The following is a 144,179-nucleotide window of genomic DNA, read 5'->3' as shown; positions in this document are numbered from 1 at the left end:
AGTGCCAGAGCTATACCAATACCCCCCATCAAATAAAAGACATACTTTACCCCAACCTCAGAAAATTCTATAGTGTTATTATCAAATGATAAATCAGTTTTTTTGTCTTATTTTAGGTTGGGGACCACACCTAGTGGTGCTCAGGGGTTACTCCTACCTCTGCTCTCAGGAATTATTCCTGGCAGTATTTGGGGGACCATATGGCATGCTGGGGATCAAGCTCAGGTCAGATGAATGTAAAGCAAGCACCCTACCCACTGTACTACTGCTCCGGCCTATTTTGTTTTATTTTGTTTTCAGGGTGGACTGGAGCACTCTGGAGCACTGGATTTTGGTTCCATTCCAGCTATGTGACTCCTAGCAGGTGATTTAACTAAGTTGTCAGAGCTCAGTTCTGGGGCAATGACAGGGCTGCCACAGGGAGGGATGCATCGTCCCTAGATGGGCAGACTGGAGACTGTTGTGGGGAGCAGTTGCATGTATCTGAGAAACCAGTCACCCCACAAGGAGGTTTGCACAATATCAAGCAGAAGAACTTGATCTCACTCAGAGGGTTGGAGACTTCGGTGACCCTGCAGCAGAGACGAGGAGCATTTTGAGGCCCAACCAGCAGCGCTTAGGAGTTACTCCTGGCTTTGAGCTCAGAAATTGCTCCTGACAGGCTCTGGATATGGGATGCTAGGGATAGAACCCAGGTCCATCCCTGGTCTGCCACATACAAGGCAAAGGTCCCTTCCGCTGTGCTAACTCTTCAGCCCCAAGGATCTTCTTTGTTGTTTTTTTTTTGGTTTTTTTTTTTTTTTGGTTTTTGGGCCACATCCGTTTGATGCTCAGGGGTTACTCCTGGCTATGAGCTCAGAAATCGCCCCTGGCTTGGGGGGACCATATGGGACACCGGGGGATCGAACCGCGGTCCGTCCTACGCTAGCGCTTGCAAGGCAGACACCTTACCTCTAGCGCCACCTTCCCGGCCCCCCAAGGAGCTTCTTGAGGAAGAAGGGATAAGGGTGTGATTTCAGATGTCAGCCCCACCTTGGTCTCCAGTCACCTGCAGCCCCCACCACCCCAATCTCAGCCGTAAAGGGGGCCCTGCCTTGAGCCTGAAGCTGAGCCTGATCAGTAAAGGGGGAGGCAGCCTAAAGCCTGTGACCCCGCACCCAAAAAGGAAGAATCAAAAATTCCCTGGAATTTCCTTCCCCCTCAGATGCCCCCCACCACAGTCACAGATCCCCTCAGCGGCCCCCGTCACAAAGCGGGGACATTGCAGCCACCATTTCTAGTTCCTTTGAGATAGATGTTCCCAGACCAGCTCCCACAAAACCAATTAAAGCACCTGCCGGGGACCCGGCTTCGTCAGCAAATTATTTCCCGGCTCTACAGCCAGGAATAAATCTCAGAGGATGAAGAGGGTGGAGTGAAGAGGGGGTGGCTGAGCGGGGTGCTGGGGGGACCGCAGGTGGGGTCTGTGCTCTGGCTCCAAGGAGCCAGACTTCTTGGCTTGGGTCGTTATCTGCCCAGAAAGTGCCCAGAAAGACCCTCCAGGGTGGGAGGGTGCTAGAAGAGCTGGACTCTGGCTGTGCATGCAGGAAGTCTGGGCTTCTACAGCGCTGCATGGTTCTGAGCACTGAGCCAGGAGTAGCCCCTAAGTACAGCCAGGTGTGACCCTCTACCCCCCAAAAATAGAAAAATAAAGAGGTCCCAAGAATGTCCACCAAGACCAAAACACAGAAAATGCAGGAAAGGTCTCTGCTCTCCTGTGCTCACTGCAGCACTAATCGCAGTAACAAAGATTCAAAAACATCCGAGTGCTCAAGGACAGGTGGCTGGACAGACAGACTGCTGGACAGAAGCGATGGTCATCCACACAATGGAAGGCTGCTCGGCAATTATGTACCACGTGGATGGCTCTGGAGAGTGTTCTGCTGAGTGAAGTGAGTCAGAAGAAGAGGGACAAAAATATAAATAAAAAAAAGAAAGAAGAGGGGGGCCGGAGAGATAGCAGGGAGGTAGGGTGTTTGCCTTGTATGCAGAAGAACTGTGGTTTGAATCCTGGCATCCCATATGGTCCCCCGAGCCTGCCAGGAGCGATTTCTGAGAGTAGAGCCAGGAGTAACCTCTGTGCATTGGGATGTGTGACTCAAAAACTGAAGAAGAAGAAGAAGAAGAAGAAGAAGAAGAAGAAGAAGAAGAAGAAGAAGAAGAAGAAGAAGAAGAAGAAGAAGAAGAAGAAGAAGAAGAAGAAGAAGAAGAAGAAGAAGAAGAAGAAGAAGAAGAAGAAGAAGAAAAGAAGAAGAAGGAGGAGGAGGAGGAGGAAGAGGAGGAGGAGGAGGAGGGTCAAAGGCAGTGATGACTCTCATTGTTAGGAAATAAGGAAACATAGTAAGGGATTAACTCACTGACAGAGCAATGGAAAGGTTGCGGTGGGGCTCACACACTTGGTCTTGGGCTCACACTCAGTTGTGGGGCTCACACAGTCGGTTGTGGTGCACCAGAAATGATTCTTTTGTTGTGGCTCTGAATGCCACCACGACAGTGCCCGACTGGCACTCGCTCCCTGGGAATAAAATTCACAGCCTCACATTGGCACAGAGACACTTAGCGCCCATGTTGACCCATTTAGGGCTTGGTGTGTCCTTGTTCATTTCCCATCAACATCTCTGTCTTAGTCATGAAGGGGCAGGCTTTGAGGTTAACCTCCATGCTTGATCACAAACTCTCACACCTGAGATTACACGCACACCGAAATTGCCCAGGACCAAAACATCAGCTCACAACTTTACCCAGTGCCCAGCCTGGCACCACCTGAGAGCATGGAATCTGCCACCTGGCGCGGCCATGGCCGGAGGCCTCAGAGCACCATGTCAGGCCCCAGTTTTGCTGGTGATCAAACAGACAAGAAGAGTATCATAGCTGAGAGACTGTCCCCAAAGAAACATCACGTTTCTGGGGCCAGAGAAGTAGCACAGAAGTAGGATGTGTTTTCTTACATGTGGCTGACCCGGGAGGGTCCCGGCTCAGGTTCGATTCCTGGTATCCCAGATGGGCCCCCAGTCTGTTAGGGGTAATTTCTGAGTGCAGAGTCAGGAGTAACCCCTGAGTGCTGTAGGGTGTGGCCCAAAAACCAATAAATAAATAAATAAATAAATAAATAAATAAATAAATAAAGTTAAAAAAAAAAAGAAACATCACACTTCTAACAAGAGGAGTGACCTACACCCAGCTGAAACAGACCAGTTGGGAGAGGGGCCTTCCCACTTGCTCCAGGAGAATGGGATGGAAGTGTTCTCAATGTCTAGGGGGGTCTGTCCTGATACTTCTCTGCAAAGGTGAGCCCCTGAGGGTGAGCTACTGCCTGTCCCACACTCTACTATGCTGGGGAGCTTATGCAGGTCATGAACTGGGCTCCATGAGCCCCAACTTTTGTGTTATATCATTGGGTTCCCCAGGTGCATGTTTTAATCTCAGTAGTTACACTTTTATGTGCCAGGGGAAAATATAACCAGGCCATCTAGTCTCCCAGTTATGGATATTATAACAAACATAGTCTGAGTTGGGTTTTGTTGATTTAGTCTCTGTTTTCCTTTGTTTTGGAGCCACACCTGGCAGTGCTCAGGAATGCTGGAGATCAAACCTGCAAAGCAAATACCCTGCCTGTAGTACCATCACTCGGTCCCGTGGTTTCATTTCCTTTCATTTTTTTATTGAGGGAAGAGAGGTTTGCAACCCTGAATGTTTTAGGAGTAAGTGTTTATATCTCTTCACAGACAAGTTACACCATAGAATACCACCAAAATACCCATATCCATCTCCCCCCTCTCAGCACTCCATTTTTCCCATGGTTGCCCTCAGGTCTGTGGTGGGAAGCCCAAAGTCAGGCCAAAGAAATAATACAGAAGTTGGCATGCTTGCCCATATGTGACCAGTCTGCCAGTTCAATCCCTGCTACTTCATGAACCCCCAAACACCACCTAGAACAACCCTCAGCACTGCCAAATGTGATCCTCCAAAACAGAGTCCAATGGTTTCTTATTTGCTTTTGTCAGCCCTCTTAGACTCTTAGATGAATTCTCTTTTAGTTTGGGTTATTTTTCTCTTGGAGGTGGTTCTTGTTGTGTATAGATTTTGTTTTTGTTTTCTTTGGGCCACAACCAGCAATATTCAGGACTCTAAACTCAGGAGGGCTCAGGAAACCAGAGAGGGTGATGGGATCTTACTCAGGTCGACTTTCTGCAGGCCAGTGCCTTGTCTGCTCTGCTATAGCTCCAGCCCCCACCAATATTTGTGTTTGGGGCCACACCCTGTGTTCAGGGTTTCCACTTGTCTCGGGATCACTCCTAGTTGGGCCAGGAATTGAACCCAGGTTGGCTGTGTGCTAGGTATGTGCCTGTTGAGCCTCTCTCCAGTGTCTTTCTATCACACCCATGAGTGAGCTATCCAGTATTTCTCCTTCTCTTTCTGACTTACAGCACTTAGCACAATGCCCTCGATTTCCCCTTTCCCTGGAGCAAGTACTGTTCTACTGTGACATGAACCACATTGTCATCTGCTCATCTGTCACTGGGCATTTGGGCAGTCGCCAGCCTTGGCCATTGTACACAGCCCTGTAATGAACACCAGGACACATATATCTTTTCAAACCAGAGTCTTTGTTTTCTTGGGATAGGTGCCAAGGAGTGGAATGTCTGGGTCATATGGTAAGTCTATTAGTAATATTGTGGGGGAGCCTTGTTATGCTTTCAATGGTCTCAATGACACCAAGCCAGTGTCTAAGGTTCATTTTTCTCCACATCCTCAACAACAGTTGTTTTTTTTTTTTTGGTTTTTATAGTATTAACATTATCATGGGTAAATGGTGATTGATTTGATTTTCTAGGATCAGGAAGATAGTACAGTGGATATGGTTGTTGACCTGGGTTTGATACCCAGCATCATACATGGTTCCCTGAGCATGAAGCCAAGAGCACTCCCTGAGCACAGCTAAGGTGCCTCAAAACAACAAGAAATATCTAGTTTTCCCAATAATAAGTGATAATAAGCATTTTATGATGTGCCTACCGGTCATCTTTCTTCCCTCTCCTCATATGCCTATTCAAACCTTATGCCCCCTCTTTATTTTTTTGTTTTGGGGCCACACCTGACAGAACTTAGAGGTTATTCTTTTTTTTATTATTTTGTTTTGGTTTTTGGGTCACACCCGGCAGCACTCAGGGGTTACTCCTGGCTCTCCGCTCAGAAATCATTCCTGGAAGGCTCGGGGGACCATATGGGATGCCGAGATTCGAAACACTGTCCTTCTGCATGCAAGGCAAATGCCCAACCTCCATGCTAGCTCTCTGACCCCAGAGGTTATTCTTTTTTTTTTTGGGGGGGGGGGCACAACCAGTGACGCTCAGGGGTTACTCCTGGCTATGTGCTCAGAAGTTGCTCCTGGCTTGGGGGACCATATGGGACACCGGGGGATCAAACTGCAGTCCGTCCAAGGTTAGCACAGGCAAGGCAGGCACCTTACCTTTAGCGCCACCACCCGGCCCCCAGAGGTTATTCTTAATTCTATATTCCAAAATCACTCCTAACAGGGTTGGGGGACCATACGGGATAAAACTTGAATTGACTACATATAAGGAAAATGTCCTACTCACTGTGCTATCACTTTGGTCTCATCTTTTTATTTTATTCATATATTTTTTTATTTTGTTTTTGGGCCATACCCTGCAGTGTTTAGGGGTTACTCCTGGCTCTGAGCTCAGAAATCACTCCTGACAGGCTCGGAGGATCATATGGGATGCTGGGAACCAAATCCAGGTCTGTCCCTGGTTGGCCACATGCAAAGCAAATGCTCTGCCACTGTGCTATCACTCTGGCCCCTGTTTTTCTATTTTTAATCAAATAAATTATTTAATTGATCACCATCATATACACAGTTACAAAATTGTTCATGATTGAATTCAGTCATACAATGTCCAGCATGCATCCTGCGTCAGTACACACTTTCTGCTACCAATGTCCTCAGTTTCCCTTCAGATCCCCTGTTTCTTCCTGCCTGTCTATGACATTCCCCCCATATCTCTCTCTCTTTCACACACACACACACTTTTCCTTTTAGACACTATTTTGCAATAATGTTCCTCATGTCAGCACCCAGTGCTTGTCCAGAATGACTGTGCCCAACATTCATTGTCCTAGCGGTTCCTTCTCTCCCCTAACTGCACTCTCCTTTATTTCAAAAGGAAAAATGCCTTTTTTTCTGAAGGGTTCTTTGTTCTTCAGTTGCTGAATTGTGTGGGTTCTTTAATATCTTGGCTCTCAACCCTTTGTCAGATTTATGATCTGAGCATATTTCTCCCATTCACTAGGATTCCTTTCTTTTCCTTTCTCTTCTTGTTTTTTGGGGGCCATGCCTGGTGATGCTCAGGAGTTATTTTTGCTTCTGGGTGACTGTTGGTGATGCTCAGGATTGTATGGGACTGAACCAAAACTTTCTGCATCCAGCATTTGCTCAATGCTTCGAGCTATCCATGCAGTCTGTGTCTCTGTCGGGGAGTTTCTTTTGTTTGCAGTTTTAGAGTTAGCTGTTTGTTGTTACTCTCAGTGTTCCTGAGATGCTCTGATGCTCGTGCTGTGGGGGTGGACTGTCTACAGCACAGGAACAATATTTACAGCAAGTAAAAATGGTCAGGGGCCAGAGAGATAGCATGAAAGTAGGGCATTTGCCTTGCATGCAGAAAGACGGTGGTTCAAATCCTGGCATTCCATATGATCCCCCGAGCCTGCCAGGAGCGATTTCTGAGTGTAGAGCCAAGAGTAACCCCTGAGTGCTGCCGGGTGTGACCCAAAAAAGAAAAAATGGTCAGAAGGGGGTGAAACTAGAGAGGCAGAAGGCAGGCGTGTCTGAGAGGACACTAAGGCCTTTTTCTCCATTGGTGCAATGGGGGAAAGGGGATCCCCAAGAGGGGCTCTGACCAAAGACAGTCACTTGCTACTATAAGGTCTCAGTGGGTACGATGCCATTCCAGGGGGCAGTGAACCCTCCCTGCCTGAGACAGTGACAGTTTGAGGGGTTCAGACACCTGGAGGAGCTTCCCTTTAATGGGATTTGTGTCCTATGGGACAGGACAGAGCTAAGGTTGAGATAAGCATGGTCATGTTTACTGGGGCTCCTGGATGCCTACCTGGGCACCTTCTGGGGGTCCTCTCTGTGTCCTTAAAAGGCCACACAGGCCACAAGGAGAGCTGAAATAACCCAAGGCCAAGATGGGTTGGCTTTTAAGGGGTTGTTCTTTGTTGTTTTTTTGTTTTGTTTTGTTTTGGTTTTGGTTTTTGGGCCACACCCGGTGACGCTCAGGGATTACTCCTGGCTATGGGCTCAGAAGTCACTCCTGGCTTGGGGGACCATATGGGCATCGGGGGATCGAACTGCGGTCCATCCTAGGCTAGCACTGGTAAGGCAGATACCTTATCTCTAGCACCACCGTGCCAGCCCCAAGGGGTTGTTTTTAATACTTTCTTTTTAATTATCAAAGTTATTAAAGTCATTATAAATGCTGAAAAACATAAAAAGGGTTATAAAAAGCAACATTTTACAGATACATTGAGAAATTCTAACTTTTTAGAGCCTTGTGACAAGTTTTGTGACTGCTCAGCTTCTGTGTGTGTCTGCCTGCTCACTTGCAGAGTGGGGTGCCTCCCACAAGAGGTGAGGAGTGCTCCAGAGGAGATGAGAACATGTCTGGTGTTAGAAAGCATCTCCTGGGCCAGAGAGACAGCATGGAGGTAAGGTGTTTGCTTTGCATGCAGAAGGTTAGTGGTTCAAATCCTGGCATCCAGTATGGTCCCCTGAGCCTGCCAGGAGTGATTTCTGAGCGTAGAGCCAGGAGTAACCCCTGAGCGATGCTGGGTGTGACCCAAAAAACAAAAACAGGGGCCGGAGAGATAGCATGGAGGTAAGGTGTTTGCCTTTCATGCAGGAGGTCATCGGTTCGAATCCCGGCGCCCCATATGGTCCCCCGTGCCTGCCAGGAGCAATTTCTGAGCCTGGAGCCAGGAATAACCCCTGAGCACTGACAGGTGTGACCCAAAAATCACCACAAAAAAAAAAACAAAAACAAAAAAGCATCTCCTAGGAACAGAACCCTTTTAGCAGATGTGGTGGTAGTGGTGGAGGGGACGAACAATGAGTTGAGAATGAGCAGAGTTGTGAAGTGAATGGACCAGTGACACAGAGGGTAGTGACACAGAGAGGAGAGTCATGGAAGAGAAGCAAACAGTCTAAGGAGAAAAGCTCACATCTTTCTTCTCTTTTCCTTCCCTTCATCTCTACAACCCAATTCAAGCCCCAGTGACCTTTTAAAGGGTCTTGAAAGACAAGGCAGAACTAGAAGACCCAGGACTGGATCTGAGGAGCCTGCATTGCGCAAGGCACACGCACACGTCCAGTCTTGGTCCATTTTTGTGAGGATGGAAAGTGAGGTGGGTTTCAGAAACATGGTCCTCTGTAGTGCATGTAATACTCAAGTCTTTGCATATAAAAATGATGAGGGATAACTCAGGAGAGCCCCTTAGCAGTGGTTGGGAGACACTATGTGGTGTGGGGGAGAATTCCAAGGAGGGTAAGTAGAAAAGCAAGGCATGCACCTTAACCTCTGTACTGACCCTCCAGCCCCCAGCCTAGTTTCTTTCTTTCTTTTTTTTTTCTGGGCCTAGTTTCTTAAAGGTTGTGATTTCTCCCATTCTCTTTCCTTTTATTTATTTATTTATTTATTTATTTATTTATTAGTTTTATTGGTTATTTTTATTCATTTTGTGCTTTTATGGAACAATTTAGTATAATCCTATCTTTTTATTTATTTTTATTTTTTATTTTAAAATAATGTCTTTATTTAAGGCCCATGATTACAAACATGATTGTAGTTGGGTTTCAGTCATAAATAGGACACACCCCCTTCACCAGTGCAACCTTCCCACCACCAATGCCCCCCATCACCTTCCTCCCCCATCTCCTGCCTGTCTTTGAGACAGGAATTCTATTTCTCTTACTCACTACCATTGTTGTGATAGTTGCCAGTGTAGTTATTCCTCTAACTGCACTCACCACTCTTTGTGGTAAGCTTCATAGAGTGAGCCAGTCCTTCCAGCCCTCATTCTATTGTCTCTGGGCATTATTACAATAATGCCTTTTCTTTTACTTAAAACCCATAGATGAGTGAGACTATTATGTGTCTATCTCTCTTCCCTTCTCTTTCCTTTCATACTACAAAAGGATACAAGGGTGCGATTGATTTGTAAAAGCAATGCAGTCAAGTCTAATGGTGTATGAATCAAATGAATTAAATGAATAAAATAAAATGAAGTTATGCTGAATACAAGGGCACAATCAGAGCCTGGAACCAGTATCAGTAGGGTTTTGGGGTCTCTCTGGAGCTCCCCCATGGCCTCTGGCTTCTCTCTCCTCTGCTCCAGACTCTGGGTAGCTCCATCTCTTCAACCTCAGTCCAAACCCCAGATTCACAACGAGGCTGGGATTCCTAGTTCCAAATCAGGGTTCCAAATTCCTGGCAAGGCAATCTGATTGGCTTGTCCTGTGATGGGGTGAAGGTCTCCTCGTTGGGCCCAATCAGCTCTGCCCAGAGGGGCAGGGCCACGTGGCATCCTTCTCAGGTGGGAAATGGGATGCTGCAAACCTGGCTAGAAGCACATCAAGTCTTCAAAGCACTTTACTACTGGAATTGCAACTGAAGGCCTAACAGTTCTTTCCAGATTGTCCTTTTTATTTAATTTATGGGGGGTGAGTGTGGTGGCCTCTCCAGAGGTGCACAAGGCGTGTGTGAGGGGAGGGAGGGAACCTCAGATCCTTGGCCACTCTAGCCAGAGAGGGCACAAGGATGAGGTGCAGAACTAATTCAGGGTGCTGGAGGGAAGGATAAAGAGGATATTTCCGGGCCAGACCACGTGCTACTTGGGGCACTAATAAGACATGCGCTCTAACCACTCTGCTATCTCTACTCCTCTCTTCCAGATTTTTCTTTCACTGTTCCTTCTGTTTTTTATTTGTGTGTTTGCTTTGGTTTTTAGACCACACCCGGTGGTGCTCAGGGGTTACTCCTGGCTATGTGCTCAGAAATTGCTCCTGGCTTGGGGGACCATATGGGATGCTGGAGATTGAACCCAGGTCCGTCCTGGATCAGCTGCTTGAAAGGCAAAGGCCCCACCGCTGTGTTATCGCTCCGGCCCCAGAAGAGACATACTAATACAGGTGAGCAGTGAAGTACTTCTCCTGGGCTGTGTGGGTGTGACAGACATCATGACCTTTAACCTTAAGCTCTGTTCATCCCCTTTGTACCACAAAGCCTTCATCAGACCTAGGAGGCAGACATAGGAGATTTGCAATCTCTCCCAAATTTCAGCGGCATTTATTTGAAAGGGATGAATTCAAATGGCAGGGAGATGACTGGTCATGGATGAGTAATTCCAAAAAATGAAGCATGTGGGCCAGAGTGATAACACAGTGGGGAGAGCATTTGCCTTGCACACAGCCTACCCGCGTTTGACCCCTGACTGTTAGATTACACCTTGTTTACCCAAAACAAAGACCATCCCTGGTTCCTTTGTATCTGCATGTTTACAACTTGGTTTTACCCCAAAACAGAGACTGTCTTACATGTAAACCTGTGTGGGACTGACTCATGATAGCCTGAGCTATCAGAGCTTACTCTGTCCTTATTCCCTCACCTGGCAGGAGTCTCTGTACTCGATAAAAATGACAGTTCTGGTAGACAGCCTGCTCTCAATATGAGGTAGAAGATTTCTAGACTACACGTGTTTCACTCTCAACCTGGTTTGGATTATTTCATGTGTGATCCTGCTTCAGACCATTCACCTGGGGCTAGAGAAACAGCATGTGGGGTGATTTTATAACTGACACTAAAGTAGCGACCAGAGGACCCGAGAAGACCCCAATAATGGTGAGTGACTTGACTCTCTAGTGGATAATCACCATGACGGCCCCCTCGAGCTGAACAGAAAGAATATGCCAGGCCTTTCACTGGAACATCAGTGCATATGGCCCCTGTTCTGAACAGTTTCTTGTTGTTCTGGTCCACCTACCTGCATTTGTGGTTCTGGACTGTACGTGCCAGGCTCCCTAGAGAGTCTCCCTTGCACATGGCCCAAGAGGGAAGGGGTGTCTTCCCAATGGTGACAAGCTCTCGATCTAAAAAAAAAAAGTTCTCGCTCTGAAGGCCATCCCAGTAAACTATAATGTATCGCTTACTACTGGAACTAAACCAGAGAGACCCCCATGTCCCAAATACTGGATCATGTAGACAAGCCGGTGCTGGCGATCCAAGTCCTGGATACTGTCAAAGGGTTCAATGTCTGGTTTATTAACAGAAATAACACTTTGTCTTTGTTCGCTGGACAACTATTAAGGGAAACAATCCCAGGAAGCATTGTGTAGCATTGGAGATCAGGAGACTGAAGTTTGATGTTGTGAAAGGAGAAAGGGGTTCTGTAGGTTAAAAATAAAAAATATAAAGTCCACATGTTAGGGGAGGCCCCCCCAGGCACCGTTTCTAAGCTCTCAGGCGGATGGGTCTGATGAAGCAGGGAATAGCAGGTGGAGAAATAATACACAGCAGTCAAAAATAATAATAATAATAATACACAGCAGTCCGAAGAGATATTCATTAGAGTCCACTCACTTCATTCCTCACGGCTTTCTCTGCCATGAGTCTCTCTGCCTTGTGCTCCTTTTGCCGTATCTTTTCTTTCCCAAGCTCTCCCCGCCCTGTGCTGCCTAAACTATGTGCTTTCTCTCCTCCTGCCCAAAGCCAGCACTCCTTTCTTTCTTCCCCAGAACCAAATCGACCGAATGGGGGAAGGCCCTGTAATCCAGGTAGATTTTTACATACCAACAGAAAAAGTCAGTGAAACAGAAAGTTGGGGGAAGAGTCCAAAAGCTACTGATGCATCTGGACCTGGTGGGGTGCCAGTAAAAGGTAGTTGTTATGCTCCCAATTGACATAGGTTCTGCTGATTCGTCCCTCAGCCTCGATCAGCTGCCCCACCTCTCATAGTAGCAGGCAGAATGAAGCAGGTAGTGAAGGGGAGAGAGCTAAAGACTCTAGGCAGCATCTCAGGTGTCAACACCAATAGCTTTTCTTCTATCAATGATACTTTATATGAGGACCTCAGCCCCCCAATCAGCAGCAGTTTATCAAGGTCACTGATAAAATAGAAGCCAAAGAGACAGCCCCATTGCAAGAGGACCAACAGCAGGAAGATGAGTGGATCCTCCCACCCAGATTTTGGCCCAGATACTGAAAGCCTTTCCTTCCCAGGCAGGAAACCTCAGCAGCCTACCACAGAAGGGGAAGATAGAGAGTCCATGCTCAGCTGAATCCCAATAGAAGAGAATATGCTTTAAGAACCTCTTGCACCTGGGCTACCTTCAAAACATTAACTTTTGGGGCCAGAGAGAGCACAGCGGTAGGACATTTGCTTGCACACAGCCAAACCAGGATGGACAGTGTTTTGAATCCCATATATCTTTTTTTTTTTTTTTTTGGTTTTTGGGCCACACCCAGCGGTGCTCAGGGGTTACTCCTGGCTGTCTGCTCAGAAATAGCTCCTGGCAGGCATGGGGGACCATATGGGACACCGGGATTCGAACCAACCACCTTAGGTTCTGGATCGGCTGCTTGCAAGGCAAACACCGCTGTGCTATCTCTCCAGGCCCGAACCCCATATATCTTAATAGCGACTCTTTTGTTCTATGCCCCATTGTAAACAGATAATTTTGTGTCCAGTTCCAGTGATTTAATATTAGTTTGCACAGTTCCAGGGAAATGCATAATGTAAGAGTTGAATGTTTCTCAACTATCCTAGTGAACGTTTCTCAACTGCTTTGCTGTTTGGTTGTGTATATCATTTAGCAGCTTACTCTCAGATCATGTCTGCAAAAATGTTCTAGTTATGTCTGCAAAAATGTCTTTGTTAACAGAAGTCTATGGGAAAGGAACTTGGATATTATAGATTCTTAATATGGTGCTCATTATAAGACTGTTTCAGCAAACTTATTTTCAAATGATGTATATCTGCAGGAATTTTATAATAATCTTGTTTAAAGAAGTCTATGAAAAAGAGACTTAGATGCTCTAGACTTGTATTGCAGTGCTCGGTGTAAGAATGTTTAGGAACTGGGGCCTAGTGTAGCACAAAGGTAGGGCATTTACCTTGCACAAAGCTGACCAAGGATGGACGTGGGTTTGATCCCTGACATCCCATACGGTCCCCGAGCCAGGAGCGATTTCTAAGTGCAGAGCCAGAGTAACCCCTGAGAGCTGCTGGGTGTGGTCCAAAACAAAACAAAAAATGTTTAGGAACTTGTTTTCTAATTAAGCATATCTGCAAAAAGGTTCTAATGTTTATGTTCAAGAAATCTATGAAAAATTGTGTGATATATATAAGGATATGGGAAAGGCTGATTGTTTTGAGAATGATGTATATACAATTTAACCTATGATGCTTTTGCATAGGTTACAGCCAAGTTTATCCTCACTAGCAGTGGTTGCTAGGAATTAGCTACAACAGTAACTGGCTTAAAGTTTCCTCACCACCATATTTGTTTTTTGTTTTTTTGTGTTTTGTTTTGTTTTGTTTTGTTTTGTTGGTTTTTGGGCCACACCCGGCGGTGCTCAGGGGTTACTCCTGGCTGTCTGCTCAGAAATAGCTCCTGGCAGGCACGGGGGACCATATGAGACACCGGGATTCGAACCAACCACCTTTGGTCCTGGATCGGCTGCTTGCAAGGCAAACGCCACTGTGCTATCTCTTTGGGCCCTCACCACCATATTTGATGCTAAAAGTTTTTTTTCCCCCCAGCTTTTACTGTGCATGTGCAAAATAACAACCGCTTTTATAAGTTTTGATCTGAGGTTCCTGCCTCTTGTTGATTTTATGCTTGACATCCTATAGGGAGGGGGGGCGGGGAGCCAAGCTCGCCAGGAGTGCAGAGGCAGGAGTCAGCCCTGAGTATCACAGCGTGTGGTCCCCTGCCCAGACAAACAAACAAACAAACACACACACACACACACACACACAAACAAGAAATAAAGTACAGAAGTGAGAGCACAGTACGTGGCATAAGGGACAAATATTAAATGTCAGGTTCCCCCACCCACACTCCTACCCTCACTGCCCCCCTCAACAGCGCTCACTCTCTGATGTGCCTGGGAAGGACCCACCCCAGCAGCCTGCTCCAACCAGGGGTTCATCCAATCAGAGATGCTCCATAGTGGACTCCCCAGAGCTCCCCTGCAGCCACCAGAACAGACACAGAAGGCAAGAGGAAAATTGCTGAGAACAAAGGACAGAGGCCCAGGGCACTGAACTTGGCCTCCCAGCTTCCCCGCCATGGTGCCAGGGCAGGAAGCGGTGCCAGCCAATGCCAGATTCAAGCTCCTGGCTGGGGTCCCTCCACTTACAGGGCAAGAGTGGGTCTTATTTTTTTTTTTTTTTGGTAATTGTTTTCAAAACAGATTTCATGTGGTCCCAAAATGAGACCATGATTGTAAATTAAAGTGTAATTAGCCTTTACGCTTTTATATTCATTAAGTCTTCTCTGTTAATGATGCTAGGCTGGAGCAGAAACCCTGCATTATGAAACCACATCCAGGAAATAAAATAGTGATTTAGATAATGGCCACAATGTATTGCTACTTACACATAATTAAACAAATGCTCCATTTAAACTTGGAAACATGACTGAATGTTGATTAACCCTCGCCCGGCAATTCTGCTCGATCTGGGGAAGGGAGGTGCTGGGAGCTGGTCCGGAACAAAGTGTCTGGGTAGTTGCATCTGCCTGCCACCACAGCCACCACAGCCACCAGCCTCCCTGAGCCAGTCGGGCTTGGGGCTGGGCCAGTGATCAAGGCCCCAAAGGATAGTTAACCTGAGGCAAATCCCTGCTCTGGAGGGCCAGAGACAACTGCCCTGCCAGACCAGCGAAAGGGAAAATAGGGATGAATCCCACAGAGTTGTAGAATGGCCTGGAAGTGTGGGCAGATGCAGGAACAGAGATGAGGGATTCAGGCACAAGCGGTGCCCAGTTTGGGATGAGGCAGAATTGTGGGGATGTGCTGGCTGCCTTCCCTGTGCACTTTTAAACAATCAAAATGGCCCGTTTTATTATGTGTTTTATTACGTAGAGGAGGCCTTCCAAGCAGTATTCAGGCTTCATTCCTGGAGAGACTCAGCCAATTGGGTTGGAAGGTTCCAGGCTCAGAGTTTGGGCTGGTGGGGACCAAAGAGGGGAAATTCTGGGGCAGGAGCAATAGCACAGCAGTAGGGCGTTTGCCTTGCAAGTCGCTGAACCAGGATGGACCACAGTTTGATCCCCGGCGTCCCATATGGTGCCCCAAGCCAGAAGCGATTTCTGAGCACAGAGCCAGAAATAACCTCTGAGTGTCGCTGGGTGTGGCCCAAAAATAAAAAATAAAAAAGACTGGAAGTTCTCCAGGGCTAACCTCAGTCATGCAGGCAGTGCTGGGGACTGAACTCAAGTTCAGGTATATACATGCAGAAATATGTCACCGACCCCTAAACTATCTCCCTTGACCTTACCATGTTAAAGTTTTATCATAATTTATCAAAATTTTATCATAACAGAAAGGGATGACTGGAGCAATAGTACTGAGGGTAGGATAATTGCCTTGCACAGGAGTTTGATTCACGGCATCCCATATGGTCCCCCAAGCCCACCAGGGATAATTTTTGAGTACAGAGCCAGGAGTAAGCCCTGAGCACTGCAGGTGTGACCCAAAAATGAAAGAAAGAAAGAAAAGAAGAAAAGAAAGAAAAGAAAGAAAGAAAGAAAGAAAAGAAAGAAAGAAAGAAAGAAGAAATGAAAGAAAGAAAGAAAGAAAGAAAGAAAGAAAGAAAGAAAAGAAAGAAAGAAAGAAAGAAAGAAAGAAAGAAAGAAGAAGAAAGAAAGAGAAAGAAAAGAAAGAAGAAAGAAAGAAAGAAAGAAAGAAAGAGAAGGAAAGAGAAAGAAAAGAAAGAAAGAAAAGAAAGAAAGAAAGAAAGAGAAGAAAGAAAGAAGAAAGAAAGAAAGAAAGAAAGAGAGAGAGAAGAAGAAAGAAAGAAAGAAAGAAAGGAAAGAAAGAAGAAAAGAAAGAAAGAAAGAAAGGAAAAGAAAAAGAAAGAAGAAGAAAGAAAGAAAGAAAGAAGAAAGAAAGAAAAGAAAGAAGAAAGAAAGAAAGAAAGAAAGAAAGAAAGAAAGAAAGAAAGAAAGAAAGAAAGAAAGAAAGAAAGAAAGAAAGAAAGAAAGAAAGAAAGAAAGAAAGAAAGAAAAATAAAGGAGTGGCCATTAATCTATTGCATAGGGCTCACGGGGGGGGGGGGGGACAGGGAGCAAGAATGGCGCCAACCAACCCCTGCCTGATGCCCACCCAGTGTTCCTGCTCACAGAGATCACCAGCAAACTCGGCTTAGGATGGACCCTGGCAGCTCCCATCAGTCGCGGCTTCTTGAAGTCGCTTCTGTCTCTTGCAAAGCATAACCAGCAGCTAAAGGCCTGCGTGAGAATCTCTCTCAGCGCTGCCCTCCTGCTTGATATAGTAATAAGGCGGATCCTAAATGGATCTGATGGTTACACAAAACCAACTGGACCCCCTAGTGAGAGAGAGAGAGAGACAGAGAGAGACAGAGACAGAGAGAGACAGAGAGACAGAGACAGAGAGAGAGGCAGAGAGAGAGAGAGACAGAGAGAGACAGAGAGAGACAGAGACAGAGAGACAAAGAGCTGGAAGGGGAGTTGGGAACACCAGGTGGGAGCCAGAGAACAGCACAAGGGTCCAGAGTACCGACCTAGCAGGCAAATGCCAGGGATAGATCCCAGCACCACCTGCCCTGTGGATTATCATCAGGGAGCTCTGGTGGTCCTAGCACTGCAGGGTGTAAGCACTGAACCACACAGCTTGTTTAGTGACTATCAGTGGAAGAGCCCCCTCCCCAGAAAACAGAAAAGAGCTGCTTTGTCATCTGGACAGAGCAACTGGGGTGGCAGGGGGACTCACCATGTCCACTTCTTTTTCTTTGAGGGGGTCACACCGGCAGCGCTCAGGGGTTCCTCCTGGCTCTATGCTCAGAAATCGCTCCTGGAGGGGCCAGAGAGGTGGCGCTAGAGGTAAGGTGTCTGCCTTGCAAGCGCTAGCCAAGGAAGGACCGCGGTTCGATCCCCCGGCGTCCCATATGGTCCCCCCAAGCCAGGGTCAATTTATGAGCGCTTAGCCAGGAGTAACCCCTGAGCATCAAACAGATGTGGCCTAAAAAAACAAAAAACAATCGTTCTTGGCAGGCTCGGGGGACCATATGGGGTGCTGGGATTTGAACCACTATCTTTCTGCATGCAAGGCAAACACCTTACCTCCATACTATCTCTCTGGCCCCATGTCCACTTCTAAATTCAAGGATGAGGACTGGTCCCCACTATGACCCATGCTCCCAGGGTTTGGGGGATAAACCCTGCTAGCCACCACCATGGGGGACCGGAGGGTAGATGTGGGCCCAAATGCCACTAAGTGAGGCCAGATGATACTGAGCTGACAGTTTCACTGCCATGTACACAACTTTGTTTTGTTTATTTTCAATTTATTTATTCATCTATTTATTAATTGATTGGTTTTGGGGCCATACCCAGAGATACTCAAGGTTACTCCTGACTCTGTGCTCAGAAATTGCTCCTGTCAAGCATGGGGGACCATATGGGATGCCAGGAATCAAATTGGGTTCTTCCCAGGTCGGCCGCGTTCAAGACAAATGCCTTATCACTATGCTATCTCTCCGGCCCCATTTTATGTTTTAATTCTTTATGTATTGGCTGATTACTTGATTTTAGGGAAAGCACATCTAGAGGTGTGCTTTCCCTAAAATGGAGACATATATGCTGCATGGCGTAGCAGGGGCCCAAGTAAAATCCTGGCACCCCAAGTTTTCCTGAGCAAAACTAGGAATGAACCCTAAACCCCAAAGCAGGAGTGGCCATCAAGCCCTGCCAGGAGTGAGCCCAAACCACACCCCACACTCACACATACACACAAAAAGATTGCCAACCGTGAGCAATGTATAGTAGCAATACTGACATTGATATAAGGCATGATTTCTGAGAAGTTCAATGAATCCCAGAAAAGATGAACCCAAAGAGACAATGGCATCAAACACATTATTATCAAGCTTCCAAAAGACAGAATCTTGCAAAAAGAAAATAGGCACATACAGAGGATCCCAAATACAATTATCATCAATTTCTCATCAAACTTTATTGGAGACCAGAAGCCAATGTACCAATAGAGTCCATTTTTTAAAACAAAACAAAACAAAAAAAAAACCCTGCCAACCAAGAATTCTATACACATCTAGCCAAACTCCTTCAAAAATGAAGGAGATGGGCCGGAGCAATAGCACAGCAGTAGGGCATCTGCCTTGCATGTGTCCAACCCTGGACTGAGCCTGGTTTGATTTCCGGCATCCCAAATGGTCCCCAGGCCTACCAGGAACAATTTCTGAATGCAGAGCCAGGAGTAACTCCTGAGCGCAGCCAGGTGTGACCCAACCCCCCCCAAAAAAGTGAGTGAGAAATTAAGTGGTAGTTCTTTTTATTAGTGACAACTACATCTTATAGCTGGAATGCTGAAAGGAATCCTAAACTTAAGCCATATGAAGAAACAAAGATCTCAGTGAAGGCAATTACATGAGCAGTGATCAAAGTCAGCATTATTAGAACAATGGTTTGTAACCGCACTTTGGTTTTCTGCATGATTTAACAGATTAATGCATTAAAAAACAATTACTCGTCTAAAAGCTAGTATTGTGTTAACTTCAAATTGTAATTCTAAATTTTGTTTTCTACATCATTTAAAAGACTGATGCATTAAAAAAAATTATTAGAATTATTAGGCCAGAGAGATAATACAGAAGTTACTTGTCTTGCATATGGCCAACTCTGGTTTTATGCCTAGCACTGCACATTGTCTGTTCCTGAGTTCCACCACGAGTGATCCCTAGAGTACAGAGCCAGAAATGTCACCAGAGCACTGCTGAGGATGGTCCAATCACCTTCTTGAAAACTAATTATTTGTTGAGGGGACCCAGGGATGGTTCAGCGGAAGAAAAGCTGCCTTTCAGACGTGATGATGGTGAAGCCAGGATTTCCACCCAACCCCAACAACCCAAGCCATGAGTGATCTCTAGTACACCACAAACAGATGTGTTTGAGTACAACGTAAAGTGTGGAGTTCCTGAAAGCACCACAAATGAAAAAGGGAAAGTTCTGCAATCACATAGGCAAGCCTCTTTCCTCGCAATAACCACCACCACCACTATAGTGGGATGGAGAAGGGAAGGGGAAAGAGAGTGTCTGGAGCAATAGCGCAGCATTTGTTTTCAACATGGATGACCTGGGTTCAATCCCTGGCAAATCTATAGTCTCAAGTACCTCCAAGAGTGATATCTGTATGCAGAACCGAGAGTAATCCCTGAGCACTACTGGGGAATGGTCGCCAAAATGAGGAATATGGACTTATAAAAAGAATGGCTGCATGTGTGTGTGTTACTGGGCACATTTATAAAAAGAATGACTGTGTGTGTGTGTTACTGAGAACTTTCACAACTGAAAAGGGGATGGGGACAGGTCTGGTCAAAGAAAAGATTTTGTGTTGTTGAAGTTAAGGTGCTGTCCATGTAAATTTAAAGGTTATAAATTGAGGGCATTAAATATTGTGGGTGTACCTATCTGAGACCCTGGATTTAGGTGTAGCTACCTGAGACCCACCCATTTCTGGGAGGGGTCTTGGGAACTGAATATTAGGTGTGACCTTACCTGCTAGACCCCGCCCATTCCTGGGAGGGGTCTTGGGATAGGTAGATAAACCTTTGAGCGAGGGGATTAGCTCTCTGCCCTGCTGCGCTCTCGGGCTTTTGGGGTCTCTGCGTTCTGGTCTTTGACCAGCATGGAGCCCAAAGGGAAGATGGCTGAAAGGAATTAAGATGCAGGGTAGCCTAGAATGGCTGAATGCTTAATTGGTTATGATATTGGCCACACATGTGGTGGATAGGGATGAATAAAGCTGATGGTTCCTGATGCCTGCCTGTGAGTGAGTTCAATACCCGTCGCTTTCCTGGACCCCAGACCCGCCGGCTGGATGGGGATTGCAGAGCCACGTGGCCTGGATGGCATCCACTTCCATCCAGCCCAATCGTTAATTATTTGATTCAACAAAATATAACCTGAGATGGTCATACAGAAAATGGCTACAGAGGGGCCGGAGAGATAGCACAGCAGTAAAGCATTTGCTTTGCAAGCAGCTGACCCAGAACCAAAGGTGGTTCAAATCCTGGCATCCCATATGGTCCCCCATGCCTGCCAGGAGTCATTTCTTTTCTTTTCTTTTCTTTTTTTTTTTTTTGGGGGGGGGAGTCACACCCAGCAGCTCGCAGGGGTTCCTGGCTCTACTCTCAGAAATGGCTCCTGGCAGGCTCAGGGGACCATATGGGATGCCCGGATTCGAACCACCCTCCTTCTTCATGCAAGGCAAATGCCTTACCTCCATGCTATCTCTCCGGCCAAGAGCCATTTCTGAGCAGAGAGCCAGAAGTAACCCCTGAGTGCCGCTGGGTGCTTATCTGAGAACCCTGAACATCTGCCCACCCAAAAAAAGACAAATAGAAAATCAGTAGGAGAAAATGACACATTTCATCTCTATCAGCAGGAAATTGTGGTACAAATGAATTACACTCACAACTGTGGAATGACTTTTATTTTTTGTTTTTGTTTTTTGAGCCACACCTGGTGATGCTCAGGGTTACTCCTGGCTATGCGCTCAGAAATCACTCCTTGCTTGGAGGACCATATGGGGCGCTGAGGGATCAAACTGAGGTTCTTCCTAGGCTAGAGCACCCAAGCAGACACCTTATGGCTTGTGTCACCGCTTCAGCCCCTGACTACTTCTTCTTCTTTTCTTCTTCTTCTTCTTCTTTTCTTCTTCTTCTTCTTCTTCTTCTTCTTCTTCTTCTTCTTCTTCTTCTTCTTCTTCTTCTTCTTCTTCTTTCTTCTTTTTTTTTGGTTTTTGAGTCACACCTGGCTGTGCTCAGGGTTTACTCCTGGCTCTAAGCTCAGAAATCACTCCTGGAAGGCTCAGGGACCATATGGGATGCCGGGATTTAAACCACCATCCTTCTGCATGCATGGCAAATGCACTAATTCCATGCTATCTCTCTGGTCCTTCCTGGAATGACTTCTTTCTTGGAAATAACACCCAACCATGGGACAAAAAACAATAGTCAAATTGGGATTCAACAAAAGTCTAACAGTTGGTGCAACAAAAGGCATTATCAACAGAGTAAAAAGGTACCCATATTTTCAAGTCATATATGATATATCACACCACATATATAATAAATTAATATTCATAATATACAGAGAAGTGAACTCAACAAATAAAACAATAAAAACTAAAACCATTCGGGCCAGAGAGATAGTACAGTGGTAAGGCGTTTTCCTTGCACGCAGCCAATCCAGGACAGATGATGGTTTGAATCATGGCATCCCACATGGTCCCCCCCTTTGCCTGCCGGGAATGATTTCTGAGTGCAGAGCCAGGAGTAAACCCTGAACAAAAACAAAACAAAACAAACAAACAAAAAACCCTCCTTTTCCAAACAATGGGCAGAGGGGGCAGGTGTATAGCTCAGCAGTCGGCACTTGTTTCTCTATTTTCACCTTTTAATTTGGAGGCCAAACCTGGCAATATTTGGGGGTTACTTGTAATTCTCCACTCAGGAAGCACTCTCGGTGGTGCTCAGGGGACCATATGGGATGCTGGGGATAGAACCCAGGTTTGCAAAGCAAACACCCTGGAGAGATAGCACAGTGAGAAGAGCGAGTGAAAGCACAGTGGGTATGAAACTTCTCTTGCTTGACCTCGGTTCAATCCTTGTCATCCCATACAGTCCCCAAGAACCATGAGGAGTGATTTCTTTCTCTCTCTCTCTCTCCTTTTTTTTTTTTTTTTTTTGCTTTTTGGGTCACACTGGCAGTGCTCAAGGATTACTCCTGGGTCTATGCTCAGAAATTGCTCCTGGCAGGCACGGGGGACCATATGGGATGCTGGGATTCGAACCACCGTCCTTCTGCATGGAAGGCACCTTACCTCCATGCTATCTCTCTGGCCCTGAGGAGTGATTTTAGCCAGGTGTGACTAAAAAGGAAAAAAAAAAAAAGACAGGAAGGGGGCAAGAATGAGACACGCAACCATGCTCCTGGTCTCTGAGTGCCCAGGACAGGCCCCGGCTGTAGCCTGGTGACGCTCCTCTGCCCGATCCACTATCACTGTGCATTTGAAAGATGAGCAAACAGACCAGGAGGGAACCACCTCCCCACACAGTGGGACCACCAAGCCAGACCCTTTGCAGTTAGCTGTGTCCACACTCGAGCCATCTCTTTGGGAGTGTGGTTAGATGTACAGTGTGGAGGTAAGTGTTGGGGAGAGTAGTTGTAGTCCAAACATCCCCCCCAAAAAAAGAAGAAAAGAAACCTTTTATGGGTGTCCTCTGGACTTCTCTCCTGGCTCTAGAAAAATCTATTCTGTCTGCCAAAAAATAAGTCCATTTCCCTAAGCTGTGCCAATCCTCACCTCATGGGACCTCCTACAGGAAGTCTTCCAGGCTTCCCTGGCCCCTAGTGTAATTAGGCTCCCAATTAATGAATTAGTCTACTGGTGGACTTTTCTGAAAACCCTGAGCACCTGCCCCCAAGCTTCTTCCTGTCTACCTGGGTCCTGGCACCAGCCCCTGTCCCAAGCTCATCAGAGAACTCAGCTGTGGCAGCAACAGGCCCTAGTCTACACAGCTTACCTGCCATGCTGGATGAAGGTCCCATCTGGGGTTATTGAATATGATCCCAGTGTGAGGTTCCAGGGCTGAGACCCTTGCCCTCTTGGCTGAGCCATGGCTGAGTCCAGGTTAACTGCCCAGAATTACAGGCTTGGGACTTGACTCATGGCTGGCCTGTCTCGTTCACAAAAAGCAGTGCGAGGGAGCAGTCTGGTTGAGCACGAAAGGCTAAAATGAATTGTTGGATTACTGGTCGCATCTTAATCAATATTCATACAACACCCTAGGGTGCGATCTGGTGATGAGATTATTGGATTATTCCCTCCGTGGTATTCCTTGCCCACCCTAGGGTGTGACTTGGTTCTCATCAATAGAAGCAGGGATGTGAGGAAGTCAGGTGTTCATTCTTGGGCTTCCTCCACTGTGCTGCTTTCCTTCTTCTTCTTTTTTTTTTTTTTTTGTTTTTGGGCCACACCCGGCGGTGCTCAGGAGTTACTCCTGGCTGTCTGCTCAGAAATAGCTACTGGCAGGCACGGGGGACCATATAGGACTCCGGGATTCGAACCAACCACCTTTGGTCCTGGATCGGCTGCTTGCAAGGCAAACGCCGCTGTGCTATCCCTCCGGCCCGCTGCTTTCCTTCTTAGGAGCAGAAGGCTTGTGTGGTGGGATTTCTGGCTTGAGTGCTGGATTTCCTGAACCTGTTCTTGTACCTTTGCGCTGTGTGGATTATTTCCTGTGTCAACATTTGCTTCCAGACCCGCATCTCACCGGATCCTCATTTTGGAGCCTGGGGCTCCGGTTATAGTGGGTCCTCTGCTGCCCCCTCTGTGTCCTGGCATTGCACCTGCCCCACATATGCCCTCTTTTGATCCTCACAGTCATCTACCATAGAGGGTCACTGTCCCCACTGGACAGGTGGGGAAACTGAGGCTTAAGGAAAGCATTTACCCACCTAGGGAGTCCCAGCAGATAAATGAGAGTCGGGGTTCAAGCTCCTCAGCTGAACTTTCCATCCTTTCCAGAAAAGGATCATAAACCTCATCTCACTCTTGAGCTAGGTCAGTGGTCGCCAACCTGCGGCTCGCCAGCCACATGTGGCTCTTGATACTTTAAGTTTGGCTCTTCTGTGTGCCGGGGCAGCTGCTCCAAGAGTCAGGACTCTGCTCCTAGCCTCTGTCAGTGCGCGCCCTGTGTGGCTCTCAAAATAAATTTCAATCGTGGTTTTGGTGAGATTTGGCTCAGTTGAAAAAAAAAGGTTGCCGACCACTGGCTAGGGGATGGTGACTGGGGGTGAGAGTGATTGAGAAAAGAGAGGGCCAGAGGGCAGTGGCTTTGACTGCCCACATCCCACCCAGGCGTGGAGAGGAGCCAGGCATAGCCAGAGCACCTCCTTGCTCTCATTAGCACCCATTTGCCCCATTAGTGAAGAAGGTCATTCTCAAAGGTGCAGGCAGTCCCCATGATGCCTCTCTAGACAGCTGCCAGTCCCCTGACCTCTGTGCTCCCAGAGTCCAGAGCCCTGGAGCATTCACCAATGGGACAGGCCCACATGGGCAACCTCCCAAGGTGGGCATTGCAGATCCCAGCTCCATCACCATGTCTGACATCACCGCTCTACCCCACCCCTCCTTCCTTGGGTGTTGCCGCCAACAGCCAGGTTGTGATATTCCCACATCTTTCCTTGCAGGGGAAGGGGTGACACACATTTTAATTGTGGGGATCACATATATCTGGTTAGGGCCACATTCCCTGATGAGGGGTTGGGGGTCCCTGAAGATCAGCCCTGCCCTGCTCAGTGCCTATGGACTGCATCAAAGAGTAAACTCAAAGCTTCTCACTTACAAGGTATGTGTTTTTGCCACTGAGCAATCATCAGTCTAAAACCACCTTTATTTATTTTTTAGGAAAATCTGACATCTTTATATATATATATAAAGATGTCAGATTTTAAATATATTTATATATATTTAAACACCTTGATTACAAATATGATTGTAGTTGAGTTTCTTTTTTTTTTGGGGGGGGTCACACCAGGCAGCGCTCAGTGGTTACTCCCGACTCTACATTCAGAAATCACTCCTGGCAGGCTCGGTGGACCATATGGGATGCCGGGATTTGAACCACCATCCTTCTGCATGCAAGGCAAATGCTTTACCTCCATGCTATCTCTCTGGCCCTGTAGTTAGGTTTCAGTCATGTAAAGAACAGTCCCCTTCACCAATGCAACATTACCATCACCAATATCCCAAATCTCCCTCCTCCCCACCCTACCCTCACCTGTACTCGAGACAGGCTTTCTACTTCCCTCATTCATTCACATTGTTAGGATAGTTGTCATTGTAGTTATTTCTCTAACTGCACTCACCACTCTTTGTGGTGAGCTTCATGTCGTGAACTGGACCTTCCAGCCTTCCTCTCTTTGTCTCTGAGGATTTTTGCAAAAATGTCTTCTATTTCTCTTAAAATCCATAGATGAGTTAGACTATTCTGCATCTATCTCTCTCCCTCTGACTTATTTTACTCAGCATAATAGAGTTCATGTACATCCATGTATAGGAAAATTTCATGACTTCATCTCCTGATGGCTGCATAGTATTCCATTGCGTATATGTACCACAGTTTCTTTAGCCATTCATCTGTTGAAGGGCATCTTGGTTGTTTCCAAAGTCTGGCTATTGTAAATAGCACAGCAATGAATATAGGTGTGAGGAAGGGACTTTTGTATTGTATTTTTGTGTTCCTAGGGTATATTCCTAGGAGAAGTATAGCTGGATCATATGGGAGCTCAGTTTCCAGTTTTTGGAGGAATCTCCATATCACTTTACATAAAAGTTGGACTAAACAGCATTTCCACCAGCAGTGAAAAAGAGTTCCTTTCTCTCCATGCCATCCATGCCAGCACTACTTGTTTTCCTTCGTTGTGATGTGTGCCAATCTCTGTGGTGTGAGATGGTACCTCATAGTTGTTTTGATTTGCATCTCCCTGATGATTAGTGATGTGGAGCATTTTTTCATGTGCCTTTTGGCCATTTGTATTTCTTCTTTATCAAAGTGTCTGTCCATTTCTTCTCCCCATTTGTTTATGAGATTATATTTTTTTTGTAAAGTTCCATCAGTGCCTTGTCTATTTTAGATATTAGCCCCTTATCTGATGGATTTTGTGTGAATAGTTTCTCCCACTCAGTGGGTGGCTCTTGTATCTGGGCACTATTTTTAGGAAAATCTGACATCTTAAAGTCACTGACCTCCCAAGAGAAGGGGGCTCAATGGTAAAACCATCGGACACGCTCCTAAGAAGCATTCGGCTAAAATTACCAGCAACTTGCAAAAAGAACAACTTGAATTGCCCTTTTGGCAGAGTGGGGCTTCTTCCTGAGCTCTAATGGTTTGAGCCTGCCCACCTTGTTCCTAGCCTTGAGTTCTTTATGCCACCTATAAAAAACAAGAACATGGGACATATCTGTGGATGTTTCCAAAAAGCAAGTCACTAACCCAGGTTTGATCCTCAGCATTGCATATGAGGGAGAGAGGGAGAGGAAGGAAGGAAGGAAGGAAGGAAGGAAGGAAGGAAGGAAGGAAGGAAGGAAGGAAGGAAGGAAGGAAGGAAGGAAGGAAGGAAGGAAGGAAGGAAGGAAGGAAGGAAGGGAGGGAGGGAGGGAGGGAGGGAGGGAGGGAGGGAGGGAGAGAGGGAGGGAGGGAGGGAGGGAGAGAGGGAGGGAGGGAGGGAGAAGAAAGGGAGGGAGGGAGGAGGGAGAGAGGGAGGGAGGGAGGGAGGGAGGGAAGAAGGGAGGGAGGGAGGAAGGAAGAGAGAAAGAAAGAAAGGAAGAGAGAAAGAAAGAAAGAAAGAAAGAAAGAAAGAAAGAAAGAAAGAAAAAGAAAGAAAGAAAGAAAGAAAGAAAGAAAGAAAGAAAGAAAGAAAGAAAGAAAGAAAGAAAGAAAGAAAGAAAGAAAGAAAGAAAGAAAGAAGGAAGGAAGGAAGGAAGGAAGGAAGGAAGGAAGGAAGGAAGGAAGGAAGGAAGGAAGGAAGGAAGGAAGGAAGGAAGGAAGGAAGAGAGGGGCTGGAGAGATAGCATGGAGGTAAGGCGTTTGCCTTGCATGCAGAAGAACAGTGATTCGAATCCCAGCATCCCATATGGTCCCCTGTGCCTGCCAGGAGTGATTTCTGAGCATAGAGCCAGGAGTAACCCCTGAGCACTGTCAGGTGTGACCCAAAAACAAACAAACAAACAAACAAACAAAAAGAAAAGAAAGGAAATGAAAGTCAAAGAGAGAAATGTCCAGGAGCTGAGGTTCATCTCTGGCTCCACACAATCCCTGAGCACCACCTGGAGCTATCCCAAGTCCATGACCAGGAGGATCCCTCACACATCACCAGGAGGCCCAAAGACATAAAGGGAAAGATATGAAATCAAGCCCCAGTTCCCTGCATGGCCCAGATCCACGCAATAACCCTACACATGGAACTGATGTCAGATTAATATCTACCCCCATGGTGGGCAGAAGGGAAGGAGCCAAGGCAGCTGCTGAGGGGCCATGATCCTCTGTCGGGGAAAGGACAGGCACAGGAGTTGCTGTATGAAGGATCAGTGAGATAAACCCAGCAGGGGACAGGCCATGTGAGCCCCCTGAGTGCCCTGAGTAAGACTGTGGGGTAGAGGCACAGTGATAGGGCCTTTGTCTTGCACGCGGCCGACCCAGGATGGACCCAGGTTTGATCCCCAGCATCCAATATGGTACCGCTAGCCTGCCAGAAGTGATTTCTGACCAAAGAGCCAGGAGTAATCCCCGAGGTGTGGCCCAAAAACCAAAACCAAACAAACCAAAAAACTGTGGAGCGGGGGAAGGGGCTCAGGTAGGACAGGCTGGGGCACCAACAGCTGGCTTTTGTAAGGCACTTAGGGCCATGGAAATATTATACACTTGTATTCTATGGGTGGTGTGAAGAATTCACAGCTAGGAACATGGTGGTTGCGTTCGATTCACTGGACCCCCACTCTGCCAGCACAACTTCCACTGACTATGGATGGGGTGGCAGGCAGCCCAGTACACCCCCATGTGCCCCAAACTCTATTATCTGAGAACCCATTTCCACCTCCTGCTGGGAGTATAGTACTGTGATTATTTCAGTTACATGGATGTATTTCAGAGACCCATGTCCCCCCAAAAGGCATGTCAAATGCCCTCCCCCCACACAGGCCCTAGACTGTAGCCTTATCTGGAAACTCTCTTTGCAGATGTGATCCTGGGGTAGGAGCAGCTGGGGTGCTCTCGGGGAGACACCGGGGCCAGTGCAACAGTTGGGGCTCAGGCTTTGCACGCAGAAGGTCTGGATTTGATTCACAACACCACCTGGCTCTCCAAACACGGAGCCCAGAATCCCAACTGGGCATGACTCAAATCAGGGAGGGAGAGAGGGAGAGACACAGAGTCAGCAGGTAGCCCTGGGTCTCTGCTCACTCATTGCCACTGAGAGGGAATCTGGGTTTTGCCAAAACCTTGATTTGAGTTTCCAGCACTCAAACTGGAGAGAGAGCATGCCTCGTGGGTTTTGGATCCAAAAACGACCATAGGAGCTTCTGGAAAACAGGCACAGACTGTGGAGACTGTCTGGTTATCAGAATGTGCATGATGGCTGGGCATCCAGCGTTCTGGCACCCTGAGCCACGAAAAAGCCATGGAATGTGCCACCCTCTCCATGCAGGCTCCCAGCAGCAGCAACTGCACAAAGGCCTTGAGGGAACCTGCATGGTCCCAGCAGTCCTACTCCAGCAGGCTCTGAGCAGTGAGCAAAGCCCGGTGTCTATATCAGGGGACTGAGCTCAGGGGACCCCTAGCCAGGCAGCATGGCAGCTGCCTGCAGAGAGATAGTTGGGGACTGAGGTGAGGGGCCCAGGATAGCCTATGGGAGAGACTCCTACTTCTAGTCTGGCCATCAGTCTGGAGCAGGTTCAGGAGTGCTCCAGAGCTGGGCAGGGCGTGTGTCTGAAAGGGGCTTCAGGCTGCAGGACCACAGGGATCGAGGCTCTGATCCAGCTTCTAGGAACTGGCGGTGATCCCGAGTGGGATCTCTTGTGGGTGGTCTGGGAGCACCTGGGATGGTGTGGGAGCACCTCTAGGTAGTTTGCGGATGGTATGAGAGCACCTGTTAGTTTATGGGAGCACCTGTGGATGATATGGGAGCACTCGTGGGGGTGTGTGGGCACCTGTAGGCACACATGGGTGTGCCTGAGTGTGAACTTGTGTTGGCCAAATGGAGGAGGCCTGCAGATCCCCTGAGCCCCACCCCAGATGGCTTCCCCTGACTCCCAGCAGTGGACCCAACATTCCCTGCACCCGAGTCCATCTCCTTCCGTCACTCCTGAGAAGGAGACCCGGGCTGTGCCTGCTCCGAAGGGGAAGGTCTCATTCTTCCTGATGCTCACCAGTTCAGGACCAACTTCCAGGTAAAGGATGAAATGGAAGGCACAATAAGAAGTGAAACAATTAGAATTTCTGCCTCATTATCATGGTAATCTTATCAGTCGGATAATGAGGTATTAATGGAGATTTAATGTGCATCTCATAACAGAATCCCTTGGAGAAAACACACAGGGAAATTGCTGTAAATCCACTTAATGATGGAGAAGTCCCAAAACACCATATTCCAAAGGATGAAAAATGCAGGATGCAAATGAGAAGGAATCAAGGTCAACACCGCCGCGGGGACAGGCCTAATGGCAGATTTGGAGATACATGTAATAAAACTTGCATGTTGCTTTTAAACCTCACCCTCTGTTGTTTTCAAATGCGAATTCCCCATAATGAAACACAGACGTGCAGCCAGAATGATTTGTATGTTTTAGAAGCCATAGGGGGCCTGGAAGCATGGCTCACGAACCCATCAGGCACCCCACAGGGATCCGAGGGAAATGGGGTGTTTTACCAAGAGGCCTCCTCGGGAAGGGGCCTAGGAAGCAAAAACAACCCCACTGAGTTCAAGGTTATGAGGGGAACTCCTGGGTTGGGAGAGGCTGCCCCCCCATCCACATCCGGCCAACTTGGGGCATCTGCCCTGTGGCTGACACAGAAATGCCAGTGAGGTCAGTGAGGGAGAAGCTAAGCACTCAGAGATCTCTTAAGTCCCAGCCACAGCACTGGGATGTGGGTCACTCAGTTCCCCAAGCTTCAATGGGAAAACTGAGGCTGGAAAAAAATTAAGAAGCTGGGGCTTGAGCCATGTAGTACAACAGGTAGGGCATTTGCTTACAAGCCATATCAAGGTCAACTAAGATTCAATCCCCAGCATCGCTATAGTCCTCTAAGCCCACTGGAGCTGGGGAAGCCCTGACCCAAATACAAAAAGAAAAAAGAAAAAAATTTTTTCAAATAAAATTAAAAAAATGAACAGTTCTCCAACTGCCCCATGTCTGGGTTTGTTCACTGGCTAAGGCTGATGCAGTGTGGAAAAGCCACCGCTGTTATTTTAGTTCCTGGCTAGGCACCTCTCTTGAAATGGAGGCTTCTAGCAAAGGCAGAAGGCAGGTGGAGCTAGGGTGGGGGAAGAGGGACTGCCTCTCAGAAGATGAGACTTAGAAACCCTGAGCTCCTGTTCCTACCTTCCATTTCTGGGGCTCCCTCGTGGGTGCTGAGAAGGTGAAAGGAAGCCCCGACAATCACTCTGGACATGAAAAGCACTTTGTGAGTTAGGAAAATGCTGTCGAGGCTTATAATTTATTGATGATAATCAATAAGCATTGGGCCTCCCACACCTTGGCGAGGAGGGAAGGTAGAGTCAGCGGTTTATTATCTGGGACTTGAAATAGGGGGAGTGGGAGTAACTTCACTGTGTGTCTGGAACAGGGAACCTCCCCCCCAACCCCAGTGACCAGTGAGTTGATCTCCCTGACCTGGAAGGACCCCCAGAGTCATAGATGGAAGATGCTGGCGGCTTCATCAGTGCTGGCAAGCAGGATGCATGTTCTAGGTCCTGTGTGTATGCCAAGCCATGTGCCCCATTTGTACTAGACTCCATGTTGGGTCACCCTCATAAGATGGTGGGACCATATGGGATGACAGGATTCAAACCACTGTCCTTCTGCATGCAAGGCAAATGCCTTACCTCCATGCTAGCTCTCTGGCCCCTGCTTTTCTTTGAAGGAGCCTCTCTGGGAACCTGAATAGATAGATGATAGATAGATAGATAGATAGATAGATAGATAGATAGATAGATAGATAGATAGATAGATAGATAGAGATGATATATAGGTAGGTAGATAGATTATAGATAGATAGGTAGGTAGGTAGATGATAGATAGATAGATAGATAGATAGATAGATAGATAGATAGATAGATAGATAGATAGATAGATAGATAGATAGATATAGATAATAGATAGGTACATAGATAGATGATAGATAGGTAGGTAGGAAGATAGATAGAAGATTGATAGATAGATGATATATAGGTAGGTAGATAGATGATAGATAGGTAGGTAGGTAGGTAGATGATAGATAGATAGATAGATAGATAGATAGATAGATACATAGATACATAGATAGATACATAGATAGATACATAGATAGATAGATACATAGATAGATGATAGATAGGTAGGTAGGTAGAAAGATAGATGATTGATTGATTGATTGATAGATAGATAGATAGATAGATAGATAGATAGATAGATAGATAGATAGATAGATAGATAGATAGAGATGATATATAGGTAGGTAGATAGATGATAGATAGATAGATAGGTAGGTAGGTAGATGATAGATAGATAGATAATAGATAGGTACATAGATAGATGATAGATAGGTAGGTAGGAAGATAGATAGAAGATTGATAGATGATATATAGGTAGGTAGATAGATGATAGATAGGTAGGTAGGTAGGTAGATGATAGATAGATAGATAGATATGATAGATAGATACATACATAGATAGATACATAGATAGATGATAGATAGGTAGGTAGGTAGAAAGATAGATGATTGATAGATAGATAGATGAATGATATATAGGTAGGTAGATAGATGATAGGTAGGTAATTGATAGATAGGTAGATAGATAAATGATAGATAGATAGATAGATAGATAGATAGATAGATAGATAGATAGATAGATGGATGGATGGATGATAGATAGGTATAGATATAGATATATAGAGAGAGGCAGGGGAGGACGACTTGAGTATACAGATGTGAGTTCTAGAACACAAGGCTGAATACCCACTTCAGAAGACCGCAGCTAGGTCAGCACTCACCTCACTGAGGAAGCCCCGATGAGGACTCAGACCATTAAAGGGTATGATAAGGCCGGACCTCGAGGTGGGATGACACAAGCTAACAGGCTGACAGGCCGTGGGAACCAGGAGAAAGGCAGATCGGAGCCTTTTTCGGAGCCTGCAGCTGCGTCCTGTTTAATCACCGACTGAAATTGAATGGAGGGAGGCTGTGTTGCCTCCGAAGCTCCCCCAGGCCCTGTTTAATGAATAAATAGGCATGATTTGTAATTAGCTTATCCGTTGTGTGAAGCTTCGAGAGCACCTGAAGTGAGTTAAACATGCCCCCTACAATCTTGTCGGCAATATTAATTCGCTCTGCAAACCTTTTCCTCCCGGTCTGTGTGCAGGAGACCACTGCCGCCAGCTCAAGGAATGAGGGCTTCAGACTCTCACCTGCCTGCCCAGGGCCTCCAGGGCTGAAATACAGACACCACCAGTACTGTCTGCATCAGCAAACCCCACATGAACCATAACACCACCTATAGGCCCAGCCCCACAGAACTGGACTCCCCTCACCCCACTGTCAACTCCAGGCCTTCCATGACCAGCCTGGGGTCCTGGGTGTCTGGCAACCTGACTGCCTTGCCTCTGTGTGAGTCGCTCCCAGGGGCTGCTCAATGCTGCCCACAGCTGCTGGTGCTCCCCAGCTCCTGCCAAGCGCATGGGCCGCCCCTATCATTTATCCTGTAATTGGGGCGCTTCTGCCGAGTTTGCCTGGCTCGTGGGAAGCTCACAACAGGCATTGCACTTTGGAAGCTGCATCACCCTGTCCCTGGAGCCGGTGATGGGCTCCACGTCCATCTATCTTCATCCCGAGCGCAGTCTGGGGGAGCCGGGCCACACCCACTCACCTGTCGCCTCTCAGCTGCTGCTCCACCTCCCTGGTACCTTGAGGCTTCTTAGGGTTGGAGTGCCCAAGTCCTCCCTCTCTCCCTTGGGCCCAGTTGGGTGCCTCCCTGCTACAGCCAAGCAGGGGGGAAGGGTGGCCCCATCATGTCGTGGAGGTGGTCTGTCAGTCTCTCCTTGTCGGGGTCTTGATTGGGGGTGAATCCAGAGCATGGGAGGGGACAATGGGGGTCACTCTGTGGAGGCTCAGGGTTGGGGTATACATTGCAGAAAAAAGGGATGCTGGGTGTTTGTGTTTAAAGCTGACGGCCAAGGCTTCCAGGGCAAGACAGAAATACCCTGGTGGAAGCCCCCTTTGGGGATCTGAGGTGCTTCTGGGCCCTTCCCTCAGCCTCCCACTTCACTGATCTCCCAGCTGCGCACAGTGGTTTGTGCCTGTCCTTGGCCACCAGGTGTCACCCAAGGTACAGCAAAACAGGGACTTGGGATGGATGAAGCCCAGGGGCAGAGGATACCCCGGAGGTGTCTCTGTCCCCGTCTTCTGCACTACCAACCCCGGTCCCCCCCCCCCCCCACACACACACATACACGGGGTCCACGTAAGACTGAGGTAAAGTCCCAAAGCTGCATCTGATTTGAGGCCTGTAACATTCAGACACCCCTGGTTTGCAGACATCTAAATCAATAAACTGGATTAATGACTGGCTTTCCTTCCCAGAAAGGGGAAACTTTCCTGCAGATCAGGATGGAAGGATCTGGAACGTGAAAAGGGGAAAGCATCTTGACCAGTTCTAGCTCCTTGTCCATACCCCCAGGGCAGCCAATGACCGGGGACCTTTGATGGTGTGTCCCCCAAGGCTGGGTGGCACATCATAATCTGAGGTTGTCAGTCCTGAGTACCCACCAAAGACTTCTGGTGGACTCAGGATCAAAACAAAGTCAACCAAGAGCCAAAAAGATAGTACAGTGGGTGAGGCATTTGCCTTGCCAATCTGGGTTCAATCCCTGGTATCCCACATTGTCCTCAGAGCACTGCCTGAAGTAATCCCTGAGTGTAGAGCCAGAAGCAAGCTCTGAGCACTTGCCAGGTGTAACCCAAAGCTTCCTCCCCCAAGTAGCACGAGGCCAACCATCTGCATGCAAGGCAAATGCCCTACCTGCTGTACTATCTCTCCAGCCCTGTACTTGGAAATATTTGGGGTGGAAAGTGCCCAAGGAGTAAGAGGTTCCAGGGAATCTCCCTGCTTAGTAGAGATGTCCAGGGCCGGGGAACAATGGCAGTGGTGGGGCGGGGGGAGTAGGAAAAGTCAAGGGTCCTATTAAGTCTGGGGAGTCTAGAGGTTTGTGGGAGGGCCTGGCAGGAGGTTTGGGGTAAAGGTGAGTCCAAGGGGCTGGAGCAGAGCTGGAGGGAGAGACAGATTGTAGGATGTAGGGCTGGAGCGAGACAGGAGAGGGTGTCTCGGGCATCTGTGGAATGTTGTCAGACCATACTTTTTCTTGCAAGTATCTTGGAAGCCAGCATGAGGCCACACCTGGGGGTGCTGGGGATCCAACTTGGGGCCTTGCAGGTTTAGCTAAGCAAGTACTCTTGACTCGAGATCACACCCATGATCTTAGGGGTGGAGAAAGCAAGCTTCCTCCGAGGAAGGAGCTATATTCCAGAGACTTTCAGGAGGTGGTGGGGTAATAGAGAGACGGAGGAAGGGGGCTGTGCGGTGCAGACTTGGAGATGTGTGAGTCCTGGCGTGGTTTTTTAGCAGGAGCATCGCCACAGGGAGCCTTTGAGAGGTGAAGTCTGTGCTCAGAGCAGGCCCCATGTGCTGCCCTGGGCTGAAGTTGGCCGAGTGGTCTGTGCATCTCCTGGGATGAATAAACCCTGGTGCAGGCATCTAGAGTTGTGCAGGTGCGTGTCTCACGTCAGTGTAGAGCATTGGGATTCAGGGATCGGAAGGAGGTTTAGAGAGAGCAGAGCCCACATTGGTGGTCCTTCAAGTCACCCCTCACAGCAACAACTTGGAAAGTGATTGGAAAATGCTCTGAGACCAGAATTAAGTCAGAGAAAGACCAACACCCTCACAGAGACAACCAAGAGCCAGAGGAAGTAAAAAGGAGAGCAAACTCTTGGGCCCTGGCTGGGAGAAGTTTCCAGAGAAAGGAGGAAAGGGCAGGTAAATTCAGACAAAAAGGGGGGAAATGGAAGCTTCATGCTGGACTGCAAAACCAACAGTCTAATGTTTGTTGCCTCCATTTTTTTTTCCTGTTCTGGACAACTGGCAGTGCTCCTGGCTCTGCAGTAAGGGATGCCTCTTGGTGGTGCTGGAGGAACCCTATGAGATATTAGTGATCGACCCCAGGTTGGACGCATGCAGAGCAAGTGCTTTAACATTTGATGTTTCTAGCCCTGTTTCTTTTTTCTTTGGGGAAGCCACATCTAACTCTACTCAGGGGCTTTACCTAGTGGTACCAGAATTCAAACCAGGGTCACAGCCACATGCCTGAAAGCACCCTAATCTTTGTACTGTCTCTGTAGTCTGACTTTTATACTACTTATTTTCAACAATGCCAGCCAATAGGGCCAGGGAGACAGCTAACCAGACATGCCTGGGGAAATGAGTGCAAACTCAGCACCACATGGATACTGGTGGCCCAGACACCATATCGCACCATCCCGAGCACAGAATCATCCAGGATTGGCATAGGTGAGCTCAGAGCAAACTGAGCACTGATTGAGAACTCCTCCAAATAGACACACAATGGAAACTATACATATGATGCAGTGTTTTTATTCTTTGGGGGCACACCCAGCAATGCTCAGGGCTTATTCCTGGCTCTGCACTCAGATCTCACTCTTGGTGAGAACTCAGGGAACCATATGAGGTGCCAGGGATTGAACATAGGTCGGTTGCATGCAAGGCAAGCGTTCTTCCACTATACTCTCACTCTGGCCCCTAATGCAATGCTATTCCAAATAGATATAAACCCTGTGTCTTCTAAGCAGCAGGAGTGGACCAGCGGGACAGTCCCTATGGTGTATCTACAATGGGTGGCAGGTCCCACCTGCTCTTGCTGTCACCTCTCATTTCTTCTCCACCTGGTTGGTTCATTCCCAGCTTGCAGTCTTGCCTATCACGGTCACTGCCACCAAAAAAGGGAAACAGGATGACAGGTGATGGAGTTGGAGGGAAGGAAACTGGGAAAGGGTAGGACTTAGGAGGATTGAGAGGAACAGCAAGAAGACCGGGCTGCCCTTTGGGAGCAAATGTCTCTCAGAGGACACTGGCACCCAGTGTGTTATTTCCCACAGGACACAACAATCAGCTGCAATAAAACAAGGATAGACATTTAAAAAGCTGAAAGTTGGGACTGGAGTGATAGGGTAGGGCATTTAAATGCCTTGCAAGTGGCCAACCAAGGTTAGATCCCCAGCATCCCATGTGGTCCCCCAAGCTTGCCAAGCATGATTTCTGAGCACAGAGCCAGGTGTAATCCCTGAGCACTGCTGGATGTGGCCCAAAAGCCAAAAAAAAAAAAAAAAAGCTAAAAGTTGAGGCTGGATAATTCGGTGGATAGAACACCTGCACATAACTGATTCTGGTTTGAGTCCCAGCACCTCATAAGGTCTACAAACCTACCTGAAGCAGTATCGGGGGTGGCCCCAAATCCAAAATTATAATCAATGAAATAACAATGAATTAAAAAGCTGAAAGGGGGCCATTTGCCTTGCATGCAGCTGATCCAGGACAGATAGTGGTTTGAATCCCAGCAGCCCAAAGGTCACACAAGCCTGCCAGGAGTGATTTCTGAGCGTAGAGCCAGAAATAACTCCTGAGTGCCGCTGAGTGTGACTCCCCCACCAAAAAAAAAAGCTGAAAGAGGGGCCAAAGAGTGTGCAAGAGGTAAGACACTTCAAGATGCCTTAAATGTGGTCGATTCTGATTTAGTCCCCAGTACCAGTACCTCATCGTCTCCAAGTACTGCTGGGAGCATCCTCTGGCCCCAGCACCAAATCAGGAGTAACTCAACACACTGATACCCCCCCCCCCAAAAAAAAAATCCCAAGAATATTCTAGTTCTATTTCCTATGATTCTGACCCACCCATAGGGGGTGCTAAGAGGCTGACAGTGAAGTCTGGGAAACCACTGGGTCGATATTTTCCAGGGGTTTAGCAGGCCAATTTGGGGCTTCAACCAAGATTATAATCCACTTAGAGTGAGTTGAGTTGAAGCAGATTCCTTGCTTGAGTCACCAGGAATTTATTATAAAACCTCTGTGTGTATGACTGATAGCCCCAGATTAAAAAAAAAATTGGTTGAACTACAAATTCAGAGGCTAAGGAAGTGGTAAGTAAAAGTATTCTATTTTTAAAAAATCACATTGGGAAGCTATTCGATAGCACAGCAGGGAAGGCGTTTGCCTAGCACAGAGGCCAACCCGGCATTCCATATGGTGCCACAAGCCTGCCAGGAACGATTTCTGAGTGTAGAGCCAAGAGTAACACCTGAACACTGCCTAGTGTGTCCCAAAAGAAACAAAACCAAAAAAAATCACATTGGAGCCAGGGAGGGTGCTTGCCTTGCATGCAGCTGACCCAGGTTCGATCTCCAGCTCCCATCTGGTCCTCTGGGTACATCCAGGAGTAATTCCTGAGTGCAGAGCCAGGAGTAAGCCCTGAGTATAGCTGGGTGTGGCCTCAAAACAAATATACAAAAACAAACAGAAAAAATAAAGAATTAAAAAATAATCACATTGGGGTCGGAGAGATAGCATGGAGGCAAGGTGGTGTTTGCCTTTCATGCAGAAACACAGTGGTTAGAATCCTGGCATCCCATATGGTCCCCCGAGCCTGCCAGGAGCGATTTCTGAGCATAGAGCCAGGAGGAACCCCTGAGCGCTGCTGGGTGTGACCCAAAAACAAAAACAAAACAAAACAAAACAAAAAAACCAAACCGAAAAAAAAAGTCACATTGGATACTCTTTTCATGGGAGCATAACATTTAATGTTTTTGACCAACAATCTGATCAGTTTCTATTTAACAACAATAAAATCATCCTGGTCCTCATGTTTGTCTCCAATAGGTTAATGATTCAAATTCAGAGCTGTTTCCAGGTCAGCACAAACACGAAACATGGTTGCTGGCTGTAGATCTGACAGTCCACACATTCCTGTTGGTTCCCTATAAAGAGAGAGCAGGATTCTTCTGCCAGGCCAGGACTGACGCAGAACCACCCCTTCAGGCAGGGGACATGCTGCCAGCTAAATGGAGCTTCTAGGTTTTCTACTTTGAGAATCACAGGAAGATAAGCCAGAGGAGAACCAGCAGGATGCAGGCCCGAGGACTATCACAGCTGGCAAGAAAAGCTGAATTGCATTTCCAGTTCTAGGCAAATTGTGGAGCATTCATTTGAATACTGAGCAGCTTGAATGAAAACTAAGCCTGAGTGACACTGTCCAAGTTTCCCTCTTGCTTCTGAAAACCAAGTACCAGCCACATAGAGATGTTTTTGTTCCTCCAGCGAGAAGAGCCTGTCCTGTAATAAGGGTCCCTGAGCTGAAAGGATGATGAGGTTTATTGAAGACCCTCAGCGAATGGGACTCTGGCTCTCCGAACTGAGATGAAGAGCTACTGAACACAGAGGTTGGGGGTGGGGGGAAAAGTGGCAGTTGAGTATTCTCTTAGTAAGACTATTGGGCCACTCTGGTTTCCTCCCTCCTGAGCAAATCTCAAATATTCAGAGAAAAGGAGGACATAGTGATCTCCGAGCAGCCAAAGAAATTTCAAGTGTTTTGGAATACAAAAGAGATGATTGGCACACATGAGCCAGCGCTGAACCACTCTCCTTCTTTAATCTATTTTACAGAACGGATACCATACATAGGAGGAAGCACACTGGCATGTGGCACTTGTTTCCTGTACAAGACTGGGGCTCTCAGGAGGGCTGATTGGCTTCAAGAGGAGATGCAGTGGAACACGAGGGGAGTATGGTGGAGAGGAGCTGAGGGTCGACTAGCAGAGGGGAGTTCCCAAACCATTTATTTCACCAGGCAGAGGGAATAACCTTTCCCTGGGACTTACTGCAGTCCAGAAGTGTGTGTGGCCTGGCTGGGCCCTCTCACTCCTTTGCTCATCACAAAGTTTGTTCAGTGAAAACTCCATCTCGTGGTGTTTTCCAGAGGAATAAAGCTACTTCTTGAGTAACTGACAGTCTACAATATAGTAATTCTTTATTTTTTTTTTTTACAATATAATTCTTTTTTTTTTTTTTTTTTTTTTGGTTTTTGGTTTTTGGGCCACACCTGGCGGTGCTCAGGGGTGACTCCTGGCTGTCTGCTCAGAAATAGCTCCTGGCAGGCACGGGGGACCATATGGAACATCGGGATTCGAACCAACCACCTTTGGTCCTGGATCGCCTGCTTGCAAGGCAAACACCGCTGTGCTATCTCTTCAGGCCACAATATAATTCTTAATTATAATTCTTAATCTGGCAAAGTTCTCAGCATCTTGGCATTTGAAATATCTCAAATACCTCTTCATGATGAAACTACTTTGAGCTTCTAGAAGATGCTAAAAGATTCATTTCCCCCTCTCCCAACCCCCAGATGATGGGAACTGTTGCAGAAGAAACCCACTAGCCTTAAATGAAGTTAGAGTGCATTTCCTTAAAGAAAGTCAGAGATGTAGGAAGAGTCTGGAACAGAGGGACCTACCCTCACAGATATATCTCTAGCACATCTCTGCATCTACTGAACACTGAGCAAGGCTGCTCTACTTCCCTTCCCACTTCCAGTCACAGCCAGACAGGCCTTTGAAGAAGCCCTCTCCCCTCTCACTCCTCCAACTTGCCTCTCCTTGCCAGCTCTCACCTCCACAGGCACTAGGGATGAGATGGCGTGGGACGGAGCTTGTTTTGAGCCAAGACTGCAAGAACAGTCCCTCACTTGTGTGGGCACGGTGTTCACTACCTTCCTTGGGCCTAACTCAAAAACATGTAGATTGACGGTTTACATTCAACGAAGGCTTTCAGGTCACAGGAAAGGCATCACATCTAATTCCAAACTTTCACAAAGGCTAATTCTCACTATGGTAGAGCTATATAAAAATGCTTCCATAAGTAGGTTTGAAAAAGCAAAAGCATAAAGAATGCAGCAACCGGGACTGAGAATTGACTGAAGGAAGTATTCTGTCACACCTAGGTTCCTAGACACTTTACAAGAAGATAATCTGGAACTTGTATTGCTTTCTTTTCTCCAGAATTGAAAAAGAAAACAAAACATTCCACGAGAGAAGTTGATGCTGGTAAAAATTCAGTGACCCGAGCCACTGTTTCCCCATTTAACATTTACTGCCTTTATAAATCCCTGATCATGATCAAGGGCTACTGAGTGTCTCCTGTGGGTGATTTTACATGTTTGCTCTAATCCTTCACATAGAAGGTGAAGTACTAGGAGCAAGTGCAGGCAGAATATTTAAAGAACAGCTATTCCCATTACCTGCAAGAGAAAATCAAAACATTCCCCCCACCCCAACGTAGGCAATTGTCACTTGCCGAATTTAGAAACCAACCTTGTGAGAATCCCTGTTTTGAATCAAACCAGAGATGGCTGGTTGATGCAGAAGTCCCTGCTCCTGCCAAGATTTCCACGGGGAAATAGGTCCCCTGAGCAGGCTGGACTATAATGAGCCCTCCACTCAGCCCCTGGCCCATTGACCCACTGAGCTTTGCAATCACCTCTCAGAGAGCAGAGGTCTCTCTCCTGCACCCCCAACTCGACACCGTGTCCCCCCACAGAAGAGAGCCCTCTGCAGTATCCACATCTGCACATTTATTTCCATCATGAGAACATGGAAGACTTGGCAACTGTCGTGGAGAGAATTCTCCTTTGCTTACAAGTTAAGTTCCCAAACAATGAATTCCCATGGTCCAAGTCTTCTACCAACTTAACAGTCATTGAATCAAACGCTGCCGTGGGTGGGTTCTTTCCAGGTTCTAGAGTCATGGGGGACACTTCGCTTGTCGGGTAAAGTCCTCACAATGAATTTTAGCTCCTGAGACACTACAGCCCACGGAGCACATGACCCACACGCAGTTTCCTGGACCCAACAATATTCAAGGGGAACTTCTGTCCTAGTAGCTCAATTCTGATCTCTCCCTCCAGGCCAGAAACCACATCCTACACGCCTATGCAACTGAAAATGTCTACAGCCAATGAATGAACAGAGGGAAGCCCTTGGGTGCCGGGAGCCAGAGTCAGCAGAGAAAGGGGGCATATGGCCACATACTTGCTAGATTAAGGCTGTTGCCCCAGTGTGAGTATCCCCTTCCCCAACTTCTTGTTTATCCTACCTTAATGATCAGAACCACCCACACCTGGAATGGGAAGGTAGAGGAGTATGCCTGGGGGGAGAGAGGGGATAAGGAGAGTTAGAGAGAGAGAAGAGAGAGGCAGCAAGGAAGCCTAGAGAGCAGCTGAAAGAGAGTAGAAGCAGGAGGGATCATAGAGCAGCAGGAAAGAGGCTGCTTAGCTTAGAAGCCACGTGTCACATGATGGTTAGAGTCTTGTAATAAAGCTGGATTTCTCCTGAAACTTCGTCTGACTGCTTTGTGAGTTTCTCTGTCATCACCCAGTAATCTTCAGACCCACCAGGCCTTTGAGCCGAGCAAGACCTCACCATCCCCTTACCAACACACATCAACTCTCTATTTATATTAAAATGACATCCTAGTTCCCTGCAGGTGGCCTGAAGATGTTGCCAGCAACAAATGGGGTAAGTATGGGATCGAGTTTGTTATAAAAGAAGCTACACAGGTCTAGGAAACATACAAAGTGAACCCACTGGTGGTGATGTCTATACAAATCTTGTGCTTGAGGCTTTGGAGTGAATCCTTGGCCAAATGTGTCAGCCACCAAAGCTCATTCCTGATGAATTCATTACCAATATACAATCCAACCCAAATATTGAAATACATACTTTTTTTTTTAGTAAGAGAAATAAAGGCACAGAAACCTGCCAAAATAGATTTGCCCCTGTAAGAATAGTATAATTAATTTAAAATAGTTTATCACTGGTAAAACTTGTATCACTAGAGCAGAAAATACAAATTAGTTTTTGTTGTGTTTTTTTTAAGACATTCATTGAATTCCTGGTCTGTGCATTCAATGTGAATAATCATCAAGTATATATATATATATATGTATATATAGCAATTAATGGTCTGTCAGGAGTTCTGTGGGGGGTTCTACACTCTATTTGTACTTGGGATGAGCAGGACCGTGATCAAGTCTTAGGAACCTACTGCTCCCCTCTCTCTCTGATATCTGGAGATTCCAACTCTTCCTGAAGGCTCAAAGACATTCAGGGTTAGAGAAATCTAAGGGGCTTTTATCATTTCCATAATTCTTATACCCGGTCAAAAATAGCTCTGCGCATGGAAGTCCACACCTAGGAGACTCAATGACTGTGCCACCCTCTCATAAATACTGTGGAGTCTTCTGATGAGTTTGCTTTTTTAAGCTCAGCTTAAATTCTGTCAAGGAAACCATTTCACACACGGGTCCGTCACAACCTACCATCAGCAATATTCCTTGTTTATTAGAATCTGAAGTTGTCCATATTATATCGGATATAAATATATATTATATTTACATTTCCTTCTCAACTTTCCAATTTAGGTGCCTGTATTTATAGATAATGCCACTAATGTCATCACTCTTCTAATCCTCAGTACAATTGGCATTTTCCTCCCACTAGATGGAGATATGAGTAGCCAGCATCCGAACAGAGGTGTCCTATCCTTTTTTTAAATATATAAAAGTCAAGTTGTCCAGAAACGCAGATCTGAGAATTTTCTATGAGATATTATTTTTGTTGGTTTCATTTTGTTAGTATTTCAAAATACCTGAAAAATTGTGGTCCCTTTTTTTGCAGTCCTAGTCTCTACTTGGGGACAAGAAAATAAAAGATGCAACTTGGAAAAGAAAGAGCCCAAAGGAAAAAAGAACCTGCTTGTTAGCTCATTAATCTGTTTAGTAAAGATCTGTTTTAAAATGTCTGAACGCTGTACAGTATGGTACAAAAACAATCTTCCGCCATCCCAGGATGCTACATTCTCTCCGACATGGGCCCCGGCCTAAAAGTCTGCAGCTGCCTTAGTGGGCCTGGGTCAGGGTGACTTCCGGTCGTCGATGGTCTTGATGAATTCCACTGCTGCTGTGAACTGCATCCACCAGTAGGACTCCTCACCAGACAGGCAGCTGGCATAAAAGCTACTGATATATTGAACAGTCGACAGCAAGCAAGGCGGGTTTGCCTGGAGAGGTGAAAAATGGAAATAAAAGGCAATTACTCAGGTGTATGGATTTGGAAAAGAAAAATCTACCACTGAACCTTCTAAAGGTTTACCTACAAAAGAGATAGCAGTCCTTTGGAGAACTCCAGCCTTCCCCTCTGGAAGTAATCTGGAACCCTAGTTAACCATGAGAGGCAGCAGAACATACGATGCCACTTAGACTCGGCTCTTCCTAGGGCTTCCTGACTGCAACTCACCTCACCTCTCTTAAGCACATGAAAATCCCCGTGGGGTTGACTTTCAACACCGCAAGACTGCAGCCTGTTAGATGAGGACGTAAGTGCTGCAGACTAAGTGCATCTATCTGGTGAGGAAGTACAAATGGAACCAACAGAAAAGAGGACCAACTGCAGAAGAGGCAAAAGATGATTCACTTTCTTCCCTGCTCCTCACGACAGGTGAGTTCAGAGGACACGGGCATGTGAAGAGGATGGGAAGGCCTGCTGAGGCCTGGCCCTGCAAGAGCTGTTAGGTCAGCTCCAAAGAGGGAGCCGGTCTCGGCCCACTTGGGACTGCACAAAGCAAAGAGGAGCTATGAAGAGTGAGGGGCCACGGCTCAGAGCAGGGTGGACTGTGAGCTCAGAAGGCAGGTTAAAGGAAGATTGTGAACAACAGTGCGAATTACAAGACTTGTGCCAAATGGAGTTTTGACATCAACAGAACTCAACTGTTGGAACAGAAGTGGCACAGTGACTGGACTGTGTAATAAAAATGTGCCCCACCATGGTTTACATTATGAAACTTTCACTTTTAAAGTGAGAAAGAAACGAGAGGTCAGCATTTTAAAAATATGGTCCTGGGCTGGCTCTGCACATCCATTCTCCCTTGAACACATTTCCTTCACTTGTCTCTGTCTCTGTTTTTTCCATGCTGGAGAAGCCTTTTTTTCTCTCAAGCATGTACTTCTTTTTCTTTCCTCTTACATCTTCTTAGTTAAATTTCATTCAATAAAAACTACCTTGTTTCTGGGGTCAGAGCAATAGCACAATGGTAGGGCATTCACCTTGCATGCAGCTGACACAGGGCAGATCCCCCACCCCCACCCCCAATTCAATTCCTGGCATCCCATATGGTCCCCAGAGCCTGCCAGGAGCAATTTCTGAGCACAGAGCCAGGAGTAACCTGAGAGTCACCACCGCCGGGTGTGGCCCAAAGCAAAAAAAAAAAAAAAAAAAAAGAACCTTGTTTCACTGGAAAAAACATAATAAATATAAGGTACTGGGCTGGGGAGATGACTCAAAGGGATGGGGTCTCGTGATTTGGCATGCAGGAGCCCCAAGTTCAATCCCTGATGCTCCAGGCCCGAGCACCTCTGGGAGTTACCCTTGAGCACTGCTAAGAGTGGCCCCAACACCATCAACTCCCCACAAAGAAAAAATAAATTATCTTCTTTTATTGTCTCACTCAGTAATTGCACACTGACAAGAACTTCAGGCACTTTTTTTTGTTTTGCTGCTTATTTGGGAGGCCACACTCAGATGCTGTTCCACGCTCTGCTCATGAACGACCACACTCAGGGAAGTTCAGTTCACTATATGGAGTATCAAGGTTCAAATTGGGGTTGATCACATGACTACGTGCAAAGCAATTGACTTAACCCATGTACTACCTCACCAGCCCCTTTGGGAACTGTTTTACTAGTAGAAAGTGGTCATAGAGAAACTGAGGCCTCCCATGCCTTCTTCTGAAGCCTGAACTTCTAGACAGAAGAAAACCTGCCGGTATGGGGCTGAATAGATAGCACAGCGGGTAGGGTGGTATGTTTGCCCTGCATGTGGCCAATTCAGGTTCGATCCCCGACATCCCATATGGTCCTCTGAGTACTGCTAGGCATAATTCTGAGCACAGAGCCAGGAGTGATCCATAAGCATCATCAAGTGTGGTCCCAAAAACAACCCAAACAAAAACCCTCCCATGAGACACTTTCCTTCTGGGTGGCAAAGTTTGCCACAGTCTCGAACTTCCGGTGAGGCCACCTGCGCAGCACTCAGAAACTCTCTCGAGTAGGGGTGAGTAGGGGACCCACCTTGATTAACACAAAGACCAGCACAGGGACAAAGTCATCGGCTCCTGGGACGGAATCCTCGTTGGCCAGGCTCAGGAGGTTCATGATGGTGGAGCACATTCTCAGGATACACTGCACTTTGTCCCGGGGGGTCTTGTAAGCGCTTATGGTCCTGATTTCTGACTGTGCCGATGGCCACGGCGCCTCCCGAAGATAAACCTGAGCGAGAACATACAGACACACTGTAAAGGCAACTGCAAGCAGGGGCGGACTCAGTTCCTGAGCTAAGTAAAGACTGCTAATGCTAAGTAAAGGTATGTGTGTGGTGGTGGTGGTGGGGAGGGGTTTGCATACCCAGCAATGCTCAGGGCTTATTCCTGGTTCTATATTAGAAATTATTCCTAGTGGGCCTCAGGGGACCATATGAGATGCCAGGGATTGGACCCAGGTTGGCCACAACCAAGGCAAGCACTTTACTAGCTGTATTCTAGCCCCTCTTAAACTTTCATTTGCCTGGCATTTTAAAATAAAACAGCTCAGGTATCCATTAATAAGGGAACACAATAGCATCCACAGTGTGTGTGTGTGTGTGTGTGTGTGTGTGTGTATCCATTAATAAGGGAACACAATGGCATCCACAGTGTGTGTGTGTGTGTGTGTGTGAAGAAACCTAGAATTCATCAAATTCCAAACACTTAGTTTTCTTAAATAAGTGGATTCTGTTAGTAATTTATTCCAAAGGCAAACATAAGATGTCTTCAGGAAAAAGAATTTATAAATTAATATTTATCTTGGGGTCAGAGCTATAGTGCAGTGGTAGGGTGTTTGCCTTGCACGCGGCTGACCTAGGATGGACCTGGGTTCGATCCCCAGCATCCTATATGGTCTTCCAAGCCAGGAGTGATTTCTAAGCACAGAGCCAGGAATAACCCCTGAGCATCACCGGCTGTGGCCCAAAAATCAAAACAAAAATTTTTTTTTTAATATTTATCTTTTTTGTAGTAGTTCTCAAAATAACACATTTTTCCAAAAAAAAAAAATCAACATTAATGCATTCATTCCATTACCAGGGATTTTAATAAAATCACCAGGAAGCTCAAATATCTGAGGTTTTCCAACTTTCTTTTTCTTTTTGGGTCACAGCCAGAGGTGCTCTGGGCTTACTCTGGGTTCTAAGCTCAGGGATCATTCCTCGTGGGGACCAGAAGATTATGATATGGGAGATTGAATCTGCATGCAAGGCAAATGCTCTCTCCACTGCACTCTCTTCTCCAGCCCCTTCAACCTTGAACTCTGTGGAACAGGTATAAGTGCTACCATCATGGACCTAGACAGTCCAGAGAGCTTCGGGGCACCTTGTATGCCTGGGCCATCCCCAGCTCCGCATGGCTCCTGAGCTCAAAGGGTGCCCACATGGCCCCAGCACTCATCTGGTGCAGTTGGTGGAGTATCGCCAGGAGTGGCTCCTGGGCTGCTGGGGGCTGCCTGCGAGAACTCGCTGCATAACTGAGCTGCTATCACAGATGACAAGGCCACTCTACAGTCAGAGAAGATCCAAATCCCTTTCCCGGAACAGAAGTTCCCACACTCTCTGGGTGCTACCAGACTTCTTTATCAAATGAGATGCAGAAGGGGGAAGAGGGGATAGGGAATCGGGACTGCTGGCTCCCCTCATCTCTGCTATCGAAGTGAAGGAACTTCAGTACCCAGAGGTGTCTTTGAGGATGCTGCAGTTGCACACTCAGACATCCAGCACAAAAGGTGTTTTCTCTCTCATTCACGGCATTGCTTCCGAGGAAATGGGCCTTAGGCAGTGAGCAGCTTTGAAGCAAGAACCCCACCGTGCTAGAAGCCTTCCTTACCTCTGGTATCTGAAGCGCTCTGTGATTTGCCGTCACGACTTTAGACAGTCGCTGAATGTGCTCATGAAGAACCCTGAAAGCACCCCCAAAAAGTACATATGTAAGTACAGATTTCAGAAACTAAGGTAAGCAAGCGTGATTAATTTATTTCAGAACACTTAAGAGACATCTTATTTCTTATTTTTAGATACAGATTACAATCACTTTTACTGTTACTGCTGCCACTATCTTGTAGCTGTGTCTGGACAACTGAAGCCTCAGATTGAGGGTCTGCTCAGAGACCGAGTGGAGGCTCTACCGGAGCAACTCAGCCCAGACTGAGTAGCCTTGCAAAGAGAAAGGAGGGGAGCCTAGAGCCTAGAAGCTACCAAAACATTTTGACTAGCAAGTAAAGAAGCTGACAGAAGAGTTCATTGGGCTAAGCACAAGCAGGACATACATGCACCACAGGGGGTCTGGGCTGTGGCACACGCTTCCCCATCCTGTCAACTCAGCTGGGGCAACCCCCAAACTGCTAAGTCAGAGATAACCAGCAAGTATTGCTGGGTGTGACCAAAAAAATAAATAAATAAATAAATAAATAAACCATGAAAACATGTTTTTTGTTTAAAAATGGCAGCTGTAGGGGCTGGTGCCACCATAGCACAGTGGTAGGACATTTGCCTTGCATGTGGCTAACCCAGGATAGACCTGGGTTTGATCCCCCAGTGTCCCATATGGTCGCCCAAGCCAGGAGCAATTTCTGAGCACATAGCCAGGAGTAAACCCTGAGCACTGCTAGGTATGGCCCCAAAACAAAAACGAACAAAAAAAGGCAGCTGCAGGGAATGGAGAGATAGTACAGTGGTGGGGTGTTTGCCTTGCATGCAGCTGATCCAGGATGGACGGTGATTCGAAACTTAGCATCCCATGTGGTCCCCCATGCCTGCCAGGAGCGAATTCTGAACGCAGAGCCAAGAATAATCCCTGAGCGTCGCTGGGTGTGACCCAAAAACCAAAAAATAAAAAAGACAGCTGCAGATGAAAGGAAGCAGAGGGATCCAAACCAGAAACTAAAGGTCAACAGATATTCAGATGGAAAATAGACTCTCCCAGTTCCAGCAGGAGAAGCTTCATGCCTCTTTCCTGGCCCCAGCCTAGAGCACCTGAGGAAGGCCGAGAGGAGTAGGGAATGGCTACTCTGCAGTGAAAATGTTCTGCAAGTGCCATCTCGCCCAGAATTCAGAAACCATTGGAAAGGAGCCAGATCCCACAGGCAAATAGAGCAGGCATGGGGGGGGGGGGAATGGAAAAGATGCTGAAACCACGAAGCAGGGAGGATTTCCCCATTGGGAGGAACTTCCTGGCCAAATCTATGGGCCAGATGAGTCAAATGGGGCCTTGACCTAGTTTGCAAGGTCAGTCAGGCTTCCCCAGAAGGAAATGCTCAAGCCAACTGCTGGGGGACAAATAAGAGCAGGAAGGAAGAAAGGGAAGGCAGAGAAAACCCTCAACATCTTCCCAAAGGTTCAAACCAATGAATAGACCCCCTCCAGCCTGCCTCCCTGACTTCCCCCAAAACAAACTGTCCTGTTCTGTCCTATCGCATCCTGTGGCAGGAGGTACAGTAGCTGGTATCTCTCCGCTTCTCTCCTGCCCAGAGCTGGGGCCCAGGAGAGCTTGTCTGAGCACAAGGCTGGCTCGCTCAGCCTCCACGGCAGTACTCACTGGTCACGAAGAATGTCGCCGTCCTGGTTAGGGAAGAAGGCGAGCTTGAAAATGCGGTTCATCACGCTCCGCTCAATGGCCAACTGGGCGTCCTGCAGCTGCTCCTCGCTTGCGTTCTGCCAAATGACATCCTGGGCCATGGCGCCGTAGAGGAACTGCAGGAAGTCCTCTACCTGAGCCGTCTTATCGTCAGCTGCTGTGAGTTTCTGGAAGTCTCCAATGCAAAATAACACCATTTGGAACATGTCTAAAGCCAGTTCAAAAGGAACTTCTAGAACTTACTCTCAGCACTACCTGTGCAAAGACTGTGCTCTTAAAAGTGAAAGCATCTGGGTGGAGTTTATCTCAAAATTGTCGAACCAATTTTGGCCAAATCATCAAAATCAAGGGTTAAAGCTAAGACTTCTGTCAGAAGTCCGGGTTGATATGGCTCAGTGAGAGAACAGCCGCCTTCATGTCTGAGGCTTTGAATTCAATCCCTGGCCTCCCACAAACGAAAAAAAAAAAAAAGGAAAAGTTTAAGAGAAAAGGACTTCTTATAAAATGATACACTTGGTTTTTTTTTTCTTGTTTTTTTTTTGGGGGGGCCATCCCTGGCAGCACTCAGGGGTTACTCCTAGCTCTATGCTCAGAAATCTCTCCTAGCAGGCACGGGGTACCATATGGGATGCCGGGATTCGAACCAATGCCCGCCCTGGGTCAGCTGCTTAAAAGGCAAATGCCCTACGGCTGTGCTATCTCTGGCCCCAATACACTTTTGTTTTTGTTTTTGGGCCACACTCAGTGACGCTCAGGAATTACTCGTGGCTATGCGCTCAGAAATCGCTCCTGGCTTGGGGGACCATATGGGATGCTAGGGGATCAAACTGTAGTCGGTCCTAAGCTAGCGTGAGCAAGGCAAGACACCTTTAGCCCTTGCGCCACTGCTCCGGCCCTGGAACCAAAACTTTTACTAATTTTTTTCTTTTTTTGGGGGGGCCACACCCTGCGGCGCTCAGGGGTTACTCCTGGCTGTCTGCTCAGAAATAGCTCCTGGCAGGCACAGGGGACCATATGGGACACCGGGATTCGAACCAACCACCTTAGGTCCTGGATCAGCTGCTTGCAAGGCAAACACCGCTGTGCTATCTCTCTGGGCCCTACTAATTTTTTTCAATTCTTTATATAAACTATCAGTTTATATTACTATAATAATGTAACTTGTTAGTTTGCTATCAAAACTTTACTTATTTATTTTTGGTTTTTGATACTCAGGGACTACTCCTTGCGCTGTGCTCAGGTGACCCCCTGGCAGTGCTCATGAGATCATATATGATGCCAGGGATCGAACCAGGGCTGGCCACGTGCAAAGTAAGCACCTTATCTCTTAAGACTCTCTCCAGCCTATCAAAAGCTAAATATTAAAGAGTCCTTAAAACAAGGCCAGGGATGCAGTTCAAGTGGGAGAGCAAGTGCCTTACATGTGCAGGTCCTGAGTGTGATTCCCAGTGACCCTTCCCCTTGCGCTGCTCCAGCACTGCTGAGTGTGAACCCCTCAACAGTAAGAGGAGGCAAAAAAGGCCCATAAAATCACTGTGAGGGACGAAAGCAATAGTACAGCTGGTAGGGGGCTTGACTTGCATATAACAGGCCTGGGTTTGATACCCAGCATAGAGTTTCCCAAAACCACTGTAATTCCTGAATGCACATCCAGGAGTAACCCTTGTGCACTGACAAGTAAGGCCCCCAAACAAAACAAAGTAAAACAAAGCAAAACAAAACATCAAGGCACCATGCTAAGATATGTAGGTACTCAAAGCAGCAAATAAAGATCTCCATATCTTCTTTTCTTTTCTTTTCTTTTTTTGTTTCTGGGTCACAACTGGCAGCGTTCAGGGGTGAGAGGTCACTTCTAGCTCTATGCTCAGAAATCGCTCCTGGCAGGCTCAGGGGACCATATGGGATGCCAGGATTTAAACCACTGTCCTTCTGCATGCAAGGCAAATCTCTCTGACCCCAACTCTCCATATCTTCTTACTACTGTACAACTGAAGAGATGGGGTGGTGTGGTGTGGTATGGTGTGATGTGGTGTGGTGTGGTGTGGTGTGGTGTGGTGTGGTGTGGTGTGTGTGTCTGGTTACCTTGAATGAACTCCCCAATCTTCTTTTCTTTGCTCTCAAGCAGCAGGCGCACACAGACAGTGGTGAAGTAGCGATTGGCCACCTCTTTGTCCCGCAAAACCCTCTGCAGCAGCCTTTCCAGGTGAGCCTGCGTGGTCTGCAGCCCTTGCCGGCACCGAGTGAGATAAGCAATGTAGGGCGCCCTTTTCCTAAAAGGGAAGAATTCTGTGAAGGACATCAGCCACGTACAGTACACTCTGTCTTTACAGATGAAGCATTCTAATTTCTCCTTCAATCTGTGACTTCATAGTCCTTGGTCTTTGAACTCTGCCTGCCTGGCTATAAAAAAAAAAGTCTTATGGCTAAGCATGCTGCCAGCTCCAGACACTGCTGTCTTGCACATCTGTAAGGAACACCATTTCCTAGGCTCAACAATTAGTCCCTTAATGTGCTAACGGGTACTCTTTGTCACTATTTGAGATTGAAGTGCAGGCTCCATGCGGACAAGACCAAACCCTTAAAGCCTTGGAGCTTCCACTGGGCCCTCAGTCACTCTCTTCTCCATCACTGGGACAAGGAGCTTTGGCACGCATGTCTATTCCAGCCCTACTCCTGGTCCCTGATCTCTGGTCCCAGAAAGTGATCCTTCTGATCCCTTTGAAAAGGAGCACTGCATCCAGGCCTCCCAGCACAACTCCCAGCTTCAATGGCACTGCTTGAGGGTAGAGCTGAGGTGGACAGCGTTTCTCTGCGAGTGAAAGCAGCTCAGAACCCTGCCTTCAGATAAAAATTCGTATGTGTTCCTGGGGAAAATGTACCCATGAAAACACGGCCAACTAACTCTGGAGAAGCCTAGTTCTGAGTATGAACTGAGGACGGAGAAGCAAATGCCATGGCTGGCAAGGGGCGTGTGGGCACAGGGCCGGCGGCATTACCTGTAGTCCTCAGCGATGGACGCCAGCAGCTTCCTGCAGGTCCTGTTGTCAAAGCGGCACACGCAGCGCATGGTTTCCTGGAGTTGCGCCATTAGGTTCTTATCTTGTAAATTAATGGCCTCTGCTATTTGAACTTTTAAGAAACATACAATTTCATTGTCTAAACAAAAAAGGAAAGACAATACTTGTTACTGTCGAGGATCTTTATGGACTTACCGCAGCTTTATGCCTGGCATCCACCCGCCTTTCTGATATCGATTCCCTTTACTACAACTACCCTGTGTGATCGCTACCTCCTGGCAGAATATCGAAGCGTGATGAGAGGGCAGCACATTTACTTAAATACAATGTCGGGGCCGGAGAGCTAGCATGGAGGTAAGGCGTTTGCCTTTCATGCAGAAGGACATCGGTTCAAATCCCGGCATCCCATATGGTCCCCCGTGCCTGCCAGGAGCAATTTCTGAGCATGGAGCCAGGAGTAACCCCTGAGCACTGCCGGGTGCAACCCAAAAACCACACACACACACACACACACAAATATATAGATAGATAGATAGATAGATAGATAGATAGATATAATGTCATACAGCTCGACTTACAAACCAAGGGGAGAGAGAGTTGGCCTGCGGCAACAACTGACCTTCTGGGTCCGTGTGGTCTGGTAAGCCGTTCCTCGTTGAATGGGTGAGCACTGGGAAAGCCACTGAGTCCGCAGAGCAAAGAGCCAGCCTCAGCTTCTTTTTGGCATCTCTGGAGAACAAAACAAACCTCTTTATCTAGTGATGCAGTCTTTGCGAACATGAAAAAGAACTGTTGTTTAAAGTTACGGATGTCCCAATTAACAGAAAAGGCTCTGCTGTCATCTAAACATGCTCTGGAAAGTCACCAGAATCAGCTGGGAAAGTCCTTGTGGCCTCTGTCACAAGTTGGGGTCTATGAGGGGTCAATGAGGAGAGCACCGCCGGGTGTGCCCCAAAAACCGAAATAAAAATAAAAAAGAAGAGAAAATACTCCTGGCATGGGCCTGAGTAATAGCACAGCAGTGGGGTGTTTGCCTTGCATGCTCCTGACCCGGGATGGACTTAGGTTTGATTTCAGCATCTCATATGGACCCCTGAGCCTGTTAGGAGCCTGTCAGGAGCAATTTCTAAGCACAGAGCCAGGAGTAACTCCTAAATACTGATGGGTTAGGGCCCCTCCTCCCAAAAAAGAGAAGAAAATAGTACAGGCAGGCTCAGGGGATGGCCACAAGGAATGCTGTAGATAGAACTTGGGTCTGCATCTTGCAGGGCAATGCCTGCACTGCTGTGCTATCGCTCAGCCCCAACACCATCGACATAAGAGTTTTCTTTATACACTGCACATCACGTTCCTGTCTGGGGTCACTGGGGTACAGCACGTACCGGTAAGAGAAGGCCGAGTCCTGGGGCTGTGCCGCTTGGCTGGCAGAATCCGGCAAGTCATCAGCAGACAGGTTCTGCAGTCCCTCGTCTCGGGGAGAATCGTGTGCACTCTCGCCATCTCCCATGACCTCTGCAAAACCCACACCCCCCAAAACAGATAAGCAGGTGAGCTGGGGACCCTGCTGGCCCTGGGAGGTACTTGGAGCACACTAAATGAACAGTTTGCTTCTTGGGAAGGGAACTTTAAAAAGGGGCCCAAAATGCAGCTCAGTGTGGAGCTGTGACTCACATACATGTGAGGCCCTGAGTTTAACCTCTGGTTCTGCAAAAAACAACAAAGAACAAAATCCTCAAAATAATTTATCAACAGCAATAATAATAAATCAAGAGAACAGGTGGGTATTGAGAAAAATCACTACTTTAACTTATTTTTTTGTTGTTGTTTTGGGCCCACACCAAGCAGTGCTCAGGGTTTTGGTTTTTGTTGTTATTGTTTGTTTTGTTTTTGGGTCACATCCGGCGGTGTTCAGGGGTTATTCCTGGCTCTGCACTCAGAAATTGCACCTGGCAGTCTCAGGAAACCATATGGGATGCCGGGATTCGAACTACCGCCAATCCTGGGTTGGCTGCGTACAAAGCAAATGCCCTACCACTGTGTTAGCTCTCCAACCCAGTGTTCAGGGTTGACTCCTAGCTCTTTGCTCAGAAATATTCTTGGTGGGCCTGGGAGGACCATATGCAGTGCCAGGGATGAAACCCAAGGCAAGTGGCCTACTCACTGTACTGCCTCTCTGGCCCCATAATGGTTTAACTTCTTATGCCCATCTTAATCCAAAATAATTCAAGTCTGTGTTAAATCAACAAAGGTAATATTCCGTTACTAGAATCACTGAGCAATAGAAACTAAATAAGGCCTTAGAAACCATCTTCCAGGGGCCGGGCGGTGGCGCTGGAGGTAAGGTGCCTGCCTTGCCTGCGCTAGCCTCGGACGGACCGCGGTTCGATCCCCCGGTGTCCCATATGGTCCCCCAAGCCAGGAGCAACTTCTGAGCACATAGCCAGGAGTAACCCCTGAACATTACCGGGTGTGGCCCAAAAACCAAAAACCAAAAAAAAAAAAAAGAAAAAGAAACCATCTTCCACAAACACACCATCTATCCATGTGGACTCTAACTAGAAGCACCTTAATTTAGAGATTGGCTTTAAGGGGCTAGAGTGATAGCAGAGCAGTAGGGCATTTGCCTTGCATGTGACCAACCGGGTACTATCCCAAATTTGATCCTGGCATCCCATATGTCCCCAAGACTGCCAGGATTGGTTTCTGAGCACAGAGCCAAGAGTAACCTGAGTGTCACTGAATGTGGCCCCAAAACAAAACAGAGACTGGCTTTAAGGACAAGTGCCACCAAGAGTGATCTCTCAACACAGAGAAAAAAGTCCTGACATCAGCCTGGTGTAGCCAAAAACAAAAACAAAAAGTGAGGGGGAGGGACAAAATGTTTGGATTGGGAGCTGGAGCGATAGCACAAAGGGTAGGATATGTGGCCAACCTAAATTCTATCTGCAGCATTCCATATGCTGCCAGGTGTGACCCCCTCCCTCAAAAAAAAACAAAAAAATTTTTGGGTTTATGGAGAATGTCTTTATTCTTAAGAGAAAATTTGAAATACTTCATAAAATATATTAAAAATCACTAAGTTTGAGGCCGGAGCGGTGGCGCAAGTGGTAAGGTGTCTACCTTGTCCATGCTAGCCCTAGGACAGACCGTGGTTTGAATCCCAGATCCCCTGGCGTCCCATATGGTCCCCCAAGCCAAGGCAATTTCTGAGCGCATAGCCAGGAGTAGTCCCTGAGCATGGGATGTGGGCCCCCCCCAAAATTTAAAAAAAATATAAATCACTGTCTAAGGGCCAATAGTACAGTGGGTAGGGCATCTGTTTTGCATGTGGCCGACCCAGGCTCAATCCCCAACAGTTCATATGGTCCCCCCTGCCTGCCAGGAGTAATTTCTGAGCTCAGTCAGGAGGAATCTCTGAGCACCACTGGAAGTGGCCCTAAAAAACAAAAACAAAAACAAAAACAAAAAGATCACTAAGCCTGGGGAGAGAACATAAAGTTCTTCATTTAGTACCCTTTCTACTTTTCTTTTTTTTTTTTTCTTTTTTTGTTTTTTGTTTTTGGGCCACACCCGGCGGTGCTCAAGGGTTACTCCTGGCCGTCTGATCAGAAATAGCTCCTGGCAGGCACGGGGAACCATATGGGACACCGGGATTCCAACCAACCACCTTAGATCCTGGATCGGCTGCTTGCAAGGCAACACCGCCATGCTATCTCTCCGGGCCCCCCTTTCTACTTTTCTACTATTTTAAAACTTTTCAAAATAAGCCAGAGAGAGCAAGTGAAAGAGCACAGCCCCTGAGCACGGAGCACAGATTAGCCTCTAAGCCTGCCAGGTGAGGCCCAAAGAACAAAAAACTTGAAAAACTTTTTTCAAAAAAAATGTGTGGGAAGTCCCTTATCCCCAGCTGGCCAGCCCCAACTCCCTGAGAACTCAGGCCGAGCCAGCTCATGTTCCCAGCTGGCCAGAGGAGAATGTGTGGATTTGCACCTCCAACATTTCTGCTGCCTCTGCACTTCTCTCGGGCCATATGCCACATTTTTTCCAGGCAGCTCTTCGAACGCCACAACTGAGAGCCTGCTTTTATTCCCATCACACCCCTCTCCGGGTCTGTTGCAACTATCACCTGCGCTTTCATAGTTTGCCAACGCTCCTTCACTGGGGCTGGTGCGTTTGATGGCGTTTCTGTACTTGTCCAGAATGTCCTCCGCGACCTGAGCTTGTGCACTAAGCCTCGGGCTGGGGTCATCTGCAAGGAGGAGGAGAGGGAGGGAATTAGGGCCGTTAGCCTGGCACCCACTCTGAGGTTAGTACGACACCAGTAGCATAATCCCAAAGGCGGATTAGGAGGTGAGACTTAAAAAGAGCACATATCTCAGAGTGAAGAGGCACCATGCAGCTATGCCTACTTGTCCCCTGCCTATGGCTCAGAGCCTGGTCAAAGCAGAACACTGAGGCATTGTGCTTTCTGATCAGGGCCCGAATTCTGTGTCACAAGGCTCGGTGCGAATTGAATGCAAAAGACTTTCCCAAAGGCTTACGCTCAGAATACTGCTCTTAGCAGGTCGTGCTAACAGAACATCCAACCTTGCACACCTTATATGCAGGTTTCATTTACTCAGACATCCCCACATTGAGGGAGGGAAAAAATCAAATTTCAAATTACATCCCTCTTCATACTAACATAAAGGGAAAAAAAAAAAAAACTTCTTCCAGGCTTCTTTTGTGAACTTTGCTTTGCATATATGAAAATTTCAAGGCATGGGGCAAGAAGTGATAGCACAACCGGGCCAGGTTCTTGCTTTGGATGCAGCCAACCTGAGTTTGAACCTTGGCATCTAGATGGTCCCTGAGCCTGCCAGGAATGATGCTCGAGTGCCAGGAATAAGCCCTGAGCACTGCCAGGTGTGACTCCCTCCATCCCAGAAAAAAAATTTTTTTCTTTCAGAGTCACATTTTACCTCACTATATACACCTCAAGCACTATGATGCGGCTGCTGGAAAAAAAAAATGTCTTTGGTGAGTATCAGGTGTCAGACACTCCAACATCTGGACATCTGGGGGAAGTCTGGAGTTATACAGGAAGTAGCAAGGGCTGTAGAAAGGAAACACTTCTCACAGCCACAGCAGCACATGAACAGCTTCTCTCGAGTCTACTAAGGGCAGTTCCTAATGAAGGGTCAGACAGGCAAAGGTTCCATACAGGTCTCTGGGGGCTAAATTAAGTTCCAGAGTCTAAGAGGCAAGTAGGTAACCATACTTGTCCACATTCTGGTAAAATCTCATTAAAAAAAAAAAAAGATTTAGAAGCATTAGATGTTATATAATGTGTTGGGAGCATCTACTATTAAGAGCATCTAATGTTTATTGAGCACTTACCACATGCTAGTAACTAGGCTAAGTATCTTCCGGGGCCCTTAATTACTACCACTTCTATACAGGGAGGTACTATTAACACCCCTATTTTATAGTGGAGGAAATCAAAGTATAGGTTAAGTAACTTGCTCATAGGTTCTTCTATGGCTTTCATTAAAATGATATTTAACATTAATGACCCCGTAAAACATAGAATTTCCAAAGTACTTTAACCTTTTTTTTCCACAACAGTATTTGAATGCATTTAATGCTCTAATAAAATCTGTTCTTCAATATGTATACTGAAAAAACATTTATCATTACAAGATATTTTACAAGGAGAGATTATTTTGTTGCTGCTGGTCACGAGATACTCTGAAAAGAAAAAAATCATGGCCAGAGAAATTGCATGAGGCCAACCTAGGTTTGATCCCCAGCATTGTAGAAGGTCCCATAAGCACAGTCAGGAGTAATCACTGAGCAAAGTTGGGTGTGGTCCCAAAACAAAAATTTTAAAAATAGTAAGGTCACAAAGGAGTCCAAAAAGCTGAAGTACAGGTTTTGTAGGAGGGAGAGTCCCAGGTTCAATCCCCACATAATCCCCAATCTAGGGGGAGTGGACCTGGTACCCATCTAAAAAAAAATGGACAACTGGGCTGGAGACAGTATAGTGGATAGGACACTTTTAATGCATATAGCTGACCCTGGCATCCCATACAGTTTCTCAAGCACTGTCAAGAGTAATCTTTGAGCACAGAGCCAGGAGTAAGCCCTGAGCACTGCCAGGTGTAGTCCAAAAATAAACAAAAAATACATCTAAACAGTGAAAGTTTTGTGCTTTAAAATAGTTTAAAAGAACGTTCAATTCTGTAATATCATCTTGACATTTTTTTTTATCCCAGAAAAAGAGAAACCAAAAACATCCTGTAAGAAATGGTGATATTTCAAAGTAAAAAAGTCATTGCTGAGGGTCAGAGTGATACATTTGTCTTGTATATGACGACTCAGGTTCAATTCGGGACATCCCAAAAGATCCCTTGATTCTGCCAGGAGTGATTTTTGAGCACAGAGCCAGGAGTAACCTCTGAGCGTCACCCTGTATGTGGTCCAAAATAAACAAACCAAATTTTTTTAATTGTTGCACCAGACAGAGAGATCAAATGACTGGAGCTCAAGCTATGGCAGTAGGAGACCCAAGAATTATTCTAAGCACTGTCAGGAGTGACTTCTGTGCTAGCCTTTGAGCACCACAGGCTGTGGTTTAAAAAAAAAAAATGCAATCTAAATATCCAAAAGCAAAACGACACTCATGCAGCAGGGGAAAAAAAAACATACAATGTATTTTATTTAAAAACTATCTCGGGCCGGAGAGGTAGCACAGCGGTGTTTGCCTTACAAGCAGCCGATCCAGGACCTAAGGTGGTTGGTTCGAATCCTGGCATCCCATATGGTCCCCTGTGCCTGCCAGGAGCTATTTCTGAGCAGATAGCCAAGAGTAACCCCTGAGCAATGCCGGGTGTGGCCCAAAAACCAAAAAAAAAAAAAAAAAAACTATCTCAATTCTCAGGGCCAGAGTGAGTGTACAGCAGGTAGGGCATTTGCCTTGTTTGCAGCCAGCCTAGGTTTAATCTCCGGCATCCCATATGATCCCCCAAGCACTATCAGGAATAATTCCCAAGTGCAGAGCCAGGAGTAACCCTTGAGCATTGCCAAGTGTGACTCAAAACCAAATAAATAAATAAAACCAAAACCATCTCAATTCTCTAGTAGAAATGGAAAGCTTTTCTGTAACAACATGCTAAAGAAAACAGTTATGTACATACTCCATTTCGAGCATGAAAAGAGTCGTGTATAAATAAGGAGACTGGGAAAGAGCATGAAAAAGAATTAGTAGCAAGATGGTGCAATACGGATAAGACTTAAAGATCTTAAAACATTTTAATTAATTTAATGATCATTTTCCACGGGTCATTAATAAGGACTAGATAGAAATTTCTGCACCAGCAGAGAAGCAAAATTGCTTGAATCAAATGCAAAGAAAACAAAAACACTACTTGCTCCTCATCTCAACACCAAGAAAAATGTACTGCCCAAAGACACAAGTAAAAACTAATTGATACCTCTTCTGCAGTTTCTAATTCAAGAATCTGAAAACATGGCATGTCATTAAGAGCACTTCACTTTTCACATGAAAAGGACCAATTTTATCGCCCTAAACAAAACCCTTCTAACTCTCTCCCAAGGTCCTGCAGTACCAGGGTCTTGCAAATGATGTGAAAGACACAACACTCGGGACCAGGGCCCAGTGCCTGGCATGAGTTAGATGTTCGGCAAGTCTTGGACAAGGGAGGAAGAAAAACATAAATGCTTGAAGACACAGCTCCTGTGTTTGAGGGGCTTCACCAAGGAGACAGTGCTCTATCATGGAGGCTCCTAAACCCTTTACTTTCACCTCACTGAGAAAAGCAGGGGGAGGAATGTAGGCTGGACTGAGAAATGCACCCAACTCTACAGAACAGTACCTCAGGAAATATGTGCTCAAATGGGACTCTAGATGGAACTCTTTGAGGAGAATGTGCTTTCAGAATCCAAGCCACATGTTTAAATAAAAATCTGCATTTTAGGGCTGGAGCAGTGGCACAAACGGTAGGGCGTGTCTGCCTTGTGCACACTAGCCTAGGACAGACCGCAGTTGGATCCCCCAGCATCCCATATGGTCCCCCAAGCCAGGAGAGATTTCTGAGTGCACAGCCAGGAGTAACCCCTGAGTGTCATCGGATATGGCCGAAAAGCAAACAAACGAAAAAAAAATCTGCATTTTAGGGATGGGGAGGTAGCTCAAAAGACCAGTGTGCAAACTTTACATCATTCCAGAGGCCTAGGTTTAATTCCCAGCATGCCATGGTCCTTTGAGTACCAAGCTGGGAGTAGTCCCTCAGGACCACTGGGTACAGCCCCAAAATCACAAACAAAAGATTCTTTAACTTAGGATAACAGCTTAAATCAAGGTATAAAAAAAAAAAGACTAAGAAGATTATTTCTCTTTACAAGCTCCATAGTCACTGGAAATAGTAACTGGTTTCAACTTGAAGTTGGCTATGAACATTATTTCTCACACTTGCCTTTTAGAGCATTTCATTCATAATATGCTAAAATGCAGCAAAGAACTCAATCCTTGTGCAGGGGTCTCAAATTCAATTTACCTGGGGGCCGCAGGAGGCAAAGTCTGGGTGATCCTTGAGGGCAAAGTCAGTAGTAAGCCTTGTACATTGTGGGGTGTGACCCAAACAACTAAAACAAAACAAAACAAAAAAAAGATTCCTCTAGGGAGGCAAACGGCCCTTGGGCCTTGAGTTTGAGTCCCCTGTGTAGTGTTTTCCTTGGGTCTAAGAGCAGTGCTAAAATGACTCACAGGGCTGAAGCAATAAATAGTATGGTGTGAGAAGTGCTTGCTTGCATGTGGCCAACCCAGGTTTGATCCCTGGCACCCTAGATGGTGGCCTGAACCAGCCAGGAATGACCCCTGAGTGCAGAGCCAGGAGGAAACCCTGAACACAGCCAGGTGTAGTCCACAACCAAAATAAATGAGTAAAAATGAAATGTCTCAAGCTGTGGAAAATGGGTAAGATTTGTAAATGAATGTATGGGATTATTTGAACACGTTATTGTACAAACAAAAAAGGAAATAATTAGGCAAAACAAAATTTCACTGTGATTCTGAGTAATCAAGAACTACAGACGGAAGTGAATTTAGAACTCGATAGCTGCATTAGAGGCAGGGGCCAATCAACGATCTAAAGATAAGGCATGCAGGGCACTGAAGCCATCACCAGATGCTCCTAAAGGCACTAAGCGTCACCATCCCACTAAGATGCCAAGCACTAAGATGCCAGGGGGCCCCAAGGCTCACGCTCGGGAGCCTCGTGCCATTAACAGAAGTTACAATGAGGATGAGGATGGTGGAGGCCGCCTGCAGGAAGAGCACACTGAGATGCACGACGGCTGCTGGCTGGGAACCGCAGGTCCACGGAGAACAGACGCGCCCACTCTCCACACACAGACACACTCTTCTTAGGAGGCGACGCTTATGGCACCCAAGAGAAAGTGTCATGAAATATGTGCTCTGGGAATGAAGGAGCCAGGAAGCCCAGGATCTACAAACCTGTGAGTGTTGAGAATCTGTCAGGCCCCAGATCATCTTTGTCTTTTTCTTGTTTTTCTTTCTTTCTAAATGGTATAGGAGCTGGAAATTAAATAAAGTCAGTAGTGTGACACACAACATACTCCACTACGTGGGAGACAGCAGTCATTTCGGAATTATCTGGGGTGCCAACATTTCAAAGTGCAGAGACTCAAACATTTACAAAACTCATAAACCCCCGCGTGTCAACGGATAATTTTGCTTCAAATTTAACAAAGCTTTCAAAGAGTCTGCTTTGGGGTCCTCTGCACAGAAAGAAGGACTTCTTGGCAATCTACTAGGACAAAAATCAGAACCGTTGCATCTAATCCTCTGCTCAAAAACGACACATTCAAAACTCAGAGCCTCGTTCTCCTCTTTTTCCTCTTCCTCCTCGAGTGAGCTGGAATCTGGCGTGACAGCTTCTCCTCAGCACCTGGGAAGAGGCCTTTGAAAGAAATCCTGGACCGAGTCCTGAGGGGGCTCTCCTTCCAGGGAGAGATGCTTTTGCCAACTTAGATCTCAATAGCTACTACAATGATGCCAGACTATTCGCAAAGAAAGCAAACAATTTTATACAACTACCTTCCAAAATAAACACTCACTAACATTCCAGGTCTTAACAGTCTCAATGAGCCTAAATGTAAGATGCTTAAGTTTATTCCAGGAATGGAAAGTGTGAATTTTCAATGTATACATCTCAATAATTTTGTCAGGGTCTTTTTTCCCCCCGCAATAATTTTCAGCAGTACACATGTCAGACGCCCTGTGTTTAATGGTACACTACTTAAACAACCATGCTCTTCATGATCTGCGTTTATGAAACCATGACCACTTCCTGCAAAGAACAAAAACTGTCATTTCTTAAGCTCTGACTTGGTATACGCTGGAGTAAAATAATTCCCTAGAGAACTAGGCCCAGGTGGTTTCACAGAGGAGCTGAGATACTGGCTCTCTGAAAGAGATACAGGGGCCTTGCTTCTTACTACTAATACAGCGTTTGAAGGGTTTGTAAAATTACCTTTAGGCATTGCTGAAACAAAACGTTTTCTCCACCAAGGTCTGTTCCTGTCTGATTTCTCATCATCACTATCCTTGCGCTCTTCAGTCTGTAGAAAAAGTTTGATGCTTTATTTGATGTATTTGGAGTTGGGCAGCACAATAAATCACTATGAAAATGACTTCGGTGAAATGCAAAAACCACTTTTGTTTGCCTGACAAGCAAAATGATCCTTAGCTATTCTATTAGGCCGCCTTTGGAACAAGGAAATCTGCTCTTTTAGGGTCAGATGATCAACTCGGGATCTAATACATGTGAGGTATGTATTCTAATACAGAGTCACATAAGTGGCCCTGAAATACTTTTAAAGCACTTTTAAACACAAACTGATCTGCTTGAGAGTAGATAACAGCTCAATACTGTAGTTACACTGAAAGCATAATGTCAGTTCTGACACCAACAGGTACTCAAATAATCACAAATGGAGCAAATTCATCCAAATATAGTCTGGGGGTAGTGGCCGTGGAAATACCACTACTGAGTCTTTTCGACGGGTGAAAGTTGACTGAGAAGGTCACCTTCTGTCTTCCCTAGAGTCACATTGTCTCAATATGGTCCAAAGGAAACTCAAAGTTCAAGTTTCGATGACCAATTACATTAACTTATAATCATTAAGACCACAGATCAGTGGGCCAGAAAGAAGAGGTTAAGTAGCCTATCAGGTTCAATTCCAAGCACCACCAGGGGTCACTACTGAGCACTACAAGATATAGCCAAGGCCCACCCCAATCCCCCAAATTAAGTGTCAAAGGGAAAACTGTAATTCCATCCTTTGCTTATTAAATTCCTTTGGATTTAGTCTTTTATTTTTAAACTTGTTTGGGGGGGTTTTTTGGGGGGTACACCCGGTGATGCTCGGGGGTTGCTCAGAAATCAATCCTGGTTTGGGGGACCATATGGGATGTCGGGGGATCGAACCTTGGTCCGCCCTAGGTTAGCACACACAAGGCAGATGCCCTACCGCTCACGCCACCGCTCCAGCACCTTAATTTCCCCCTCTAATTTTTTTTGTTTGTTTTTGTTTTTGTTTTTGTTTTTGGGTCATACCTGGCAGTGCTCAGGGGTTACTCCTGGCTCTACGCTCAGAAATCACTCCTGGCAGGCTCGGGGAACCATATGGGATGCCGGGATTTGAACCACCGTCCTTCTGCATCTAAGGCAAACACCCTACCACTGTGCTATCTCTCCGGCCCCATTAATCTGCTTTTTCACCCACAAAACTGGGGTTAAAAATATTTATCTCTCGTCTAAGAATTCCAAAAGGGTACAGATCCAGAGATGAGGGGACCTGAGCCTGGAAAGCTGTAGCAATGGGATGGGATACAGACTGCCTAAATAAGGACACACATGAAAAATAATTATAGACTGACTAAATAAGGACACACATGAAAAATAATGAAAACGGTGCAGGAGAAGAAAGAAATGCAAGATGGAAGAATAATGAAGCACACTCCAAAATGTTTAGACTGGAATGGAATATATCAGTGTGAACTCAAATGAGATGCTTTACAAATAAAGAGGCTGTAAAACACATGCAAGGACTCCCTGGAGAAATGGTTAATTCCAGGAACAGGATGGACAGTACAATAAAAACCTGTAACATTTTATGTGAGGAAAGAAAGAAAGAAAGAAAGAAAGAAAGAAGGAAGGAAGGAAGGAAGGAAGGAAGGAAGGAAGGAAGGAAGGAAGGAAAGGAAGGAAGGAAGGAAGGAAGGAAGGAAGGAAGGAAGGAAGGAAGGAAGGAAGGAAGGAAGGAAGGAAGGAAGGAAGGAAGGAAGGAAGGAGGAAGGAAGGAAGGAAGGAAGGAAGGAAGGAAGGAAGGAAGGAAGGAAGGAAGGAAGGAAGGAAGGAAGGAAGGAAGGAAGGAAGGAAGGAAGGAAGAAGAAGAAGAAGAAGAAGAAGAAGAAGAAGAAGAAGAAGAAGAAGAAGAAAGAAGGAAAGAAAGAAGAAAAAAGAAAGAGAGAGAGAGAAAAAGAAAGAGAGAGAAAGAAAGAAAGAAAGAAAGAAAGAAAGAAAAAAGAAAGAAGAAAGAAAGAAAGAAAGAAAGAAAGAAAGAAAGAAAGAAAGAAGAAAGAAAGAAAGAAAGAAAAGAAAGAAAGAAAGAAGAAAGAAAGAAAGAAAGAAAGAAAGAGAAAGAAAGAAGAAAGAAAGAAAGAAAGAAAGAAAGAAAGAAAGAAAGAAAGAAAGAAAGAAAGAAAGAAAGAAAGAATGATAACAAGTCCAAAGAACGCAAGAGCCAGCATGAAGAGGTTCCCCTGGCCAAATCAATGCCTGCTGAGCTGTAAAATAAAGGACAGTAGCAAACCCATTAAAATAGAAAACTCTAAGACTATAATTAGCAAATTAGGTAAATCAAAATTTAAAGAATAAGGTATTGCACAATTTCAAAGAACCCACACAGCCCCAAATCCCATTACAATGGGGAAAAAAAATAAATGTATAGGGGCTAGAGTGATAGTACACTGAGTAGGGCGCCTTATAAGTGGTGAACCTGGGTTCAATCCCTGACATCTCATATGGTCCCCTGAGCCCACCAGGAGTGATTACTGAGTGCAGAGCCAGTAGTTGTGCCCCCACCCAAAAGTAACTTCATAATGGCAGCAAACCTACCATGTTAAAACCGTCATCAATTGACCCAAAGAACTTCCCAGTAGTGGGACAATTTCAATTGTGTGACGACAGTGATATCCTGTCAAAGATGAAAAAACTGAGTCTACAGGCCAAAGAGATGGTACATAGCACTTGCCTTGTACATGGCTGACCCGGGTTTGTTCCCCAGGACCCCGTATGGCCCCCTAAGTACTGCAGGTGTGACACAAAAACTAGAGTGGAGGGACTGAAATGACAGTCCAGTTAGTATGGCAATTGCATTGCACACACACACAAAAAAAAACTAAAAAAAAAAACCAAAAACTCGAATCTAATCATGAGACAACATAAAACAAGCCCACATTGAGAAATAGTCTTAAAAAATTAGCATGAAATTTTCAGTCATTAAAGTTGAAGAGTGCTGTAAATTAAAAGACTAAGAAGAGATGACAGTTAAAAACAAAATGTGGCTTTAAATGGAATCCTTTAAAGAACATCGCTGGGACAGTGGGAATCATGAACAGCATGTGAGGACCAGACAGTAGCAAGAGATGCAGTGAATTTTCTAATGTTGAGGGTTGTAGCAGGCAGTGTGGGAAAATGTGCTTATTTTTATTTTTAGGAAACTCTTACAAGTCACTCAAAACAGTAGCATGCATGGGTGAAAACTCCTCAATGTGGCTGTAGGAGGTTCATTTTCATAATTGTAATTGTTTCAAAAGAAAAAAATTTTCTCCTTACTAGCCAAAATTGGGGAGAAATAAACCCCTCCCACAAAAGGAATCTAATTTAAAAATTAGATTCAAAATTGTTTAAAGAATTCTAAAATCCTGGGCCGGGAAGGTGGCGCTACAGGTTAGGTGTCTGCCTTGCAAGCGGATGGACCGCGGTTCGATCCCCCGGTGTCCCATATGGTCCCCCCAAGCCAGGGGTGATTTCTGAGCGCATAGCCAGGAGTAACCCCTGAGTGTCAAACGGGTGTGGCCCAAAAACAAAAACACAAAAACAAACAAACAAAAAAAACAAAACAAAAATAAAAGAATTCTAAAATCCCGGGCCGGAGAGACAGCATGGAGGTAAGGCATGCCTTGCATGCAGGACAGTGGTTTGAATCCCGGCATTATGGTCCCCCAAATCTGCCAGGAGTGATTTCTGAGCATAGAGCCAGGAGTAATCCCTGAGCACTGCCAGGTGTGATCCATAAAACAAAAAAACAAAAATAAAGAATTCTAAAATCCCAGATACATTACAATAAGCAAAGGAGTACAGATTATTGAGGGGCCCACACCCAGCAATGCTCAGGGCTTACTCCTGGTTCTAAGCTCAAGGATCACTCCTGGGGCCAGAGTGATAGCACAGTGGTAGGGTGTTTGCCTTGCACAACTGCTGACCCGGGAGAGACCCAGGTTAGATCTCTGACATCCCATATAGTCCACCATGACTGCCAGGAGCAATTTCTGAGCACAGAGCCAGGAGTAAAACCCTGAGGGTCACCAGGTATGGCTCAAAATCCAAAAAAACAATAAAACAAAACAAAAAATGTTCACTCCTGGGGCCGGAAAGATAGCATGAAGATAGGGCATTTGCCTTGCATGCAGAAAGACAGTGGTTCAAATCCCAGCATCCCATATGGTCCCTCGAGACTGCCAGGAGCGATTTCTGAGTGTAGAGCCAAGAGTAACCCCTGAGCACTGCCGGGTGTGACCCAAAAACGAAACAAAAAAATGTTCTCTCCTGGCAGGCTCAGGGGACCAAATGGGCACCAGGGATCAAACCTGGGTCGACCATGTACAAGGCAAGTGCCCTCTCCACTGTACTATCTCTCTGGCCCCAAGAGTACAGATTTCCTAGGGGTGATGGCTGTGGACATACTAGATTGACAAATCATCCTGGATCACTATTATCCTGATTCACCCAAATCCATCCATTCCAGGGTTAAGAAATTTCAGATCTCAAGACGAGCAGGTGGACAGAACCTGATCCTGACCATACGTCCATACCTCTCCTCTCGAGGAGTCCTTGCTCGGGGACGACGACGATGAGTGAGGCGTGGCCCCCATGGACGCCCCGGCAACTGTGGCTGAGGGGAGCTCTCGCTCCTCATTCCCTGGACGCCGGTTCCAGCTGGGGTCACTCATGGGGCGGCGGGCAGAAGACACGATGTCCGAACTCCTGCTCCGAACCAATCTCTCGGGGTAAGAGTGTCTTTGCCTAAAGGCCTCCATTTCAGCCGGAGTTAAGACATGGGAACCAAAGTTGGGCAACCTGGCCTCATTGCCCCCCACAGCTCCTTCCAGAATTGGGGGGTCTGGTGGTGGATGTGATGGCCGGGCGTAGTGAACCTTCGGCCGTACCACAGCCGCAGCCCCTGGAACACAGAAAAAAGTATTGGCCCTGAGACACAACCGATCCCGAAAGGACTTTGTTTGGTTTTGCTCTTCCTCTCTCCCTATCGAGAAAGTTCATGCAACAAATGTACCTTCATGTGAAGACAGGGGGTCAAACATGGCAAGCAGGGACTCGGACTGAGAAGGAGGCGAGGTCAGTGGGTGGGCACCTAAAACAGAGAGGAGAGCATGAAAAATCAAACTGAGGAGAACTCAGTAGTTTCACTACAACAAGAATTCTCTTTTTTTTTTTTTTTTGGTTTTTGGATCACACCTGGCATTGCTCAGGGGTTACTCCTGGCTCCATGCTCAGAAATCACTCCTGGCAGGCACAGGGGACTATACAGGATGCCGGGATTCGAACCACATCCTTCTGCATGAAAGGCAAACGCCTTACCTCCATGCTATCTCCCCAGCCCCCAACAAGAATTCTAAAAACTTCCCATTCTTTCCCTTTCTGGATCAGTTACAACTGCAAGGGCATATGGGAAAGGTAGAGAGACTCAAAAATATCAAATTCTGATTACTTGAAAATCCTTTTTAGTAGGTTTTTTTGTTTTTTTTTTTTTGGTTTTTGGGTCATACCCGGAAGCACTCAGGGGTTACTCCTGGCTCCAGGCTCAGAAATCCTGGCAGGCTCGGGGGACCATATGGGATGCCGGGATTCGAACCTCCGTCCTTCTAGATGCAAGGCAAATGCCTTACCTCCATGCTATCTCTCTGGCCCCACTTTTTAATGTTTTTATTTACATAGATTTTATTACTTTTTGGCTGTGCGGTGCAGAGATCAAAAACCAGGGCTTGGGACTGGAGTGGTGGCAGGTAATGCGTCTGCCTTGCTGGGGCTAGCCTAGGATGGACCATGGTTCAATCCACTGGCATCCCTTATGGTCCCCCAAGCCAGGAGTGATTTCTGAGCGCATAGCCAGGAGTTAACCCCTGAGCATCACTGGGTGTGGCCCAAACAAAACAAAACAAAACCCCAGGGCTTCACATATGTACTTCATTACATCAAAATAACTGGCTGGGGCAGAGAGATAGCATGGAGGTAAGGCATTTTGCCTTGCATGTAGAAGGTCAGTGGTTCAAATCCCGGCATCCCATATGGTCCCCCGAGCCTGCCAGAAGCAATTTCTGAGCATCGAGCCAGGAGTAACCCCTGAGCGCTGCTGGGTGTGACCCAAAAACCACTCCTGATGGTATTTGGGGGGATGTGCTGAGATAGGGTTAAAACTCAGAGCTCAACAAGCAAAGTGAGCACTCAAGTCTACCATGCTGTCTCTTCAACCCAAGACGTTCTGAAGTCAAACAGTCAGAATGAGGTGGATGCAATGGCTGCCCAGCCCAGTTGGTACTCCAGCCTTGCTTTGTTCAATAGCCACATCCTGTAGTACTCAGCAGCCTGACTGGTGCCGTGCAGAGCCAGAGATGCATCAGACCTCAAGCACTCCAAGCCCTTCAAGTTATTTCCCTGGCCTCTCATCTCTCATTTCTTGTTCTCTTTTAGGGGAGGAGGAAGAGGATCCTCACACACATATAGTGCTCAGGGAATCTGGAGGCTACTCCCTGCAATACTCAAACAACTGGGTTGGTGGTTCAATGTGAGGGTCTGAAGCTGCAATACTGTGAGAGCAGTTCTCAGGAGGTTTGTCGGGCTACATCTGGCAGTGCTCTGGGTAAGAGTCACAGTGGCAGGGATCAACCCAGGGTTGGTGGTCTCACCGCAGACCCTCATTTTCCATTTCTCACCATGAGCTACTTCATCCATGTCCGGGCTAGTGACAGAGTCTTTGCCTCCAAAATCAGAGCTGCACTCAGATCTCAGGTCTTCAATCTTATTGGGGATATCCTCAGAAGTTGCACTTATGCCTTTAAAAAAATTAAAAACAAGCAAACAGAAATAAACTAAGCAACAAGAAGAACCAAAAAAAGGAACACAAAAAGTTTCTGAAGGCTAGAAAAATTTAAATAAGTATCCTCAAGTGTTTGTGCCTAGTTCTACATGCATGGAAGTTTCTAGATGTTTTAGCATGTGTCATACCACTGCTTAAACAAAGTTCCCTTGATGGGCATGACACATTCGCAGTCCCATGTTTCTGTCTAAATGTGGCGGCAGACACTCTGCCATCCAGAGTCAGCAAACACAGACAAAGTGCAAAATACTTAAACCAGTTCTAAGGAAATCGTACATTAAGTTCTCGCAGAATTTGGTGTCCTGCAAGTCATTTTGTTACCTGGAAGCTACCCACCCCACATGCACCATATCCCGTGGCTATCAGCTTTACAAATGGGGTGGAATGAACACACCTTCTGATCCTTAGTCCTTAAAACAAGACACACATACCCGACACAACACTGAGGCCTGGCGTGCTGGGGCGGGAACTGACCTCCCTGACGTCCGTGTCGTCAGAGGTGCTGCCCAGGCCAGAACAGCTCTCCAGCTCCTGCAGGCGCTCCTCCTGCTTCAGATCCGGGGCCTCTACACAGAAGGGGTGATTCCCTGTCAGAGATCCTGCCAGTATGCACGCACTCCCCTTTCATAACCCAGAGGAGGCAAAGTGACAGAGCCGGGGCAGGGGACTGGCTAGATATGAATAGATTTCTAGGTCTGAGCCAGTTAACAGAGTTGGTTAAAGAAATGTTAAAGAAGTTGTATGAAATGAGATTTTTTACTCAACACGGGCCATTTTCTATGGAGAAAAATTGTTTTCAGATCCCTTCTCTTAGTGAGTGTGCTACTGGTCAACATGAAATCTAGACATAATAATCTAAACATAAATACAGTGAAAATCAACTACTGAATAAGTGGCTTAAATCAACCATTAGTTAGTATCAGATCAATCATGTTCTAAAAAGTACGGCCTGCAAATGCTCTAGGAAGTAAGCTAACCCTAATGTTTCCTCAGGTAACGGTTGTCACGACTGAATGCCCTAACACTATAAAACAGTAATTTAATTGTTCTTGATCCAAGTAGATCAACAGAATATAATCTGCACATATTCATTTTTTTTTTATTTTTGGGTCACACCCAGCAGTGCTCAGAGGTTACTCCTGGCTCTACGCTCAGAAATCGCTCCTGGCAGGCTAGGGGAATCATATGGGATGCCAGGATTCGAACCACCGTCTTTCTGCATGCAAGGCAAACACCCTCCATGCTATCTCTCTGACCCCCCTCTGTACATATTCTTATATTTGCATTCTGTACTTGGCATTTAAAGTCAAACTTTATCCTCAAAATCAGAAAAAAAAAAAGCGCAGATATATAATTCCTAAGACAAAAGCACAAAATATTTTGTACACATTTAAAAAATCCTAACAAAAGGGACTGATAGCAGAGTAGGTAGGGCATTTGCCTTGCACCCAGCTGATTCTGGTTCAATCCCCAGCATCCCATATGGTCCCCCACGCCTGCCGGGCTTTATTTTAACTTTATTGATTGCACACCTAGCAGCACTCAGAGGTCACTCAGGGCTCTGCACTCAGAAATTGCTCCTGGCAGGCTGTGGGACCATATGGGATACCCAGAATCGAACCGGGCCCCCCCTGGTCAGCCACATTCAAAGCAAATGCCCTACCACTGTGTGCTATCTCTCCTAGGAGAGATTTCTGAGCACAGAGCCAGGAAAGATCCCTGAGCACCACCACTGGGTGTGGCCCCAAAACAAAAACAAACAAAAAATCCTAACAAAATAATCCTCAGGACTTCAGGGTCCCAATTTCAGAGTATTTCAAAAACACACCATATATCTTTGAGCACAGTTCCCGGGCATCCCGTCATTTGGGATATGAGTTGTGAAGCTCTTCCTAGTCCTGTAAGCTCTGGAGAGAGACAATGAATCCACTGTCTCATAGACTCATAGAGCCCAGCTCAGTTACTTATGACTGTCTGCAGAATCACTGAACACAGAGCCAAAAAGTGCCTGCCTACATCGCCTGTGACCACCCAACAGGGCACCTGCAAGCTAAAGAACAAAGAGACCAAGAACACATTTTCTATTTTAAAATCTTAGCAATAGGAGTACCTCATACTCATGTCTGTTTGAACTTATATGAATATAAGAATGCCTCATGTATAAAACCGTGCAGATCAAAAACACGCACAATGACCGCATACTAACCTGAGTCACTTGGCAATACCTCTACGCTCCACGCTTCACTTGTTGTCTCTGAGATGGTTGAGCCAGTGCAGGGGTCCAGAAGCAGTGAGCTGGAACCTGGCAGGCACAGTAGACTGCCCAGCATGTTCTCTGCTGCTGCCCCTGCAAAACCGGAGCAAGTAAAGCATCAACAAAGATCCTGATGAAAAGGGCAGTGACAATGGAGAAAGGCCCAGACACTAAAGGTGACCAAACCTTCTCCCTACACTACTCACAGAAGGCAGCCAAGCAAGAGTCCTTTTCATTCTTCTCACCACTAGAAACAGACTTCTGGCTCGGATCAAGCTGACAAAACTTCTTGTCACCAGCTCCCTTCTAATATCTGGCGCTTCCCACAGTGAAAACATATGACAGTAGGCCAATTAGCTCTCACCCTGAGCTTTTTACAGCACATATTATATCTTCCCAAGAAGTAAACAGTTTCTAACTGTCCTCTTTCTAAAAGGTATAGATGTACAAGGATTTGGGCTGGAAATTTGAGATTTGGGGCCAGAGCAATAGCCTAGAGGGTAGGGCGTTTAACATCCACATGGCCAACCAAGTATACTTGGCATCCTGTATGATACCTTGAACCTGCCAGGAATAATTTCTGAGCACAAAGTCTGGAGTAATGCCTGAGCACCACAGAGTTTGGCCCAAAAAGCAAATTAATAATAATACATAAAAATAAAACATAGAGGGGCCAGAGAGATAGCACCATGGTATAGGGCATTTGCACACATTAACCCAGGAGTTGGTGATTCAATTCCCAGCATCCCATATGGTCCCCCAGCCTGCCAGGGGAGATTTCTGAGAGCAGAGCCAGGAGTAACTGCTGAGCACTGCCAGGTGTGACCCAAAAACCGAAAGAAAAAACCTTGAGATTTAACTAGAAAAGGGCACACTAGCCAAATGTATTTTCTGCTGGCACATGAGCACAAATCCATTTGCAAGAAAATACATGTCTCTTCCAAAGCACTTACTGCAAATGTGGCTTATTGCTCAAATACTGCTTTTAGCCAAGAAAAAGACTGTTTTAGCAACGGAAAAAAATTAATTTAAAACCAATTAAAAAAAATCTACTTACACTACTTAAACATAGAAATACAAATATAAGATTAACCAACGTTGGGCCGGAGAGATAGCACAGCGGTGTTTGCCTTGCAAACGGCCAATCCAGGACCAAAGGTGGTTGGTTCGAATCCCGGTGTCCCATATGGTCCCGCATGCCTGCCAGGAGCTATTTCTGAGCAGACAGCCAGGAGTAACCCCTGAGCAATGCCGGGTGTGACCCAAAAAAAAAAAAAAAAAAAAAAAAAAAAAGATTAACCAACGTTATATGCTTTCATTAAAAACATGCAAAATTTTTAAATTAAAAAAATAAAATTAGGGGCCCGGAGAGATAGCACAGCGGTGTTTGCCTTGCAAGCAGCCGATCCAGGACCAAAGGTGGTTGGTTCGAATCCCGGTGTCCCATATGGTCCCCCGTGCCTGCCAGGAGCTATTTCTGAGCAGACAGCCAGGAGTAACCCCTGAGCACCACCGGGTGTGGCCCAAAAACCAAAAAAATAAAATAAAATAAAATAAAATTAGAACACTCAAGTTCAGATGTTCTAGTTACTACTTATTAAACCAAGTCCAAAAAAGTATAATTCTACTTTAATGCATGAAAAAAATTTAGAAGAAAAAAAAATCAATGGTAAAGTTAGCTTTTTTTTTTTTAGGCCGTACCTGGTGATGGCTCAGAAGTTACTCCTGGCTCTGATTCAGAAATTACTGTTGGCTGGGGTCAGAGCAACAACACAACAGGTAGGGCATTTGCCTTGCATGCATCTGACCTGGTTTCCATCCCCGGTATCCCATATGGTTCCCTGAGCCTGCCAGGAGTGATTTCTGAATGCAAAGCCAGGAGTAATAAGCACAGCTGGTGTGGCAGAAAAAAGTAAAGGAAGAAAAGGAAGAAGGGGGGGCCGGGAAGGTGGCGCTAGAGGTAAGGTGTCTGCCTTACAAGCGCTAGCCAAGGAACGGACCGCGGTTCGATCCCCCGGCGTCCCATATGGTCCCCCCAAGCCAGGGGCGATTTCTGAGCACATAGCCAGGAGTAACCCCTGAGCGTCAAACGGGTGTGGCCCAAAAAACAAAACAAACAAAAAAAAAAAACAAAAAAAAAAAAGAAAAGGAAGAAGGGGCCAGCGAGGTGGCACTAGAGGTAAGGTGTCTGCCTTGCAAGCGCTAGCCAAAGAAGGACCGCGGTTCTATCCCCTGGCATCCCATATGGTCCCCCCAAGCCAGGGGCAATTTCTGAGCGCTTAGCCAGGAGTAACCCCTGAGCATTTCTGGGTGTGGCCCAGAAAACCCAAAAAAAAAAAAAAAAAAAAAGAACTCTTTGGGCCCGGAGAGAATAGCACAGCGGCGTTTCCCTTGCAAGCAGCTGATCCAGGACCAAAGGTGGTTGGTTCGAATCCCGGTGTCCCATATGGTCCCCCGTGCCTGCCAGGAGCTATTTCTGAGCAGACAGCCAGGAGTAACCCCTGAGCATCACCGGTGTAGCCCAAAAACCAAAACAAAAGGAAGAAAAGGGAAATAAAAGAAGGGAAGGGGAAGGGGAAGGGAAGGGGAAGGGGAAGGGGAAGGGGAAGGGAAGGGAAGGGAAAGGGAAAGGGAAAGGGAAAGGGAAAGGGAAGGGAAGGGGGAAGGGAAGGGAAGGGAAGAGAAGGGAAGGGAAGGGAAGGGAAGGGAAGGGGGAAGGGAAGGGGGAAGGGAAGGGAAGGGGGAGGGAGGGAGGGAGGGAGGGAGGGAGGGAGGGAGGGAGGGAGGGAGGGAGGAAGGAAGGAAGGAAGGAAGGAAGGAAGGAAGGAAGGAAGGAAGGAAGGAAGGAAGGAAGGAAGGAAGGAAGGAAGGAAGGAAGGAAGGAAGGAAGGAAGGAAGGAAGGAAGGAAGGAAGGAAGGAAGGAAGGAAGGAAGGAATCCTGGCAGACTCTGGGGACCAGAGGGAATTTCGGGGATTGAACCTGGGTCAGCTGCATGGAAGGCATATGTCCTACCCACTGTGCTGTTGCTCCAGTCCCTAAAGTTACCTTTTAAAGAAACATTATGTGGGGCTAAAGAGATAGTACAGTGTGTAAGGTGCTTGCCTTGCCTTACACACAGCAGAACCAGATTTGATCCCTGGCATCCCATAAGTTCCTCAGTGCAGAGCCAAGAGAGGTCAAAAAGCTAGTAGGTGGAGGACAGGCAATGAAATCACTCTAGTTGCAGTTAGAACTGATGGCACTAAGCAGAGGCACATTACTCGTTGTGCTATCTCTTGTTACACTATCCTCTCTTGAATTTGCCCATGAAGGTCCAGGAAGACTTTTCCATTTGGCAGTAGTAAGACTACTTGAGGAAAGAAGAGAGGGCACTTCAATTGCAACCTGGCCAATTGCATCTGCAGTATGGTCCAAATCTTTCCCAACATACACACGAGCACGTGCATGCATGAGCTTTTAAGAACTCATAGTACGGGGGGCCGGAGAGACAGCACAGCAGCCATAGGGTGTTTGCCTTGCATGCAGCTGATCCAGGATGGATGGTGGTTCAAATCCCAGCATCCCATTGGTCCCCTGTGCCTGCCAGGAGCAATTTCTGAGCACAGAGCCAGGAGTAACCCCTGAGTGCCACTGGGTATGACCCAAAACCAAGAACTCATAGAACAGAGTTCTAAAGATTAAAATTGGGCCAAGTATATGACCCAGAGACAGAACACATCCTTCTCATGTGCCAGGCCTGAGTTCACTGTACCTCAATAAATTGGCATTAAAGGAGGAGGGGAGAGACCTGGCTAGAGATACAGAAGCTAAGGTACTTACTTGCCTTATACATGGACAACCCTAGTTTTGATCCTGGCATCATACATGGTCTACCAAGCACCAACAGAAATGATCTCGGAGTTAAGAGCCAGGAGTAAGCCCTGAGCACAGCCAGGTATGACCCAGAAATCCAAAATTACATAGCAAAACTGGTTATTCTTTGAAACTGAATAAATCCTTTCAGAAGTAGATTTGGTTCTTAGAAAATTGCAGTATATTTTTTTTATTTATTTATTTTTTTGGTTTTTGGGCCACACCTGGTAACCCTCAGGGGTTACTCCTGGCTATGTGCTCAGAAGTTGCTCCTGGCTTGGGGGACCATATGGGACACCGGGGGATCGAACCGCGGTCCGTCCAAGGCTAGCGCAGGCAAGGCAGGCACCTTACCTTTAGAGCCACTGCCCGGCCCCAAATTGCAGTATATTATTCTAACTGTTTATGTTTGGAATCTGATAGAATTTACACCTCTACCTAAAAAGTTTAGACGCATGGAAGGAAAAGGCTAGTCAATGAAGAACATATAACATGGCCTGCAAACATGATTTACTGAGAACTAATTCAAGAGATAGGTTTCTCATTCTGGAGGGGAAAAAAAGGAGTTAATGGAGACAGGGAAAACACTATCCATACTAAAGAAAAACAAATACCTAAATGTTACATTCCGTAGTTAGTGCTTAAATTTACATGATGCTCCAGGGAGCACTGCCTTGAATAATGGGGATTTACCAAGAAACGGTCCAGTTACCTGCAATTTCTTGCAAACGATCTTCATCAATGTTAGGGTCAAAATCACTTCCCAAGACATCTGTGCTCCAGGTTTCGCTCACCGTCTCCGATATATCCCTATCATCTGTCAGTCCCATCATGTCCCGGATCTCAAACTTCCTTAGTTTATCATCCAGATTATCTTGTGTTGTAGCTATCAAACACAATTAGATATTTATTAAGCAGGGGCTTGAGCAATAGTACAGCGGGGAGGGCATTTGCCTTGCACATGGACGACCTCCATTCAATGACTAGCATGCCATTTGGTCCCCTAGGCCAGCCAGGAGTGACTCCTGAGTACACAACCAGGAGTAACCCTGGAGTACAGCTGGGTGAGACCCAACCCTCCCCCCAAATAGAATGCCCTTACCTTTTTTTAATCAATACTGAGCACATTGTCCCAAAACACTAAACTATCCCTCTTTATGGAATAAACATGGTTACTGTTTTCTCTGATAAGATTTCCCTAAAGGTAATGCTTTCTCTTAAACTTAGCATATCAAATATCCTTCCTTTTGGCAGATGAACTAAGGCCACAGATGCAAACAACAGTCTCCTTAACTTCCGATGCAGTGTTAAAACTCCGATTAAGATTCACTCTGTGAATTTGCACAGGCCTGGCTCTAGTCAACAGAATAAGGAGGAAGCATGACAATTGCAAGAATCTTATAAAACATATGCTCTTGGAATCAGGGAGAGAAGTCAGGGCCTGAGTCTCTTGCATGTAGCCCTGGATATCGATCCCAACCTCCATTGGCTCCAAATCCCCCCCGCAAGTCTGGGTGTGACCTGTGGCTCCAGCAGAGCCAGGGCAAGGAGCACTACTGGAAGAGCTTATACAAGGCAACAATCTTTCAACTTGTCTTAGTTACGATTTTTTTTAAAAAAAAAAAAAAACAATTTCTTTATTTAAGCACCATGACCATAAACATATTTGTAATTGGGTTTCAGTCATAAAATGCTCACATGCTTTGGTGCTGGGAAAACTGCACTGGTAATGGGGGTGTGAACATATTGTGTTATGATTTATTTTTTGGTTCTCAGGGCTTTCTTCCGGCTTTGCACTCAGGGATCACTCCTGGCAGGACTTATGAGATCATATGGGGTGCCAATTGCCCCATGCAAGGCATGCACCCTACACATTATGTACTACAACTGCTCCAGCCCCTCAACTTCTATTTCAAAGGAATATTTTAGTTGCTTGCTTTGTGTAGAAAATGTAACTATATTTGATATAACTAGTTAAGACATAGTACTGTTTTTGTTTTCCTTAATGTGAAATGCCAATTCCCTTAATGCCAACGCTGGGGGCCAGCAGGAATACTCCCAAACATGTAACAAGGTGGGGAAATCTGAGTGATAAACATTCCATTCCAGAGACTAAAACAAAGCAATGCAAAGATAACCTTGTGTTTTCCCAATCTGAGCTACAGTCCTGGCCTCTAGCATCATTTTTATTTAAGTAACATAAACCCCAAATGACATTATTTTTTTGCCTTTCTAAAAATGAACTGAGGGGGCCAGAGTGATAACACAGTGGTAGGGCATTTGCCTTGCATGCTGCTGACCGAGGATGGACCGAGGTTCGATCCCCTGGCATCCCATATGGTCCCCCTCCAAGTCAGGAGCGATTTCTGAGCACATAGCCAGGAGTATCCCCTGAGCGGTCACCGGTGAACTCATTTTTTTAACCTGTCCTCAGATAAAAAGAGAACAAATGTACAGTGAACAAGAGACATATTTTTAGATACAAAGCCAATGTACTACATACATGTTGATTTATAAGGCTATACCTCTGAAATTGGTACAGTATTTATAAGGAAGCACTACCTCAATAATGTTTTTTGTTGTTTTTGTTTTGGTTTGGTTTGGTTTGATTTTTGGGTCACACCCGGCAGCCCTCAGGGGTTACTCCTGGCTCTATGCTCAGAAATAGCCCCTGGCAGGCACAGGGGACCATATCATATGGAATGCTGGGATTCGTACCACCTTCCTCCTGCGTGAAAGCCAAATGCCTTACCTCCATGCTATCTCTCCGGCCCCCATAATGTTTTGTTTTTTTTTAAATAAATTTCATATGTGGGTCCAGAAGCAATAGTATGCTGAGTAAGTTGCTTAACTTGCACGTGGCAGACTTGAGTTCAATCCCTAGCACCCCATACATTCCTAAGCCATGACAATAGTGATCCCTGATTCCTGCTGGCTCAGGAGACCAAAAAGGGCATCAGGGATGGAAACCAGATCAGCCATGTCAAGTCAAGTGCCCTATCTGCTGTAATGTCACACTGGGCCCTGTTTCGGTTGATTATTGCCAAAGGAGTTGGTGCTCCTTTAGGCCTTTCCATTTGAAGTGTGAATAATTTGAGGATAAGGATCATGTCTTATCTGGCACACCTTGTAGGGTCTTTCACATAGCAGTTATTTCGATCTTATCTGATGCATGAATGAAAGGTGATTAGATTATATACTTCAAATAAAACAGAGTGATTGAGTGTAGAGCCAAGAGGAAACATTGAGCATAACCTGGTGTGGCCTAAAAACCAAAAATAACAACAATAACAATAATAAAAATGAATTCAATCAGGACTTCTAGAAATTAAATGTGGGAAGTGGCTTTGTTTTTAATATAGTTACACAATTACATACACTAGTGACGAGAATATAAGAAAACATGAACATCACCAGTATTCTCCGGCCCCCTTACATTTCTTCTTACTAAACACCCATGCAAAACAAATTCACTCTGTGACGAGGTCCAGTCTTTGCTACCCGAGCCATTCCCTCCCATTGCTTTACCTTGCTCATGTTCTAACAGCTGTAGAGCTTCGACTCCGTTACTCCCAGAAGGTCCAGCTCCGAGTTCTGACACAGACTCTCCTTCCAGGTCTAAAGAAGATACTGAGTTGGATCGATTGGACGGACCTAGAGAAATGTTACTCTGTCAGTGATCTTTGTTTCAAGTCAGGAGCCACCATGCCAATTTTCCATGCTTTCATGAAAACAAAATACTAATAGCGGTGCTTTTAAGAGTCAGAGAGATACTACAGCAGGTAAGACCTTGCACACAGCCTGCCAACCTGGATTCAATCCCCGGTACAAATCTGGTCTCCCGAGCCCCAGCAGGAGTGATCCCTAAACACAGCTAGGTGTGGTCCAAACTATATGTCCACATACACAATAAAACTAATTAAAATAAATAGAAGTGCTCTTAATATTGAATTTATATCTTAGAAATTGACATATCCCTAACAGGGACAGAGACTATTTCAGAAGGTCAGGGGCTTGCTTTGCATGCAGCCAGCTTAAGTTCAATTCCAGCACTGTAGGTGGTCTCCCAAGCCCATCATGAGTAAACCGGAGCGTCACCAGGTATGGCCCAAAACAAAATAAAACAAAAAAGACCAAGTCTTTCAAAAGCTCCTTATTAAGAACAAAGGGAAATTTTTACTGTTAGATGAAGTTTACAAAAGACCATAAACCTTTATTTGCTATAAAAAAAAAAAGGTCTAATGGTCATTAAAAATTATGAGATTAAAGATTTCTCTTCTGCATTTTCTAGAATAAAAAGACATTACTGGGCCGGGCGGTGGCGCTAAAAGGTAAGGTGCGCCTGCCTTGCTTGCGCTTGCCTTGGACGGACCGCGGTTCGATCCCCCGGTGTCCCATATGGTCCCCCAAGCCAGGAGCAACTTCTGAGCACATAGCCAGGAGTAACCCCTGAGCGTTACCGGGTGTGGCCCAAAAACCAAAAAAAAAAAAAAAAAAAAAAAAAAAAAAAAAAAAAAGACATTACTAACATGTTTTGAAAAGTTAAGAGAAAAAGATAGCTATGCTTCTTTTTTCTTTTTTTGGTTTTTGGGTCACATCCAGCAGTGCTCAGGCGTTACTCCTGGCTCTGCGCTCAGAAATTGTTTCTGGCAGACTCGGTGGGGACCATGTGGGATGCCAGGATTCGAACCACTGTCCGTCCTAGATCGGCTTCATGCAAGGCAAATGCCCTAACGCTATGCCTCTCTCCGGCCCCTGAATTTTTTTTTTTTAATGGTTTTTGGGCCATACCCCACAGGGTTCAGGGCTTACTCCTGGCTTTGTACTCAGAGATCACTTGCCGGCAGTGCTCAGGGGACCAAGCAAAGTGCCAGGGATCGAATCCTGGTCAGCCATGTGCAAGGCCTATTTTTATTTTAAATAAGCAGTGAGCTTGAATTTGTGCTGGGGCCACACCTGTGAGTGGTGTTCGAGGCTCCCCCTGGTGCAAGGCAGGGGCTGTTCCCACCGGATCTCTGAGGAACTGGCAGCCTGAGTGTTAAAATCTCGAGCCCCTGCATGCAACACATGAGCTCTCACCTGAGTTACATCGCCAGCCCTAACTTGAAATTCATGCACTAAAAAGTCTGTCCCAGTACATGCAGAATGGCATAGAGCCACCTCACAATCGTGGCTGTTATTTGTCTTTTTAATTCCATTTCCACTTAATCTTTCCGCTTCAGAAAAGAGCGGATCGATGTGCAGCTCAGGAAATGCAGAATATTAAAAATCTATGCAACATCCAGAGATGCTGGTGAGTCTTCTTTTCACTTGGGCATGCAACATGTCCCTCTAAAGGAGCGCAATATAACCTTCGGTGTCCAAAAATTACTAGACAAATCTTACTAGTCTACTGAAACCTCAATAAAGCTTTACTTTATATATATAAATATATATATATAAAACCAAAGGTCTCTTTTGCCATCTTAATTTTATTCAAGAAACAATTTTAGCAGCCAACTGTTCATGATCATTAGAGAAGAAAGTTCATTACTCTCCTCCGTGAGACGCAGATGGTATAATTGCGATTTATAAGGCTCCTTTAAAGAATGCAATACAAAGTATTACTTGAACCACACAACTCCTTGAATGAAGTCACCCTTCACCTTCAGATATTCCTTCCAGATTATCACTGCAGAGGGAAAAGCGCAAGGTTTTATCAGGTTTACCGTGGAGTTTGTTCTCATCGACAGGGACATCTCCTTGTCCTCCATCCGAAAGCTGCATGTTTAGGACCTGAAACACAGAATGCCACGCCATTGGTGTCTTGTGACACGGAGACAACTAACGGCAAGAAAGCAAGCCACAGCCACTGCATGTTTAAGTTCTTTATATCAGACTGTCACTTAGCAGGAAAAGCCCATTGGCCAAGCTTTTAAGCTGCCCTTGGAACTTAGATCCAAACTGCAGACCACCCTTTCCATCACTCTCCTAACATCAGAGACTGGAAATCAGCCGATGGGTGAGGAACAGTGGGACTGCAGAAATCAGGAGGCGGCGACAGCAGGTTTACCCCGCTTGCTCTGCTAGATGCCAAGTCCACAACCTTGCCAAAGTTATTTACACTTGCTAAGCCTCAGGTTTCTACATCTATAAAATGACAATAACAGTGTATATACCACAGGGACGCTATGGGTTAAATTAAAAATGCAGGGGCCAGGGAGATAGCTCGAAGGACTGGAATACAAGCATGGCAGGTTGAGTATTGAACCCTGGCACCACGCAGTCCTTCAAGACCATCAGATGTGGTCCTATGACCCCGAGCGTCACTAGGACAGTCCTTTGGACACTAAAGGACCACACAATGGGGCAGTATTGCTGGGAGTGACCCTAAAATATAATAAAAGAAAAATACACCTAAAGCATCTGAGATAATAAAACATTTTAAATTAGAAGTATTTTTCTTCAAGTGCTTATAAGTTAATTCAATGGGAAGAAAATATGCACACAAACTGTTGGGCTCTATGATCAAGTTCACCATCTACACAGTCACAACAGTCCACACCAGAAACAAGTGTGACACCAGAGCTACACCCAGCTCAGACTAAACAGCTTTTTCACAGCACTTCTATTTGCTAATTTCCAATAACATAATGAATCTCATGCCCACAGGCCTCAGAACTCAATTTGTATGTATCTTCAAGTTAATGCTTTGTTAAGAGTCAAACAAAATGACTTTAGCACACCTAGAACCTGAACATACAGTCATTAGCCTTCCAAGGCTGTTGGCTGAGATAGGAAAGATAGAATAAAATATCCCCCTTTTAAGAAAAACAACTGAGGGGCCGGAGAGATAGCATGGAGGTAAGGCATTTGCCTTTCATGCAGGAGGTCATCGGTTCAAATCCCGGCGCCCCATATGGTCCCCCGTGCCTGCCAGGAGCAATTTCTGAACCTGGAGCCAAGAATAACCCTTGAGCACTGCCGGGTGTGACCCAAAAACCCAAAAAAAAAAAAAAAAAAAAAAGAAAAACAACTGAGGGCCCGGAGATATAGCACAGCGGCATTTGCCTTGCAAGCAGCCGATCCAGGATCAAAGGTGGTTGGTTCGAATCCCGGTGTCCCATATGTCCCCCGTGCCTGCCAGGAGCTATTTCTGAGCAGACAGCCAGGAGTAACCCCTGAGCACTGCCGGGTGTGGCCCAAAAACCAAAAAAAGAAAAAAAAAGAAAAACAACTGATGGGGCCAGAGAGATAGCATGGAGGTAAGGCGTTCGTCTTGCATGCAGAAGGATGGTGGTTCAAATTCTGGCATCCCATATGGTTCCCGGAGCCTGCCAGGAGCTATTTCTGAGCGTAGAGTGAGGAGTAATGCCTGAGTACTGCCAGCTGTGACCCAAAAACCAAAAAAGAAAAAACAACTGAAAGAAACTTTTCAAGTGTTGTTTTGACCCTCCAACAGCATTGGAATAAGTAAATTAACACGTTTTTTAAAATGTCTATATAAATGTCTATATATTCACTTGCATGATACATAAAGTCACTGGAAAGTAGAATCCTAGGTTGGGGAACTGGTTCCTGGGCCATAGTTGATGTTTACAACCAGGAGCCCCAGTTCCTACCCTGGCACCGAGTGATCCCCAAACACTAACAGAAGAGATCTGGGTAATGCACTGTGTGAGTCCCTTTAAAAACAAAAAGAGGATCTTTTTTCTATTTCCTTGATTTTAAACAGGTACACAGAAAAAATCTTAATTTTGTAAAAAAAAAAAAAAAAATGGGGGAGAAGATAGTACCCACTGTACTATCACTCCAGTCCCAATATTACTTCTTTTTTTTTTTTTTTTTTTTTCCTGGTTTTTGGGCCACACCTGGCAGCAGTCAGGGGTTACTCCTGGCAGGCTAAGGGAGATCATATGGGATACCAAAATTTGAACCTGGGTTTGTCCTGTGTTGGCCACATACAAGGCAAACGCCTTACCACTATGCTATCGCTCTGGCTCCCTAATTTTGTAAATTTTAAATGATCTGGACCTTTAAACTCTCTAAGCAAGTGGTATATGCCAAATCTTCAGGAAAAGTCATTCTTCATAGATGTGGCTTGTGGAATCAAGCCCAGGACTCAAAATAATATTCATCCCAGCTCTCTTCTTTACTATTTCTACTCTTCATGGGTAGAGTTGGTCTTATCATTTCAAATGATTTGTGTAAATGAATACGATGGGGAAGAGGTCCGACCCAGCTGTGCCCAGGGCTTGCCCATGGCTAACTCCTTGCTCTGTGTTCAGGGATCACTCCTGGCAAGCTTGTGGTGTCAGGGATGGGACCCGGTTTAGTGCCTTACCCACTGTATTTGGCCCAAACATATACAATTTCAATTTATTAATTGCACAGCATTACAGCTACTTTTAAAACCCACACTGACAGAAAAGCTTACCAGACTGTTAACTCTTACTCCAAGGGGCTGTAATTCATAGCTTTGCCTTTCAGAGTTGGAGCAATAGTACAGTGGGGTAGAGCAACTGCCTAGAAAGCAGCCAACTCAGGTTCAATCCCTAGTACCCCATATCACCCCCAAGCCCCACCAGGAGTGATCCCTGAGTGCAGACTCAGGAGCCAGCCCTGAACATTGCTGGGTATGGGTCAAAAACTGAAAGAAGGAAAGAAATATATAGTAGTTTTGCTTTTGGATTTGGTTTGTCTTTTTTGTTTCTTGGTGAGGTTTTGAAGGGTTTTGTTTGTTATTTTTGGTTTGGTTTGGGTTTTGCCTTTCAGTGCTTTTGACAAATGTCACCTATAAATCTGTCAGTCCTGGAGATGATTCAATACAAGCTGAGAAACAAACTAAAAACATGTGGTTCACTGAGCAGATCCTTCTGGGGTCTACCAGACAGATTCAAGAACACAAACAATTCTTTGAGAACCAGGTCTCTACTGCCTTCAGGTACCAGCAACCCGCAGACAAAACAGGCTACTACATTTGGGGCTGCCACTGGGCTGGGCTTTGCAGCCTGGGGAACAGCAGAAAGGAAAGCACCTCAGAGCTCTCTTTATCAAAATTCAGTCATGTTTAGAGGCCGACGAGGTGGCGCTAGAGGTAAGGTGTCTGCCTTGCAAGTGCTAGCCAAGGAAGGACCACGGTTCAATCCCCCAGTGTCCCATACGGTCCCCCCAAGCCAGGGGCAATTTCTGAGTGCTTAGCCAGGAGTAACCCCTGAGCATCAAACGGGTGTGGCCCGAAAAACCAAAAAAACAAAACAAAAAAAAAATTCAGTCATGTTTCTTCATTATGCATTCCCCCTGCTTGTCAGAGTTTTGGGGTTTAACTACATTCCAAACTTCAAAAAAAAAGTTGATCCTTGACCATTTTTGTCAGTTCATAAATTTTTTTATTAAGTGGCTGAAAGGATGGGACTTTGGACTCTGAGCATCTGTTTTCCTGTCATGACAAATTTTTCTGTTTTCTTTTTGGGTCACATTTAACTGTGCTGAGAGTTTATTTCTGGCTCTGCATCCAGAGATCATTCACGGTGGACTCGGGGAAGCAAAATGGGTGTCAGGGATCAAACTCAAGTCAGCCACATGCAAGGCAAGCATACTACCTACTATTCTGGCTAAATATGTGAAATATATAAAAATGTATGTGAAATTCATAAAATTAAACTGGTCCCTCATATCACAAATCTAATAGTTTTGTTTTGTTTTGTTTTGTTTTTTTGGTTTTTGGTTTTTTGGGCCACACCCGGCGATGCTCAGGAGTTACTCCTGGCTGTCTGCTCAGAAATAGCTCCTGGCAGGCACGGGGACCATATGGGACACCGGGATTCGAACCAACCACCTTTGGTCCTGGATCGGCTGCTTGCAAGGCAAACACCGCTGTGCTATCTCTCCGGGCCCTAAGAATAGTTTTGTCAAGATTTTCTCAGTTGCTGTAACTGTTCCCTCCATCCCCAGCAAGGTTTTCCTCGTTAAAGAGTTCACTAGTGAATAGGAAATGCTATTTTTCTCTCAAGAAATTACAGACTCTAACAGGAGGACCCCACCATTTCAGAGTCAAGAATTCTTCCATCAGGGCTGGAGCGGTGGTGTAAGCTACAAGGCGCGCACACTAGCCTAGGACAAACCACAGTTCGATCCCCCGGCGTCCCATGTGGTCCCCCAAACCAGGAGTTGATTTCTGAGCACATAGCCAGGAGTAACCCCTGAGCATCACGGGTGTGCCCCCCCCAAAAAAAAAACAAAGAGTACTTCCATCAGGACCAGAAGGGCCAGGCTCAGCAGTTCGGTCATTTGCCTTGCATATGGCTAATCCAAGTTCAATCCCAAGGAATCCCATATAGTGCCCTGAGTCTGTCAGGCGTGATTACTGAGTGCAGAGTCAGGAATTACTCATGTGCATAGCAGCGTATGGGCTGTCCCCATCCTCCACCACCAAAAAATTATTTCTTCCATCATTTTGCTTCTGTCCCAAGCTCTTCTAGTTATAAATACATTAATAGTGATCACAATATCCTCAATCCTACTTAAAATACTTAATTTTCTTTTCTTAGGGCTTTTTTTGTTTGTTTCTCTTCCACTTCTTCCAAAATGGCCAAAGACTAGAAAACATTTCTTGGGTGCGAGGGGGTGTTGGGCCATACCAGTGACACTCAGGGGTCACTCCTGGCTCTGCACTCAGAAATCATTCCTGGAAGGCTCAGGAGACCATATGGGATGCCAGGGATTAAACCTAAGTCCATCCTGAGTTGGCACATGCAAGGCAAACATCTTATCGATGTGCATCACTCTGGCCTCCAAGAATAGGAAGAATTTCTAAAGAATATTAAGTTCTTTAAAGCAGGAATACCATTATTCTATCATTAGAAGGAAACAAATAGAGGCCGGAGTAATAGCACAGTAGTAGGGCGTTAGCCTTGCCTGTGACCAACCCTGGATGGACCCTGGTTCAATTCCTAGCATCCCATATGATCCCGCAAGCCTGCCAGGAATGACTTCTGAGCAAGAGCCAGGAGCAACCCCTGAGCACCATCAGATGTGACCCAAAAAAGAAAAAGAAAACAGATTTTAAAAAGGGGGCCAGAGCAATAGCTTAGCAGTAGGGTGTTTGCCTTGCATGTGGCTGACTCAGGACAAACTTGGGTTGGATCCCTGGTGCCCCATATGGTTCCTGAGCCAGGAGCAATTTCTGAGCGCATAGACAGGAGTAACCCCTGAGTGTCACTGGTGTGGCCCAAAAACCAAAAAACAAATAAACAAAAATGTTTGAGGCTGAAGAGAGTAGTACAGTGGGAGGGTGCTTGCCTTGCCCACAAATGACCCATGTTCGATCCCCAGCACCACATATAGTCTCCCAAGCCTGCCAGAAATGATCCCTGAACATGAAGCCAAGATTAAGACTTGAACAAAAAAAAAAAAAAAAAAAAAGACTTGAACAACACAAGGTGTGCCCCCTCCCCCAAAAAAAGAAACAAATATAAGATGTTTCATATTACATTTAGGGAAGATTCTTTAGTTTCATGAAGCAATGTTCTGGCTTTCTATCTCTGTTACTATTACTACTATATTAAAGAAATTCTATTTTGGGGCCCGGAGAGATAGCACAGCGGTGTTTGCCTTGCAAGCAGCCAATCCAGGACCAAAGGTGGTTGGTTCGAATCCCAATGTCCCATATGGTCCCCCGTGCCTGCCAGGAGCTATTTCTGAGCAGACAGCCAGGAGTAACCCCTGAGCACTGCTGGGTGTGGCCCAAAAACAAACAAACAAACAAAAAACAAAAACAAAAACAAAAAAATTCTATTTTGGTGTGTAGCTAGTCACCAGCTTCAGAACTATACAAACATATGTGCTTATGTATGTATGTATGTATGTATGTATGTATGTATGTATGTATGTTTTGGAGCCATATCAAGTAGTATTCTAGACTTATTCTACTTAGGTAAGGTGATGCTTAGGGATCACTCCAGGTGATCAGGAGACATTATGGGTGCTGGGGACTCAACCCAGGTTGGCTGCATGCAAGACAGGAGACAAGCACCTTACCTGCTGTACTATCTCTGTGGCCCCCAGAAACACATATATAAAAGTCAAGAACTATTCATAAAAATTTAATGAGTGTGTTTTCACTTGTTTGGGAGGTAATGGGGGAGCACAGTGTGCATCCAGCAGTGCTTGGGGCTTTTTCCTGGTTCTGTGCTCAGAGGTTATTCCTGGCATGCTCAGGAAACCAGATGCAGGGCTAGGCACTGAAACAGGTGGGCCATATGCAGAGCAAGCACCTTAAGACCTGTACTAGCTCCATGGCCTAGGAGTTTAATGTCTCATGGTGTATCATGGCAGGAGCACTAAAAATAGTAAGAAATACTCATTAAAGGCATATTGGTTAAAAAAAAAACAAAAAACATTAAGGGGCCAGAGAGATAGCATGGAGGTAAGGCATTTGCCTTGCATGCAGAAGGATGGTAGTTCGAATCCTGGCATCGCACATAGTCCCCCGAGCCTGCCAGGAGCAATTTCTGAGCGTAGAGAGCCAGGAGTAATTCCTGAGCACTGCTGGGTGTGACTCAAAAATCAAAAAAAAAAAAAAAAAAAAAAAAAAAACAATATTGATTAGACTATACTAATTAGAAGATCAGAATCTAAACTTTCAACTCAGTAACCGTGACATTAAGCGCAACAGTGCTTTCATACCTCAGTTTCTGACATCATCCCTGGGGTAAGCTGTGGGCCCGTTCCTAAGGAAATGACCAGTACTTCTTCCGGCTGCACCTCCTGGATGGTTTCTTGAGACGATCCTTCATGGTCCATATGTAAGTCCATAAGAACATTCGTGCGACTTCTGCTCCGAGTTGCTAAGAAAAAAATTGTTTTCAAGTAAGATAATTTAGGGAAAAAGAAGAAATGTTATACTAAATATAAAATAAATGTTCTATTAATGTAGGCCATTTGCACATGCACAAAAAAAGTGGTGAAACTATGAATGAGAAAAATACTAGACCTTCCCAGTTACTCTACTGGGAAGTAGAATGAATACAAATTCTCTTTTACAATTGATCATCAGAAACAATGATCCAAGTTTATCTAACAAGGAGTAACAAACGACCCACCAGCCAGAAACCAACTACAACCGGGTCTAATGAAGATTCCAGTGACAAGAAAAGTTATCACTTGGGCTAGAGCAATAAATAGCACAGCGGGTAGGACGCTAGCGATACAAACAGCTGACCCAGGTTCAATCTCCAGTATCAGATAAGGTCCCCTGAGCATCCACCAGGAGTAATTCCTGAGAGAAGACCAGGGTAACCCCTGAGCATCACTGTTGTGGCCCAAAACAAACAAAAAGAAACCCCCCCCCAAAATAAAGCCAAGAAAAGCATCATCTTATTTCTTATCTTCTCAGTTATTAACTTAACTTCAGTGGTTTATTTTCCTAAAGAATTATTTAAATATCAAGTTTCCCATAATAATAATTGAAATTTTGAAATGGAAATCTTTCTAAAACTAACCTCTTCCAAAGATACAGGAGAGATTTCCCAATGCTTGTGTTTCTGCTTTATGCGAACATTCTAATGAAAGATCTAATTATTTTGAAGAATTTTGTCCTTATCTGTTAGGTAATACTTTTTTCCTAAATAACATACCATATTGGTCTTTCAGGGACACTGAAAGCTTAAGAAAGACCAAAAATTTCTCTCAGTTTTAGTCTTCTGAGATATTCTGATTTTCTTTCAGGTTGCAATAAAATTCAATACAGCCAGAATACTAACTAAAAATTCTTTTCCACACAAAGTAATCAAAGCACAGACATCTGGCAAAATATTCTATGGTAGCAAGTCTTTCCATGTCATTTTGAGGAAAGGTAATCTATTTAAAGAAGAAATAAAGTCATTTTCTCACCAGTACTACAGAGCTGGCAATCATCACTTTTTGGCTCAAAATTCAAAGTACACAATAGCTTCTGAAAGTCTAAGGCAGGTTCAGAAGTCATAAAATGGAAATGCAAATGCTCTTTCCTCATCATGTTCTACTGAAGTAGACATGAATTCAAATTCAACTTTGTGAAAAACTGCATAAATCCTATGTTTAAAAGTTTACCAGTTAAAAAATGCAAGTGATAAAATGTATGTAGCATTTCCAGAAAGCAAAAGCAACATGCACATGAAACACACACTGATAAACTATCTTAAATGAAAGTTAGAGGAGAGGAATAACAGCCTTTTACCCACCAAATGGGGCTACTAGAGTGATATGAGCTGTAAGGTTGGTGGCTGAGGACTCCCAAGCAGTGATGGCTGCTAAGTGTTGTCCTGGGATGCGAGAGCAATAAACGGAAAGAAAATCAACCCTTTGAACAACAAACATGTTTTTCTAAAAATATCAAATAAGCATAGTGAACAAATCCTCTGACTGTACAAAATAAACCTGCCCAGACAATTGAAACTTACTTTCCATTAGTCCCATGTTTAATGAACTTCTGGATGAAAAGAAACAAAAGAACTAATATATAGGAGTGACAAAATGAAGAAAAGTCTCTGATTCATTCAAAAAATGTATTTCCTCATGTTAATAAAGTGCAAATGGCATATAACATTAAAAATCATTGAGAGTAGGAACTAGGAGAGAATATGTCATTGAACAAGTGTTTTCATTGTGAGAGGCCCAGTGACCATCCCTGGTACTGCATAGTTGAAGTAAGACTCCACTTTTTTGCAGGGAGGCAGACAGTGGACATGCCCAAAGCCAGGTTCAATCCTATCACAGCGAGTCCTTCAGCCCTGCCATGAGTGACCCCTGAGCACAGAGTCAGGAAAAAGCCCTGACCACTGCTGGGTGTGACCCAAAAACAACAACATTTTTCTATTTTATTTTATTTTATCTTATTTTTATTTATTTATTTATTTATTTATTTATTTATTTATTATGGTTTGAGTCATACCTGGCAGCTCTCAGGGGTTACTCCTGGCTCTACACTCAGAAATCACTCCTGGGATGCTGGGATTCGAACCACCATCCTTCTGCATGCAAGGCAAATGCCTTACCTCGATGCTATCTCTCTGGCCCCCATTTTTCTATTTTAATTACAAAAAGTAATTTTTGGGGGATGACAAAAGTAAAGTAAAAGCCTAAAGAAATAATGGTATACTCCTACGATATAATTCCATATTAGGCAAAAGTGTAAGGACTGACTTTATTTTTCTTTTAGTGACTGAAAAAAGTAAATTACTTAAATTTACTTAGAAAAATAAAAGAGAGAGTGAGAGAAAGTGAGAGAGAGAGAGAGAGAGAGAGAGAGAGAGAGAGAGAGAGTTTTTCCAGAATAGAAAAAGCCAACACTGACAATGCCTAACAAATCACAAATCCACTCCTAGAAACTTAAAAATTTAAATCCCATGCATGACTGGGAAGACAATGCAATGGGCTGGAACATATGTGTGGCATGCAGAAGCCAACAGTGTTCTGGTTTTGAGGTTTTTGGTTTTTTGGTTCTGAGGTGTCCTTATCTGTGGCAGTTGTTCAGGGCTTATTCCTAGTTCTGTGCCTAGGTTGGCTGGCTGCATGCAAGATGTGTTACCTGCTGTACTGTCTCTCTGTCCCAGCAGGAGCACAATATTTGATACTTCATGCCTGTGGTCCCCTGAGCACTGATAGCAGCAATCCCTAGCACAGACCTGGAAGTAATCCCTGAACACCAAGGGTATGAGCCAAACATCCCTGCCACCAAAAAAGAAAAGAAATCCCATTCTTCAAAATGTGTCACATATGGGGCCGGAGAGATAGCACAGCAGTAGAGTGTTTGCCTAGCAAACAGCTGACCCAGAACAGACAGTGGTTCAAATCCTGGCATCCCATATGATCCCCCGGGCCTGCCAGGAGTGATTTCTGAGCACAGAGCCAGGAGTAACCCCCTGAGCGACACTGGGTGTGACCGAAACACCGAAGAAAAAAAAAAGTGTGACATACAGTATCTATCCATGCTAACTCACTGTCACTGAACACCTCATTGTTACTAAAAAGTTGGAAAAATAAATAAAAACTTTGCAGTGGGGATTAGAGGCTAACTTACAGGTATGAGCTGCTGGGCTCAATCCCCACCAACAGAGAAATCAAAACCAAAAAACTGGCAATCAAGGTCAGGGGTTAAAGTGCATGCCTTGTTTTTTTGTTTGTTTGGTTAGTTGATGTTTGGATTTTTAGCCACACCTAGCAGCACTCAGGGTTTACACCTTGCTCTGCGCTCACCAATTGCTCCTGGAGGGCTCAGGAGACCTTATGGGATGCCAGAGATTGAACCTGGGTCGGCCGTGTGCACAGCAATGCCCTTCCTGCTATGCTATCATTTGTTTTATTTTAAGGCATATGCCTTGTACAAACCCAAATGAATTCAGGCCCCACACCACATGCCTCCTGAGCATTACGGGTTGACCTGGTTGTCCCCAGTACTGCAGGGCCAGGGCAGCACTAAACCCTAGGATTCTGGTGCTAAAGTGCTTGCTGGGTGGCCCAGTTGGCTGAGTCTCACCGAGTGGCCCCAAGGTCCTCTGCGCACTACACAGGAGGCCCCCAAAAAGGTGGTACTAAGGCTTCCCTTGTTAAATTCTTAACAGAAAAGGGGGGGACACATTATGTCTCATTTATTCAAACTGCCATTCAACCCTCAAGAGAAGACTCAGAGTTTACTTGTTTCTATACCATAGTCACCAGCTAAACAGGGTGTCTCCAGAGCCCTGGAGTTGCTCATATCTGCTGGGTGCTTATGACACTTTTGGGTACTGGCCTCTCCACCCAGACATCTGGCTGCTAACCTGAGGGTATGAACTGTCGTGGGGGGAGTTGGGGGGGGTCACACCCTGCAGCGCTCAGAGGTTACTCCTGGCTCTATGCTCATATATCGCCCTGGCAGGCTTGGGGACCATATGGGACGTCGGGATTCAAACCACCATCCTTCTGCATGCAAGGCAAATACCCTATCCATGCTATCTCTCCGGCGTGTGTGTGTGTGTGTGTGTGTGTGTGTGTGTGTGTCCATGCTATCTGTGTGTGTGTGTGTCCATACTATCTCTCCGGTGTGTGTGTGTGTGTCCGGCGTGTGTGTGTGTGTGTGTCCGGCGTGTGTGTGTGTGTGTGTGTGTGTGTGTGTGTGTGTGTGTGTGTGTGTATGTTTGAACTGTCTTAATGGCTTGTGTCCCACTGTCCCCTGGTCCTTACCATGCGCACACACAATACATGTTTACCAAGTAAAATTAAACTCAGTTTCATTTAGAGATCTGATTTGCTTTGTCACTGCAATTCAGTACTTAAATAAACTTGAAAAAATTAAATCAAATGCTTGCTTTAGGGACCGGAGAGATAGCATGAAGGTAAGGCGTTTGCCTTTCATGCAGAAGGTCATCAGTTCAAATCCGGCTTCCCATATGGTCCCCCGTGCCTGCCAGGAGCAATTTCTGAGCATGGAGCCAGAAGTTTCCCCTGAGCACTGCCGAGTGTGACTCAAAAACCACAAAAAAAAAAAAAAAAAAAAAAAAAAAAAACCGCTTGCTTTATTTTATAATGAAGCTACCGTATTTTCCGGCATATAAGACGACTTTTGAAACAAAAATAAGTCAACCGAAAATCGGGGTTGTCTTATACACCTAGTATATCTCGAAAAATGTTTCAATATGCTGCTAAACGAAAATTGTCTGAATATTGCCACAAAACGAATTTTCCAACTCGATCCTGCACCAATCACTGCCAGGCTGCTCGAACCGCCTCTCTAACTCAGCCAATCCAAGCAGGCTTTTTATACATGCAAATTAGACAATGTTCTGGACCCGAATCTACACTGTCAAAAGCCTGCTCAGATTGGCCAGAGTCAGAGAGGAAGTCTATTACAGTAGAACCTTGGAATCTTTGCTTGTTGTGATTGGCTCACTGTGGTACATACAGTTGCAGCACAGGAACATTTTGTCTGATACAGCGAATATAGGCCTAAACCTATGTTTTAACTGCAAAATTAGGGGGGGTTGTCTTATACACCGGCAAATATGGTACCTTAATCAGTTAACGAAAGACTGATTATCAGTATTATATCACATTAAAGTATTATTTAGAACTCTGGATAAAAGGTCAGAGGACTACAGAAAGGTTGCACTGGTGAAGGGGGGTATACGTTTTATGACTGAAACTCAACTACAAAAATGTTTGTAACGATGATGTTTAAATCAAGACATTATTAAAAAAAAATAGAAAGAACTACTTAAATGACATTTAAAATTTGTTTTTTTAAATACACTAATATATAAGCAAATGCAAATTGTAGGTAGCATGGTTTCAATTAATCAGAGGCCAGGGTCAGAGCAATAGCACAGCGGTAGGGCATTTGTCTTGTACTTGTCCGACCCGAAACAAGCCCGGTTTCGATCTCCAGCATCCCATGTGGTCCCCCAAGCCTGCCAAGAGCAATTTCTGAGCGTAGAGCCAGGAGTAACACCACTGGGGTGTGGCCCCAAAACCAAAATAAAAACAAAATCCCAAAAGCAATCATAGAGGCCAGAGAGACAGGACAGTAGATAAGGCACTTGCCTTGCACAGAACCAACCCAGGTTCAATCCCCACTTTAGGATGATCCCTGAGCATTGCAGTATATAGCTCAAAAACAAACCAAAGCAATAAAATTGATTAATTATAAAAAGTATGTCTAGAAAAGATTAAAATCTACTGATAAACATTAATGTTAGGATTTTATGAAACTGAATTACTATTAACAAACAAGAGAAAGGTTTTTACCAAATTAATTTTAAAACACTGAGCATTAACTTAATAGAGAAATACTAAATGTAAGGGAGAATCTCAATAGAAACAAATTCAACTTACCTATAGGCAATCGGTTCTTTTTATTTGCTGGAGTTGTTGCTGGAGAGAGTTGAGGGGTACTATAGGGGGTCATTTCCAGACTGCCGATGGCCCCCAGCTTGGCCTGGGGTAGATTTGACAAGAGATTTTCAAGAGCCATTCTATCTTCTCTCAGCTGATCTCCGGACATCACACTCTTCATAAAATTCACCTGGCAAGACAAAGAGTGGGACCAGCTAGAAAAGACATGTTTTCAATCATGGTAACTATGTCACACACATTGTGCTCTTTTTTGACTATGCTGGGCGTGGGTAGGAAACTTCTGAGAAAAATTCTACTGAAAGATGAAGTCTGAAGTCATGAGGCTGGAGCAATAGCACAGTGGGTAGGGCATTTGGCCTTGCACACAACCAACCTGGGTTCAATCCCCAGTATCTCATATGGAAAACTTGGTATGTCGAGCCTGCCGGTAGAAATTTCTGAGCACCGCACCAGGAGTCACCTGAGTGCCGCTAGGTGTGGTCCAAAAACAAACAAGCAAACAAAAACTGGAGGCTGGAGCAACAGCACGACGAGTAGGGAATTTGCCTCGCTGTTGGCCAACCTGGGTTCAATTCTAGCATCCCAGGCGGTCCTCTGAGTCTGCCAAGAATGATTTTGGAGTGCAGAAGTAGGAGTAACTCAAGTGCTGTCAGTGTGGCTCAAAAACAAACAAGTTATAGGGGCTGGAAGAAAATTCAGGAGTCAGGGCACATGCACTGTGTGTGCTAGGTCCCGGGCAGGCAGAACCTTCCTGAACACCACTGGATGTGGCTGTGGGGGCTCCTGAGCAACTCCCAGATGGGCATGGGGACCACCAGCACCAAAATCACTGAATTCTAGCATAGGCTTCCCAAGCCTTGGGATTGGAGAGAGCACAGCAGGTGGAACGCTTGTCTTGCATACAGCTAACCGGAGTTCAATCCCTGGCACTCCCTATATAGTTCCCTGAGCACCCCCAAAAGTGACCCTTGAGTGCAGAGCCGTAAGTCCTGAGCAGAGCCAGGTATGGCCAAAACAAACAAACAAACAAACAAAAGCACAAGAACTGTTAGGCCTGGTTGCCAAGTACTGCCAGGAGTCACACCCAGACACCACCACTACTATCACCCTGGCCTGCCAAAGTGAAATTAATAATAATAATAACAACAACAAAGCCAAAGGGCTGGTGAGATAGCACAAGTGAAAAGGAACACACTTAATATATGCAGGGCCCAAGTTCTGTCCCCAGCATCCTATGCCTCCCCCACCCTAAGCAACACCAGGTATGGCTCCTATTACAAAAATACTAAGTGGAAACAATAAAAGTAAAGCCATTACCAGAGTGAGAAGCTGACTGTAGGTCATATACACCACAGTTCTGCTCAACCCTTCCAGAAGGTTGACAGAAGACAGGGGAGGGGTCTCCACCGCACGGCCCCCGATGACAGCATCTAGGAAAGCAGCAACGCAGCCCTGTTCAAACAAGAGCATCACAGTGAGGCGCCTCTCCCCTCTCCTCTGCACGGCAGGGCAGGCCAAGGCGAGCAAGCCAACTAAAACCATATCAAAGTAAATTACGTGAAATCCGACATTTGAGAGAATAAGAGATAAATCAATCGAGAATAAGGTTCAAGATAATCTGGCAACCACTGAAAGACGAGTGCTCTCTCTGCTTCCTCTGTGGAGTCATGAAAGGAGCAGGATAGCGTGAGTGGGAGAACATTCTGGTAGAAATCTAAAAAGCTACACCAAAAAATGGATACGAACAAGAACCTTTTGAGGAAAAAATGCAGACTGGACTCAGAGGTGAAAGGAAAATTTCACTGAACATCCAACTGAGCTGAATAAACAGTCTACTCCAAATATAATTCAAGTTTTATTGAGTACGTTAAACAATACTATAAATGTGAATGAAAGACTTAGTGATGAAAGCTATAATTTTGCTGATTCATTTACCATTTGTTTTTGTCACATTTCAAAAAGCATCAGACTTTTAAAATAGAGCATTAATGATTCCTTGATTTTAATTGCAACGGCCACTCCTTGACATTTCTAACAGCGAGTCCCAGTTCTTTTTTTTTCCTTTTCATTTTTATTGTGGTGCTGTGATTTTTGGTACTGTTATTGGTGGTTTCCCTGCACCGATTCCCATCACCCGTGTGCCCACTTCCCTTACCAGAGGCCCAGACATCTTTATGACATCTTTGATATGCTTCTGAGCAAAAGGCATATCCTATTAAAACGGACCAAAAATAGCTGCAAAAGAGCATTTCCTTCCTAAGTTCCTTGCAGGCATACTTAATGAATAGAAATCTTAAGGTAATACTTTGGCAAGTTCCCACAAAATCATTTCACACTAAGGAATATTCATGCTTACCTTGTCAAATTTCCCCAGGCTGCTCTTCGTCCGAGGATCTCCCTCCTCAGAGCCAGTCATCGCCAGCTGCTGCAGAAGGCGGCCAACCTGCAGAGGAAAGGGAGAAGACACTGATACCAGGGCCTTCCAAGGTCCCCTGAGCCAACCCTGCTACCCCAAACACCCTACAGTAGAGAGAGCACAGGCGGCAGGACACTTGCCTCACACAGGGTACAGCTTGATCCCTGGCACAGTAGAGGGTTTCCCCAGATAGTTCCCCAAGCACAGTAATTCCTGTATGCACAGTCAGAAATAACTCCTAAACACCGCCAGGTATAGCCCAAAAACAAAAATAAAAAAAAAAAAAACAGATAAAATATGTATCTTGCTTCGGTCAACTTCTCCTCTATTTAGATTTAGTTCCAAAGAAGAGCAAGGGGATGCGACTCATGATGGATCACTGATCTCTCATAGCCCTAGATTCGACTCACAGAATCACAAAGTTCTGAGTTTAGGCTGAGCCAGAGTAAAGTGGATAAAGCACTTGCCTTGCATGCAGCCAACCCAGGCTTCATCTCCAGCACCCCAGGAGTGATCCCTGAGCACAGAGCCAAGCTCTGAGCACTACTGAGTATGACAAACACACACACACCTGAAAAGTTTTGACTTTCTTTTAAGTTTCTCAAAGACACTTTGTTGAAAGCTGACTTCATATAATGCTACCTTGGAAAATTCGCCATTTTTACTCAATTTAAAAATGATTGATGCATTGATGCCAGTGCTGCATTCTGTGTGAATTAAGGTAAGGCACATCCAAAAATGACCAACAGTGATATATGCTGGCATGGTGTTAAATTTCTATTGGAATGGCTCAGAAGATAGCACAAAGGCATTTGCCTTGCAAGCAGCCAATCCAGGACCAAAGGTGGTTGGTTGGAATCCCGGTGTCCCATATGGTTCCCCGTGCCTGCCAGGAGCTATTTCTGAGCAGACAGCCAGGAGTAATGCCTGAGCACCACCGGATGTGGCCCAAAAAGCAAAAAAAAAAAAAATTTCTATTGGAATGAAAAAATGTAAACTCTAAGTATATTATTTTAAGAATAAATTGTTTCACAGATAATAATTATTTTCATTTTATTTTAGAGATTTTCTTTGGGGGGGGCCACACCCAGCAGTGCTCAGGGGTTACACCTGGCTCTGTGCTCAGAAATCATTCCTGGCAGGCTCAGGGACCATATGGGATGCCGGGATTCGAACCACCATCCTTGTGCATGCAATGTAAACACACTACCTCCACACGCTATCTCTCCAGCCCCAAGTTTTTGGGGTTTTTTTGGGGGAGGGTATTTTAGGGATTTTTATGTAACTAATTACAAAATATACTAATAGGACTAATCATAAAGTCATTTGATAAAATGATATTTTTTATTATTAAATATATCATTTTATATCATTAAATATTTAAAAATAAAATTCACAAACAATTGAACAACTCAGTCTCTTTTTTGCAATATTCATAAGAATTCTGATACAAAAAAAATAAAAGAAAAAGAATTCTGATACGATTACAATTTCCCTTTAAGAAAGAGGGTCAGAGTGACAGAACAGCAACTAGGGCATTGCCTTGCACGTGGCCGATCTGAGTGCTAGCTCCGGCTTCTCATATGGTCCCCCAAGCCTGCTAGGAGTGATTTTTGAGCACAGAGCTGCAAGTAACCCAAGTGACACTGGATGCAACCCAAAAACACATAAACAAAAAGCAACAACAAAAATAAGGGCCAGAGCAATAGTGTAGTGGGTAGGGCACTTGCCTTGCATGCAACCAACCCAGGTTCAATTTCCCAGCATCCCATATGGTCCCTCATGCCCCACCAGCAGTGATCACTGAGCACAGAGCCAAGAATAAGCCCTGAGCACCACCACATATGACCCCAAAACAAAATAATATAAATAAAATCATGGGACCAGAGAAACAGGTAAGATTCTCGTCTTATATGCAGCCAACCAGGGTTCATTCCTCAACACCCCTTATAGCCAGTCCCTTGAGCACTGCCAGAGTAATCTCCAAAAACAGACCCAGGAAAAGCCCTAACCATGGGTGTGCTCCCTCCAAAAAAAGGAAAGAAAGAAATAGTAGGGGCCAGAGAGATAGTATAGCAAGTAAGGTGCTTGCTTTGCATGCAGCTAACCCAGGTTCTACACAGTATCACAAAAGCCACATCTGAACAAAATCAAGAATTAGCCTTGAGCACCATCAGGTATGGCCCAAACAAATCACGACAATTAAAAATAATAAAATGACTTAAGTAGCAAAAACAATGCTAATGTAGATCCAAACAGTATTTTTCTGAAATTCTTTTCAGAAAAGTTTCAGGATCTAGAATTCAAAGATTTAGGACTAAAGAAAGATATGGCTTAGTGAGAAAGGATTCGCCTAGGACATGTGGCATGGGAACTGATCTCCAGCAGCACAAAAAAAGAAAAAGAGCAGAGTTTGATCAGTTTAGAGAGGCTGACTAGTGGATATATGTAATATATCCAATGCAGAGAGTAGTGTCTGATAACAAACACATGAACATTTTCTGCAGAAAAACAAATAAACATAAATATCATTAGCTGTAAAAGAAATAAGCAACAATTACAAATAGTTTATGTTAGTTCAGGTTAGGTTCTATTATTAAAAACAAAACAAACAAGGGCCGGCGAGGTGGCGCTAGAGGTAAGGTGTCTGCCTTGCAAGCGCTAGCCAAGAAAGGACCGCAGTTCGATCCCCCGGTGTCCCATATGGTCCCCCCAAGCCAGGGGCAATTTCTGAGCACTTAGCCAGGAGTAACCCCTGAGCATCAAATGGGTGTGACCCTAAAAACCAAAAAAAATAAAAAAATAAACATAAGAGGGGTACCAAAGAAAAAGTATAGTAGGCATTTGCCTTACATGAGGCCAACCTGGGATTGATCCCCAGCATCTCATATGGTCCTCCAAGCACCACTCAGAAATTTCTGAGTACAAAGTGAGGGGTATCTCCTGAGCACTACGTGTGGCCCAAAAACCAAACCTGAAAAAAAATATATATACATATATATGTAAGAGAGGCTAGAGCAATAATACAAAAAGATCAGGAACCAACCCTGAGCACTGATATGTATGACCCCAAAAGAAATTAAAATTTTTAATTATACATACAAACATATATATAAGAAATTTTATTTTCAGTCATTGTGAATTTTGAAATTACGGAAGGGGCCAGAGCGATAGCACAGCAGTAGGGCATTTGCCTTGCATGCGGCTGACCCAGGACAGATCACAGTTCGATCCTCCCGGCGTAACATATGGTCCCCCAAGCCAGAAGCGATTTCTTTTTTTTTTTTTTTTTTTTTTTTTTTGTGGTTTTTGGGTCACACCCGGCAGTGCTCAGGGATTATTCCTGGCTCCAGGCTCAGAAATTGTTCCTGGCAGGCACGGGGGACCATATGGGACGCCGGGATTCGAACCGATGACCTCCTGCATGAAAGGCAAACGCCTTACCTCCATGCTATCTCTCCGGCCCCTCCAGAAGCGATTTCTAAGCTCATAGCCAGGAGTAACCCCTGAGCGTCACAGGATGTGGTCCAAAAATAAAAAAATTAAAAATTAAAAAATTAAATTACGGAAAAGGGACGATGGACTTACTCTAGAAAATTGAACTAATCATACAAAGGATGTGAAGAGATCGTTTGAAAATTATTATCAGGCTGGGCCAGAGATATAACAGAGTGGTAAGGCATTTGCTTGCACACGGCCAACCCAGTACAGACCCGGGTTTGATCCCCAGCATCCCATATGGTCCCCCAAGCCTGCCAGAACAATTTATGAGTGCAGAGCTAGGAGTAATCCCTGAGCACCGCTGAGTGTGGCCCAATCCTTCCCCCTAAAAAAGAAAATTAACAGCAGATTCAGGTATAAAACTCAGTTAGAAAAGAGGGTATGCCTCACATATATGAAGTCCTGTGTCCAACCCAGCACAAAGGAAACTGGCCACTGGTATGAGCAACACCTGACACTGTTCAGGGTCAGCACACTTCAAAATAATGGGACAGGGACACAGGGCCGGAGCAACAGCACAGCGGTTGGGCATTTGCCTTGTATGCGGTCAACCTGGAAAGGACCCAAGTTCAATTCCCGGCATCCCATATAGTCCCTGAGCCTGCCAGGGGCAACTTCTGAGCGCAGAGCTAGAACTAACCCAAGCGCCAGTGGGTGTGATCCAAAAACCAAAAACCAGAACAACAACAACAACAACAACAACAACAAAAAATGATGGGACAGAGATACCATAAGGATAAAAGCACTCAACCTCCACTCAAATCATAGGTATCATAACTGGGCCCCTGCACAGAGCCAAGTATAGCCCCCTGAGCACTGCTGGGTTTGCGACCCCCAAAAATATAATTTTTTTTAAATCCTAATATTATAGGTTTTATTAATAAAAAGCATATAGGAGCTGGAACTATAGTGTAGTGGGGAAACATTTGCCTTGCAAACAGCTGATATGAGTTCAATCCCTGGAATCCTATATGGTCTCCTGAGGCAACCAGGAGTTATTCCTGAGCACAGCTAGGTGTGACACAGTAGCAGCAATAACAACAACAAAAGAAAAAAAAAAGAAAAAAAGTAGCAGTGGTCTGGAGCGATAGCACAGTAGGGACAGGATTTGTCTTGCACACAACCGAGCTAGGTTCCATCCCTGGCATCCCGTATGGTCCCCCAGAGCCTACCAGGAGTACTTTCTGAGTGCAGAGCCAGGAATAACCCCTGAACACTGGCAGGTGTGGCCCAAACAAACAAACAGCAGCATATAAAACCATTTTAGAAAAGAGAACAAAGAGAATATATGAGTGCCATTAGTTTCTCTTCCCAACCCCAGTGGGAACCAACCATCCTTCAAGGGAATGCCACGTTTACTCTTCACAGCAAAAGCATACCTGCATCAGGTTAAATCTTGCCACCTCGTTAATGGGAGCGTCAGAAATGATGCCGTACTGCTCCGGGTTGACAACTGCAGGACAAATGAAGCAGGCCAACAGGAGGTCAGTGCACATCGCCCTGACCTCCCCCACTTCCAGCCGGTCCACACAGGAAAGGGTTTTGTACATCTGCGACACGATCCACCTCAGACTATGCGGAAAACAGTACGTGTTCTGCTTGAGATAGCCAATAAATTTGTTCACCAAGGCCACGAGCTTGGCCTCGTTGGAATCCACCATCTCTTGAACCTTCTGCCTGAACCGATCCGAGCCTTTCTCTCCAAAGTGCTTCTCCTGCTGCGCCGGGGAGAACCTCTCAATGAGCTTGTTGGGATCTGTCTCCAGGTGATCTTCATCTTCCACCAGCAACTGCATGATTGGCTCGTGTAAAGTAGCCGTGAGAAAAAGCTTGGCCGAAAAGAGTCCTTCCGAGAAAAGCTTAAACAAGATGCTGAAGGCGCAAGTCCCTCTCCTCAAGAGTCGCCTCGGGTTGTCACTTTCCTTAAGCTCAAATTCAATCAAGTATCTCAAAACCTGAAGGAGGTAGCTTTCATCTTCTTGCATAATGCAGTTCCCGTAGAGAGAGGTAAAAACTGTGTAAATGACACTTTGTGTGTTCTCCTGATTAAGTTTCTCTCCGGCGACCAACGAGGAGGCAATGAGACGAGGGTTTTCCCTTAATCGGCTGAGGAACTCTCCATATGCGGTCTCCTGGAAGCCCAGTTGCTTATAGCCATCAACAAACTGCGTGTCTTCCAAGACCTTGGCATGCTGGCAACATTCAGCAGGGGAAGCTTCCGCACTAGCAAGCAAACAGCAAAATTTTTAGAAATTAAAAGTGACAATGATCTCATGCATATTCTACACAAAACACAGAACTGTGAACTGATTATAATCTCAGCAAAGAGAGAGTCCTGAATTCCTAAAATCTTTTATTAAACCATCATGGGTTTTTTGTTTTTGTTTTTTGGGTCACACCTGGCGGTGCTCAGGGGTTACTCCTGGCTCTGTGCTCAGAAATCACTCCTGGCTGGCTCTGGGGGTGACCATATGGATTCGTACCACCATCCATCCTGGATCGGCTGCTTGCAAGGCAAACACCTTACCACTGTGCTATCTCTCCAGCCCCAAACCATCTTGTTTTTGTAATATGTGAAAGGAAAAACACAAAGCACAAAGAAAGGGGAAAAAGGAGGGGCTGGAGCAATAGCACAACGGAGAGGGTACTTGCCTTGCACGTAGACAACCTAAGACGAAGCTGGGTTCAATCCCAGGCATCCCATATGGTCCCCTGAGGCTGCCAAAAGTGATTTCTGAGCACAGTCAGGAGTAAGCCCTGAGCCCCGCTAGGTGAGGCCCAAAATCCAAAAAAAAAAACCATTTTTACTTTGTAGAAAATAAAAATTTTACTTTGTACAAAATAGAATTATAATGACTGATAAAAATTAGGGGTTTTGTTTTTGTTGTTGTTTTGGGGCCACCCCTGGCAGTGCTCAAAGGTTACTTTTGGTGCTGTGTCAAGGGACTATATGGGATGTCAAGGATTGACACCAGGTCTGCTACATGCAAGGCAAAGTCCCTACCCACTGTGCTATCTCTCTAGCTCGAGGGCTGATAAAACCTAAGGGCCAGAGAGAAAGGTCAAAGAATGCTGCACATGCTCTGTGTATAAGAGGTGCAGGTTCGATCCCTGCACTGCACAGTTCCCCAGCACTTCTCAAGGAAACTCCATGCACAAAACCAGAGGAGGCTTCCAGCACTGCTGGGTGTGAATCAAAAACAAAGAAAAATTAAGAACATAAAACCATTTCCTAGGCCAGAAAGAGAGCTTGAGAGGAAGACATTTGCCCTAAACTCAACCAACCCATTTCCAATCCCCAGCATTAACTATGATCCTCAAGCACAGAAGAAGGAATAAGCCTACACCACCAAGTATGACCCAAACCCCACCTCCCCATAAAAGAAAAAAAAAATTTTTTTTTTTTGGTTTTTGAGTCACACCCGGCAGCACTCAGGGGTTCCTCCTGGCTCTATGCTCAGAAATCACTCCTGGCAGGCTCGGGGAACCATTTGGGATGCCGGGATTTGAACCAATAACCTTCTGCATGCAAAGCAAATGCCTTACCTCCATGCTATCTCTCCGGCCCCAAAAGAAAGAAAATATTTTTAATGTGGTTTTTTTTTTTTTTTTTTTTTTTGGTCTTTCAGGCCACACCTGTTTGATGCTCAGGGGTTACTCCTGGCTAAGCGCTTAGAAATTGCCCCTGGCTTGGGGGGACCATATGGGACACCGGGGGATTGAACCGAGGTCCTTCCTTGGCTAGCACTTGCAAGGCAGACACCTTACCTCTAGCACCACCTCACCGGCCCCTAATGTGTTTGTTTTTTTGTTGTTTTTTTTTTTATTTTTGGGCCACACCCGGTAATGCTCAGGGGTTACTCCTGGCTATGTGCTCAGAAGTTGCTCCTGGCTTGGGGGACCATATTGGACACCGGGGGATCGAACCGCGGTCCATCCAAGGCTAGCGCAGGCAAGGCAGGCACCTTACCTTTAGCGCCACCGCCCGGTCCCGTGTTGTTTTTTTTAAACTTTTCCTTACCTGGTTATAATAAGCCGATCCAAATTAATCCTCTGTTGCTTAGCAATCCATGCAGTCCGATACAACTTTTCGGCAGTCTTAAGTACATCTGCATTAAGCCTTTGAATGAGCTGCTTCTCTGAGTTGACGTACAAGCGCTCCTGCTTGAGGTGGTGGGCCAAAGTATGAATATCCAGTTTCACCATCTTCAAATGTGGGAAAGGTCCAAATCTTGATCACTGAGCATTAAAAGAAAAATTTAAATTAGGTCACTTGTTCTCCAAAATGGAAAATAGAAAATCAGGGACCAGAGCGATATAGCACAGCAGTTAGGTGTTTGCCTTGCATGGGGCCGGGCCAACCTGGAACAAACCCCAGTTCGATTCCTGGCATCCCATATGGTCCCCAGAACCTAAAAAGAGTATCATTTAATTACAAAAGCATTTCCATTTCAAAATAGGAAAAAAAGTGGTAAAAAATATATTTAAGGTACCAGAGATATAGCACATAGTTATTAAGGCACTGCACATAGCAGACCTTGGTTCGATCTCTGGTACCACATGTGGTCCACTAAACCAGGTATGACTTTTAAGCACAAAGCAAGGAGTAAGCCGAGTAACACCAGGTATGATCAATTTCCCCAACCCCCCACAAAATGAACAAAAATCATTAAAGCAAAAAAGAGAAAGAGTTCCCAATAAAGCTGCTGGAGTTTCTAGTTTCTGTAAGTGATCTTTCATTTCTACCCTGTCACCAAGAGGCTGGAACCACTTCCTCACAGAACTCCCTGCTTCCTGTCTTGTGCTTCTAGAAGTCTGTTCTCTTTCAAGCAGACTGTCCTTTAAACTTCTGTCGGCTCACTCTACTCCCCTACTACTAGTCGGCCCAGCTCACTTTATAGACGTTCAAACAGATCTGAAAGTCCAATGTGCTTGATCTCTGGCTACTTCTGCCATTCTATTCCTGCTCACAGCGACCCAAATAAACTGCCTTCCCTGTTTGAACAGATTCAGCATGCCTCATCCTTGAGCCCCTACATGTTCTGATTCTTCTGTCTGGGAGGTTATTCTGCAGATTTTTTCCTTTATTTTTGATTAGAGGTGATACCCATCAGTGCTCATGGGTTAAGGTGCTCCCGAATGCAAAAAGGCACTATAGCCAGCTCCTTCATGCAAAGAGCCAGAGCACGCAGACCGTTTAGTGAACTCCCCTGTATGTATCCAGATGTTTGTGCATGGTTAGTGAGAGCTTTTGCTTCATTCAAAGCAGTCTATGCAAATGTCTACTAGAAAGGTCTTCTAGACAACTCTTTCGAAAATAGAAAGTACCACTTCCGGTTCCCTCTTCCTTTATTTCACCTTTTTAAGTACTGCACTATATTACAAGTATCCACAGGCACCTTGTTTGGAGTATAGTAAAGGCCACAGCTTGCCTGTTTGGTTCTCTCAGAGCTACAATTTCGGAACTGAGGAGAGGGCCAGAGTCACCACAGGAGTTAAACAAACATTTGCCCAAGGAATAAATGGAATCACACAAGTCTTGTTTATCTAGGAGCTAAACAAACTGATCCAAAGAGCACATGTATTTTAAAGCATTATTACTTAAGCCATACTCTTGAACCGAGAATGCCTGCCAGACCACAAATGTTTTATATCAACCAAAGAGCAGTAAGTAGTCTAGGTAACAGAATACAATCTTATGTCCAGACAGCAAATAGTCATTGACTTAGAAAAATACCACTCACTGAGAATCATGGGGTTGGGGTGATGCGAGTACAGTAGGTAGAGTGCTTGCCTGCCTTACACACAGCCAACCTAGGTTTGATCCCCAGCACCACATACCACCCTGAGCTCAGCTGGGAGTAATTTCTGAGTGCAGAGCACCCAAGCAGAAACATTAAGCACCGGTGCTGTGTGTGGCCCAAAAACAAAAACAAAAAAAGAATGAATTGCTATAGAGGTTAGAGAGATTGACGATATAACATAGCTGGTAGGGTGCTTGCCTTGCACACAGTCAACCTAAATTAAATTCCTGATATTCCATATGATCTCCAAACCCAGCCAGGAGTGATCCCTGACCACAGAGGCAGGCGTAAGCTCTAGCACTGCCAGATGTGGTCTAAAAAAAATTATTATGATTATGATTATATGCAAAAGTTTCTCTAAGACGGGGCCGGGCGGTGGCGCTAAAGGTAAGGTGCCTGCCTTGCCTGCGCTAACCTTGGACGGACCGCGGTTCGATCCCCCGGTGTCCCATATGGTCCCCCAAGCCAGGAGCAACTTCTGAGCACATAGCCAGGAGTAACCCCTGAGCGTTACTGGGTGTGGCCCAAAAACCAAAAAAAAAAAAAAAAGTTTCTCTAAGAATAGAACTTTTGCATTCTCATGTTGAGAACATGAAAATGGGGTCAAACCAGAACAACAGGTAGGTTGCCATTGACATGACTTTGACCTCCCACAGAGTACTCTAAGCATTACCGAGATTCCTGGGCTCAAGGAGGAGGAAGAGGAGGAGGAAGTGATGGAGGAGGAAGAGAAAGATGAGGAGGTGAAGAAGGAGGAGATTACATGAAGCATGTGCGATTTAACCTTGTAGTAAATATTCTGTAATAATTCATGCATCAAATCATATTACACTTGTATCTTAAATTAAAATGTCGGGGCCCGGAGAGATATTATTACTGTGAATGATGTGTAAGCCACTATAATTAAAATAAAAATTATATTAAAAAATAACTTAAGGGCCCGGAGAGACAGCACAGCGGCGTTTGCCTTGCAAGCAGCTGATCCAGGACCAAAGGTGGTTGGTTCAAATCCCGGTGTCCCATATGGTCCCCCGTGCCTGCCAGGAGCTACTTCTTTTTTTTTTTTTTTTTTTTGGTTTTTGGGCCACACCCAGTGACGCTCGGAGGTTACTCCTGGCTATGCGCTCAGAAGTCGCTCCTGGCTTGGGGGACCATATGGGACACCAGGGGATCGAACCGTGGTCCGTCCAAGGCTAGCGCAGGTAAGGCAGGCACCTTACCTCTAGCGTCACCGCCCGGCCCCCAGGAGCTACTTCTGAGCAGACAGCCAGGAGTAACCCCTGAGCACCGCCGGGTGTGGCCCAAAAACCAAAAAATAATAATAATAATAATAATAACTTAAAAAATAAAGAAACATGGGGCCGGGCGGTGGCGCTGGAGGTAAGGTGCCTGCCTTGCCTGTGCTAGCCTAGGACGGACCGCGGTTCGATCCCCCGGCGTCCCATATGGTCCCCCAAGAAGCCAGGAGCAACTCCTGAGCACATAGCCAGGAGTAACCCCTGAGCGTCAGAGGGTGTGGCCCAAAAACCAAAAAAAAAAATAAATAAAATAAAGAAACAGGATTTAAAAGTTTTTAATTGTTGATTTAAGAAATTAAAAAAGTGTTGGGGCTGGAACAATAGCACAGTGATAGGGCATTTGCCTTGCATGCAGATGACACAGGACAGACCCAGGTTTGATCCCATATGGTTCCCCAAGCCTGCCAGGAGTGATTTATGAGCACAGAGCCCGGAGTAACACCTGAGCACTGAAAAAAGAATATTTATTTTGGGGTTTTTCTTGGGGGAGGATAACCCAGCGGTACTCAAAGATTACTATTGACTCTGCACTCAGAAATTACCCTGGCAGGCACAGGGGACCATATAGAATGCCAGGGATCTAACCCAGGTTGGCCCTGTGCAAGGTAAACAATCTACCCATCATGCTATCACTCTGGCCTCCAGAATGTTCTTACTTTAATGAAGCACTGATGACCAGAAACATTTCAGATATCAACATTAACTATTTTCAAAAGTTACTTTCTTGAGAACTGGAAAGATAGTACAGCAAGGAGTTTCGATTCCCAGCATCCCATTTGGTCCCCCGAGCACTACCAGGAGTGATTCCCCGAGTGCAGAGCCAGGAATAAGCCCTGAACATTGCTGGGGATGACCCAAAAATTATAATTTCAAAAGAAGTCTATTTCACCAAGATTAGTCACTATTAAAACAGTGAGAAAAGTATCGTGTACTTTTTAAAAACGGTGACACTTTAAAAAAAAAAAAATAAACGGTGGCACATAGACAGGGCCTACGTAGTCTGTAACTTATGTCCCCCTTCATGTGGTGCCCCTGACATCCTCCAGGGGGCTCTCTGCCCAGATACTCAGAAGAAAAGCACAGCACAGAGTCCTTTTTTTTTTTTTTTTTTTTTTTTTTTTTTTTTTTTTTTTTTTTTTTGGTTTTTTGGGTCACACCCGGCGGTGCTCAGGGGTTACTTCTGGCTGTCTGCTCAGAAATAGCTCCTGGCAGGCTCAGGGGACCATATGGGACACCGGGATTCGAACCAACCACCTTTGGTCCTGGATCGGCTGCTTGCAAGGCAAACACCGCTGTGCTATCTCTCCGGGCCCAGCACAGAGTCCTTTAACAATGAGGAGGCAATCAGTAAAATTGCTGAAAGCAGTAAAGTCTCTTCCAACGGCAAGGTTTCAAGCAGAACTGAGAAGTAACTACAAGCACCTTCTGTGTGGCCAACAACCAAAAGAAAAGTGACCTGTGAGGTTCATGAATGAGTTTGTGACCTGGACACAAAATGCACCTTCTCTGGATCTCAGGGGGCTTATTCATCCACAAACAGTGGGCACCATATAAATTATTCTGTGTCTATAGATAACATCATCACCTCATTTACCTAAATCACTACAACTGTGTCACCGTTCTATTTAAGATGTCTTCAGTGTTTTCCTCTGGCTTCCAGGAAAAAACTTTTTACGTTTATGGCATTTACAACCTTCTCAAATTCAACCCTAACCGATCTTTCCAGCTACTTTGCACAACTCACTGATACAAACCGTTGACTTTGCAAAACTTCACAGTATTCCCGCAAAATGTTTCTTCAGCTGCTGGTGATCACGCTGCGCCCCTCCCTTCTGCAGAGTCAGTGCCATGGTTGTCTACGTCTCCAGTAAGCACCCCTCTCTAGCGCTGCTCTGGTCTTGAGGATCCCACCAAACTTCACTCATACATTTCCTTCCCCCCCTCACCACTGATTCTGAAATGCCAGTCAGGTCTGTGGTGTTAGTGTTTTAGCCATAAGCCAGAGCGGGTGGCTTAAATTAAAACTAAAGTTTAAAGTTTATGCTATGTGAATTCCATCTTAACAAAAGAGTACAGTAAAAATGTATCCTCTAGGGACCAGAGAAATAGTACCGAGGGTAAGATGCTTACTTTGCATTAGGTTGACCTGGCTTTAATCCCCTACACCTCAGATGGCCCCCAGAGCACTGTCAGAAGGGGGTAAACCCTGAATACCACTGGGTGTGTCCCAAAAACAAACAAAATGTATTCCTCTGTTTCAATGCAAATACAAGCAGGTTCACCTCCCAAAAGATTAATCTTTATATACTAGCATTTCTATTATACTAATACAGCGATTCCCAAGTGTCCCTCCTCCTTTTTTAATTTTCAGAGTATGGTAAAGTTCTTTAAACAGTAAAACTGATGTTCTAACCAGGCCAGCTCCATAGACTCCCTCTCTTTTCTTTTCTTTTCTTTTTTTTTTTTTTTTTGGTTTTTGGGTCACACCCGGCAGTGCTCAGGGGTTACTGAGCCCCCCTCTTGAGTGAGATGTAAACCGAGCCATTAAAGATCACCTGTAAACCAACACACGACCCATGAAGCAAAAAGCTGACCATCTTGGGCAGAGAGGGCGGGCCAACCCCCCACCCTGCTAAAGCCACGCCTGCTGCCCCCAGCGCCCAGAATCATAATTCTCCCAGTGGCCTGCCTCATCACCCCTCACCCCTTTACAATTCCTGGTTCTCTTTGGGGACACCAATCTGACCAAATTTCAGGTATGCCAATTAGGAGGCTGATAACACCAAGGCTTTTTGGAGCAAGTGAGGGCACCCTCCCCCGCTCTCCCTTCTTCCAGGCGGGAGTCTGGCAGCCATAACCAGGCCCACAAATGCAGTCACCATGCTCAAGCTGGGCCAGCTCCATAGTCTCACTCTTTCTTGAACAAGACGTAAACAGAGCCGTGAAAGATCATGGATGGGGGCCGGAGAGATAGCATGGAGGTAAGGCGTTTGCCTTTCATGCAGGAGGTCATTGGTTCAAATCCCGGCGCCCCATATGGTCCCCCGTGCCTGCCAGGAGCAATTTCTGAGCCTGGAGCCAGGAATAACCCCTGAGCACTGCCGGGTGTGACCCAAAAACAAAAAAAAAAAAAAAAAAAAAGAAAGATCATGGACACACTGGCCCTCAGAGCAGAGAGCTGGCCATCTCAGGATGGGAGGGGTGGGAAGAGGAGGCCAAGCCCCTGCTCTGCTGAAGCCATGCCTGCTGCCTCCATCACCCAGAATCACCGTTTTCGCGATGGCTTGCCTCACCACCCCTCTACGGTTCCCTTCAGAGACAAATTCTTCAGGTATCCTGGCATTTGGACTGATATCACCAGGGATTTTTGGAGCGAGTGCTGGCACTCTCTCCTCCCATTTCCCTTCTTCCAGGAGGCCTGGCAGCTGAGTACATGCCCCCTAAAAGTCACAGTATCAGTAATAGCACTTTGAATTTCTGGACAACTTCATTTGTTTGATGCTGTCCACCCTATAGGATGACAATTTAACATTTAACATCAGAATGGACAGCTAACAACAAGAACTAACTAAACCTTCTGCTATCTCTGCACCCAGACCCGGTAGGCCCAGGGCAACATGTGGGATGCCAGGAATTGAACCAGGGTCTATACTGTGTTGACCTCGTGCAAGACAAACACCCTACCGCTGTGCTATCACTCCAGTCCCAAACTTTCTTCTTTTCCTTTCTTTTTATTTATTTTTGGTTTTTGGGTCACACCAGCGCTCAGGGGTTACTCCTGGCTCTATGCCCAGAAATCGCCTCCGGCAGGCTCAGGGAACCATGTGGGACACCGGGATTCGAACCACCATCCTTCTGCATGTAAGGCATGCTACTGTGCTATCTCTCCAGCCCCTTCTTTTTATTTTTTAATAACTTTGCTTTCACTTATCTGGAAACAAATGTATTATGGTCAACTATGTGAAGCATTTCCTTTAAATAAAGTAAAAAAATATACATACAGTAAAACCAGCCAATAGGGTCACAAGACGACTCCAAGGATGAAGACCCTGACTTGGAAGCACAAGGCTGCAAATTCAATCCCTGAAGCTGCTTATCTGCATAGGCCAAGGCATAGGCCTGTAGCTCTCCTGTCTGTGACTCCTGGTGTTACTTCCGGCCACTCCCCAGGCAGGTGTATACCAGTACTGCAGGGGATGTGACCCCAACTAGAACTACAAGTAAAAAGATATGCAAGCACCAGGGCCAGGAATGGGTTCCAGAGACTACAGAAATGAGTGCCCCAGTTAGAATGTGATTCCCATCCCTCTACCCTGCTGTCCTCACAGCACAGAACCAACCAGAAAAGATGTGGGATTAAAGGATTGGAAGTGCTGGGTCCAATGATCAGTGGGGTGTTGTTGAATTGGCAATGCTAGAGGGATATGATTACAGCTAGAGCATGGTAATCATGACACTGGAATAGAAAGGGAGGAATGAAATATATATATATGTACATATATATAAATGTATATATTTAAAGATGAAAACATAATAGTATTCTGACATACTGGGAAGAATTCAGGAGGGAAGGACTAAAATATACATGTTATTGACTGGATTAAGGGAGGGAATTAGTAATCAAGTGAGGATAGGCTTTAACCAGGTAATAGGCAGTTACTTCAAGGAGAAATATCAATCACGAATGTAGGTCCACCTGTCTATACAGCCATGTCTCCATCTATCATCTCTGAGCTGCAGCAGAAACCTCTCTGGCTGCTTGAGATTTTCTAAGCCCAAGGAACTAATGATGATGGGATGTGGGGTGGGGTAGAGAGCTGAGGAGAGATGCTGTGTGGATTAGCTACCTGGGACTGTGGGAGTGGTGGATGGGCTGGAGGATTAATGGTGTGCAGGCTGTGATGTGAGTCTAGGGTGATATTAGCACAGTGGGTGTGTCTGTTTTCTCTGCTGTGGGTAGACGAGGACTAAGCAGAACAGTGTATTTAACTGGGATTGCGGCTTAGTCCAGTGAGTTTCTAAATTAAAAGTACATCCAAGGAAGTGATTAATGATTTGTAATGGAGGTTACATTAGGGAAGGAAGGAGGAAGCAAAGAGGGAAGTGGAGGAGGGCAGAGTGCATACCTCAGCAGTAGAGTAGGCCTGAGGCCTCAACTTTGGTCCCTAGCACTGTCCCCAGAGTGAGTGTGACTCCTGCCATCAGAAACCAAAAGCATGCTTTTGCCCAAAGGGCTAAGCATCTGTTTTGCAAGCAGAAGGCCTAGATCTGATTCTCAGTCAGGAGCACAACCCCAAGCTCAGAGCCAGGGCCAGGATTATCCCGAGCACCACTAGCAGGTGTGGTCCAGAAACAAGAACAAGTGTTCAGGGGCTGGAGTGATAGCACAGCGGATAGGGCATTTGCTATGAGTTCGATCCCTGGCATCCCATATGGTTTCCCGAGCACCGCCAGGAGTAATTCCTGAGCACAAACAGAGCCAGGAGTAACCCCTGAGCCCTGCCAGTTGCAGCTCCAAAAGGAAAAAGTATACAGTTCTTAGCGGCCACAAACAAGTGTGTGTGTAAGCACCATGACCAACTGTATGAGCCCTGGAGACAACCACAAACAAATGTGTGTGCAAGCACCATGACCAACCGTGTAGCCCTGAAAAGAGCCACAACCAAGTGAGTGAGCCATCAGGGCGATGCAGCAATGAAATATATAAGTCCCCACAACAAGCACAGGGAATCCAGAACAGACGCAGCTGCCGTGTGTCACCTCTCCATTCTCTGAAACGACTCAACTCTAGGATGAAGGCTCTCAAGGTATCCCTCTGCCTGACCCACTCCAATTCAGTCTCCTTAGGAGAGTCCCCTCACCTCCCTGCTTTTGCTTATTGTTTTGTTGTTTTTGTTTTGTTTTCAAGCCATACCCGGCATGCTGGGGATCGAACCCAAGTTGGTTGCACACAAAGCAAGTGACTTCCCCAGCCCCTCACGTCCCTGTTTTTAAACACTGGAATTGCACCCACGAAGTCAATCCATGTTCCACCCCAGCTCTGCATATGGTCTCCAGGCATCTCTAAGAGCACACAGCCAAGAGAAAGCACTGAACACAAAAAGTTGTGGTCCCCAAACAAACAAAATAATAACTAAGTTTCATGAAAAAAGACAAAGAAGGGGCCAGAGCATTGGCGCTAGAGAGACGGCATCTGCCTTGGAAGTGCTAGCCTAGGATAGACTGAGGTTTGATCCCCCTGCGTCCCAAGCCAGGAGCGGTTTCTGAGTGCATAGTCAGGAGTAACTCCTGAGCATCAACGAGTGTGATACTAAAACAAAAACAAAATAAAAAAAAGACAAAGAGGGGCTGGAGTGATAGTACAATGATAGAGTGTTTGTCTTGCACATGGCTGACCCGGATGGATCCCTGGCATCCTATATGGTCCCCTGAGCCTGCCAGGAGCGATTTTTAAGGCAAAGCTATGAGTTACCAGAGTGCCACTGAGTTAGCCCAAGAACCCAAAACATAAATAAATAAATAAATAAATAAATAAATAAATAAATAAATAAATAAATAAGGCAAAGAAATTACAAAAGCTCACATTTCCATCTTTCAAGGCCAGAGAGATATTACAATGAATGGGTAGAACACTTGCCTTGCACAGCAGCTATATCAGGTTCAATACAGGGCATCCCAGGTGATGTCTCTCCCACTCCCCCCAGAACCACTAGGCGTAATTCCTGAGTGCAGAGCCAAGAGTAATCCCTGAGGGGCCAGAGAGATAGCATGGAGGTAAGGCATTTACTTTTTATGCAGAAGGTTCGAATCCTGGCATCTCATATGGTCCCCTGAGCCTGCCAGGGGCAATTTCTGAGCATAAAGCCAGGAGTAACCCCTGAGCACTGCCAGGAGTGACCCAAAACCCAATAACAAAAAAAAAATTAAAATTAAAGAGTAATCCCTGAGCATCACCAGTGTGACCCTCCAAATTTATTTTTCATTACTCATTTCCTACTGAATAATTTACACATTTACCTTTTGCATCTTCTTTCACACTCTCTCCCCACAACAGCTCTCCTACTTGAGTCAGATCTGTTTCTTCATTCTTATTTCTAATCCACCTGTTTTTATTTTGTTGTTTTTAACAATTGGTAGTATCATAGTGCTAAGTTACTCCTGGCAGTGCCCTTGAAAACACACTGCGCCAAGGAATCAGACTCAGGCCCCTGCATGCAAAGCACATGCTCTGCCCACTGAGCTATCTCTTGGGCCTCTACTTGAAAGGGGGATCATATTGGGAAGGACAGACTCTGTGCTCCTGGCCATGATCAGCATACCATACAGTGCCAGGATCTGAACCCAGGCCTGCGCTTGGTCTGTTGGTCTCTCCAACCTTTGTGTCTAATTTTTAATATCTGGAACTATCTTTCCAGCAAGAAGCACAGGTGACCTCTAGGGCTGAAAGAATCTCTTGGGCTTCAACAGTTTAAAGTATTTACTATCAGGTCCCTTCCAGAAGAAGCTTGCCATCTCCTGATAAGCAAGCACACCAACCCAACACAGTGGGTGGGGAGTAGGTACACCTGATAAGGGGACATGCATGAATTCAAAGAGACATTAAAAGGTCCAAGGAAGATGCACATATTACAAATGCTAGCAACCGTTCATGAATGAACTTCTACGGTTCATGAGGACTTGAAGGGAAGAAAAAAACTACTTCAACCACTTTACAGAATGGGTATTGCCAGTTCTTGCTTCCCTGTTGAAGTTCCTTCCCTTTTTATGAGTAACCCAAGTCAGCCAGAAAATCATTTCCCAATTCTCCAGGTCCAAAGTTTTCTGTCGATTCTAAACTGTCCTAAAAAATAAAGTATATTTAAGTGTTTTAATTACACACCCTAAATCCAAGCATCCAACTTAGCAACTTTTCTTCCCACCCTTCCGGTTTGTGACTGTCACTATTGTGATGGGGGTGGGGACAGTCCATCGCACACTTGGTTCTATGACTGCTGGGGATCATACTTTGTGATGTGAGGAATACTTAGGACTGAACTCCAGGCTTCATGCATGCAAGGACAGTACATCCTCTAAGCCACATTTGCCTGGCCCTTAGCCACTTTTTCCAGTAAGGAAAGAAATATGAGCTTGAAAAAAAAAAGTGGGTTTGCCCAATGCAGTTTTATTTAGGAGGGTGGGGAATCACATCCAGCAGTGCTCAGGGGTTCCTCCTGGCTCAGAAAAACACTCCTGGGAGGCTCAGGAAAACATATGGGATGCCGGGACTCAAACCACCGTTCTTCTGCATGCAAAGCAAATGCCCTACCGTTATGCTATCTCTCCAGTCCCTGTCCAATGCAGTTTATCAGAATCTCTAACACTAGAACAAGCATTGCCAGAGACCAGATGAAGGTCAGGAACCCAGAAACATCTTGTAACACACTGTAGAGTCCCAACCAGAGGAGAGCCACAGCAAGAGCCAATGCACTGAGAAGGCCCAGGTCCAAGCCCTCAGTGATCACAATCTCAGGCACAGCCGGATGAATAAATACTTCCCACCACACCACACTGTATCAGAAAGCCATTCTGGAAGCCGGCGGGGTTTGCTGCCACACAGGCAGGAAACCGAGAGTCCAGTTCTGGACACCATCCCACATGGCAAGCACAATACTGGGGGCACTACTGCTGGCTGTCCAGTGCCACAGAAGAGTGTGAAGCATCTGCACTGCACACTGCAACCAAGAGTGGGCCAACACCACAAGCTTGTGCAGGAGTGCCAGAGAGCATCACAAAAGCATCGAAGCCCAGAAACTATGTGTGGAGGCTCCCTCTTCACAAGACTAAAGGCAGGAGAAAGGGCAGAATGGGTGTGCACATAGTAAGAAGAAAAAAAAAAAGAAGAAGGGCAGAGAGATGGCACCAAGAGCTAGAGAAAACAGTTTGCCTGGGGGAGGGTTGAGTGCCGTCCCCAGCACTACCCGGTGTCCCCAACACTGCTGGGAAAGACTCCCAAACATGAGCTGGAAGCAGCCCAAGCACTGGTGGTGTAGTGTTTCCCTCACTTACACTACCTCTTCAAAAATGTAAAAAACAGCAAGAAAACCGTTTTTCTCTAAATTTCTACCTAACCGCATAGTTTTTAGAAAACTCTCATTAGAAGTAATGGTTGAGGGCCCGGAGAGATAGCATGGAGGTAAGGCGTTTGCCTTTCATGCAGAAGGATGGTGGTTCAAATCCCGGCATCCCATGTGGTCCCCTGTGCCTGCCAGGGACAATTTCTGAGCATAGAGCCAGGAGTAACCCCTGAGCGCTGCCAGGTGTGACCCCCCCCAAAAAAAACAAACAAACAAACAAAAAAAGAAGTAATGGTTGAGAGCGAGGGGAAAGAGAGCTTGGGGCATGAATCTAACCCCAATGACACTCGAGTGTGCCCACCGCAATCTAGGCAGCTCAGCTGTCAGGAATTCCCAACACAATAGCCTTTTCCAGCCAAAGCAGCCAGGGGTGTGTGAATCTTGCAGCTATCTTAAGGCTGTAACACCCAATGAACACCCGGACGAGGTGAGCATGTGCACATCACAGCTACAATGACCCCAAGCACAGTTTAAAAACTGGTTTTTGTTTTTGTTTTTGTTTTTAGGGGGGGATTGGTTTTTAAATTGTGGACAATAACCAGTGGTGCTCGGGGGTTACTCCTAGCTCTGCATTCAGGAATTACTCTTGGTGGTGCTCGGGGGACCATATGGGATGCCAGAGATCAAACCCGAGTCTCAGGATGCAAGGCAAGTACCCTACCCAACGTGCTACTGCTCCAGGGCCCCAAATGGTTTGGTTTAAAGAGAAGCATTTGCAGGCACGGGCATATGTAGGCCTCAGGGTTTCCATAGCCTCATTTTCAGATTACCATCAGGTCTTTAGGAGCCCAGCACCTAAGTCTCTCTCCTGGTGGAGATCTGCCAACAACATACACCCCTTCCCCAGTTACAGCACTAAGGACACTGAGGCACTAGTGGGAAAACATGTTCCCTCTTTACATCATGGAGGAAATCTAAGCAGGTGTCTATCGGTCCTCAGCACTTCCCCAACACTCTTATTAAAGGGCGGCAGAGCTCAATCTCAGCACCTCCTGCAAACAGAAGCTACATTTTATAATTATGCAAAACTGTACGTTTAAGTTGCCTTTAATTAAGAGATGCTAGCTTTCTTTTTTTTTGGGGGGGGGGGGCCACACCTGGTGGCACTCAGGGATTACTCCTGGCTACCTTCTCAGAAATAGCTCCTGGCAAACACCGGGGACCATATGGGACGCCGGGATTCAAACCAACCACCTTAGGTCCTGGATGGGCTGCTTGCAAGGCAAACGCCGCAGTGCTATCTCTCTGGCTCCAAGAGATGCTAGCATTCTAAAACATAATTATACGGTTCTGGATGTGTGTGTGTATATGAATGTAGTGGGGGATATCAGGCAGTGTCTGAGGCCACTGCTCCCTCTGTGTTAGATGATATATATGCCTCAGAGTACTTAGGAAACGCTATATGGTTCTGGGACTGAACCAGTGTCTGGCCACAGCCATGAGCTAGGTAACCTTTGTTTTTATGGGTTTTGTTTGTTTGTTTTTGCTATATAAAATCTTTATTTAAGCACCATGATTATAAGCATGATTGTAGTTGGGTTTCAGTCATAAACAGAACTTCACCAGTGCAACATTCTCACCACCAATGCCCCCCTCCTCTCCCACCCCAGCCTGTATTTGCAACAGGCATTCTACTTCTCTCATTCTTTAACACTGTCATGCTAGTTTTAGTGTAGTTATTTCCCTAACTCTTTGTGGTTAACTTCAAATTGTGAGCTGGTCCTTCCGGGCCTTCTAGCCCTTAACTCTTTTGTCTCTGGGCCTTATTACAGTAATGTCTTTAATTTTTCTTAAAGCCCATAGATGAATGAGACTATTTCGTGTCTATCTCTCTCCCTCTCCTTCCGGGCCTTCTAGCCCTTAACTCTTTTGTCTCTGGGCCTTATTACAGTAATGTCTTTAATTTTTCTTAAAGCCCATAGATGAATGAGACTATTTCGTGTCTATCTCTCTCCCTCTGACTTATTTCACTCAACATAATAGATTCCATGTACATCCACATATAGGAAAATTTCATGACTTCATCTCTCCTGATGGCTGCATAATATTCCATTGTGTATATGTACCAGTTTCTTTAGCCATTCATCTGTTGAAGGGCATGTTGGTTATTTCTAGAGTCTGAGTATTGTAAAAATAGCACTGCGGTGAATATAGGTGTGAGGAAGTGATTTTTAAATTCTATATTTGTGTTCCTAGGGTACATCCCTAGGAGTGGAATAGCTGGATCATATGGGAGCTCAATTTCCAGTTTTTTGAGGAATCTCAATATTGTTTTCCATAAAGGCTGCACTAGACGGCATTCCCACCAGCAGTGAATAAGAGTTCCTTTTTCTCCACATCCCCATCATCGCTAATTGTTCTTGTTCTTTGTGATGTGCGCCACTTTATGATGTGGTATGAGATGGTACCTCATAGTTGCTTTGATTTGCATCTCCCTGATGATTAGTGATGTGGAGCATTTTTTCATGTGTGTTTTGTCTTTGGGCTATACCTGGCAGTGCTCAGGGCTTACTCCTAGGATCAAAAACTATATAGGATACCAGTAATTGAACCCAGGTAGCCTTGCACAAGGCAAGCACCCCACGAACTATATTCTCTAGCCCCTCTTTAACCCTTTTAAAAAATGGGGGGGGGGTGGAGAGATAGCAGGCAGGTAAGGCATCTGCCTTGCATACAGTACCCCAGCATCCCATATGGTCCCCTGAGCCTCCAGGAGCGATTTCTGAGCGAAGAGCCAGAAGAAACCCCTGAGCACTGCTGGGAGTGACCCAAAAACCAAAAAAGAAAAATTGGGGGGAACCACACCCAGCAGTGCTGGGGGGGGGGGTTACTCCCAGCTCTGCACTCAGGAATCAATTCTGGCAGGCTCAGGGGACCATTTAGAATGGCGGGGATCAAATTGGGTCAGTCGTATGCAAGGCAAATACCCTACTCACTGTGCTATTGTTCTGCCCCATAATTTTTTTTTTAAGGACAAAAAGCAAGCAAAAAATGGAATTAAGCAAGGTGCATGCCAGAGAGATGGCTCAAAAGCTAGAGCACAGAAGGCATGGGTTCAATCCCCAGGACAGCAGTCTCCGAACATCACCAGCAGCTGCCCCAAGCACCTTCAGATGTGGTCCCAAAACAAAACAAAAAAAAAAAACAGAAGAGTTAAACCAGAAGGATTTTTATTCCCCTTCCTTCCCTTTAGTGTTTCTGGAGCTGCTGGGGTGAGCAGAGGCTGGACATAATCATGAGTCTCTTAGCCCTGTGCTCACCAGGGGACCAGTCCTGGCCACTGGCATCTTTAGCGGCAGCACTCACCAGGAGGTCACATGCTTTAGCTGCACGACTCAGGAGCCCTTTTGTCTTTCTGGGTTTTCAGCACCACTCCTAGAGTGCCAGACAGTGCCAGGGATTAACCTGCTCCAATCCTTCAAGGCAAGCCTTAAGCCACCTCCCAGGCCTTGTCACACTCTCCTTATTTGGACACATCTCTATAATAAGATTTACATTTCAAAAAAAACCTCCACATTTCCTGAAGTAGAATGCAGTCATTTTGGTATCACTGTTACTTCACAGAGAGGCTAGACTTTAGGAAGTGCTAAATAATTGCTTGCATGCATACATAACTAATAAATGATTCAAGAAGAAGAGTAGCTGTACTTTGGAATCAACTAAAATGTTGGTAATTCAGCTCCAAAATGATAAAAGGATCTGGAGGGATAGTACAACAAGGAGGGCCCTTGCCTTGCATGTAGCCCATCCAGGTTCAACCCACAGCATCCCATATGTTCCCCCCCAGCACTGCCAAAAGTAATTGAGTAATTGAGTGCAGAACCAGGAATAACAAATAGCATTGCTGGATGTGGCAACAACAACAACAACAAAAAAAAATCACAGAAGAGGAACCAAATTTAAGAAGGAAATATCTATTAACTTTATAATTAATATATCTGAAATTACTAGTGAACTCAAAAGGTATTTTCTCATAATTAATCAAAAAGCATATACATGAGAAAAAAGTATGGCTACAAGTAATTCCTTAATATCTTGAGTCTGACCAGGTTCTGTAAATTGTTACTTATATCTTTCTTAAGTTAAAAAATAATCTCTAGTACCCTATTTGAAACAGAAGTAAAACAATGTAGAAAAATAACGGACATAGTAGCAATTATTTCTGGCCCAAGTTCAAGAACTGAAAGGCATGCTATTTAGAAGATGCAAATAATATAAAGTCAGCCAGTATTTAGAATTAAAATCAACCCGATAGTGATGACACCAAAATTCAAGATGCTCCACAAAATCAAAGCCACGAAATCCAAACAGATGCTGCTTTTATCCTCAATATTACTAATTTCCAGGTTAAACATAGATTCTTGGGGATGTAGTAATAGTACAGAGGGCAGGGCACTGGCTCCACATGTGGCCAATCTAGACTCAATCTCCCACACTATTCAGGGTCCCATGAGCTCCTCCAGGAGTGATCCATGAACACAGTCAGGTGAGCCCCTCTCAAAAAAACAAAGTGAAGAATACATATTCTTTCCCTCCTCCAAAATAATAAGACTAGCCACAAAATAATAAAATTCAAGAGACACAGAACAAGAGTAAGGTACTTGGCTGACACAGTTTCAATTCTCAGCACCAGTAAATTTCCAGGGACAATTTTAAGGTTATAAAACTGAACCCAAACAACCTGGGCTCCAATTTCAGATATGCTACCAAACAGCTCTACAACTTTTGATTATTTAATTCCTGCCCTAGTTTCTTCATCTGCAAAAACAGAAAATAAAACCTGAAGTCAGAGCAATTGGCCAGCAGGTAGCATTTTTGCCTTGTACGTGGCTAACCCAGGTTCAATCCCCGGCATCAAATATGGCCCCCTGAGCCCGACCAGGAACGATCACCATTAAACATGACTCCAAGACAAACAAAATAAATTCTCTGAATTAACAAAGAAAATCTAAAAAAAAAAAAAAAAATTTAAAGGGGGATGGAGAGATAGTACAGCGGTAGGGTGTTTGCCTTGCATGAAGCCGATCCTAGACGGACAGTAGTTCAAATCCCGGCATCCCATATGGTCGCCCCATGCCTGTCAGGAGTGATTTCTGAATGCAGAGCCAGGAGTAACCCCTGAGCACTGCCGAGTATGACCCAAAAACAAACAAACAAACAAAAAATATCCAGCAGTAGTCATAAATGGGCATGGTACAGTTCAACAATAACAAGAATAACCATAAAAAAAAAGCAGAACCTCAATCACAGCAAAATTACATCTGGGGTGTGACAGATGGTTCACTGGCAAAAAGGACTTGCCTGGCAAACAAAAGGTCACAAGTTAAACCCCTGATGTATGTCACTCAGATACACCACGCACAGTCCTTTGAGCTCCCTCTAAGAGCTCCTGCACCACAGGACCTATGCAGTGTGCAGGCCCTGCTAAGCACTACAACTAAAAAACCTCAGAGTACATGGCTAGTAGTGCAACCTCAGCAACATGTATGAGCGCCACCACCACAATGTGTGGTCCTAACAGGCATGCAAGAATCTGTCACAACCAAAGTGTACGTCCTACTGCACTAGCAAAGCACCACAGTCCAGGGCATATGACCCCCAGCCCGATAGCCACAATAGTGAGAAAGAAGGCAAGGGGAAAAAGAAAATGATACCCTACCCCTTATTTCCCAGACAATAAATGATATAAAAATAGCACCCTGGGGGGCTGAGATAGCATGGAGGTAGGAGTTTGCCTTTCATGCAGAAGGTCAGTGGTTCGAATCCCGGCATCCCATATGGTCCCCTGTGCCTGCCAGGGGCGATTTCTGGGCATAGAGCCAGGAGTTACCCCTGAGCACTGCCGGGTGTGACCCAAAAACCAAAATAAATAAATAAAATAGCATCCTGGGGCCATCGAGATAGCATGGAGGTAGGGAGTTTGCAGAAGGGCAGTGGTTCAAATCCTGGCATCCCAAATGGTCCCCTGAGTCAGCCAGGAATGATTTCTGAGCATAGAGCCAGGAGTAACCCCTGAGCACTGCCGGGAATGGCCCGAAAACCAAAAAAAAAAAAAAAAAAAAAAAAGGATGCTACAGTACAGTGGATAGAGAGGGTACTTTCCTTGACTTGCTCATGACTGAACCAAAGTTGATCCTCTGCACCACATGTGGTCCCCTTAGCCACACCAGGAGTGATCCTTGAGCTCAAAGACAGGAGTAAGCCCTGAGAACCACCAGATGTGCACCCAAAACCTAGATAAGTAATTAACCAAATAAATAAATGTGTGTATTATGTATCTTCACCCAATCTTACAGTGAGTATTAGGGATTTTTTTGTTTTGTTTTGTTTTGGTTTTGTTTTTGTTTTTGGGCCACACCCGGTGACACTCAGGGGTTACTCCTGGCTATGCACTCAGAAGTCACTCCTGGCTTGGGGACCATATGGGACGCCAGGGGATCGAACCACGGTCCGTCCTAGGCTAGCGCTGGCAAGGCAGACACCTTACCTGTAGCGCCACCGTGCCGGCCCCAGGGATTATTTTTTTAATCGATGAAACAGGGTGCACTGAGATAGTTCAAAGGAATAAACACCAGAAAGGAGACCTGGGTTTGATCCCAGGTATCACATGGGCCCCTGAGAACCACTGGGAAGTAATCCCTGAGCTCCAACCTGGATGTAACCCCTGAGAACTGAGTGTAACCCAAAAACAAAACAAAACAAAATGCCATCAATTTTTTCAAAAATCTGATATTAAATGACTGCCAGGTTTAGACGCTGCACCAACTTTGATGGTGACTCATTGAAATATAGATCGAGTTCTATGTCGAGATCTCAAGATAAAGCAAACAGCTCACAGACCACATCAAATCCTTAGACTCTTCTGCAAACTTCGAGGAAGATTTTACCACTAAGCCCTGGTCCTCTGGATAAATGGAGCTCCCCAAAACCACCTACCAGGAGAGCTGGCGAAGGATGAGTTTAAGTGATTGTTCTGCTGAGCTGCACTACTGGTCAAACCTGTTTCGCATCCAAGAGTCCACTCGCAAAATTAAGGAGACTGTCTAAACAGCAGGCCACAGAGCCTGTTGCGTTATACTGGTCAGACAGTTGTGTTTCATAAAAGTATAAATAGTGCCAAACCTCAAACAGTACTACTATTATTGATTGTACTTCTAAGAAGCACCTCCGGGCCAGAATGCCAGCAACAGCCCAGCTCAACCTCAGAACTACATGGTGCTGCAAACACCACCGGGAGCAATCCCTGAGCCAGAGCAGAGAATAAGTAGCTCCCAAGCAACACAGGATAGGACCCCACCCCATAAGATGAACCCCTCCAAACAAAAGTAGTGGTTATCTTTGCTTTTAAAAATAGAAATCAACAATTAGATTTTTTTTACAAAACTAGGGATTTACCAATGTTAGTTTTATAAGGCTTACAAAGTGTTCAATGTTACCTCATTATTACATTTAGACAACATTTTGGATAATTTGGAGAATGGATCGTTTTGGTGGGGAGGTGGGCCACACCCAGTGATGCTCAGAGGTTACTCCTGGCTCGCATTTAGGAATTACTCTTGGAGGTGCTTAAGGAATCATATGGAATGCAGGGATTAAACTGGGGTCAGAGGCATGCAAGGTAAGCGCCCTACTGCTGTCTATCGCTCTGGTGCGGAGAACATATACATCAGTAGGTTTAGTAAGCTATTTCCCATCCGAACAAGTTATACCATCACAACCCTGTTGCAATTACAAACTAGAACTTTTGCTTGGTTTCTGTTCTGAGCTACACCTGGTGGAGCTCAGGAGTTACTCCTGGCAGGCTTGGGGGGACCATGTGGGATGCCAGGGATTGAACCTGGGTTAGGCACATGCTAGGCAAACGCCCTACCCACTGTGCTATGGCTCTGTACCATTAGGACTTTTAGACCTGAGGTTTTTTGTTTTTTTTTGTCTAGTGGTGATGATTTATATATAGTGGAAGTAAATCAAGAGATGGGTAAGTTCTGCATAGAAAGTGAAAGAAAAAGAGCTCAGAATAAATCCAAAATAAAATGTTTTAACCTAGATCCTAAAAACGTTCAATATGTACTTATTGGGGGAAGAGACAAAGAAATAGTATAATTACATGTGGCTAAACCAGATTTGATCCCATCACTACTTATGGGGTCACCATCCCCAGCACTGCCAAAGAATGACCATGAGCAAAGAACCTAGAACAGCCCCTTAAGCACTCCAGGGTTGATCCCTGTCCCTTCCCTTCAAAAAAATAAATAAACATAAAGAAAGGAAAATATGTGTTTGTGTCAAAGTAAGATTGGGAAGATAATTTGATTCTGTCCAAAGGGGGACAAACTAGAAAAAAAAAAAAGGGGGGACCAGGTTAAAACATATCTAATTTTCCTGTCTTTTTACATTTCTGGTATCAGAACAGTTTAATCCATTCACATTCATACAAAGCAGAAACAAAAAGGCAAAGAACTGAACATACTTGGCAAAATGCCTCCCACTCGTCTCCAGCCTGGGTGTGTGGCATCAGCTGGGCAAGACCCAGCAAGCACCGTCCAGACAGACCTGAGCGAGGAGCAGGCGTAGTGCCCGTCTCGGTCAGAGCTGCAGGCTCGAGGCCTTCCTGTGCTCCAACGGCTTACAAGAAGGTACATTCAAAAAGTAATGTTACTGGGCCGGAGAGATAGCATGGAGGCAAAGGCATTTGCCTTGCATGCAGAAGGACAGTGGTTCGAATCCCGGCATCCCATATGGTCCCCCATGTCTGCCAGGAGTGATTTCTGAGCATAGAGCCAGGAGTAACCCCTGAGCACTGCCGGGTGTGACCCAAAAACCCCCAAAAATAAAAAAAGTAATGTTACTGGAGCAAGAGCAACAGTATGACCCTTACGCACTATACTATTACTCTGGCCCCAAGATAAGAGGCACTTTAAAATTGGATTTTAGGTACGGTGGTTTATAGATAGTGCTGTTAATGATGGGGTTTCATACCTAACACTCCCTACCTTTCAACAAACCCTCTTCCTCCCAAGTGACCAATTTCTTCTACCACTGTCCTGACGATCCCTTCCCTGTCCTAGCCCCCTGCCCACTCAGTGGTACGGTTTCTACTGAAGCCCAGTGCCCTTGGGCTTTTCATTGCCTTTGAGCATTTGCTACACCCTTGCTAGTGTGTGTGTGGGGGGAGGTTGTCTGTGTGTGTGTGGTGTCTGTGGGGGGGTGTCTGTCTGTGTGTGTGTGGTGTGTGTGTGTGTGTGTGTGTGTGTGTGTGTGTGTGTGTGTGTGTGTGTGTGTGTGTGTGTGTGTGTGTGTGTGTGTTTGGTTTTGGGGTCACACCCAGCAGCTCACAGGAATTACTCCTAGTTCTATGTTCAGAAATCGCTTCTGGCAGGCATTTGGATGCCGGGATTCAAACAACCATCCTTCTGCATCCAAGGCAAATGCCCTATTTTCATGCTATCTCTCCGGCCCTCTGCTGTGTTTTTCTAACCCACATATGCGAGAACTCATTCTATGTTGGTCTATCCCTCTCACTAACTTCACTCAGCATAATGCTCTCAAGATTTCTTTTCCATAGTTTATGGGGTTTTTTGTTGTTTTTTTTTTTTTTTTGCTTTGTTCTTGGGCTACACCTGGCAATGCTCAGGAATTACTCCTGGCTCTGTGCTCAGAAATCACTCCTGGTATGCTGGAGAGAGATAGCACAGCAGTAGGGCATTTGCCTTGCAAGAAGCCTACCCAGGATGGACAGTGGCTCGATTCCCGCCATCCCATATGGTCTCCCAAGCCTGCAAGGAGTGATTTCTGAACAAAGAGCCATGAGTAAAAACCAAGCGCCTCCAGGTGTGACACACAAACACACGCACAAAAAAAAATCACTCCTGGCAGGCTTGGGGACCATATTGGATGCTGGAGATCGAACCCAGATCCATCCCGGATGGGCCGTGTGCAAGGCAAACACCCTACTGCTGTGCTATTGCTCCTGCCCCTCATTGTTTATATGTACCATAGTTTCTTTACCCAGCCATCTGTTCTGGGATACTTGCGTTTTTTCCAATTTTAGCTATTACACATAGTGTAGCAATGAACATAAGAGTGCAATAGTTTTTGTTTTACTTTTCTGCATTATGCATTTGGAGGTCCACACTTAACCCCTTGGCATGGCATAGCTAAACAGCTCCAAACATCACAACCTGGGCTGAAGGTCTCCAGAACAAAGCCAAGAGTAGTCCCAAGCAGTACTCTGCAGTGACCTCCTCAAAAAAAAGGAAACAAACAAAAAATAGTTTGTTCAACCGGTTACTCATACATTGTAAAATGAAAATTCAGAGCAAAAGTTGGAGTGATAACACAGCAGGTAGGGTGTTTGCCTTGCAAGCAGCCGACCCAATTAATCCAGTATTCCATAAGGTCCCCCAGCCTGTGAAAAGTGGTTTCTGAACTCAGAGCCAGGAATAACCCCTGAGCACTGATGGGTATGGCCCAAAAATAAAACAAAACAAAAAGACAAACATGAAAACTCAGAGCATCAATAGATGTTTATCACTGCTAACCTACTACTGCATTACAAAGTTCAAAACTGAGCTTCAGTTTTAGGATCAATGGCATTCTGTCCTGGAATTTCTTTACATTTTTTTACTAAATGATGGGGGCCAAAGCAACAGGACAGCGGGTAGGGTATTTGCCTTGCATGCAGCCAACCAGAGTTCATCCCTAGGGTCCTATATGATCCCCCGAGCACAGCCAGGAATAACCAAAGTGCAAAGCCAGGAGTAACCCTGAGCGCTGCCGGGTGTGACCCAAAAACCAAGGGAAAAAAAAGGAAACATAAATATCCATTTAAGGCAAAACAGTGTTTAAAAATACATTACTGTGGGGCAGGAGAGATAGCATGGAGGTAAGGTATTTGCCTTGCATGCAGAAGGACAGTGGTTTGAATCCCGGCATCCCACATGGTCCCCCAAGCCTGCCAGGAGCGACTTCTGAGTGTAGAGCCAGGAGGAACCCCCTGAGCGCTGCCAGGTGTGACCCAAAAAGAAAAAAGAAAAAAAAAACATAACTGGGCCAGAGCAACAGTCCAGCAGGTAGGGTGTTTGTCTTGCACGAGGCCAACTGGGTTCAATTTCCAGGATCCCATATGGTCCCAAGAACACCGCCAGGCATGATTCCTGAGCTCAGACCCAGGAGAAACCCCAGAGCACTGCTGGGTGAGGCCCAAAAACAAACAAACAAACAAAAAAAAGATACATAACTAAAACTCTTTGCTTAAGAAAAGGAGGGCTGGGACCGGCGAGGTGGCGCTAGAGGTAAGGTGTCTGCCTTGCAAGCGCTAGCCAAGGAAGGACCACGGTTCGATCCCCTGTCATCCTATATGGTCCCCCCAAGCTAGGGGCAACTTCTGATTGCTTAGCCAGGAGTAACCCCTGAGCATCAAACGGGTGTGGCCCGAAAAAAAAAAAAAAGAAAAGAAAAGGAGGGCACAGTCCAAGTAGGGCATTTGCCTTGTATGTGACCAACAGGGGTTCCCTCTCCAGCACTTCATAAGGTCCCCTGAGCACTACCAGGAGTGATCCCTGAGTGCAGAGCAGAAGTAAACCTTGAGCATAACTGGATGTTCCCCATCCACCCCCAATTAAAGAAAGAAGGAAAAGAGGAAAAACAAGGCCCATACCGAGAATTCAGAGGGCTGGAGCAAACGCTTCACCTGGGGCTTCATCACCAGAACCAAATGGTTCCCTGAGTCACACAAAAGGAAAATAATAATAATTTGAATGGCAAAAAAAACTTCTTTCAAAACTGTTTTTTCCTGGGCCAGAGTGTATTATCTTACTTTATCTTGGAGGCAAATTCAATACCTGGGCCTCACATCTGATCCCTGATCATTGCCAAAATCCCTAAGTTCAGAAGTAAGTCCTGAACACCATCCAATGTGACCCAAACAGGTAGGGCACTGGCTTTACACGCAGCTGGACTCTATCTCCAGTACCTCAAATGGTCCCCTGAAATGGCCAAAAGTAATTCCTGAGTGCAGAGCCAGAGAACCCCCTGAATATCACTGGGTGTGCCCCCCAAAAAAAACTGATTTTTTTTTTTTTTTTTGGTTTTTGGGTCACACCTGGTTGTGCTCAGGGGTTACTTCTGGCTCTGTGCTCAAAAGTTGCTCCTGGCGGGGCGGAATGATAGCACAGAGGTAAGGCATTTGCCTTGCATGCGGCCAACACAGGACCCTGGTTTAAATCTCGCATTCTGTATGGTCCCCTGGTTTTTGGTGTGACCCAAAAAGAAAAAAAAAAAGAAGTTGCTCCTGGCAGGCTTGGAAGACCATATGGGATGTCGAGATTCGAAACGGAGTCCGTCCTGTGCTGGACACATGCACCGCTGTGCTATCACTATGGCCCCCAAAAAACTGATTTTTCAAAGCAATTAAGAGAATCTTCTTGGGGGCCCGGAGAGATAGCACAGCGGCGTTTGCCTTGCAAGCAGCCAATCCAGGACCAAAGGTGGTTGGTTCGAATTCTGGTGTCCCATATGGTCCCCCGTGCCTGCCAGAAGCTATTTCTTAGCAGACAGCCAGGAGTAACCCCTGAGCATCGCCAGGTGTGGCCCAAAAACCAAAACCAAAACCAAAACCAAAACCAAAACCAAAACCAAAAAAAAAACAGAGAGTCTTCTTGGGCCAAAGATGTGCTTGGTGGGGATGAGGAGAGAGAGGGAGAGGGAGAGAGAAAGAGAGAGAGACAGAGAAACAGAGAGACAGAGAATGTATGTGTGCTTTATACTCCACCTTGTCCTAAAGCAATGTGTAAACAACTCAAATACGCTCACACCTAAAAGAAAGAAAAGAATACTGAAAATTCCTAGCATTCTGCAATTGAGACTATATTCATCTGCTCATTTAAATTTTATACCAATTTTGGGAGTAATATTTCCATTTTTATTGCTTTTTTATTGGGAGGACACACACAACAGTACTCAGGAGATATTCCTGGATCAGTGCTTAAGAGACTACATGGGGTAACAGGGATCAAAAAGGGGTCGGCCACGTGCAAGGCCATCCCCTTAACTCTGTACTACCCTCTCCATCCCCTAAAAAAAACTAAGTCAAATTAAAGCATGGCACCTTGGGGCCAAGGGATAGCACAGTGGTAGGGCATTTACTGACTCAGGACAGACCTGGGTTCAATTCCCGCATGCCATATGGTTCTCTAAGCCTGCCAGGAGCAACTTCAGAACACAGAGCCAGGAGTAACCCCTGAGCACCACTAGGTGTGGCCCCCCCAAAAAAAAGAAAAAGCATGTCACCTTTTTAAATGGCCAGATTTGGGTCAGAGAGATGGCTTCAAGGGCTAGAACAAACACTTTGCAGGTGAGATTTGCAACACCTACAGGTGTTTACTCTGACAACATATGCTCCCCCAAGTACCACCAGAAGCAATCTGAGCACTGCTAGATGTAGCCCCCCTAACAAAAATAAAACAATATTTCAAAATGACAAATTTTAACTCTTGTTATTTGAGGTTCCCCCAAAAAAAGTTAGAAAGCATGACTGCAGTTTCCAGAAGGCTGTGGTCCCTCCGCCCGCATCACCTTGGAAAGAAAGAAGTGCGGGCTGCCATCACTGGGAAATAGCTCGGAAACCCCAGTGAAGTGAACCAGAAAAAGAACAAGTAACGGCCTTATGACAGCAGCTGAGAGAGCACCAGAAGAGCTGAGTTTGGTTTGAAGTCAGGGTTATGATACCATGTTGGACAAGAGTGCAACTGGAGCGCCTAAAGCTGACGAGCAAAGGCTGAGTGAAAGTTCAGTTTTATGAAAAGAGGAAGCAGGCCTAGCAAAGCCAAGGAACTTCTGCCTCAGCAATGAGCTGGTCGGCAACAGAGGAAATGTTACAGCTATGTCTGTCTGGCATACAGGACTCTTCCCTCCCCCATGAGATAACTCTCATTCTTCTTTAGTAAATGGGCTCCACATCCCTGGAAGGAATGTCACTACGGTGAGCACTAGCCAGAGCAGGATCCACCTGAAGGCAAATAAATGATCACATTCTGTCTCCTCAGTAGCACACACTACTTCCCAATTTGCCTGCAAGCCTAGGGGCTTTTATAGTCTGTGCCCTCACTTTTCCCTACACTGACCTAAAATACTAACAGGAAGTAAGGAAGGGAGGAAGAGAAGGAGGGAAAGAGGGAGGATGAGAGAGGGTGTTTGCCTTGCAAATCTGGGTTCAATCCTCAGCACCTCCTATGATCTCTCAAACCCCACCAGGAGTGATCCCTGAGCACAGCGCTAGGAGCAATCATGAAAACTGCCAGAAGCACCACCACTACCACCCCCAACCCCACCAAAAACAAAATGTTAACCTTACTCTGATCATGAAGAAAAAAAAATGGGGGGGGGGGGGGTTGGGGGGGTCACACCCAGCAGCGCTCAGGGATTACTCCTGGCAGGCTCTGGGGACTATATGGGATGCGGGGATTCAAACAGGAGTCCGTCCTGTGTTGGCCGTGTGCAAGGCAAACACCTTATAGCTGTGCTATTGATCTGGGCCCATGAAGAAATATTTGGAGAAGTTCGAATTCAGGGGCATTCTGCAAAACCATTGGCCTAGGTACTTAGTATCATGAGACCCCAAAAAGGCTAGAAAATCATTCTAGATCCAAGTAGGCAACTAAATCGAATACAGGATCCTAAGGAATCTTAGATCTAGAACAAAGATCAGAAATGTGGAGCTCAGCTTACGGACAAGTCCTGGCCCCTGCAGTGAAGGGTGTATAGGCTCCACAGAAAGGGGTGCAACCCTCTCTACGCACAGCTCTAAGATGTAAAGACACTATGGCCTGGCCACACTTATGAGTACCACCAGTAAAGGCTGTGGCTTCCACCAAGTAAGACCGTGGATCTGTACCACAGCTGCCTGCCCTATTCCACCCTCAGGAGCAACATGGCTAAATATTCAAGCTCCACAACCGATGGTGAGAGCCACAAATAAATGCACAAGCAGCACCGCCAACACCAACAATGAAGGGGAAAAGAAAACCTAAAAAACATCATTTTAGGAGCCAGAGTGATAGCACAGCAGACAGGTTATTTAATTTGCCTTGTATGCAGCTGACCCAGATTTGATCCCCAGCATCCTATATGGCCCTCTGATCCCCACCAAGAGTGATTCCTGAATGCAGAGCCAGGAGTAAACTCTGAGCACCACTGGGCATGAGTTAAAAACAAAACAAAAACAAAAAACACAACAAAAACAGCACTGGAGCAACATAAGAAATTTAGATATGAGGGCTGAACCGATAATATAGTGGGTAGAATGTTTGCTTTGCACACACCTAACCTGGGTTTGATCCTCGGCATCCCATAAGGTCCCTCAAGCTTACAAGAAGTAATTTCTGAGCATTGGTATGGCTCTAAAACAAACAAACAAAAAAAGAAATGTAGATGTAGACTATACATTAAATCATTTATGTCAATTCCATTTGTTTTATGGGCCATGCTCAATGGTGCTGAGTGGGTGGAAGGCATCAAGTGATCAAACCCAGAGCTCCTACATGCAAAGCATGTTCTCAAGCCATAAACTGCACTGGAGAAATTAATTTTTTGTCTCTTTTAGTGGTGCCAGATATTAAAATCCAAGTCCCTCATGTTGGTACCCCTTCTCTCCATGCCAAAAGGTGACAATGATCAAATATAGGTCAACGACATACATACATTCTCTGTACCATTCCTGCAACTCTTGGTAGGTTTATAATTTTTCAAAAATTAAAACAAAACAAAACAAAAAAATTTCTAAATACAGCATTTGAAAGTTATGAAGCAGCCAGAGAGATAGTGTAGGGATTAAATCACATGCCTTACATATGGCCAACCCTAATTTAATCCCCAACACCAGATAATCTTTCATACATCGCAGGGTGCAACATGGATTCCCCCATGTGTGGCCCCAGAGGCCCTCCAGCAACACCAAGGTAGTCAAATTATCCCTAACACCATAAATCCCGAGCATCACTGCAGTCCCGGACCTGAACACTGATTCGGTTGGTCAAGAATCATTGGATTAGATCCAAGTACCCTGACCACTACTGGGGAGGACTTCGCCCCCAAATAAAAGTGATGGATTTAAAAAAAAAATGACAAGAGTCAGGGCTATAGTTCCAAGTGGGAGAGCACATGCCATGCATGGGCAGAGCCATGGTTCTGATCACTGGCATATGGTGTGCCCCATGACCACACATGACCACCAAGTGTGATGCTGAACAAGCTGTTAAAGCTCGAGAATTGCTTCTAATCTGAAGAAATAAATCAAGAAAGTTTAAATAAATAAATACAGTTATCATTCCCTTTGATGCCATCTTTTTGTTTTGTTTTGGGGTCACCCCTGATGCTGTTCAGAGGTTACTCCTTGCTCTACACTCATATATCACTCCTGGCATGCTCTGGAAACCATATGAGACGTTGAGAACTGAGCCTGGGTTGACCACTTACAAGGCAAACACTCCAACCGGCTGAACTATCTCTCCAGTCCCATGTCTCATTCTTGTTGCTTTCCAGAAGTTGTGAAATTATGGGACAAGGTGTGCCATTTCCTACTCTACTCGGTACTGCAGATAACATTCCTAAAAGCAGCTATATATGGGGCCAAAGTGATAGTACAGCAGTAGAGTGTTTGTCTTGCACGTGGCTGACCCAGGACAGACCTGGGTTCGATTCCTGGCATCCCATATGGTCCCTCAAGCCTGCCAGGAGCGATGTCTGAGCACAGAGCCAGAAGTAACTCCTGAGCACCACTGAATGTGGCCCAAAAAAAAAAAAAAACAACAACAAATTTTACTGTATTGGGCTGGATAGTACTTCCTTGCCAACCCAGATTTGACCCCTATATGGTCCCTCAAGGCCCACCAGAGTTTAGAGTCAGGAGTAAGCCCTGAGCACTGCTGAGTGTAAGCCAAAAATCAAAAGATATAAATAAAGGTAGCTGGACCAATTTTAATACCAACAGTTTCTAAAATTAACATTCTTAACTGTACTTCACAAATATTTCATACTGTCTAATATAAAAGCTTTTTATCGAGTGCAAACAATTCAGTACCACTTATACCAGTCTCACTTCGCTCCCAGATGAGCTGCTTTCTTCTGCTAATCAAAAAGTTAATGGAATCAAGACCTCCGTGGCAACGAAGGCAGAAAACAATTAGTCTGGCGCCCGCAGAAAAACAAGTGCCCAATAAAGCCCCTCACTGGTTTTGGCAATGGATTCCTGCTTCTGAAAAATACGGGATGGCACTGCTGAGAGCTGGCTGACCCCCATGGAGCCCGGAGCCAATGCTCTCTCGACATGGGGTGCCCTCGTCTGGTCCCAGCACAAATGGTGCCTGAGCATCAAGCTGGGGATGACCCATGAGCACCGTACCAGGAGCAGTAGACCAAGACCACCACTAGGCACCACCCCTAAACCAAAATAAAATGACTATATTGTGGGGAGGGGGGGGGAACAGAGCCACACCTGACTATACTCAGAGCTTACTCCTGGTTCTGTGCTCAGGAATCACTCACTACTGACAGGGCTTAGGTGGACCCTATGTAGTGCTGATGTGGTACCGGGGTTGGCCACATGCAAGGCCATCGCCCCTGCCCACCGTACTATCACTCTGGCCCCTCAAAATATATTTCTTAAGAAGGGGCTGAACAAGGGGACTTCTGAGAATTATGTTATGGGTGATTGTCCTTCCACTGTAACTTTACCTTGTCCTCTTTCTTTGCACCCTTGTTCTCATAATTAAAAATAAAAATTAAAAAAAAAAAAAAAGAAGGGGCTGAAGAGAAGCCAGAGAGATAGCATGGAGGTGGGGTGTTTGCCTTGCATGCAGAAAGATGGTGGTTCAAATCCCGGCATCCCATATGGTTCCCTGTGCTTGCCAGGAGCGATTTCTGAGCATAAAGCCAAGAGTAACTCCTGAGTGCTGCTGGGTGTGACCCAAAGGAAAAAAAAAAAAGAAGAAGGGGCTGGAGAGATAGCATGGAGGTAAGGCATTTGCCTTGCATGCAAAAGGATGGTGGTTAGAATCCCAGCATCCCATATGGTCCTATATTTCTTAAGAAAACTGGGGCCGGAGAGATAGCATGGAGGTGGAGTGTTTGTCTTGCATACAGAAGGATGGTGGTTCGAATCCTGGCATCCCATATGGTCCCCTGAGCCTGCCAGGAGTGATTTCTGAGCATAGAGCTAGGAGGAACCCCTGAGCGCTGCTGGGTGTGACCCCAAAAACCAAAACAAAAAAATTTTTTAAAAAAGGGCCCGAAGAAATAGCACAGCGGCGTTTGCCTTGCAAGCAGCCGATCCAGGACCAAAGGTGGTTGGTTCGAATCCCGGTGTCCCATATGGTGCCCTGTGCCTGCCAGGAGCTATTTCTGAGCAGACAGCCAGGAGTAACCCCTGAGCAATGCCAGGTGTAGCCCAAAAACAAAAACAAAAACAAAATTAAAAAAAAAAACATACATAAGTTACTTATTACATTATACTAATATGTAAGTGAACTGACATATATTTGTTAATAAATATATCTGCAGGGGCCAAAGAAATAGTCCAACAGGCTGAACACATGCTTTGCAAATAAGAGGTCCCAGTTCTACCCCCCCAAACACTGCCAAGAATAATCCCTGTCCTCAGTAGTCTGAGTACTGTTAAGTGAGGCCCCCAAAACAAAGACTACATACACATATATATGTATGATATATGATGAAAACGTTCAAATTCAATTCAGCATACCCATATATAACAAGATTCTAAAATGGATAGGTTTATTCCTAAAATAAAAAATCCTGACCCCAATAAACTACTACTTCATTCACTAGTGGGGCAAATATTGACTGAGTAGCTATTGCATGCCAGTCACAATTCTAGCACAGACGTAAAAACAAGTCTCTGTTCTATCAGAGCGGACATTCAAGGGAGACAAAGATTAATGGACAAAATCAGAGCAGTCAGCGCACTCAAAGGGCCGTAACATCTGCTCTGCGCACAGGAAGCCCAGCTCAGGCCCGAGCGCTGCTCAGTGCCCTGAGCACGTCCACGAGGAACCTCCTCCAGCCATGGGCAACAGGCTCAAAACAAAAACCGGACAGCAAATAAAATATTACCTGTAAACACAGGGAGCTGGAGAGCCCGACAAGAGGGGGGGGGGGCTTGCCTTGCCTTGCTGACCCTGATTCAATCCTTAGCACCACATCTGGTTTCCCAAGTGAGCACCCCTAAGCAGGGAGCCAGAAGCAACCTCTGATCAGGCACACTCAGTGTGGCCCCCAAAATCCCAATGAATAAATGAAATAATAAAATACATAGATACAGGGGCCGGGCAGTGGCGCTAAAGGTAAGGTGCCTGCCTTGCCTGCGCTAGCCTTGCCTGCGCTAGCCTTGGACGGACCGCAGTTCGATCCCCCGGTGTCCCATATGGTCCCCCAAGCCAGGAGCAACTTCTGAGCGCATAGCCAGGAGTAACTCCTGAGCGTTACTGGGTGTGGCCCAAAAACCAAAAAAAAAAAAAAAAACATAGATACATAATTATTCTCAGATAGATACATAATACAAAGAAAAAGGAGTGAGAGGGAGAAGTGGGAAAGGGAGAGGAAAAGAGAAAGAGAAGGAAGGAAGGAAGGAAGGAAAGGAAGGAAGGAAGGAAGGAAGGAAGGAAGGAAGGAAGGAAGGAAGGGAGGGAGGGAGGGAGGGAGGGAGGGAGGGAGGGAGGGAGGGAGGGGGGGAGGGAGGGAGGGAGGGAGGGAGGGAGGGAGGGAGGGAGGGAAAAAAGTGGGAGAGGGAGGGGGGAGAGAGAGAGAGAGAGAGAGAGAGAGGAGAGAGGATGAGAGAGAGAGAGAGATGAGAGAGAGAGAGAGAGAGAGCTCAGCCAGTAAGACTCTTTCCCTGAGCTCAGCAGACCCCTGTTAAGATCCCCTTCTTTGGTTCTCTAAGCAGAGGGCCAGAAGTAGGTAGGTGCTAAGCACCACCAGTGTGGACATCATCACCCAAAAAAAAGAGGGAGGAGGGGACAAATGACAAAAGGGGTCATGGAAGGACACAAAGTGACAGGGCTCTCTGGGCAAAGGTCTGCAGTACAGTGTGTTCACTGATCAACCATTTCAGCACCAGCATCTGTTTCAATATAACACCTTCTTTGCCTTTCTATGTTTCCCTTTTTTTTTTTTTTCCAAAAAAATGTTTGCAGGGGCCAGAGCAATAGAACAGCAGTAGGGCATTTGCCTTGGCACACGGCTGATACAGGACGGACCTGGGTTCAATCCCCAGCATCCCATACGGTCCCTCAAGCCAGAAGCGATTTCTGAGCACAGAGCCAGGAGTAACCCCCTGAGCATCACAGAGTGTGGCCCAAAAAAAAAGAAAAAAGAAGTTTGCTGCAGTGGTTTTCCCATTTTTGCTAATATACTTTGGAGGGGGGGCTAAAACCCCACACAAGACGCTGACATGTATTCTACAGAGAGGTGTAAATCTCAAGTCAAACATCTCTAAAAATATGGTAAGAGCAATTTGTTAGTGTAAGTCTGATGCCAAAATAAAGTGAAACTAGAATAACTAAAAAGAAAATTTCGGGGCTGGAGAGATAGTACAGCAGTAGGGCGTTTGCCTTGTACACGGCCAACCCAGGATAGACAGTGGTTCGAATTCCGGCATCCCATATGATCCCCTGTGGCCTGCCAGAGGCAATTTGTGAGTGCAGAGCCAGGAGTAAACCCCCTGAGCATCACCAGGTGTGACCCAAAAAACAACAAAAATTCCAAGAGCATAATTTATCAATTATCCAACACTATCATCTGTACATTTCCTTTGAAAAGAATACAGCAACAGAAGCTAGAGGGATAGTACAGTGGGTAGGGTGCTTGCCTTATATACAGCCAAGATGGGTTTGATCCCCAGCATCCCAATATGATCCCTGAGGCCACCAGCATTGATTCATGAGTGTAGAGGCAGGAATAACCCCCTGAGCACTGCTAGGTGTGGCCTCCAAAACAGAAAAACAATACCAGCAAGAGCTAAGGCCACAGGTTCAATTCTCAGCACTGTATAGTCCATGGGCATGTTCACAGGGATGGCCCTGTGATCTGAGCACTACTGGATCTGGGCAACTCAGGCAGGTAATGGGGGAAATGGCCCTGGGCCCCTGAGCACTGTCCTTTTGGAAAATATTACCCTTCCCAGGTTAAGAATTTTTTTGAATATTACTTTAAACCATTCTCTTCTCTTCTCTTCTCTCCTCTCTCCTCTCTCCTCTCTCCTCTCTCCTCTCTCCTCTCTCCTCCTCTCCTCTCTCCTCTCTCCTCTCTCCTCTCTTCTCTCTCTCTCCTCACTCTCTCTCTCTCTCCCTCTCTCTCTCTCTCTCTCTCTCTCTCTACTCTCTCTCTTCTCTCTCTCTCTCTCTCTCTCTCTCTCTCTCTCTCTCTTACTCTAAGACAAGGGAGATAGCACAGAGGGCTAGAGTACTTTGAAAATCCCCTGGCCAATTCTCTCTCTCTCTCCTCTCTCTCCTCTCTCTCTCTCTCTCTCTCTCTCTCTCTCTCTCTCTCTCACTCTAAGAGACAAGGGAGATAACACAGAGGGCTAGAGTACTTTGAGATACCTGGTCCCCTGACCCCCATCCCCATGAAAAGACAAGCAGTAACCCTCCCAAGTACCACCAGATGTGGCCTAAAACGCAAAAACAGGGGCCCAAAGTGATAGCACAACAACAGAGTGTTTGCCTTGCACGCAGCCGACCTGAAATGGACCCGAATTTGATTCCCGGCATTCCATATGGTCCCCCAAGCCTGCCAGGAGTGACTTCTGAGCTCAGAGCCAGGAGTAACCCCTGAGAGCCATGGGGTATGGCCCAAAGAACCAAATAAGTAAAAACAAAGTCAGACTATCTACATGATTTCATCGAAAGGGGACAGGTGGCTAGCACGAAGGACCAAGTGTATACTCTGTGTGGTACTGTTCAGGTTCAAGCCCAGGCACACAAGTGCACTTACAGTGATCCCCAAACACAAATTAAAAAAGGGAAACCAGCAAAGGGTTACCCAGATGGCATCAAAGACTTGGAACTAGGAGGTGCCCGAATACAAAAATCTAAAGGCCAAAGTGTTCACTTCCTCAAACTATTCTGCTGATTCCACAATACCCTGAAGGGAATGACTTGAGATCATTTTGAAGACTATTACTCTTGTCCCAGCCAGATCTTTTATTTCCCTACTTACAAAATCCCCTCTTTCATCTACACAATCACCCTCCCTTTTCCTTTTGTTGTTTTGGTTTTGATTTGGGGACCACACATGGGGGTTCTTGAGAACAGTTCCCAGCAAAAAGTACTCAGGAGGGGCCCCAGCAATAGCAGAGTGAGGAGGGCAATTGCCTTACAGGCGACTGACCTGGGGTTCAACCCTGGCATTTCATTCAGTTCTCCCAGAGCCTGCCAGGAGTAAGCCCTGTGCCACTGCGAAGTGTGGTCTAAAAACATACCAAGAAAAAAAGTGCTCAGGAGACATGAGGTATGAAAGTACCAGGTATGAAAACCAAGGTTCCAGCATACCACACGTGAGCTCTCCCAGTCCTTGTCTCAGTGCTTGGAGGCTACTCTTGTGGCCAATTTCGTCTCTGTGCTTGGGGTACATGCAGTGACAGGGGCTGAACCTGCGTCAGCTGCATGCAAGGCAAGCACTATTTTTTTTCCTAAGGTTTTGGGGCCACACCCATTAATGCTCATGGGTTGCTCCTGAACATCAGTAATTACTTCTGGCAAGCTTGGGGGGACCATTTGAGATGTCAGGGATTAAACCCAAGTTAGCCACTGCAAGACAAGCTCCCTCTCCGCTGTACTATCTCTTTCTGGCCCCGCAAGGCAAGCACCTTACTTCCCTCTATACTTTCTCTCTGCCCCTTGTCTTCTTTCTTACCTAATGATTCAAATATTCTTTAAGGCAAGTTTACCTCAAGAAATCGATTTCACTTCAAGAGAGGCTAACCTCTTTGTGTCAGAAACCTCACTATCAGTCTGGTGAAGAAGGCTAAGGATGTCGTATGCCATGGACCCCCTCCTCGGACCACTTTTAAGTGCATAATCAAAATACATGAGATTACAAAGAAAATCAATTAAATTAAACAAACCCAAAACGGAAACAGAGCCACCAGAGAGTTAGCTCGATGGGCTGAATGCATACCTACTTTGCTTGCAAGAGGCCTGGGCTGGTCATGAGCACCACATGGTTCCCTGAGCCAGTGGGAGTAACTCCAGAGTAGAATCAGAAGAAGAATTATGGCTAGCCCCAGAGCCTCCCAGGTGTGGCTCCCCAAAAACAAAACCCTGATGTGGTAATATGAGCATGAATTTATCACCGCACTGAAAAAACAAGACGTAAATGAAGGCCAAACAAGCAGCATCGATTCAATTCTAAGAAACACACGTCAATGAAATGGTTAGCGAACTGCAACAACTCTAAACAGGAATCCAAAAATCTCTGTTTTATTTTTTTTTGGGGGGGGTTTTGGGCCACACCCAGCGGTGCTCAGGGGTTACTCCTGGCTGTCTGCTCAGAAATAGCTCCTGGCAGGCACAGGGGACCATATGGGACACCGGGATTCGAACCAACCACCTTTGGTCCTGGATCGGCTGCTTGCAAGGCAAACGCCACTGTGCTATCTCTCCGGGGCCCTCTGTTTTATTTTTTATTATTATTTTTGACAAAGTCCCAGGAATTGTTTGTTTTACTGCAGCTTTGTTCACCTACACTCTAATTAGAAGAAATGACACCTGACAGTTACCGAATAACCAAGATTAGGGTTTAATTCTCATTCGAGTTCAAGACCTGAATTGCAAACATCAAGTGATGAGTCCAAGGTTTAATTAAAACAAAACAAAACAAAAAAAACACCACGGGTTAATTTTTTTTCTTTTTTTTCCATTGCCAGCCTTGCTCAAACGAATTTCTGCCATGAATCTTAAACTAAAAACGGGTTCTTCCTATATCTTAGCTCTCCTCTGGAGGCTGGATGGTTTGAGTTTTATTTTTATTTATTTTTTTCCCTTTTCTGCCAAATTTCCACCCAGAATCTTGTGCCTTTTCGGACTCAGCCCAGCCCGGCCCAGCTCCTGTGTAAATAAATGCTTGTCAGTGGGAGAGAGACTGGGTGGAGGTAAAGAGGGGCTGATGGAAGGAACCCAAATGAACAGAACCGAACCAAATTTCCAATAGGCGTGTGTGTGTGTGTGTGTGTGTGTGTGTGTGTGTGTGTGTGTGTTCGTTTTGGGGAATGTGTGTGTGGTTGTGGGTTGTGGGGTGTGTGTGTGTGTGTTTGGGGGTATGTGTTTGGGGTGGGACCCCCAGATCAGGAGCAATCCGTGTGTGTGTGTGTGCGCGCGTGCGTGTGTGTGTGTGTGTGAGATCCAGGGGTACATGTGTGTTTGGGGCCAAATCAGGAGCAATCCAGGGGTGGGTGGGTGTGTGTGTGTGTGTGTGTGTGTGTGTGTGTGTGTGTGTGTGGTGTGTGTATGTGTGTGTGATCCAGGGGTATATGTGTGTTTGGGGCCAAATCAGGAGCGATCCAGGGTGTGTGTGTGTGTGTGAGTGTGTGTGTGTGTGTGTGTGTGTGAGAGAGAGAGAGAGAGAGAGAGAGGAGAGGATGAGAGGAGTGAGAGAGAGAGAGAGAGAGATATCCAGGGGTATATGTGTGTTTGGGGCCAAATCAGGAGCGATCCAGGGTGTGTGTGTGTAGTGAGGTGTGTGTGTGAGAGAGAGACAGAGAGACAGAGAGACAGAGAGACAGAGAGACAGAGAGAGAGAGATCCAGTTTGGGGCCAAATCAGGAGCGATCCAGGGTGTGTGTGTGTGTGTGTGTGAGTGTGTGTGTGTGTGTGTGTGTGTGTGAGAGAGACAGAGAGAGAGAGAGAAAGAGATCCAGGGGTATATGTGTGTTTGGGGCCAAATCAGGAGCGATCCAGGGGTGTGTGTGTGTGTGTGTTTGTGTTGTGTGTGGTGTGTGTGTGTGTGTGTGTGTGTGTGGGTGTGCGTGTGCGAGAGACAGAGACAGAGAGAGAGAGAGAGAGAGAGAGAGAGAAAAGAGAGAGAGACAGAGAGAGAGAGAGAGAGACAGAGAGAGAGAGATCCAGGGGTATATGTGTGTTTGGGGCCAAATCAGGAGCGATCCAGGTGTGTGTGTGGTTGTGGGGTGTGTGTGTGTGATCCACGCGATCCAGGGGTGTGTGTGTGTGTGTGTGTGTGTGTTTGGGTGTGTGTGTGTGTTTGGGGTGGGGATCCCCCCAGATTCAGGAGCAATCCAGGGTGTGTGTGTGTGTGTGTGTGTGTGTGTGTGTGTGTGTGTGTGTGTGTGTGTGTGTGTGTGAGATCCAGGGGTGTGTGTGTGTTTGGGGCCAGATTCAGGAGCGATCCAGGTGTGTGTGTGTGGTTGTGGGGTGTGTGTGTGTGCTCGGGGCGGGCCCCCCGGATCAGGAGCGAGTGTGCGAGTCAGCCTGGTCAAAAGTCCGGGGCTCGCCCTCGTCCGTCCGTCGGTCCGTGCAGCCGGGGCGCCGGCGCCTGGGTGGGACCGGAGCCCGCGTGCGCCCCGCCTGGGGCTCCCGGGGCCCCGCCAGACCAGCGAGGGGGGAGCCAGGCAGGCAAGAGGCAGGCGGGAGGCAGGCGAGGCCGGGCCGGGCCGGGCAGGGGACGCGGCCGGCCGGCAGCGAGGCGCAGGCGGCGCCCTAGGGCCCCAGCGGGCAGCCCGGGGGGCGGGTGGGGGGCGCCGCTAGCCGGGCCGGGGACGCGCACTCACCGTCGGGGTCCCGGAGGAGGAGGCCGCCGGGCGGACGGACGGTCACTCGCCTCGGCCTCGCAGCGTCGCCCTCGCCTCGCCCTCGCCCTGGCCGAGAACCGCCGCCGCCGCCGCCGCCGCCGCCGCTGCCACTCGCGAGCTCCCTCGCTGCGTCCTGCGGCGGCGCTGCCGCCACGCTACTGCGCGGTGCGCGCGCGAGGCCTTCTGGGACTTGTAGTTTCCGGGCCGGCGGCCGAGGCGCCTCTTCCGCCTGGCCGCCTACAGAAAGACCTCCTCTGTGCCCGAGAGGTAGCAAGGAGGTAGGGCGTTTTGCCTTAGACGCAGAAGAACGGTGGTTCGAATCCCGGCGTCCCCATAGGGTCCCCCAGGCCTGCTAGGAGCGATTTCTGACCGTAGAGAGGAGAAAATGAGGTAGAGAGTTTAGAGTTTAGGATTTGGAGAGCAAGCGTCACCTGCTATGCTAGGGATGCTACTATCATTCCAATGGCACTTTCTTGTGCCAAGGGTTGCTCAGTGTTTTCACCAATTCCTGACTTTCTGGCTGCATGTCACGTTGCATCTATCTGTTCAGCATCCCCAGTTCTTGGCCAGGGGTGATCATGTTTCAACTGTCGTTGTCATATTCTGCCCTAACTGCATATGTTCCCCCAAGCCAGGAGTAACTTCTGAGCGCATAGCCAGGAGTATCCCCTGAGCGTTACCTGGTGTGGCCCCAAAAACAAAAAACAAAAACAAAAACAAAAAGAAATGATAGAAATAGATGGATAGAAAGAGATGGATACTGAAATGAGTCAGAGGGAGAGGGATAGACAGTATGATCACACTCATTTGTTGGATATATATGTATATATATATAATATATATTTATATATATATAAATATATATATAATTTGGTTTAAAAAAATAGTATGGGGGCCGGGTAGGTGGCGCTGGAGGTAAGGTGTCTGCCTTGCAAGCGCTAGCCAAGGAAGGACCGCGGTTCGATCCCCCGGCGTCCCATAGCCAGGGGCGATTTCTGAGCACATAGCCAGGAGTAACCCCTGAGCGTTAAACGGGGTGTGGCCCAAAAACCAAAAAAAAAAAAAAAATAGTATGGTAATAATACCCAAACAAAATAGAGATGAGGGTTAGGGGGAACAATTCACTGTTTTCTGTTTTGTTTGTGCATTTGATTAGTTGATTATGGAGGTTTGGTAAACCACGCCTACCACAATTACTCCTGGCACTCTCTGTGCTATGAGGAAACCAGAATCAGACTGTGTTCATGCAGAGCATGTGCTCAGCCCATTGAGCAATCTCTCTAGCTGGAGTTTCCAGGGGATTTTTTTTATGTTATTTAGTTGGATGATTTTAGTTTTTTGGGCCACCCAGTGGCGCTCAGGGTTACTCCTGGCTCTGCACTCAGAAGTCACTCCTGGCAGGCTCAGGAGACCATATGATGGGATGCCAGGGATCAAACCCAGGTCCATCCTCGGTCAGCCACATGCAAGGCAAATGCCCTACAGCTGTACTATTACTCTGGCCCCAAGTTTCCATTTTAAACCTTATTTGTCATTCCTTATTTTAGTAAAATTTATTTATTGCAAACTTAACTTGACAGTCTTTTGTTTTCTTTGTTTTGAGGTCATACCCTGTGGGCTAGGGGTTATTGTTGTCCTGACATTGGCTGGCTTCTGGTTGTAGGTACTGGTACTAAGTGGCAAACATGGATGAAATGAGCTTTCTTTCTGTATGCCCCATACAGGTTTCTAATGCTTATTAATCATTTAAATTTACTGGAATTTTTTTTTTTTACAAAAACATTTCACATATACTTAAATGCTGAATATAACC

At 45.8% G+C, this 144,179-nt stretch overlaps 1 protein-coding gene across 5 annotated transcripts; it reads right to left on the bottom strand.

Annotated features, from left to right (window-relative positions):
* Positions 1 to 42,556: 42,556 nt before the first annotated feature.
* Positions 42,557 to 142,407, bottom strand: GAPVD1 (GTPase activating protein and VPS9 domains 1). 5 transcript variants are annotated; one of them, XM_049774114.1, is made up of 27 exons: positions 142,346 to 142,407; positions 104,360 to 104,577; positions 101,718 to 102,561; positions 96,778 to 96,864; positions 95,739 to 95,873; positions 94,401 to 94,590; positions 89,774 to 89,854; positions 88,239 to 88,399; positions 81,218 to 81,347; positions 79,101 to 79,226; positions 76,285 to 76,458; positions 71,671 to 71,811; positions 69,896 to 70,030; positions 69,301 to 69,420; positions 67,644 to 67,721; positions 67,165 to 67,532; positions 62,537 to 62,624; positions 61,498 to 61,578; positions 56,107 to 56,229; positions 53,363 to 53,492; positions 52,600 to 52,709; positions 51,960 to 52,119; positions 51,046 to 51,233; positions 48,925 to 49,138; positions 47,218 to 47,290; positions 45,377 to 45,574; positions 42,557 to 43,311 (listed from the first exon to the last, which is right to left on the bottom strand). In XM_049774114.1, exons 2-27 carry the CDS (start codon positions 104,542 to 104,544, stop codon positions 43,165 to 43,167), a joined length of 4,467 nt encoding a protein of 1,488 aa, XP_049630071.1. In that variant the 5' UTR covers positions 104,545 to 104,577; positions 142,346 to 142,407; the 3' UTR covers positions 42,557 to 43,164. The 5 variants fall into 5 exon arrangements, with proteins under 5 accessions (XP_049630071.1, XP_049630072.1, XP_049630073.1 ...); XM_049774115.1 differs by having other exon boundaries at positions 81,281 to 81,347; XM_049774116.1 differs by lacking the exon at positions 89,774 to 89,854.
* Between the last annotated feature and the right edge of the window lie 1,772 nt (positions 142,408 to 144,179).

This window comes from Suncus etruscus, chromosome 5, assembly GCF_024139225.1.
Source record: "Suncus etruscus isolate mSunEtr1 chromosome 5, mSunEtr1.pri.cur, whole genome shotgun sequence".
NCBI lineage: Eukaryota > Metazoa > Chordata > Mammalia > Eulipotyphla > Soricidae > Suncus > Suncus etruscus.
This window is presented reverse-complemented; position numbering and strand designations above follow the sequence as displayed.

Bases quoted from the DNA above. Each gene is read 5' to 3' on its own strand.
- GAPVD1 (XM_049774114.1), bottom strand. From the start codon at position 104,544: ATGGTGAAACTGGATATTCATACTTTGGCCCACCACCTCAAGCAGGAG. The intron at 76,459-79,100 runs GTAAAGCAATGG...TGTGTTTGATAG, and splicing joins GCTGTTAGAACATGAGCAAG to CTACAACACAAGATAATCTG. The intron at 43,312-45,376 runs GTGGGTCCCCTA...TCACCTCTCCAG, and splicing joins TGGTCTTTGTGTTAATCAAG to GCAAACCCGCCTTGCTTGCT.